Source organism: Corvus hawaiiensis, chromosome 25, assembly GCF_020740725.1.
Source record: "Corvus hawaiiensis isolate bCorHaw1 chromosome 25, bCorHaw1.pri.cur, whole genome shotgun sequence".
NCBI classification, from domain to species: domain Eukaryota; kingdom Metazoa; phylum Chordata; class Aves; order Passeriformes; family Corvidae; genus Corvus; species Corvus hawaiiensis.
In genome coordinates, this window is record NC_063237.1 from 5,115,357 (window position 1) to 5,255,808 (window position 140,452).

The following is a 140,452-nucleotide window of genomic DNA, read 5'->3' on the forward strand; positions in this document are numbered from 1 at the left end:
ACGCCCAAAACATGGTGTGGTTACAGCCAAAACCACCTGCTCCAATGCCAAGCAAGGTCTAGAGGGTTGGTAGCAGCTGCAGGTGATTTTTAATGGATTGAATGAATTTATATTGAGGGTGGGAGAAAACATCTTGCCAAGGAAAAGTCTGAGGAGAAAACTTCAAACTTAATTGTCCCAGTTGATGGGATCAGCTGCATGGCCAAGGACTGCCCACATTGCTTTCACCTGGAGCTCCCTGAACCAATCCTGCTGCCTGTGATCCTCCAGAATTCCCAAATCCCTGCCCAGTTCCCTCTGACAGGGCACCAGTGATGTTCTGACGGGTTTCTGTGTTTAGGGCTGGCAGAAGTTGCTGTTTCCCAGCACATTTAGGTTTGCAAAGTGGATAAAGTTTCCTTGCTTGGATGAGCAGAGAAGATCCCTCTTTGCCAAGCTGATTCCCACACATCCCTGGGGATCGGCCACAATTATTATTGAAATTGCACTGTGATGCAAACACTCAAGCACTTGAAATTTTCCATCTGTTAATACTCATTAAAAAGACTTGAAATTCCTTGATTCCAACCAAAAATACCTGGGAAGATATGGGCTCGGGTAAAAGAAGTGAGTTGGGCTGGCTGAAATCCTGAATTACAGCTTCAAAACTGGCCCCTAGACCTGAGCCTCAGCTGAGCTTCAGCCCTTGCCCAGCTTTTGATCAGGAGAGAGGGAGAGAAGAGCCTCAAGGTCTAAAAACCAGTGGTGGGGGAATCAAGGGAAAAGCTTTATGCTGATCACATGGAAAATAACATCAAAGCCCGAACAATAAAGTGAATTTATTAAATTGGGCTCCCAAAAAAAGACGTTTATTTGAAAATCAATCGGTATTGAACCTCCATAACAAAGAAATCATAAACTGCTGGCAGAGTAATGAACTTGGGCTGACCTCAGCTGCTCCTCCAGAGAGATTGGAGCCACCAGGCAGCACAGACAGCCCCTCACCTGCTCAATTCATAACACAGGCTCTGTAATTGAGCTCAGAATCTCCCCAGCCCAGCAGCAAACTTCCCTCCAAGCCATCAAATTCAGGAATCATCATGCCAGGCCATTTTCCATCAGCAGCACATCACTGGTTGAGGACACAGTGGCTGTTTGAAAGCACTAAATGGCATAAATCTGAAATTCTCTTGCAGATAGAGGATGCCACGCTCCCAATTTGTGGAGTCCACCAGCTTTGGAGACTCTTTCCAGGCTGGAGTTGGCACATTGGGATCTACACTGGATCCAAAATAAAACACAGCCCACAATGGAGCAGTCTGGAAGAGCACTTTTCCTCTTGTTTAATTGTTATTTTAATTTCCCCTTCGCTGAATCCTCAGAATTTTCTCCAGGAACAGCAAATTTACTTCTACTGATGATGAGTTTGTTTTCCCCAAACACCCAGAAATGCTCAGTTAAGCTCCAGGGGTTTGTGGATGCTGGGAGGTGTCACCAAATTCCAGCAGAAAAAAATAAATACTGGAGACAAAAAAAGTGATTTTCTGAGACTTGTGGGAACATGAGACCTCAGGGAATTCTCTCCCTCTGTGAGGAAGGGGGACAATAAAGTGATTAGAGGAGCACAGCAGACCCATACAGAGCAGGCTGAACACACCTTGCTCCTCTCAAAAGCCAAGCTGAGCTTCTCTAAAAAATCCAACCAGCAGCAAAATTCTCCCTTTGAGCCCTGTCTTTATTTGTAATTAGGAGAACATTTTGTGTCCTGGTAGGCCCAGCACATCTGGAGACGAGCAGGGGCAGCTCAGCTCCTGTTTTTTATTATTTGTTTGCCAGGGAAGGCGCTGGGGAGAGAGGGAGGCCATGGCACAGCTCAGGCCGCGGCGCTGGCATCTCTGTGGGCTGTGGAAGGACGGAGGGCAGCAGCGGGCACAAGAAAAACCCTCATTCCATTTACACTTCCACCACCAGGCTTCAAAATCCTGCTGGAGCACGAGGGCTCCTCTGCAGCACACAAAGAGCAGGATGATTAAAGCTCGCAGGAGCAGCGATTGAGAGGCAGCAGCCAGGCCGCTCTCCCCTCCTGATGGAGCCGTGTTTATCCTGCCAAGCTTTACACCTGCTCCTCGAATAAAGAGATTTTGGGGCTCGCTGCGTTTGTATGGAAACCACGTCGTGTGTGGCAGGGCCTCCGAGGCCGAGCAGGGAAGGTGCAGCCTCATGTCCGGGTTAATAAATGACCCCGCAGCGGGAGACGGATGATGGATTTGGGAAGGGAAAGTTCCCGTGGGTGTTCACAGGGGAACACTGAGCTGAGGGGGAAAGGCCAAAGGACCGTGGCGGTGAGAGCCAGCACTGCCCAGAGGTGCTGCGAGGACTCGTTCCAGCTGGAGACGGAATCCTCTGGCTGGTGGGCACCAGGGAAACCCGCAGGGCTCTGCCAGCGCCGGTCAGCAGGGCAGAGCGCCCAGTGCTGCTGTGCCCTCGGAGCCCCCAGCTGTACTGAATCAGGGGGATGGGGAGCAGGAGAATTAGTTTGTTAGGAACAATGCATCTAGCTTGGTCAGCATACCAGGGCAGGAAGAAAAGATAAGAGACCTCTGATAAAATCAGGGGGAGTCTCAGACAGATATCCTGCGAACTAGCTCAAACCAGTCTCGAAGGCCAGGGGTACAAAAGAGCATGCACGGGGGAGAAAGGTGAAAAGTTCAGGATGAGGAAGACTTCCCGACTTCATCAAAAAGACCCTCGGAAGACCCCTACCAAAAACCACCAAACAACACTGCGCAAGTGCAACGCGGATGTAAATGACTTTTGGGTTCATTATAATATGAAGCGAGGCTGGGCGGGGCTAGGTGATGAATATGTATAGACGTGTTTTGAATATGGAACTTGTAACCCCATAAATACCGAGCTGAATGCAGCTGTCGGCACGCACGGTTTTGGAGGAGCGATCCCCCGTGCGTCCCAGCTGGAATTAAACATACCTACTTTACTGCTTATTTAGTAGTGGAGTCCTTTCCGCTCTACAGCAGTACCAGGCATGGAAGGACATTCCTGCTGCTCCTCCCTCACCTGCCCGCCCCTCTGAGCACCCCGCGCACCCCTGGGTGCCTGCGCAGCGCCTGAACGCGCGGCGCACGGGTTCGAATGTAGATAAACCCCCCCAATATTATCTGTACAAAGCAGCCGCGGTCTGAGCTACCCCCACCACACTGCTACAGCCACCAAAACATCCCCAGAGTGTCCAAAACCCCACGGAGGACACCTGAATGTCAGCTGAAGAGGGTGTCACCCAAAGGCACAGACTCTCTCTGGCTCCTTCAGCACCCAGAGGAAGCAGCGCCTCACTAAAACTTAATCAGTCTTATCAGGGAAATGGATCAGAACTTGGATAATGGCTCTCCCCAGACTCAGGAGCGAGATATTTTACAGAACTGATTTGGAAATGGCCCTAATGATATAATTAAGGGATCAAGAACAAGTTAAGCTGGACTTAAATAGCTCTGGAGCACTATCAGATGCATTAAGGCACAAAATAATTCTGCATTGCGGCATCGTTGGGAGGTTCTGGCACACAGGGCTGGGTTCTGCCTTGTCTGTGTTTTAAAACAGGGTTGAAATTCCCCCAGCCAGGGAGTTCCCTGTTGTTTTACACCCTGCCAGGACCTCCACAAGTCACTGCCACCGTGGTTTTAGTGCCTACAAAGCTTTCACCTCCGTTTGCAGGCCCCACAAATCCACCAGCACAAGCGTGGAGCCAGTGCGGTAAATTAAAGCCTGATATTAGTGATCGTTGCTTTTCTTAATCCCTCTCCAAGACCCTTTAAAAGGACCTCAGGCAGGAAATTCTGGGTTTAAACCCATCCTGGAATTTTTCATCCTGCACCAAGCAGAGCAAGAGTTAAATCACCTCATAAGGATAAAATATTTCGTGTGGGGAACTTGGCAAAACTGTTCAAAACAGATGAGCAGTATCAGCTGCCTTCACCTGTGGGGTGCTGGAATTTAAGAAAACTGGGATTAAACCTCCACATTTGAGGCATTCCAAATTCTTCATCCCACTTTGCTCATCCCCAAAGCTGCTCCCTCCAACAGCAGTTGAAGACCCAGCATTTGAAGACCTGAGTGATTTAGACAGCGCCCCAATTTTTTATCTTTCTGATTCCTGAGCATAACTCACATCCTGATTGAGGAGCGGATCAGATCTCACATTATTTGTATTTTTTTCCCTGATTGAGGGCACGTTTGTGGTGAAAGGAGCACTGTGTATTTTATTTACAATGCCATGCCTGGCTTTAAGATTGCCCAAACCCGGTGATAAATTCCTGCTTTGTTCTCCTCACAGCATTTTCCTGCCTCTTTAGTGGGAGCTTTATGACTTTTTTTGCTGCAATATGAATTCGCCAGCCTATATATATGTATTCTTTTAATAATAAATACAATGTTTACAAGAATAAAACCTCTATTCCAGACAGAAATATGTGCCTGCATGCGCATGGCAGTGCCAGAGGCTCTGAGCTCTTCCCAGGAGTGAGAACCAGCAGCTCCAGGAGGGCTGCAGGAATAAAAACTGCCCTTTGGAGCTCACCTGGGAGCAGGTTTTGCTCTTAAAACACTGCCCAGGAGGAGCAGCGGGGCACAGACAGGTCTCAAACACAAAGGCTGGATGCATTAAAGCTTTCCTTGAGCTCTGAACTAAGAGTTTCCTTCCCAGTTTTGGTGCAGTTGAGAAGAGGTTTTTTCCCAATTTTGGTGTCAGATAAAATTCCGGTGGAAAGGGGGTTTAAGGTGCTGTGTTTTCACCATAAAGGACACAACCTGCTCAGGAATTTTGGTGCTCAGGTGACCCAGAAGCAGAAAACTGTGGGGTTTAATACCCTTGTGACTGCTAAGCTCAGTTCTAACCCAGCTACCAGGAGTTTAATCACCAACCCCACACTGCAGATGGACAATTTTGCTGCACATCTCCTTAAAGAAATGTGGATTTTGTCTTTGGAACAGCAGAGACAAATCTGTGACACTCTGGGAAATGACACCAGAGAGACTCTGGAGGGGCTGTAGCCAACGCTCAGAACGAATGGATCACTGTTTAATGATAACACTCAGCTCTTGGAGAGGTCTGAGGCTTCAGAGAGCTGTGCAAGCAGCAGCTCATTAATCCAGCCCAAATCCCAGGCTGGTATTACGGAGTTGTCCCCCTCCTTACACACTGCTCAGGAGAGTACAGCCACTAATTGTCCCCACGGTCACAGTGAGGGGGTGCAGAGGGTGCTGAAAGAGGAAGAAGCACATTCACACCGATGTGAGAGCCACGATGCACAAAAAGAGAAGTTTAGACCTCTGGGATCATTATTGGAGCTAATGATTCATCCCCTTCCAGCGATCCAAGGGGTTACTATGATTATTTCCCTGATTTTCACAGGAAAAGGAAGACGAAGAGCCTGGGGAGGGGTTTTGTAGAGGAGCAAACAGACCCCAGGGGTCATTCCTGTGCTGGTGAGCAGCAGGACAGCACTGGGAGGGCAGCTGGAGTTGTTCCCTGAGGTTTGGATGGGGACAGGACTGTGCAGGATTCCCTGCCCTTGCAAATATTTAACCAGGCTGGGTGTGGAACCGCAGCTGTCCAGGTGATAACGGAGCTAAATCCTCCTCAAACACCCCTCTGGAAAGGCCATTTGTCTGATCCGGGCGTGCAGGTTAACCTGGAGCAGCGGACGCAGAGCCAGGCGAGGCTGCCGGGTGCTCAGGAGCTGGGATCCACCTGGGAACAGCATCCCCGGCACTGCTGAGCCCTGTCTGGAGCAGTGAAGCAGAGCAGGAGCACAAACCCCCATCCCCAGGGGCCGGGAGAGGCACAGCCCCCGCGGCTGCTGGCACTGGGGCACAGCTGCCGTCCCTGCAGGGCACACACCTGGCCCAGGGCCAGGGCAGGAATGGGGTCCCTGCTCCAGCCTGGCCGTGGCAGAGCCACTGGAAGCACCAGGGAGGAAGAAACAAAAGTGTTTTCACTCGCTTGGTGTGGCTGGCTTGTGGGCCAGTGGCCAGGCAGTTTGTGTCCGTTCTGCCACTGGCACCATTTTCACCATTTTTCCACCATTTTCCACTGTTTTCCTCTGGTTGGTGGTTTTGTATAAGCTCTGGAAGGTCACAGGTGTCCCCTGGAGGGCTGTGGGAGGCACCTGCACGGGGGTTTGTCACTGGTGGGCTCACGTGGCTCCCTTCTGCTGGCACAGGTGGTTTGGGGTCACCCTGGGGGACAGAGGGACCTGTGCCTGCCAGGTACAGAGCTCAGGGGGCTGTTCCCTGTGCTGAAACCCAGCCAGGCTGCAGCTGCGACCTCCAGAGCACACAAAACCTCAAATACTTCTGTCACAGAGGGATTTCCAGCTCGTCCCTTCCCTGGACCAGCCCAAAGCATTTCCATCCTCAGCCAGGAAATGCCAGGCTGGGCACATCTGAGCTCTCCTGAGTCATCATGGATTTCTGAAGATCCCTCACCATGCAGTTCTACAGATCAAAAACCCCAAAGCCTCTTCTTTTTACCATGTGGTTTGTGATTATTCCATTGGGGGTCACAGTAAATCTAATTAATCCTCCGCTCCCAGGGCATTTTGCCATCAGCAACTCAGCACAGGGGAGGGGAGAAAAATTATTCCTTTTCTTTGTACCTGGTCCTGCCAGAAATATCACAGCACTGAACGGGATCAATGGGAATGTGCTGCTACACTTCCTTAATGCTTTATTACAGGCACCAGGGTCCTGCTAAACAGCATAATAAAATATCAATAAAGACTGTTTGCTGTAAAGGCTCCTTCTGCTGCTGCAGCTTCCCCACCTCGAGCAGGATTTCTGCAGCTTGGGATGGCTCGGCGTAGCCAGGGGCTGCTCTGGGACGCAGGGAAGGATGGGAATGGGGAGATGAGTGAATGGATGGATGAATGGATGGACTCACAGGCACAGGGGTGTGGATTTTCAGAGGCTGGAGAGAAAAAATCTCATCACCAGAGGAACACTGATGGCCACAAAAATTGCTCTGCTTTCAGCCTCCAGCAGAAAGCGAAACCCCAAAGGGTTCATTGAAAGCAAGACAGATCCCCTCACTCAACAACATCCCAGAGAAAGAGAAACACAGCAACACTTTCAATCTAAGTCTGAAGCTCGGGTTTTGGGGACTGTAGGTACAAAGGGAAGGGTGGTGAATACACGTTCAGGAGTAGGAAAAAGTATTAAAAGGCCCACATGAATCATTGTGATTAAGCCTGGATAAAAATGGGTTTTGATGATTGATGAAAAGCCACAGGATTTTCATTTTGGGGAAAAAAAGGGCTCTTCCCTCAAGAGCAGGAAACCCTCTCTCCATGCTGCTCTCCTACCTGCTCCAGTTCTGATACCATCTTTTCTTTAGTGCCTCTGATGAGAATACCTGAGCAAGGCTGCTCAGCTGAGAGCCAGCTGGGCGTGTGATGCTGCAGGTACAACACAGACCTCCTTGCTCATGAGCAGCCAGCGCTCTGCCCCAGCCTTTGGCTGAGCCAGGGCTCCCTGCAGCCGGAATCTCAGCCAGCCTGTGCCTGAAAAATCTCTGCTGACCACGCTCTGCCCTCCAGCTTCCCCTGGGGCTTTGGCAGAGCACCTGATAGAGATGTCTCGGCGTGTCTGACACGGAGCTATTATGCTGTTTACAAGAGATCTGTCACAGACAAGTGCCTTCTGCACAGGAGCCATTTCCTCCCCAGGCAGGGAGCAGAGGACGTCCCAAATTAGCTCCTGAGGATGGAGTCATTCCAACAGCCCCAGCCACAAACTCAGCCATGGAGCTGCGTCCCATAGCGAGTTTGGCTTGTGACCTGTAAAGTGCCTCTCCTTTCTGCTCCCCTTCCTCCTTTGTTTGGCTTCTGTGTCTTGCAGTTTATCCAATAATCCAGCTGGAGAGAGGGAGAAATTTGGAGGGGAGGGGCAGGGGATGGCGAGGCTGAGAAATACCTGCTGGGAGTGCTTTGGAAATCTCCCAGAAGTGGGAATACATCATTATGGAGAGGACTGTTAACATGGAACGAGCAGACAGGAGCCTGATGGAGCGGCTGCAGTGCCAGCTTGTGGGTCTGTGGGCAGAGCCCGGTAACTTTGGATGCCCAGATCCCCACAGAACCCTTTCCCTGATCCCTTCATTCCAGAGGAGCAGCTATCCTCTGGGAATGAGGGTCTTCCATGGGGACTCTCTGCCAGAGTGCTGCAGAGCAGAGCGAGGTGCACACAGAAGGGGCTGGGGGAGGCACGAAGCGGCGAAGGGTTCATTTCTCTAATCATAAATCCAGCCTCCCGTAAATTCAATTCGGTGATGCTGCGCCTGTGACGTCAGTAAATCACAGCCATAAAGAAGGGGAGGCAGGAGCAGCGTGCGCAGGGAATGTCAATGCCTCGGGGAGGCAGGGCCATCGCTCACCCCGGGTGCCTGCTCCGCTCAGCAGGACGGGCAGCGCCAGGGGCTGCGGGGATGCTCCTGCATCCCACCAGCTTCACCCAAGGAAGCATCTCCTTGGAACTCAGCTGAACAGGTTTGCTGGAGGACACCTTGCATCTCCAGCAGGTCTCTCTCTCTTTCTCTCCATAGAAGCTGATGTTCCTCTTGTTTTCCTGGCCAGGTTTTCCCCTGAGGAAGAGCACTGGACACTGCTGTGCCTGGGGGTGTAGCTGTACAGATGCTGCTGGGCTGTCCCTGTTCCTAACAGGGCATTTCCTGACACTCCCACTGAAGGTGCTCCTGCTCCATACGTTCCAAAGTCCCTCCAGATCCCTCCAGGTGGGGAAGGACTGCAGGGTCATTGAGGCCTGACATCTGTGAGATTCCCACAGACAGCGGGAGCTCTGCCTCTCGGGGCACGGAACACTCCCTGCTCTGTTCCCAGGGCTGAGCTCACCCTGCCCGGCTCTGCCCACACCATTGCTCCTCCAAAAGCAGATCCCAGCCAGCTTCCCCACCCAGGTGACCTTCTCCAGGGCCACCTCCCCGTGGCCAGGGCGCTGCCTGGCCATCACATGTGTGGCTCTTGGCAGCACAACATGACGCTGACCTGAGCTCGCCTCCCGCGCCGGCTGCTCTGCGGGGCTGAGGCCAAGCCAGCAGCGCCTTGTGACAGCCCTGCAGGGAATCCTGACAGCAGGGAGAGCCTGCCCTGCCCTCTGTGCCCACAGCACCCCCTCTCTGAGTGCCCACTTTGGGGAGTGGCCCTTGTGTGTGGCCGTGCTGCTCCCCTGTGCCCTCCTTTGCGGTCCCCTGCGCTGTCACGGCGCCTGGGCCCCGCAGAAAGTGAAGCTAATGCTGTGTGACATCGCACTCCCAGCACATCACACACCCCAGACAGCACCAGCTGAGGCTGCTCCCTGCTTCCCAGCCTGGAAACTTCCAGCACCAGACACCTTTGTCTCCCTGCAAAGAGCTTTCCCAGCGGTGCAGGGGTTTCATGAGGCAGCTGAAATCAGCCTGTCACAGCTATTGCCGCCTGCTCTTTCCCCCCAGAGCAGGGTGACTAACACAGCTGCAGGTCGGGTCACAGGCTGATGCCTGCTCTGATCCAACCAAACCAGGAGTGGCAATGTTAGAGGAGATTCAGGACTGCCAGGAGCACACGGTCTCCACTGCTTCCCCCTTGGCTGTGCGTGACAAAAGCCATCAATGAGGTCTATGAGCAAGGGAGCCGGGTAAAAGATTCTGCCCTGCCCTCCTGCTTCCATAGAAAAACTCATTTCGGCCCTGCAGGCTTCCTGTAGCTGTCTCCATCCCTCCTCTGTGCACAGAAGCACGGAGTCACAGCCAGGCGGGGGCCGTTTCTATTTGCAGGCAGCCCTGCGCTCCAGCCACTCGCTGATAAAATGCCCCTCACCCAGAAACAATAGAGCAGCTCCTAAAAAAACCCTGCCCGCCCTCCACCTCCAAACCAGGCTTCCTGGCTGATTGATAGCTTGGGAAAGTTCCTAATTATGTCCCCTGGACACTTCGGAGCTGACCCACCCCAGAGCGTGATTTGATGGCTCAGCGGCTGGATGGCCTCGTTTGTACTGATTTATATTACACAGCCAGCTCCAGCCTCATCAGCCTGGCCTGACCTAGATTTTCTTCTTGCATAGGTCAATAAAAACACAGCAAACAGAGCTAATCAGACACTGAGGATGCACAGTTAATCCAGGCTGGCCTGAACTTAATAGGAGCACTGCAAACTCTGCTGTCAGAGAAAGGAGAGGACGAATCTTTCCCTAAACAGTCAAAGGGAATGGTAAAAAGAACACGCTGTTTCCAGGACAGATAATGCATGAGGGGTTTTTTTCTCTCTCTCAGCTTGCTTCCCTCTTGGTCCATCTGCCTCTGGTGGATGCTGCACGAGCCTCCTTCCCCTGGAAGCAGCGAGCGTTGGTCCCTTCTCCGCGCCGAGTTTATAAGCAATCACCAAAAGGGCATGAAGTCAGACAAAAAGCAAATGAAAAAAATGTGTGCAGCTGGCTCGGGAGTGTCCAAATAAACCCTGGGTAAATGCCAGGCTGCCTTAGTCACTGCGTGGAGCGGGACAGGGCTCCTTTCAACTGTGCAGTGAGCGGAGCTGCGGCCACATCCACGGGCTGGACGTGCCATGACCGTGGGCAGGGCCCAGGCAGGGCTGGGCTGGCACAGGGACACCCAGTGCCTCCGAGGGCACACACGTGTCCCCCACTGTCACCTCCACATTGGGGCCGTTGGAGCCAGCGCTGAGTTTTGAGTGAGTCAGGCATGCCGTGTCCGGGCTCTGCGGTGACACACGGCTGCGAGGGTGACACAGAGCTGGCAGTGACACAGCCACTCCTCCTCAGAGGTGACGTCTGTGCTCAGACAGCCCCGTCACCACACTTGTCACCCGCACTGTGGGGTGTGCAAGGGACCAGCAGGGACCCCTGGCTGTGCTTGAACGTTGTGTCCCTCTCTGATCCCTCTGGGCAATGTTCTCTGTGCGGATGGGTTTCCCTGGATTGTCACAGTCCGGCAACCCTCACAGCTGGCCTGGGCACTCCTCTTCTGGAAATAACAGGGATGTGTTATCCAGACCATGCAGACCATGGGAATAACAGGGATGTGTTATCAGACCACGTAACACAACTAAAATGCGCCCGGCACACCCCTGTACAATAACACGCAGTCTACAACCTCCTGAAAGGCTCTCCCTGAACATTTCCAGCACCTTTCCCTCCCCAAGGCAGCCAAAATCTACCACTACCAACAGACCACACCTGTCAGAGTGCTCCAGCCTTTCCCCTCCGGGGTTTAAATGCCAGCCTTGCACTTATCCCTCTTTTTTCCCGGCTCTTTTTCATGCCGGGAGTGAAGGAGCCCAGCCTTGAGTGACAACCTAACGAGGTCATCTCACATCAATGTGCTGATGTCACCTCTGCCTGCTGATGATCACCACTGACAGTGGAACCTCACAGAGCTCAGGGCTGGCTCTGCTTAGGGCTGAGGTCAAGTGCACATTTCCCTGGGAAAATTAGTATTTGCTTTCTCCTTGCAAAGTGGGCAGGAGCTGGTGCCTTTCCCAGGGAATGTCCCCTCCCAGGGAGAGCCCAGCTTCCCTCCTGCAGCCACGGCTGCCATCCCCACCCAGGCGCTGCGGCTGCAGTGCTGCAGGCACTTGGAAGCAGCCTCAGAAGGGCAGGCAACGGGGCCAAGGTCACCCCGACCCACGCTGGCACTCGAGTGAGAGCAGTCAGTGGCACTCGCAGGAGAATCAAAGCTGGCACCGACACGCCAGCAGTGATGAGGTCTCCACTTCTGGACAGAGCTGTGATGCTCAAACTGACCTCACACCACCCTGGGAGAGAACATTGATCCCTGCAGGCAGCTGAGCCCCGAAAAGGGAACTGCATGAGGGGAGAAACGGGGGGAAGAGCAGGGCTGGTGTGGGGTGGGCAGAGGCTGAGCTGGCCCATGAGGGGCTGTGGGGCAGCGTGGCTGGCTTTGAGTGAGTCACAGGGCAGAGCAGAGAGGGGTGGAAGGGCTCAGCTGCACGTTCCCCTGAGCCTGGACTCGTGGGGACAGCCCTCACCTGCCACCAGACCTTCACGGGACGAGCAGCAGCTCTGCCTGCCCGTGCAGCGGCTGCTCCCTCCGGAGATGCTCCCGTGTTGGAGGAGGGGGAACGGCAGCTGCCCAAAGCTGTTCCAGGGCAATCAGCCCCGAGAGAAGGCCGGGATGGCTGCACTGCATCCCCGCCTCATGGTGCCCTTGCCAGGGCAGGGGAAGGAACAGGAGATGAATGCACAGAAATGCAGTGTGTGTGTGCAGGAGCTCCCACCACGCAGGATCCAGGGAAACTGCAGCTCTGAGGCCTGCCCTTGGCTTCTTTGGGAAGAGCTGGGCACTCTCAGAGTCCCTGACCCCAGGGAGGGAGTTGTGCAATCCCAGCTGCGTGCAGGGACACAGCTTTCTCCAAAGAACCGTTTATTCAAAAGATTACAGCGTTTAATCTCGGCTTGGTAAAGCGAGGTTTATCAGCCAGGCTGTGCTCCTAAGGCAGCTGATGCACAGGTGGGATATGCCCAAGCAGAAAAGCCACAGTGGAGCAGAGTTTAAGGTCACCGGCGATACCTGCAGTTCATTTTCCCCCATGGGAAAGCAGAGCAGGGCCAGGCACGGTGGCTCCCAGCGCCGAGTGACACCGCCGGGCCATGCCAGCACCCAGAGAGACCTGCCCTCCTCCCCTGCCCTGGGAAAACCCTGCTCGGGGCGGGCTCCAGCGAGGAATCAGCGTTCGCAGAGCCAACTCCTCCTGCTGCCTGCTGGCCCTGCCCGCATCCCCGCTCCGCAGCGCCGTCCCCGCGTCTCGGGTGCCGGAGCATCAGCGTAATGTGATGTGACACCTTCCCCCACACTTTGTTATAAATATCGTGTTTCACTGTAACTGTGTCTGACACCCCCTTGGAGGCATTTTCTCATGCTCCCAGCCGGGGTGCGGGCACGTGCGGAGCGGCCCCGCGGCGGGGATGCGGCGCCCACCACCCCCTGCCTGGGCCCACCATCCCCTGCCCAGGCCCACCATCCTCTGCCCAGGCCCACCATCCCCTGCCCAGGCCCACCATCCCCTGCCCAGGCCCACCATCCTCTGCCCAGGCCCACCATCCCCTGCCCAGGCCCACCATCCTCTGCCCAGGCCCACCATCCCCTGCCCAGGCCCACCATCCCCTGCCCAGGCCCACCATCCCCTGCCCAGGCCCACCGTCCCCTGCCCAGGCCCAACATCCCCTGCCCGTGCCCACCATCCCCTGCCCGTGCCCACCATCCCCTCCCCTTGCCCACCATCCCATCCCCTCTCCTTGCCCACCATCCCCTCCCCTTGCCCACCATCCCCTCCCCGTGCCCACCATCCCCTCCCCGTGCCCACCATCCCCTGCCCAGGCCCACCATCTCCTCCTCGGGCCCACCATCCCCTCCCCTTGCCCACCATCCCCTCCCCTTGCCCACCATCCCCTGCCCAGGCCCACCATCTCCTCCTCGGGCCCACCATCCCCTGCCCTTGCCCACCATCCCCTCTCCATGCCCACCATCCCCTCCCCTTGCCCACCATCCCCTCCCCTTGCCCACCATCCCCTCTCCATGCCCACCATCCCCTCCCCTTGCCCACCATCCCCTCCCCTTGCCCACCATCCCCTCCCCGTGCCCACCATCCCCTGCCCGCGCCCGGCACCAGCCGCCGGTATCGGTGGCACCAGGATGGGGTGTTCCGGGTTCGCCTGCAGTGATCCAGCCCGGCTCTCCAAGAAGCAATGCTGCTGGAGCACGGATCTCTCCCTTTCCTCCTGCCAGAGCAGAGGATGAGGGTTTAGGGCTCCCCAGGCCGGGGGCTGATGTTTGCTGCTGTGTTACCCCGGTGCCCCTCAGTTCCCGGGCACCCGTGCCAGCCACGCGCGCCTGTAGTTATCGGAAATGCCACTAGATGTCTGTCAGGGGCCTGAGCATCGGCTGCTGGGGACGGCCTGGCCAGCGGGGGGACAGGCATGGGCTACGAGCTGTGCCCGTGTCGCTGTCAGTGTCCCCGTCAGGATTTCTGACATCTTTTGGACCCGTGGGACAAACCTTGATTTGCCATTTCATCGACTCAAGGAACGGGTTGGGTGGGGTTGGGTTGGAAGAGAGCTTCAAGATGGTTTTGTTCCACCCCCTGCCATGGGCAGCGACACCTTCCACTATCCCAGGTTGCTCCAAGCTCTGTCCAGCCTGGATCTGAGCACCTCCGGGGCATTCAGAACTTCTCTGGGCATTCATAAGAGGACAGCATGCAAACACGAACCTATTCATTCCCTGGCTGGGTTCTCTTTCCTGCAAGGCACAGCAATCCCATTGGGATCCCGTGGCTCTGCTCCTGGAATTGCCCACGGCTCTGGGAGCAGAGGCCAAGCCTTGGATCTGCTGCCCAAAACCCATCACTGAGGCTCCTTCCAGGCAAAGGGCAGCTGCAGCTTTACAGCTTCACCCCTTGGGTATCTCTCTGCAGCAGATGCAGGGAAATCACCGGCGCTGCTGCGAGGCAATTACTGCTCGAGCTGCTTGAGAAATGCCAGTTCTTTTTTCAGAGGAAATTTGGGATGGAAATCATCTCTTTTTGTGTTTTGGGGAATTTGAGTTTCTTTGGTGCTCAAAAGAAAAGGATGGCAAACGTGCTTTTCTTAATACTGTTGATGTAAAAACACATTAAATAAGCACAAGGATAAAAAGAGGAGAATGTATTTTTGAGCATAAAAGAGAGTATTTTACATATTTTACAATATTTGTTCAAATCTACAACCTTTTTTTTTTAAATTTTTTCTATTATAAAGGTATTTATCTTGCTCTACAATAGAGTTTGAAAAAAATAACACTAACCAGCTTTAGGTCCAGGTCTCTCCTGCAGAGGTCAGGATAGCACAGGAGCCTCTGCCTTCAGGGCTGTCCCTCCCCATGGCTGCACAGCGCAACTCCAGACCAAAGGAATCGTGACAGTAATGGAGCAGAAAAGCAAATTTCTTTCCCTTTTGCTTCACAGCTGACGGCCCAGCATGAGACCAAAGAGGAAATCCTGCTAAAACCTCCCAGAGAGGAGCTGGCTGAGGGCTGGCTGGGGGAAAAAGGCAAAAGGCAGTCAAAAAGTAATGGAGAGGACAGAAGGGAGAGACAGAGAGAGATTGGGGATTTGGGGATGTGGGGATGTGAGGAGCACAAAGCGTTTGGAAAGGCTCAGAAGTTGTGTCTGAAAAGCTCCCCTGGCTGATGTGTCGAGGAGCTTCCAATCGCCTTTCAAAAGCTCCCCTTCCCCGCGCCGCCTTTGTAATGTGTGGCTGTTTCTAATTATCTGTAAATGTTAAATGTTCTCTAATTCAATCAGAACAACTTGTTCACAGATGGCAAACCCTTCATCTGCTTTCGGCGGAGTCTCTGCCTCAAGAGCCATTGATCTCTCTTCCTTCCCGGAGAGGCTGGCTGGAGAGGGAAGGAGAGGGAAGGAGAGTTCAGGGTACAGGGATGACTTCGGGTCTCTCCCTTCTCCCTGGCAGCTCTCGCACCATCCTCTGCTCCCGTGTGACCCCTTCTCTCTCCTGGGCAGGGCACTGCAACCACGAGGCTGGCAGAGGAATGGCATGAGGGATGAGGGATGAGGGATGAGGGATGAGGGATGAGGGATGAGGGATGGAGGATGGAGGATGAGGGATTCCTCCTCTCCCCGCTGCCGTGATGCTCCCGGTCTCATTCCCATCCTGCCACAGGTGCCCGGGGTGTTATCCTGGATCCCAACGCAGTTCTGTCACAGGCTGGCACCTCACCTTCCCCTGCCTGCCCGCTGCTGTCACCACCACGCCAGCTCCTGTCACACCCGTGCCTCGCTGACGCTGATCCCCCCGGGCTCCGCGTTTCTCCCCTCGTTGTCTGCCGGTGAGTGGCACATGCCAACACTCTGTCCCTCCTCATTCCCTGCTCTTGGCACGTCCATCCCCCTCAGCCACAGTGCCTGTCCCCTTGCTGCTGTCCAGGTTTGATGGTTGGGGCAGCAAAGTCCTGCCCAGCGCCCAGGAGTGGCTGTGACAGCGATCCTAAATCAGGTGTCCCCACTCATGACGCTAAATTCTGTGATTTATGCCAGGGGCACGGGGACAAAGGAGGGGGTGGCGAGGTTTTCTCCTCAGACCCAAGGGAAGCTCTTTGCTGCTGATTCCTAATGATTTATTGAAGCATCCACTCTTCCTCCCAGACCCAGAAAAGGGTCTCGCCTTTGATCAACCAGTGACTCACCATCTGCAGCCGAGGTGATTTACGACAAGCGAGAGCTATTTCTGTGCATGGAAGGGGAGAAAAATAGGCCTCCTCATCACCGGGAGGGTGGGAAGGGTGGAAAACAAGCCACCCACGGGATGTGAGGCTGGCTGGGCTGCTCTGCTCCCCACGGCAAAGGCGCTGCTGGAAGGGGCGGTGAGGGGGAGACGCTGACGTCTCACACAGATGGCTCCACGCCAGGATGGGAATAGAACAGCTCCTGTGATGCTCTGCATGTCGGATCCAGGGCTGGGAGAGGGGCTCTGTCACCCGTGGGGAGAGAGAGGGGTGCAGGCCCAGCATCGACAGATCCTGAGCATCATTCCAGGCCTGAACCTGCTCTTTTCCATGCCCATCTTTCCCTCCCTCACGGCAAAGCCACAGTCTAATCGTTTCCAGATCAGGGAAAAACTGCATTTTTTGGACAAGTTTTTCTTTTGAAGACACAAAATTGAAATCCTTTAAGACCCTTGTACTTTTTCCGTGACATGCCTAAAAGCTGAAGCATCACCTCAGGTTGTTCCCAACTCCCTGACTCAAATTTCCTTTTTTTTTTAGCTGAAAGACCACCCCTTTCCAGGGAAGGAAGATGTCTGGTTGCTCAGGATGTCAGCAGATTCACAGCTAACATTCAGCCACTGTGCAGAGCTGCTGCTCCATGTCCTCCAACAACTGGCTGAGGAGAAGCAGAGTCATTAAAGTGTGTGTTATATTGGCTGGAAAAATCCTCGGGAAGGAGCTCCACGCAGAGCCCCAGTGGGCAGAGTGCTCGGCTGCTCAGGAGCAGTGATTAGGGAGAGTTTGTTAATGAAGCAGATTTCAGTGACTGAAGGCAAGTGGAGAGAGAGGAGAGAGAGCAGAATGTTCATCAAATGCTCCCCTGTGGGCCTGCTGCAGCTGATCTTCCGTGCCCATAAATCAGCTCTGTTCTCACAGCTTTTATCAGCTGAGGATGTGGCCCAGGGGATGTGGGAATCCCTGGAGGCCACAGCACCATCCCATCCCCATAAAACGCTCAGCTCTGCCCACTGCAGCTCCCAAAGCCCTTTGCAGACCTCCAAAGCTGCTTCAGAGCCAGAAAGGCTTTGCTGACTTTTCCAAACCTGCCTTTTCTTCCTACAATCCCTTTAAATGAGCGGGATCCCCCGAGGCAGAGCAGAGGGACCCTGAGCAAAGCCCAGCCAGCCCTGCTGTTCTGATCTCGCTGGGCCCTGCTGCTCTGTAATGAAAATCAGCATCATCCCGTGGAAAGTGGTGCAACACGACCAATTTACTCTGTCTGGGGCTCTGTTCCCAGCTCCCTGGGCCGTGTTTTGCCCTGTGGGAGAGATGAAAGGCTGGATCAGTGCTCTTAAAAGACCCAACACGGATTTTGCCAGTGTTTATAGGAGGATTGCACCCAATACGCACCAAAATACCTTTTCTGTTCCCTTTTCCCTTTTCTAACCTGTCATCCTCCCCCCCACCTCATTCCTTTCCCTGAGTGCAGTGGGTTTGCACAGCCACACGGGGAATTCCCATTTCCTGCAGCAGATTCCTAAATTTCCAGGTGTGATTTTCTCCCCTGTTTCCCTCAGTGATGGGCAAGAGGAAGAAGAGTTATGGGGAGTTTATTAGCCCAAAAGCAAGACCAGGACAAGCCCTTCCCCCAAAATAACTCCCGTCAGGTGATGAGAGACATTCCAGAGCGCTTCAGAGCACTCCCCAGGGGATCCAGGCCCCCAGAGCACAGCTTTCCATGGCTTTCTGGAACTGCTAGCCTTTGTCTCCTGCCTTATCCATACCTAATCTCCCTGCCCGTGCTGAATCAGCTGTGACAAGAGGAAATCGGATTTGCTGGGTGTTGCTGCGACCCAAGTTTGGGAGAGGCATCTCTCCTTCACAGAGGGGAAACCGGGACATCCAGTTTCTGGCAAAGCTGGGAGAGGAGACCCCCGGTGCCAGGCGGTGCACAGGCACAGCAGAGAGATTGCAATCACATCCTAACCAGCCCTTCCTTCCTCGTGTCCTTCAGGCACCAGTTCCTCAGTCTGGCAGGTCCTCCTAAATCCCTGCAGTGAGCAGGGAAAATGAGGCGTTTTCCCAGCCCTTCATCAATCACTGCCCACCCATCCCTGCTCATCCCCAGGATAAAGCCCATTTAGCCAAGCCCCTTCCCATCCAGCCCTTCATCACCAGGGATCGATATCCTATATTGACTAAGCGGGGCCTGGCCATTAACGAGTTCATTTTCCATCACTTAGATGCAGATGGATTCCCTCAGGAGCCCCAGGGTCACCAAAGTTTCATTAACAGAGGCTGTAAAAGTATTTAAATACATTTGAAAGAATCACTTGACAAATGGAGTGAGCCCACAGCCCTGCTCCTCTCAGGTTATCTGGAAAGAGAAAAGAGACTTTTGCTGCCCACAGAAGGACAAAAAGCCCTTAACAGCTTGTCCCTGCCATTATCCATCTTCCACACTTCACCTCCACACAGGTCCAATTTCCCCATAATGCTCCAGATGGAAACCAGTTACTCATTTATCCCAGCTCTGGGTTAAATGACTGAAGGGGTTTTGGCCATCAAACTTCCCATGTTTGGTGGTAAACTGAGGCAGGAGATGGTGAAGGCTCAGCCCCAAATCTGGAGAGCTAGAAGAGATGTCACAGAGGCATTTGGAGATCTGAATTCTTGTCCCAGTTGCTCGTATCAGGGTAAAATAAAATGTAACCGAGCCCAACCTGGCCTTGAACGCAGAAAATTCCATGGGAAAAAAGGTGTCAAAAAAATACAGGCTGAACTCAGGGGTCTCTTCCTGCTGCTAAAAGTTTCCTCTTTGCCACAAACCTGTAGAAAACATTGAATTTTACCACCACCAAACTCTGTGTAGATGCTGGCTTAGCTGACCCCCATGAAAAAGGGATTTGGGACCCAGAAACATCACCAAATCCCCCCAAAACCTCATGGAAAGCGTAGCCCTGCAGTTTCCACTGTGAGCTCAGTTTGTGTCAGAGAGCCGGAGCCACGCATTTGAAAAATTTGCAAGCAGAAATTTAATGTGACATTTTTTGTCCCCACTCGCCAAGAGATGACTCATTAAAGTCACTTTACAGCTCTTCGTGGGTGCCTGGGGTGGCAGGGGCTCGTGGCACATGGAAACAGAGTCACACTTAGGAGGGAGGGCAAATAAAATTGGCTCCCCAAAATCCAAAGCCTGCATGAATTCCTTCTGCTCACGGGAAGGCTCTAAAGTACCATTGATCCACTGGTTTTTTTCCAGTATTTTTTCCCATCACAAACAAACCCAAACAGCAAAGAGGAATTAGGAGCAGAGCCTGTTTCTTTGGCTGGCTGAAAGTATGGGGAGTCTTGCCATGAGGACGAGTGCTCATCCTCACTGCCACGCCAGCAGCTCTCCCAGGGAGATGGGCAAAGCCTTTGGAAAGGTCTCCTGAGTTCCTAGGTGACCTCCTCCCTCCAGCATCTGCAGAAGAAGGCAGAAACTCATGGATGGAGGAGAACAATTGTCCCACAATGAGCCAGGAGGAGGGAACCGGCCCATGAGGAGAGAGTTTGTCCTCTGGGACAGAGCAGTCACCTCCTCCCGCTGCCCCTCTGCAGCCACTCCAGGCTGACAGAAACATTCCCCTTGGAGCCCCTCCAAATTCCCATTGCTAGCTCCTCAGACTGCAGCAAAATCCCTCTGAATAGACATCAGGCAGGCCCAGTTGGCATTTACAAAACAGGCTGGGAGGGGGATTACTCTGGGCTCACCCTGCATTGTTCGGAGTAAAACCCCTTCCCGTCCTGGGCTGGTGGAGGAACGTGCACAGCAAACCTCCACAGGAAATGCAGGGATGCAGACAAGGTAAACTCAGCCTTTAGCATTCACGTCTCTGTTTATCAAGCATTAAAGCTGACAGCCTCGGGGATGATCAATCAGCATCTCTGGGAGGTGCTGATTCCTGTGTCCCGCTTGGATGCTGCCCACCTGGCCTGGCAGATGGGGGCAGAGGGTCCTGGTTTTTATGGGACAGCCAGAAATTATTGACATGGCTGGAAGCAGGAGAGATAAGAGATAGTCTTTGCTGAGGCAGGAACAATGGCAAATTCCTGTGCCTGGGGCTGCTCCGTGTTCACAGCAGTGATTGTGCTCAAGCCATTCCAGGACTACACCAAAAATTCCTGGCTCTGGCATTGGAGTTGCTGCAGAATTACACTTTGACATGGATCTGGTCCAGCTTCAAGGACTCCAGAGGGTGACAGTGGCTTCACCCTGCTGATGGCAACGTGCCCCTCACATTTGGGATGGCTGCAGGAGCACAGCTCCCAGTTCACAGCAGCTCTGCTGCCACAGCAACAAATTCACCCTCTCGTGCCACCACCGTGACAGCCTGCAAATGAGACAGGCCCCCAAACCTCCCCTGTGACCCAGAGATCAGGCCCCAAAGAGCTTATGCAGGAAGAGAAGCCTGTTTGTCCAACCACTAAAAGCAAAGGGCTTATTTCCACTTGTAAACTTGCAGCAAGCCCTGATCCCAATTCAAATCCGAAGCAGAGCGTGTCAGTGAATTTCCAGGGCAGGAGAAATCCTCTCTGCGACTTCTCCCTCATGGATGGCTGCACAGCAGCTCCTAACGCCCTCCGTCAGGAGGCTGCTCCGAGAGCTGGTTTGGGACTCTGTGTCCTGCCTTCCTTGCCACGCATGGGCACTGCCAAGGCCCTGGGGATGGCAGGGCACAGTGCTGTTCAATAATAAATGCCATTTTCTAATACAGGAACTGCTGGCTCTGAACGAGCTGTGCCCATGCCTCGGTTCAGATCTCGGAGCTGAGAGAGAATTCCCCTTGCCGGACCTCATCAGCAATGCCCTTTGAAGTGTTTCTGCTGATTTCATTCTTTATTTCTCCTCTGTTTTCCCTTTCCCTGTGCCACAGGATCCCTGTGGATGCTGTGCCTCATCTCCTGCCTGGCTCTGGCCCTCTGTGGACACGAACACACCGTCCCCAGTGCTCTGTGTGCATGTAAGAGAGGCCATTTAATCCCTTCTTCCATATCAGCTCCTTCAGGGAAGACAACGGCTCCTTCTCTGAGGCATTTCACGGCTTTGATGAAGGAATTATCCTCTGCTGATGGGAACAGGCTGACACAGAGCCCACACAAAGCAGTGGAGTGCCCAGCACTGCTGGCCAAACCTCGGGGCAGTGTTCTGAGCAGGACATAGTTGCTGTTTGCATCACTCTTATCCGTACAAGACCCCAAATTCCAGCCCAAATTCCTCCCCCAGCATGTGGCTGGCTGGATTGAAAGCCGCTCACTCCAGCCCTTGTAGGGCATTTCCAAACCCTGGGTCCTCCCAAGCCCACCAGCCTTGCCATTCCAGCCGCTTTCCACTGGAAATCCGTAGCAAACTCATCCTGCTTCCTGCGAGGCTGGGATTCCTAATCTCCCCGGGCTTCTTTTCTCCATGTATAACGAGGATTACGGTTTAATTCCTGCCTCACAAGGGGGTGCTGTGGGGATTGCCAGGGTTAAGGCACTCAGACGTCACCGCAGCGAGGCTCTTACAAACCCTTCCGCAGAGGGGCTCAGAAAACCCCCACTGCTGCTCGCAGCTCGCATCAGCTCCCATTAACTGGGATGCAATTTTCTCCTCTAGCTTAAAACTTAAATTCCTCCTCCAGCTGCTGGCGCTATCCAGAGAGCAGCAGGGCAGGAGCGGCTCTCAGTGCTGAATTGCCTTTTAAAATAGGGTGGTGCACGGAGGTCTGAGGGAGCGTGAGCTGTCTGCGCAGTGCATATGTGGTGTGTATGTGTGGCTTCATGTGGGAGGCTGGACCAGGAGGGCTCAGAAGTGAAGCCAAGCACGGAATCAGCTCAGGAAGTCCTTTGCACCCCTGATCCCCCATTGTTGGCCGCGCCGCAGACGCATCGTGTGTGTTTACAGATGAAAAAGCAAAAATAAAACTGATGCCGGCTTTAAAATTCCGTTGAGCACAGCCTTCTGCACTGATTCCAAATGTTTATAAACACAGGAGTTAATGTAATCAGCACTGCAGCAAATACACACCAGGTACACAGCGGAGACGGGAGTGTCAAACGCGCTCCATGCTCGGAGTGACAGCTCTCTGCTGTGGGCTCTGCAGCAAACAAAAGCAGCTGAAAAACCCCACCGAGGAATGCTTTCAAGAGCAATCCCTTCCCCCCTCCTCCTCCCCTCCTTCCAAGACTTTCTGGTAGTCATAACTGTAAAAAACTCCTAAAGGTGTCCATTCCCACTGAGCCTTTCAAGTGGCAGGGAGCCACTGGGAAGAGGCCACTGCTTGGGAGGACACTGGGGGAATTCCTGGCTCCCCTGAGGGCCATCCATCAGCCCAGCCCTGTTCTTGTGCTCATTCCACAGCAGACAGGAGCTGCTTTAGAAAGATTTGGACAAGCCTGACTCCAGGAACTGTTCCACCCTGGGGAAGGATGTGCATCAGCTCGCCGGGAAAGATCCCATCCAGAGGAGTTGTGCCAGTGCAGAACCCTCACCAACCCCATCCCAACTCCTGCCCGCTGCCAAAAGACCACGTTTTCCAGTGGGAAGGGTTTGGGGAGGTCCCACTCCAGCAGGTTGCTGAGGAGACGTTACCTCACACGGCAGCATCAGCAGAAAACCCCGGAGCCGGCGGAACAGCCGAAATGCTGGGCGGACAAAACACCGCAAGCCTGTTGGTTTTGCTTTTTTCTTTTTTTTTTTCCCCAGCCAAATGTTGTTTCATGCTCTAATGGCAATTTTCAGGAATGATATTGGCGTGACGACTTATGTAAGTGTCAGCCAAGTTCCTGCACCGCTTCCAGTGTCTGTGCCTAAACCAGATTTCACAGGGGTGCACAGGAAGGGCTTTGGATCTCTGTTTTGGTGGCTATTTGCCACCTAAAATGAGACTTTTACCAGCCCTAAAACCCAAGAGAGGGTAAATATTGCAGTATTACAAATTATTTTCGTGGGAGAGTGGAACCTTGAAATCCCCTGCCCCAATACTGCAGGCACCACAGTCAGGGCTCCTCCTCCACATCCCTGGCTGGGATGAGCTTCAGGAACACATTGCTGCGAGGGGTGGAACAGGGAAGTAAAAAATGGGCTAAACCAGCCGATCTAGCAAAGCAGAAGGCAGCTCCTGCCGCCCCTCAGAGGACATGCACACAGCGACCTCCCCAAATTTACAAAAAAAAAAAAAAAAAAAGTATGATGCAATTAAATATGTTACATATTATGCTCGTCCTCCCCTAGAAATAACAAAAAACTGCCAAACCAAAGCATTCTGCTCCTGCCTCTCCTGCTCATGCACAAGCTCCCTTGGGCTTCACGGAAATTTTGGACTCACAAAACGCTGCAGAACAGGGGCCCCATGGCACCGTGTAATAAATCTTAGAAGTTAACAGCCAGAACTGTGCCAAATGTGATGGGTTTTGCTTTGTGCAGGATCATGAAAATAATACATTCTGGCTCACTAAGTCAGGCCTGATGCACCAGGGCTAATGGTCCACTGCTGCTGCTGCTGCTGCTGCTGCTAAATGGATTTACATTTTTGTCTCACATGGTTGAGGTCTGTGATTTGGGAGGCCAAGGCCCCGAGGCTCTATCAAATCTCCCCAGGTTCTTGAAGGGAAATGCGAATTTCCCCCCAGGCTGAAATGTCACCTGAAATGCAGGAAGCTTGAAGGAGGAGTGTTGAGGTGTGGCTGCCCCACAGATCTCAGGGACATCAAGAAACAGGAGAAGGGGGAATGTAACACTGGCAATAACGTAAGCTGAAACTTGTTCATGTGGGGAACTCCATGGTAACTCCGAGACACCTGCCCAGGGGAGCAGTGTCTCATCGGACGTATCTCTTTAATGGAGTTGGGAAAGGAAATAATGAGATTTTATGGATTAAAACTGAAATTAGACAGATAAACATTCCACGGGCAGGAAAACCAACCAGCAACAAGGATGCTGGGAACTCCCCATAGCCTGCCTGTCCACAAAGACAGGGGTTGCACTCCTAAGATCAGGTCTGCAGCTTCACAGAGGAGGCAGGAGGCAGAAATCATCAGTTCAGCAGCCTCAGCTCCACAGGCAGGATGTCCAAAGGAATCCCAGCGGCCTCACAGTCTGCGAATCTATTAACAAAACCTCATTACTACGCAATAACTTTTGTTATTTCGGAACAAACCTTGTATCTGGCTAATCCGCTTTGTTACAGAGCTGCCCATCCTTCCCTTGAACAGGAATTAACTTCTAAAGGAATTAAAAGGAGGAGGAGACTGCTATAGGGGTCCTTAGGGGTATCTTTTTATAGCTGCCTGCTGCCCCCCCCTTTCCCTTTCCCACTATGTGTGGTATCCTTCCCCACTGATTCCGTCCTTTTCTGCCTGCCAGGCATTGATTTGTTCCTGTGTTGTTCTAATGGAGCTTGAATTCAACATGACTTTGTTGTTGGTTGTTGTCACTGTTGTTCACATCTTTGTTTGGGGTTCAGCATCCTTGCCGAGGCCAGGGCAGCTCAGGAGCCGGCATTAGCAGGCTGAACACCTCCTTGGCGAGAGATCCACAAAGACTGTGTCTGTGTCCACATAATAAAGGCTGCCACAAAGCGCAGCGAAGCCGCTGCCCCCTCCTCCAGCACATCAGCTCTTGTGCCGGTTCTGAATCCCCTCGCTTATCAGCGCGCACAGAGGGTGGCCAGGACAAGCTCCTTCTTTCAGCAGGCCCCAGGAAAACGCTGCGCTATCCACGTCCCAGGCGTTTAGGATTGTCAGTTTAGGTTCCACGTATTTCACATCGTACAGGGTAAAAAATATGTTCTGTCTGGGAGGTGAGTGTCGGGCAGCGCCAAAGCCGCGGCCCGGGCGCTCCGGCGTCCGAAAGGAATTCGGGAACAACCTCAAGTCCACAAGCCCCGGGTGCCGAGGCAGGAGCACCTCCGCCAACCCACAGCGAGGCGCCCTGGGCCGCGCGGCGAGCCGGACACCGCGAACAAAGCCCAGCTGCCGCCAGCTGCCAACATCCGGAGGGGCGGGCGGCGAGCCCGGCCACCCGTCCCGCCCTCGGCGCGCGTCCCCGCCGAGCCGCCGGGCGAAGGGTTAACACTGCGCCCTCCTTCCGCCGAGCGCTGACATCACGGGGCAGGCCCCGCCCGCGAGTGTGTGCGTGAGTGCGAGCGCGGCCGCCGAGCCCCGCACCGGGCACCGCACCCGGGCACCGCACCCGGGCACCCCCGCCCCGCGGCCGGCCCGGCCCCGCGCCCCCCGCCCGGCCATGGAGCGCCGCGCCCGGCCCCGCACCGGCACCGCCTGAGCGCCGCCGGGGCCCCAGCGCAGGGCGGGCAGCGGGCGGGGGCTGCCGAGCCCCGCCGCCGGAGCCACGGCACCGCCGCAGCCCGCGGAGGGCTCTGCCTCGCTGCTCTTTATTTGTTTTGCCTACCCTCTGTCTTTTTTGTCTGGGGTTTCTTTCGGTTGATTTTTTCAATTTTTTTTTTTTTTTTTTTTAAATCGCATTTCCCCCCCCTTTCCCTCGCCACTCGCCCGGGCTCTGCGGAAGGAAGCGCCCGCGCTGCCCCGCGGCCGGAGCGCCCCGCGCCCGCCCAGAGGGGCCCCGCGCCCCGCGGATGTGCGGAGCTCCCCCCGGATCCCTCCCGTCCTCCCGCCGGCTCTTTGTCCTCACGCACCTACGACCTTTTTTTTTTTTTTTTTTTTTTTTGAATATTTTTTTTTTCAAGCAGACTTGATCATCACCGGGGGCTGGGAGGGTGGGGGGCCCCGCGGCGCTGCCAGACCGACCCCTGCCCATCGCTCCTAAGGAACTCTCATGGCTTCACGGCTGCAGACAAGTTGCCGTGCATCGTGCTGGACTATCGGAGTTTGCATCCTGGCAGCCGCGCTCCTACCAGGTGAGCCGGTCCCCGGAGGGCGCTGGGCTCCGCCGGGGCGCTGCGGGGCTGGAGCCGACCCCCGAGGGGGTTTGCGGGGTGCCCGTGGGGGAAAAGGGGTGCGGGGAGTGCTGCGGAGCGGCGGGGAAGGGTGGGATCGGCGTTTTGGGGTGCGCGCCCGGGTCTGGAGCAGGTGTGGGAGCATCTGTGCGAGGGTGGGAGAGATTCGGGGCCGGTTTCAGCTTCGGCTCGGCTCGGAACAACACGCTCGTTTGTTTTGGAAGCAGCTGCAGGCAGCGGGCTCCGGAGCCCTGCGAGCTGAGGCCGTTTGTTTGCTTTTTGGATCGAGCAGCGTCTAGCGAGGCGCAGCAGCCAGGCTTCCCCGGAAAGGCAGCAGCCACGAGGCTGGGCACGGAGCGCAGATGTTTCGGGAGGAGAGATCGAGGGTTTAGGCTCTCCAGCATCCCCAAAATCCCCGCTCCCCTCCACACACACTTCCCACGGGCTCTTTTGCGGAGGAGCTGGACCGCTCCCAGGTTTCAGAGCTTCCTTTCACTGCCTGTGAGCTTGGCTGCCTGATGGCATCTTATTCATCCCTTTGGTTCCGATCCATCCCTTGGGTTCTGATCCATCCCTGGAAAGGAGGACATGGGCAAAGATGCGGATCGACTGCTCCCCAGCTCGGTGGAGCCAGCCGGGCGGTGGCAGAGCAGTCCGTGTGTCCCTTCCCGGGGCTCCGTCCTGCCCCGGGCTCCAGCACAGCGCTGGGAAGCGGGAGAGTGACCCACTTTGGCGAGTGCCCTGCGGGGACTCATTTGTTCTGCTCCAGTGCAGAACGGGTTAATGCCATCCTGGAGGGCTTTCCGGGAGTCGGAGCCATGGAAAGGGGATCGGCAGTCTGCGTTTACAGCTTGTGAATGAACTGAGAGATGCAAACAGAGCCGATGTTTTTTGCCTTTTTGGGGCTCGGCTGCTGGTGGCTGGGGCTGGAGGGCTGGCAGCGGGCACATGTGTGGATCCAGCCTTGGGCAGGGCTGGGAGGCAGCCTGTGCCCGCAGCAGCACCGGGATCTGCAGCTGGAGACAAGTTGCGGTGAAGGCAGCGTGGAATTGCTCCACTCCTCCGATATTGGGGCTGGGGCAGCGTCCCAGAGGAGCAGCCAGGCTGGCTGGGCTGTGACTCTGAGATGTGACCGCAGTGAGCGAGCTCTGGGCCATCGGAGCAATGCCAGGGCCCAGAGTTCCCTGGCGCTGGGAGGTGATAACATCAGGACGTGGGAGATCAACAGATCACAGCGACAGGATGGTCTGGTTAAAATGGATGAGGGCAGAGATGAAATGGGAGGGGGTGGTGATCCAGAAACCGGGGAGGCTGTGAGAGGGGAAAGGTTAACAGGGCGATGAGAAAGCAGGGCTGGGTGTACCTCGGTATTCCCAGGACAAAGGGATCTGCTGTGCATTGCAAAAAGAGGTGACGGAAGGGACAGCCTCGGGCTCCCTGCGCTCCTCTGTGCTTGCAGGCAGGTGCCTGGCTGAGCTCCGGCTCCTCGCAAGGACTCTCAGAACTTTCCATGCCGTTCTTCAGCCGGCCTTCCCTCTTTCTCGTCCTTCCACCCAGCAGCCCCGTGCTTCCTCCCCACAGCCCCGGGAAAGGCACTGGAGGTGCAGTAATGCTGTGGTGACTGTGCTGGGGAAACCAAAAGGACTTTATGCTCCCCTGGGAATTGCTTTCACCAAGGAGACACGCAGTGATCCTGACACAGCCTGGCATCTCACCTTGTCCTGCCAAGACTTTTCGTCCCGCACGTCTCCTATTTTTGGCTGGTCTCAGGGCTGTGCTGCCAGCAGTCAGGCAGGCTCGTCTGTGCCACTGCAGTAGCGTGGCAGTTTGTCTTGCACTGTCCCACTGACAGCTCTGCCAGGGTAAGCCAGTGGTGCATCTCGTGGTGCCTTGCCAAGGCCGGGGTACAGCCAGCTCCGCAGTGTTCCAGGAGGATAATCCTTCCCAAACCCTGGCCCTGAGCACTGGTGCCCTGCAGCCTGCGTGGGCGAGACTCTCGACCCGACCAGTTTAGTGGTGGATGCACCACAGCTGCAGGAGTGTCTGATCCTGTATATTATTTATTCATTCCTTTATTTCATTTGTTTGGGTGCTTGTGTGGGCTGTGGATGGACCCAGAGCTGCAGGGAAGGACCAGCACGGTGCTGCACAAAGCAGAGAGTCTTTACCAGACCCCAGCTCTGGATGCCTTCCTGAGGCACGCAGTTCCTCAAGTTCACACTGCGTCGTGCCAAAATCGTGTCTATACACATATATAAAGCTGTGTTTAAGCTTTGAATACAGACAAGCTTAACAGGGAGAGGAAACTCAGGATCCTCTAAGTGAATTAGTAGCTGTGGACTTGTTGGAAAATGTGCTTTCATACCCAACACTCCAGAAAGATCAGAGCACTGCCTGCTCTTTGGAAAACCTTTCATGTCCAGCTGATCAATGCCATTTCATTCTGTTCCCCTTCAGATAATGTTAGCTTTTTTTTTCTGATAAGGAAATAAAAGTTCCACCGCTGTAAAAGCTGTAAGGAGTCTCGTATAAAAATCTGCTTTACAAATTATCTTTAATGTGAGCAGTTCAATCGTCCAGAACGGATTCAATTCATGGTTCCTGCAGCCTTCCATGCCCATCCATTTGGAACCAGGTATCAACTCACGCTCCATTCACGATACTGATATTAACAGGGGTTACTGGAAAGCCGTGGGGGAAGGGGAGGAGAGATCCCAGGCAGCTGATCTGCAGAGGTTAAGAACACTTGCAGTTAAATTTATGCCTTACAAGTCTTAACAATCTGTCTGTTTATCCCCGCCGTGGCGTTCCTGCAGCTTGAGACGCAGCCACAGAGAGCAGAGGCATCATCTGTGCCTGGTCCTGCCTCTGCACATCTGGGCCTCTGTTCCCAAATGCTGTCTGCAGACAAATTCCTCTCTGCTATTGCTGGGCTACCTCCTGATCTCCCAGAGGGGCCTGGGAACACTTTGCAAAGTGCTTTGAGATGCTCCACAGGGGAGAGCTGCAGAGGTGGCTGGAGCTGCTTTGACATGGGGCTTTTCCATCACAGCGCTTGAAAGGAGCATTGACTGAGCCGTGGTGACCTGCAGGGCTGAGGTCAAACTTGGCTGCAGCTGGAGGGAGGGTTCATTTTGGGGAGGTACAACAGCTCTCTGGAGTGCTGGGAATAGCCAAAGCGTGTCACTGCAGGATCTGCTCCATCTTGTACTTTCTAGAGCTGCTTTAATATCCCAAAGTAGCTTCCAAAATGCAAAAAAAGTTGCCAGAGTCTTGTTCAGCCTTTGGGTTGAGCTCTTGGTTGTTATTTTTTCTTCCCCCGCCACCTGCTTCCTCCAAAATCTCTGAAACAGCAGCATCAGGCTATTTCAGGAAGCAAAAGCATGTCTTTGGCTGGTTTTTTTCTCATTAAACCTCACTTAAACCGACCGGTCGGGTTTTACCCTGGCGTGAATTGAGGAGCTCCATAGTGTGTCAGCGTGGGTGAGGCGCCAGGCTGGGGGAGAGGCAGCTCAGCCCACGAGCAGGAGGGTGTCTGCCCCATGGCACAGCCAGGGAGGGCCCTGGTTGATGTTTGCTCCCTGAACCCGCAGCGTTAATCAAGCAGGAGCTCCCAGCCCAGTGCACACGGAGCCATCAGCAGGGAGATTCCAGGGGCAGGGGCACTTCCAGCAGCACGTCCAGTGCTTGGGATGAGCTGGTGGCTGAGGAGATGCTGGCAGAGCCTGGCATATCTCTCCTTGCATCACCCCTCCTCTGGGCCACAGCTGGACCAGCCACAAAGCCAAGTTTAAAGGGAGGCACCACAGGGCTCCTTTGAGCAGCGCTCACACCTCAGCTGAATCACGGAGGGAACCAGCAGAGCCGGTTGGTGTGACCTGCTTCCCAGGCCTGGCTGCCACTGGCATCTCGTGCCCTCTGCTAGTGCCACTCAGGCTGGGGACAGCCTGGGGCGACAGCAGCAAGTGGCCACCCCGAGGCTCTGTCCCACCTCCAGCGCCCTGGGGAGTTACACAGCACTGCCAGCAGACAGGGATGGGGGCAAGCACTGCAGGAAAAAGGGGTTTTAATCACAGAATCCAGAATGGTTTGGGTTGGAAGACACCTTAAAGATCATCTCGTTCCAACCCCCTGCCTTGGGCAGGGCCACCTTCCACCAGACCGGTTTGCTCCAAGCCAGACATTTTTGGAAGCAGCAGGAGTCAGGCTGCATGTGAGAGCTGCAGGGGTGAGTTGGCCAGTGCTCCCGGAGGATGGCCACAGTCCTCAGGGCTGCTGAGAAAGGGTTTGAGTCTTGCAACATCCTTGCCCGAGGTGCTGATGGCTCTTGCTCAGTCCCTTTCACAGGCCAGCTAGGCTTATCAGTGCAAAAAAGCAGAAACAAATGAGGGAGGGACAAAGAAAGGTACTCAATCTCACAGCCCCTGGAGATCTTGCTTTTTCAAATAACGTCAGATTAAATCAGGGCAGCTCTGCTGAAGGGTGAGCTGGTGCCGCCAGCCACTGGAGCAGGGACCCAGTTTGCACTGGAGACACCTCTTTGTGTTAATTACCCGAGCTCAGCCATCCCAGCATGGAGAATTCTGAGCTCTGCAGCGAGGGCTCCCGAACCCACAGCAGCGTTCCAGGTGAAGATTTATTTAACTAAGGAACGAGATGTCTCATGACACGTTTCCTCCTGGCTGCTGTTAAGCCATGGATGTTCTCCCAGGTGCAGTTTCCTTGGCTTCTCCCAGGGAAGGATTAGTCTGGGCTGGATTGAGGCACACGCACAGGGTTTTCAAGGGGAACCTTTCGGCTCTGTAGCAGAAGAAAAACCCTCACCAAGCTGCTCAAATGCTGAAGCACCACTCGTGGGAGGAAGGAGAGTTTCTCCTCTGCCACCACACTGGGTTTAAAGTCCCTTCTCTGTCACATGGAGAAACGGGAAGGGAAATTTGCTGCCCTTTGCAGCACTGTGTTCCTTTCCGTGCTGCGTCCCGGCCTCCACGGGCACCTGGGGACACGTGGGGAGCTCAGCTCCTGCTGCCCATTGAGTGTTTGTCCCGTCTGGGGCTGATTGCTGCAGTCCCAGGGCAGGCAAACAGCAGCTCCTGGCCATGAGAAGGGGAGGCAGCTTCAGTCCCCAGGCCGGGGGGACAGGAAGGCCCAGGATAGGGAGGCACAGAGGGCCTGGCCAGTGGTCTCGACACGTCAGCAGCTCTGTGGGGTGCTGGGGATGGGTGGGAGGAACTGACCCAACCTGATGAACCATCTCTTCTCCATTCCCCCACCTCAAAGCAGTCCCTGCAGGAGGTTTATAATCCTCCCTTGACATTATTGGGTGTGATGCAAGAGGGAAGCATTTCTCAGCATTATCCACCCAACTCTGCCTTGCTCTGCTGCAGGCCTGCCCTCCCTGGCTCTGAGCCAGACCAGCTGGGACCGGTGGACATCACTTCAGCCTCCAGGTGTGCAGGGAGAGGAGCTTAGGATCAGTGTGATTCTCCTTCCTGGGAGTTAAGACAAAATGAAGGGGTTTTCTGTCCTCCATCCCAGCCTATTTGCCTTTCTAGCTGCGGGAAACAGCAAAGTGCTTCCATCTGCTCCCGACCATGCAGGGATGCTCCAGATGCGGTCCAGGACCTGCAAATCACATCCCTGCCTTGGAGCAGCGGCAGGCACCAGATGGACCACCTGGCTGAGAGACAGCAGGTACTCCCAAGCCTGGTTAGGCAAGAGGGCTCAGCCTCCATCTCTCTTCGCAGCAGTTCTCTTCCTACCTGGGAAACCCTGTAATCAGGCTGATTTTGAGGCTATTTTGCTTCTCTCCTGGAAGATCCATGCCTCCCTCTCCCTGTACTGGAGAGAGGCATCCAGAGGCACGGCCAGGAGTGTCAGAGGGTCCGTGCAGCTCGCAGCCAGGGCTGACATCCAGCCTTTCCAGAGCCATTCCCAGCACCAAGGCCTGTCTGTGAGGGACAGGAGGGGGCTGGAATGAGGTGCTGTGTGGCCACCTGAGAGCAGAACCAGCCTTGTGCTCTGTGAGGCTCCAGGCAGCGAGGCTGCTGCAGTGCAGGCTCTGTAGCTGTGTCTGTGGCTGGATTTCACCTCGTGTCTGCTCCTTGCACTGAGGTTCTCACATGTGGCAAAACCAGGTTTCATTTCTTATCCCCTGGCAGGACACCCTCTGGATCGAGGGAGATGCTGCTTGAGCAGCTTTCCACTGGCCATTTTCACAGCCCAAGGGCAGAGTCTGGGGGCAGAGTTCTGGCTGGGGACTCAGGGTCTGGTGCTGATGTGTACAAGAGGCTGGTGTGATTCAAGAGCAGAGGGCTATAATTAGAGGTTGTTATGTGCTGAGTGTCCTGGCAAAACCAAGGGTTACAAATGGTCCCTGATGGGCAGAAGTCACAGACCCAGGGGAGAGTTTAATAGGAGAAGTAGGGGAGGAAAAAGGTCAGGGTTTCTGCCACTGTTCCTGATTCCTGTGCAGAGCAGCTTGACACGGGATGGTTTCGCTGTCCTGTGTGAGGAACTGTGGCACTCAGGGCAGGGAGAGCAGCCAGGGAGGGATAAATCCTGCCCTGTCCTTGAGCAGCCCAACGTGAGCCAGCTCAGCTCGAGCCTGGTGCCAGATGAGTTATCAGTGATGAGTTATCAGTTCTGTGGAGTCATAACTCACCCTTCACCCAAAGCCATGGCCCTGATGGAGGTTCCCCTTGCCTTGAAACGTCTCCTAGAATTAACACCACACAAAGCCTGCAGCCAGGAGGACACTTTTCACTGGAGAATTAGCTGCATCAAGCTCTGGCTACCTTTTTCTTAGGAAGAGGCATCCAATGGGCTTTACTCTGACTTTTCTTGGGCTACACAGTTAGCAGAGACCCCTTGAAGGCAAACCCAGAGTCATGTTCCCACCAGCGCTGATGGCTATCCTAACCTGGGGGTGCCAAAACTAGAGGAAATGTTAAGGATGGATAACCCAGGTCAGAACACACAAGGAGATGATCTCCCCCACTCTGGAGGGGTTGTATTTCCTTGCTCTTGCCTGTCCCCTCACTTAGCCAAGGCAGTGTGAGCAGCAGTGTTGTTTTAAGGGCTGGAACAGGAGGCAGCAGCAGATTTGGTGGTGCACAGCTGCACAAGCTGCTCATTCCTCGGCCTCTTTGGGCTCTTCCCCTGGTCAGCTGCACCAACAGAGTGTCTGGGGACCATTTTGGAGGGAGGGGCATCTCTGGATACAGGCGAGAACCAAGGCTGTGCCCATTTATGGCCGCTGAGGATCAGGGATGTGTTGCATAGCAGCATCCCCACCATGCTGTAATTCATATCAGCTGCCAGTTTCCATTGGATACAGGACCCTCTTGGCTCTGCTAGGCTCGATGGAGTGCTGGATATTTTACTTGGGAATGGTGAGTTTATTTTCGTGTGCAAGGTTCTGAGGGAAAGGGCAGCCTTGGATCTCTTTACTCCAGTTCAGCCCCCCAATATCTGGGTGCTGCCGTGGGAGCAGGAGAGGCCAGGAGCTGTGTGTGTGTGAGTTTTATGGAGAAACTTTTCCCAGCGATGGGGCTGAGCTTTGCCAAATTTACCTCGTGCTCGGGTTCAGCAAGTGGGGGGGGAGGGCTCGTTGGGATCTCCTCGCACAGGGAGCGATTACAGCGTGCTCTGATCTTCGCAGGAGGCTTGTTTGGGGATTTTCTGGATGCTGTGATGCCTGATGGGTGTGCTCATGTATCCCTTTGATAGGAGGGATCCTTTGGGAGGATGGCAGCAGCCCTGGGGAGGAGTGGGAGGGAGGGAGAAATGCTTGAACAGAGCTGAGCTTGTAAAAGAGGGAATGTTCTCCGTGCCTGAGGAGGGAACGAGGAGCAGGGCTGAGGAACAGGGAGGCTGCAGTGGGTGCAGGGAAAGGCAGTGCCCTGGCAGTTCTTAGTTGGGGTTCTCCAGGAGAGCCAGGCTGGGAGCTCTCACATCCTGTCACCTGCAGCCTCATTCAGCCCGAGATCAGTCAGCTCCTGACGATGGATGTTCACCCAAAACGCAGCCTGTGTGCAGGGCAGGCAGCACTGACCAGCCGGAGCACAGCAAAGGATCGGGAAGGAAAACTGCCCTGGTCATCCCGCCCATGCCGATCCATGGATTCCCTGCTCCAGAGCTCAGGTGGCCTCATCTTGGCTGGGACAGTCCCCTGGGACATCATCCCAGACACGGAGCCAGCAGGGACAGGGCAGGAGTCACCCCTCAGGATTCCAAGGATTTGCATTTGCTGCTGATTCAGTTGGGAGCTGGAGTAGCAATTTGCCAGTGAAAGAACCTTTATCCCCTGACTCCCCCAGTCCTTCTGGGAGTTTGATTTCTCAGCTCACAACAGAATGATGGTGGTAGCAGCAAATTCTCTGGGGCTAATATTGCCAGCTAGCACACTATAGAAAGAAAATTCTTTATTTGTTGGCGTGGCAGGAACAGACTTTGGAAAATGTACCCTGATTTTTAAATACCCATTTTGCCTGTGGTGTAAATACTAAAATGTGCTTTTTCTCTCCCCCCTCTCTCTCTCTCTCTCTCGGAGTTTAAAAATATCGCCAGCCTGGGGAGGTGCATCTTTCACTGAGATTTATAATGGCTGCTCTCAAGTGATCTGGAAAATGAGCCTCCCTCTGCCCCATCCAGCCTGGCACCTTCCAAGAATTTATTTCCTTTATTTGTGCGAGCCTAAGAATACTTAGCGGCTGCATCTCCGCCCAAGCACTCTAATTATTTAAGTTTTGTTTATGGCCACTCTTGGGGGAGCTGGGTACGTCCAGGCTGCTGCTCCTTCCCTCTGGGTAATCCAGCCCTGCACTAGTGCTGTTTAATAATGACCAACGAATCACAGATGCTGCTCCATTTGCCCAGGTTGGATCACCCTGAGTCTGTAAATTGGCCAAGCCCTCGGAGCAGGGGGGAGCGAGACATGCCCGGGCTCCTGTGCGAGCACAGAGCTTTGCTCTGAGTGCTGCTCAGTGCCCCGTGCCCGTGCCAGGCTGCCTCGTGCCTTTTCCAGTGATCCCCAGCTCACTTCTAGCTCTGGTAGAAGTGGGAGCAGGTGGGAACCTGTGCCTGAGGGGAGGCAGGAGCCTGGGATGGCAGGAGGCAGCGAGGAAGAGGAGGGAGGCTCCTTGCTGGGCTCTGCGCACCTCCACAACCAACCTGTGGCTGCCTCTGCTCTCACCCCGGTGCTGCACCCCCTGCCCACAGCACCCCACGTCCCCATCTCTCTCCCGTTATCCTGCTCATCCCAAAGCTGGAGTTTTGGCAGTGAGGGGTTCTTTTCCCAGCCCTGTGGCAAAGCTCCCCAGCCCCAGTGAGCTCTGAAGGAATCTGTAGTCTCGTGGCCGCCTCTGCTCCCGTCACGCTCGGTGATAAAGAGAGAGAGATTTTGATTACATTATGACAAGCGACAGGGAGATGGAGTGAAAGCTGCAGTCTGCCTGTTGTAATTCCAATTAGCAGGGGTAATGTGGCCAGAGCCTGACAGCTGTATTGATCCCAGCTTTGGATGGGGACAGCCTTTCCAGGGGTCCCTGGGGCATGGGGCCGAGCACAGGGACGGCTGTGGGGCAGGGGAGGGGAAGAAAAGCCTGTTTGTCATGGAGCACTTGAGCAGGCAACTGCATCTCACCTTCCAAAATGCCACAGCCAGCCTGGTACTTAAGCTCCCTTCCGGATTTACCTGAAAATCTGTGCTGCAAAACACCAGTGGGATTTCTCTCCACATGCAGGATGAAGCAGGCTTCTCCTTGGTGTGCACGTGGAGTGAGTTTATCAAGACTTGGGTTCTTCCCTAGACGGAATGTACCCAAGTTAAATAAATCAACAGCCGGGGAACAAAAGCCCAGGGCTGCAAGGGAAGGGGGAGTTTCCCTCTCCCACTTGAAGGCAACTCCTCAAGGTCAGAGCTGAGGCAGGCTGGCAGGGGCTGTGGGCAGGCTGTTGGTGCAGATGCTGTCTCAGCTGTACCCTCTCTGTGGCAAAGGGGAGGACTCCAATTTGCAGTTCTGCTGGTATTGATCTGAGACCTTTCACTGCCTCTAAACTCACTTTGGAAATAAAAGGCTCAAATCATTCTCTTTAAGTACATATTTTTTTTGTATTCTTGACATTTCAAATGCTGCCGTGCCCGTGGAGTACCTTACAGTACCTCACTGGAAATGGGAATATCTGCTGCCTCACACCGACTCCTACCAGGCGTGAATCAGCTTTTACTTACAGGGAAAGAATGGCCTGGAGGTGATGGCAAAGGCAGGCTGAGCTCAGAAGGGCTGGCAGCATTTCCTGGCTTTGCCACAAGCTCCCTGGAATATCCTTGGCCAGCTCACTTCACCTCTGTGTGCCTTTCCTTGTCAGGAGCTGCCGGAGCTGTCCCTCTCTGCTCTGTGTCTGCAAGGTGCCTTGCACACCTGATCCTCCCTGATCCAAGCAGGAGCACAGGGAAAGGTGACTCCCCTTTATTTGACCTCTTTTCAGAGGCAGGCAGATCCTTGCCCAGGAAGTTTAGAAGGCAGGGAATGCTTTTGCATGGATCTGTGTACAAATATTCTGTCAGTGCAAACACTGGGCCCAGTTTCTGCCTGCTCTGGGTGTGGGATGTTCATGGAATCGGGGGAACATGGCCCATTGGCTTCCCTCCTCGCTTGAATTCCAAGGTCTCTTGATTTCTCAGTCTGCTGGTTTTGCATTTGGGTCACCTCTGGTTTCCAGAAGAGGGGTTGCACATGGGTGAGAGGTGTGGGCTGGACATCTCTGCGCAGCCCTGCTGCCTTCCCACCCACACCCAGCCTCTTTGCTGGACAATGCACCAGGGATGACTGTGACAGGGTCGTGTCCTGTCCTTGGGTCTGCCGTGGGTGCTGAGGCAGGAAGGATGTCCTGCCATGACAGCAGTGGGAGTCTCCCGACACCTGCAACGTGTTTTGATTTCCCAGAAGCTCCCTACATGGCTGTGAACAGGATTCCTGACACTTGAGTTGCCCCGTGGCAGGATGCAGATAACAGAAGCACCCTTTATTGCATGAGCGAGCACTTCCAAACCTCTGTGGTCCTTCCACCAGGTCGTGATGGAACCCAGGCCCTCTGAGCCACCCAACTTGTCCCAGTGTGAGCCTCACATGGCACCGATTGTGGCTGCTCAGACAGCAGATGGGTTTAAACAAGTGTCTGTGTGCTAGAAAAGCTCTCCAGTCTCTCTCCTGGGTAGATGACGATTTCAGCCATATGCAAGAGTCTATGGCATTCCAAGGCTGGGAGAAACTTCCCTGGGAAGAACCACAAAGAGCCACTTCATTCTGTGGCCAAAGGAGCTGCAGGATTCATTGGAGGAAGGAAGGGAGGTTCACATCCAAGCTCAGTGGAGAAGCAGGGAAGCGGCAGAGTCAGCAGCTGCGTCCTGCCTGCCCACGGAGTCTGTCTGCATCCTCCTCCTCCTCCTCACCCTGCAGCCCCAGTGCACCCCAGCACCCCAGGCTGGGAGTGTTCCAGACTGGGAGAGTTATTACAAAATCCTGGTCAGGACACAGAGAGAGAGATGGAGGGTTTAAAGTTCGATAATTGTTAATTATTACCCAAGCTTCCCAGGAGACTTTCTGGGAAAAAGACGTGGCTCTCTTTTGCAAAGGTGTTTCATGGAACATTAGTCTCTGTCCTGGCCACACTAAGCCCTTTCACTCTGCTTCTTTCTGCCTCCTGTGGGATTCATAAAGTGCTGCTGGAGAGCTTCTTATCTCAGAGCTGAATAATGTTTGCAATACAGGGAGGGGAGGCAGCTTTGATCCGGGAAAGGGAGCAGAGGGAAGGAAGGAGGTGGGCTCTCGGGGCAGGGGGAGGGTGTGGGGCAGGCTGGGCTGTACTGGCGCGTGGGACGCGGGCACGGCTGCTCCTGCACCCAGCCTGTTCTGCAGAGAAAAGCCCTGGGATTCCAGACACCAGCAGGAAAAAAGATCCCCCTGTGAAGGAGAGGAAGCCCCCCAAAGGGGTGCTGGTGCTGCCATCCACCCCGGGAGGCTTTGCCCTCCCTGGCAGAGCTGCCCTTCCCTCTCCAGCAGCAGCGGCCGCATCCAAGCTGGCAGAGGAGCCCTCTCCGGGCGGGAGCCCGCGGGCCAAGGGCCACACCTGAGAGGCAGGACGGGCTCCCGAGCTTCCCACGGGTGTGGGCTGGGAGCCGGTTGGGCCAGGCTGGGCCCCCAGGCCAGCACCCAGCACCTCTGAGAGCGTGCCAGGGCCACGGGCAGGGAGCAGCCTGGCAGGGAAGGGAGGGGAAGGGAAGGGAAAGCGAAGCAGGAGGGGTTCGGCTCCCCACTCCCTGCAGCCTCCCAGCGCCATCATCTCCCACCCTGCTGCCTGTCCTCAGCCCCCTCTGGCTCCTGAGCCCTGAGAAACGCTGCTTCCCAGTCCCAGAATCTCCTGGGGACTCCTTGGGCAAGGAAAGCAGCTGTCTGGCCCCTGTGGGAATGGGGACAGGGCTGCAGAACTCAGCCACGATCCACAGGGATTTGTGTGGAGAGAAGGATGTTGGGATAATGGTGGTAACAGCTCCAAAACTGGCTCTGGAGAGCAAGTGTTGCTTTGGGTTTTTTAGGAGAAAATGGGCACAAGCAGCTGAGACAGCCTGTGCTGAAGTTCCTAAAGGAACAGCCATGTCTTTTTATTTTTCCTTTTCTTGCAGCAGAGTTTCTCGATGCCTTCAGCCTGTGTTTCCCCACAGAGAGCCCTTCACCTGTGCAGGCCCAGACAGCTTTGGAGGCTTTGAAGTGTAGCTTCACACTTGCTGCTTTCCCCCAAAAAGGGAACCAGTTCTGGGGCTGAGCACAACAAGCTGCATCAGGTTTGCAGCTCCCTCTGCAAACACGGTGAGGAAAGAGGAGGTGAAAGATGAGGTGAAAGAAAGATGAGGTGAAAGAACACCCTGTTCTCTCTGGGTGCCCAGGACAGGCCTGGCTGCTCCTCTCAGATATTCCAGAGGAGCTGTGGGATCTCCAGGAGGGCTCAGCTGTTGTTTGCCTGCTCCAAAGCCCCACACCACGGCCCCACGTGGATGGTTAATCCACAGGGAGATTAGTGGCTGAGTTTTATCTTCACCCACCCCGCTCCTCATCCCAGTCTGGTCGGATGAATCCATCTGGGAAAGACAGTGAGGCTGGGGCAGCTGAGCCCCGTGCCCACTCACTGCAGGGATGGGAATTCTGTCCCCTGTGCCCGTCCTGTTGTGCAATGCCCTGGTTTAGGGGTGAGGTTTGCTGGAGGCAGGCAGGGAAATGCTCCAGATGTCTGAGAAAATGTGGATTTTCCCACATCCAGGCGAGCCCAGGTGGATCTCAGATGGTTCAGGCCCCTTGGGAGGGGAGCCATGTCCCTTCTTCCTGCAAGGACACCCCGAGGAGCCACCGAGGCCTCGCCACGGCGGGAGGACGAGGGAAGGGGTGCCAGGGGGGTGACCTCGCTGTCCCCAAGGCGTGTGGCCCTGAGCATTTGCCTCGAAGGGGGATTTGGCTGCCAGGCCCATCTGTTCCTTCGGCCCGTTGCCATGGCGATGGGGGTGGCTTGAGATGGGCCGGGGACGCCGGGAAAAAACATCCAGGCAGGAAAAGTGTTCCTTTTTTTTTTATCCGCGGCAGAAATGAAGGGGAGAGGGAGGGGACCCTTCTGGCTCCTCCCTGTGTCCCCCTCAGGGCTCTGCTGTCCCCAGGCTCCTCCTGCTCTCCGCCTTTCCCAGGCTGGGTCTCTCATCCACGTGTGTGGCAGCAGCCAGGTGAGGGTTTGGGGCTGTGCAGGTGAGGTCTGAAACTGTTCAGGTGAGGTCTGGAGCTGTTCAGGTGAGGGTTTGGGCTGTGCAGGTGAGGGTTTGGGCTGTGCAGGTGAGGTCTGGAGCTGTTCAGGGCTCTCCTGCCCCTCTGGCATGGCCACAGGCAGTGAGGATGCTCTGACAGGGGGCTCTGCCTCTCCCCCAGCCCTGGAGCCATTCCCATGGAATCCCAGACTGGTTTGGGCTGCAAGGACCTTATAAAGATCATCTCTGCCCAGCCCAGATGCCCTCACCTTGCCCAGGTGTGCAGCCAAGAGGAGCCTGGCAGCTTGGTTTTAATGCAAAGAGTCACTTGTCAGAGTGAGTTACTCCCAGTCTTTCCAGTAAAAAAAAGCCTGGAATAGAGTGAAAATGGTGCCCTGCTATTTGTGTGCGTATGGCTCTGCCTGCCTGGGTGTATCTCCAGTGGAAATGGCCTGGAAAAAAAATCAAACAAAAGAGGAAACAACAAATAAATATCTGCTTGTTGACAGTGAGATCTGTGGTAATGTTTGACAGACGAGAATGAAGCGAACGCGAAGTGACAGATTGACAGAGAGACAGACATGTTTTTGTGCTGGTTTAGCATCCTGGTAGGAACAGAAGATAATTCAGGTTGCAGGGGACCTTGAGGGGTCACCTACCTGCCTGTTGAGGTGGGTGGGTGTGCTAAACACCTGCTGGCGAGAGCTCAACATCCCTGGTCCCCCTTCCCCTGGCACCGCAAGGCTGCTCTCAGTGGCAGGGCTGGCAGGAGCTGGTTCCAAGCTGGTGGTACTGGGGCTGGGAGCAGCGTGAGCCTGGGAGAGGCAGGGGGGCAACAGGAGCAGGCTGGGGGAAGCTCTGTGGTTTAGTGATAAGGGGGTCTTGGTGCAAAGATTGGACTCAATGATCGTGAAGGTCTCTTCCAACCCTAGTGATCCTGTGACCCGAAACCCAGGGGCCATTCTGGGTAGGACACAGGCTGCAAAGGCAGGCTGGGGATTTTTGATGATGAGGCTTTTTGTTTGTTCCTCCTAAATCTGGGGAAGCGGGATCGATGGGGTGGGTTCTCTCTGTGCATTTTTGTGGTGGAGTCTGGCTGTGCTGGCTGCAGTCCCAGCCGGAGATTTTCCCATCTCCGGTTTTCCCCCTGCCCTGGACACATCTCTGGACACGTCTGCTCCCAGGGCACGAGGCATTTCAGATTGGATAGGGCTTGGAACAACCTGGAAGTTGTCCCTGTCCATGGCAGGGGAGTGGGAAGTTGATCTCTAAGTTCCCTTCCAACCCATTCCGTGATTTTAGGCTTTGGGGCCAGAAGCAGGCCTTGTTTTCCCAGCATCAGACCTGAGGCTTGTGCTGGGAGCTGAGAGGAGGAACCAGGTGCTGCCATGGCCCTTGTGAGTGCAGAGCTGACTTAAAGTCACCTTGGTGTTCCCCTTTATCCCAGCTCTGAGTGCAGCAGGGCTGAATGTCACCTGTTCCCTTGTGACCAGCGATTTACAAGCGCTCATCCTGCTTCTTGCTTGCAGAGCGAATGCCCTTTTCCTGTTGGCTCTGCCCTCCCTGCAGTGGGGAATCAGCAGATTCTGGGCTTGAAGCTTCTCCCAGATTTATGAGCTTGCTCTTCACCTTGAGAGTAAGGCTCCCTTGCCCTGAGAAAGCTTTGAAACCCAAAACACCAATTGCTGACTTCAGCAAACACCATTGATCCTCCTGCAAATAAAATTTCTTTCTGGTTCCTTTTTAGGACATGGCTTGTGGGGATTTTGTTGTTGTCCTCTCTGTGTTTCACTTTTTCCTCTGGAGACACAAGTCCCAAATGGTTCTGAGCAAAATCAATGCCATCTGAAAAGAACTCATCAATAGCGCTTATGGAGGGTATTTCCTACCTGCCAGACACCAACAAAAACCCCACATAAACCTCTCCTCTCAGCTTCCTCTCCCCTTGAAAAGCAAGGTTCTTTAATTGGCTTTTAATCCTGGGAAGAGCAGAGCTGTTTGCATGGAATTGGTAATAGGGGATAATATCTTGCCCTGAGTGATGGGTTATTTGATCCTGTGCATCAGAAACCTGAGGCTGTGCCTGGAAATCAGGTGGGGAGGGGGATCCCAGCCTGGCTCAGCGCCCAAACACAGGCACAGCTGCTTCCTTCTTTCCAGTCATGATTAGGAGTAAGGTGGGGAACAATCCCCTTTTGTCCTGTCGCTCCAGGGGGTTGAGTGATACTGGGGAAAAGCCTTCCTGGATGCGTGGGGGGTACAAAGGGGGGTCACACTGGGGAATTTGGGCATGGGGACGTTGTTTTGACCTTGGTTCCAGCGGTGTCCCACACTTGGACCTGCACAGGGACCAACACTGACCATTGGCTGCTGGTGGGCTCAGTGCCTCCTGCACACCCTCATCTCATCTCTGTGTCCCTAAGTGCCGCTGCCAGGCCTCTGCCAGCCCCAAACTGGGCTTGGAAATGGGGATGAAAGGGTGATAAATCCAGCCAGGCACCAGTTCACCCTCCCCCAGCTCTTCAGGCATCACAGGGGTTTTGCAGTGAGATCCAAAGTGAGGACCACTGACGTCACCAGCCCATGGAGCACTCCACAAAGGGGTGCTGGGAGGCATTGGGGCTGGGAGAGCTCTGACAGCACCAGGTCCCCGAGCTCTGAGCCCAGTGAATCGTGCTTGAAATGCCCCCTGGCTCCGAGCTGACTCAAGCATACAAGGGAAACTTGTTGATGTGGATGACACCGTTTGTTCCTGGCTGGTTTTTGTTTGTTTTGTTCTGTGTTTCTTGCTGCAGCTGCCTTTGGAGCAATAAATAGCTGTGGAGCTTGCTTGTGGTCTGTGCAAAGTTGTTAATATTTAATCAGAGGTCTGAAGCTGGATTTGTTTGGTTGGCAAAAGATAAAAATGGCTTTTTCGGGGTTTAGAGCTAGGGACAGACCTTCAAAAAAAAAAAGCTCAGGGTCAGCTTTTAATTAATGAGTTGTTTCAAGATTGGAGCACACTGGTCAGTGACAGGTTTTCTGAGCACCTCAGCTCCCAGCAAACCTAATAAATGCCAGAGCACCTGAACTGACTGGCACTCAGCATGGCCCTGGTGTGAAATATTATTTACAGAGGAAGCCCTGCTGACATGTGCCAGCAAAGTGTTACCTGCATCCACTGCCCCTCCTCCTGCTCCTTCTTGGGGTTTGGATTCTGCCCTCCAAGGAAGACAAGGAGAGAGGGATATCCTTCCTACACCAGGATCTAGCTTCCCTCTGGCTCTGTTGGGATTATGGATCCAGGCCCTGGATAACTGCTCCTGTAGAAACCCTGTTGCAAACTCCTCAGGGAGGGAGGCTGAGCTTTTATTCCCCCATTAGCAATTCTTGCCACGTACAGAAACCTCTCCAGCAGGCACCTGCAGCTGGACTCCATGGCCAGGCTACCTGCAAAAACACTGGCACACACCCCTAGGAACTGGCTGTTCCCCCTCTTTGCAGGGAGTGAATTCTGAGTGTCCTCAGAGCCAGCCAGTCCCCGGAGCTCAATCCCCGCTGGAGGGACCCTGTCCCAGCTCCCCGGCTGCATCCCAGGTGCTCCCATTTGCAGCATTTCCATGTTGACTCTGGCTTGGTGCAGGGATTTGGCAATCCCCAGGGTTGTCCAGTGGATTCTGTGGTGCCAGGTCTCTGGATTATTATCCCTTGGGACTAAGCAGCGGGATGGCCACGGCGTGGCCAGCTGGTGTTTGCCTTGTGGAGGAGGGCACGGCTTATTTGTGAGCAGGACCAAGCCCCAGCTTGTCAGCTCTGGTGCCTGATCCCAACATCCTGCCTGCTAAATCCCAGCCTTGGGATGAGCTCCTGGAGTCCAGCTGTCCACTCCAGGGGGCAGAGCCTTGCCAGGGCTTGTTTCTGAGGTGCTGGGGTTTGTGTGCTGGTCAGTTGGTCAGACCTTGGTGCTGACCCTGTTGATTAAAGCACTCCCTGCCTGGGGGACAGCTTTTCCAGCTCACCTTGCACTGCACGTTGTCACCATGCTGGTGACACTCGGGGCAGGATCCAGGGAGAGATAATAACCCAGAGACCTTGGCACTGCAGGATGGGGATGTGAACGATACAGGCTGGGGGTGCAGGTTTTGAAGGATGAGGATGGAAGGGATGCAAGATGGAGGTGCAGGAGTTGCAGGATGGGGATGCAGGGATTGAAGGGTGGGGATGTGAAGGGTGCAGGATGAGGATGTGAGGAGCAAAGGGTGGGGATGTGAGGAATGCAAGATGGGAGCGCAGGGATGCAGGATGGGGTGCAGATTTTGCAAAATGGGGATATGAGAGATGCAGGATGGGATGTGAGGGGTGCAGGATGGGGAGGTGAGGGATGGAGGATTGGGATGCAGGGGCTGCAGTTTGGGGATGTAGGGGTAGCAGGATGAGGATATAATGGGGTACAGGGTGGGGATGTGAGGGTTACAGGATGAGGATGTCAGGAGTGCAGGATGGGGGATATGCAGGATGAGAATGCAGGGGTTTCAGGGCGGAATGTGAGGGTTTCGGAATGGAATGTGAGGGTTTCAGAGTGGAATGTGAGGGTTTCAGTGTGGAATGTGAGAGTTGCAAGGATGGGGATTCGGAGGTTTCAGGATGGGGTTAATGTTCTGCGCCGAGGCATCCTTTGTTCTGGGCAGGCTGCTGAGGTTTGGAAATGGAGCGCTGAGGAGCGAACACCGCAAAATAGAAACGTCCGCACTTTCTGCTGCTGATTTTCAGTTTCAACAGCTGCTCCATTTGGAACGGATGAAAATGCACTCCGGCTTAGTAGGAGTCAATTAAAAATAAACCGAGGGAGAGGATTGGTGTTGGAGCCCAGCGACGCTCATCGGACATAAAAGTTGCATCCTCTCAAGCCCGGATTTTCGCTCCAATTTGCCACGGGCGGCAGGATGGAACCGGGAGCGCTCATTAGCATGGAAATGCTGTTGGTTGCGCTGAATTCCCGGCCCCGGCGCTTTGTTCCTGCTCCCGGCGGAGTGGGGATGAGCCACCCCCGGCCCCGCTGACCCCCGCTTTGTGCGGGGCGCTGGGGAGGGGACAGGGCTGTCCCCCCGCGGGGTGACCCTGCTGCCTGGCTGCCCGGGCGGATTAGGCAGCAGCCCGCGGACATCTGCAGGGAGGGGGCAGGGAGCCGCTGCTGCCTTTTGTTCTGGCTTTTTTTTTTTTTTTTACCTTCTGTGCCCGGAATATGGCCGTGGGTTGCGGCCATCCTTGGGGGATTTTCCTTCTGCTTCCCCGAAATAACAAGGAAAAGCGCTGCCTTAGCCCTGCACCCGCGCAGGTGAGCGTCCTGCTGTCTGGGATGCACAGGAGAGGAATGCTTTGAGCAGGAGAGGTTGGTTCTGTTGGCTTCTCTGATGTCCCTGCTCTTATTCCTGCTCTCACCACCTATTTTTTTGGCAAGAAGCCTCTCATCCTCCTACCTGCGTGCTTGCCAGCAAGAAATTGCAAGCGAGGCAGGGAATCCAGGGTCATCCAGGGATGTGTGACTGGGAAAGGAATGGAGAAGACCTGATGGCCCACAGTAGGATCCTAATTTTCCTCTCCTTCCTATCATTTCTACATGGATGCTCCGCTTGAGCTCCGCTGAGCTGGGAAACAGGGGCAGGTCCTTGCAGCGCCTCCTCCCCTGCAACAAACCCAGCTGGGCTTCCACTGCCTCTGCCTCAGACTGGTCCAGGAGGGCTGGAGGGGGTGGGACCAAGCGTCATTTTACAAAGGCTGGACTGAGCACTGGGCCAAAATGCATCATCTTTAAGTGATGAGTCCGAAATCTGATCGGCAGCCGGTGTCACTTGTCACAGAGGGGGAGTTTGCAAAGGGAGAAGGGGAAAGACAGATGCTCTGCTCCGAAATTTGGGCAAGAACCAGTGGTGGCAAGGAGGAGGAGGCAGGTTCTGCTGATGTTCCCCTTGTGGCTGGCCTGGTTAAGACCCTCTAAGGAGAGCAGCATTTCAGAAGTCATTTCTGAGGAGAAAAGGCTCTCCTGAAATGGGTTCTCCAGCTCAGCAGCTCCTTGAGAAGACAGAGGCTGAGGTCTCCTGAACATGAGATTTTAGCAGTGGTTGGGGAAGCCTCTGGATGAGCAGAGCTCTCCTTCTTGTCCAGGTCAGTGAGAAAGGCTCAGTTTCTCTGAGACAGTTCCCTGCAAGGCCCTGCTTTGACACCGAAGGGGAATACAGAGCCAATCATCCAGACTCCCTCATGTCCAAGGAAATAAATGGGCACTTCCAGGCTCGGATTTATCCAGCCCGAAGTGGATTTCTTATGCACAGTGCCTGAATTAGGAATTTCTCTCCATTGACTCTGCAGTGAGTGCAGACAGAGAGCCAAGATGAAGATGTCTGCACTGAGCTGGGTTTTTCCATCAAGGGGGGTGCTCGTTGTGCAGACAGAGTTTCTCCTGCTCCTCTCACCTTTCTGCAACTTTAGGAGCCGTTTCAGTGGCTTGAAGATGCTAGACAGCTTCACACTGGGGAAGGTGGGCCTTTCTTGGAGCCGCCTTCTCCCCTTTCCTGCTCCTCTTGTGCATTCCCACATTTTTTCGTGGTGTGTTTGTGTGACAGGAAGAGAAAACGCAAGGATTGGAAATTAAATCTGGAGAATAAATGGGAGATTTATTAATTTATTAATCTGACAGAAGTAATTACTGTCTCTCCAAGATTCATCTCCGTGCCTGGGTTCCCGCACGGTCCCACGAGCCACAGAACTGTGACGGCAAGGCTGGGAAGAGCTTCCTGAGGGGAATGAGGAGCAGAACATACAGGCAGGATGGACAGGGCTGGGGATGAGACAGGGCAGGGATGACTGGGCTGAAGCTGAACCATCATCTCCTGTGCTCACTGCGGGCGATTCCCAGCCTGGAGCTTCTTCTGGGACAGCAGCTGTGGTGTTGCAGAGGACAATCCAAGCCAAACAACCTGGCTGGGAGCTGCTGCCTGCACTGCAGGAGTTGCTCTCCACAGGTGGACTCTGAGAGCTGAATTCTGGCAGCAGCCTCTGTGGTTCTTTGAGCTGCTGTGAGTCCTTGCACTCCTCTTGCACTCCTGTTTCTGTTAAAGTGTCACTTAACACAAGCATGGGCAGAGAATCCTGCAGTCCTGAGAGGTGCCAAAACATGCTGATGAATCCCCTGGCTGCAGCTCCTGGCATTATCAATGAAAAAGCCATTTATCCTCAATGTGTGCATTGAAAAGCTCTCGGTTCATTATATTCTTCATCACCCTCAGCATAGGAAGGCCTGAGACTCCATTTAAAATCTATTTGAGCAGTGGTTCAGAGGTTTCTCAGTGACTTGGCAAGGTTTCATAGGCTGTGGATTCAGCCAGTGACTTCTCTGCCTCCCTCAAGGTCTTCTGCTCTGTTTCTACCTCTGTAAAAAAACAAAGGCAGTGGATCAAGAGGAGTTTTCAAACAAGCTTTGTGCATGCTTCAGCCTGATCCTTCTTCATCTGGAAGTGCCAGGCAAGGACAGTGGGGGCTTTTTGCTGTTTTGTGGCTAAAAACTCCTGTTGTGGTGCTTCCAGTTGCCGGATGTCTTTACATTCGTGTTTGTGAAGTGCAGAGCTTTCGAGGCAGGGGTGACAGGGAAGTGTTTCTGCAGTGTGACAGGGCCAAGTGAGCCCCCCCAGCCCTCCCCTTCCCACACCCCCGGCTCCCTGTATGCTGAGTTTCGCTGCTGTGGATTTGTCAGGCTGCTCCTCCTGGCACAGCAGAGCGATGCTGTTGTGTGCAGAGGTGCCAGAAAGGCAGAGCCAGAGGTGGTGTGGAGGGTGGGAGACAAGGAGAAGACATAGGAACTGTGAGTCAGGTGTCTCTGTGCTGTCTCTGAGCCTGCCACTCTGCCTGTTCCCCTTCCTCCTGGGAAGGCAGAGCTGAGACACACAAGGGGAGCCAGTGCTTTGCTGGCTGCCCTTGACACGTGAGAGGGGAATCACCCTCGGCAAGCAGCTCCAGCACAGCCTGCCTCCCTCTCACGCCAGCCCCCGGGAGCTGGCACCACAGCCAGGCTGAGCAGCTCCAGGGACAACCCCGAGCCCCCCTTGGGGCAGCCCTGGCTGGGGGGGAGCTCCCCAAAACAGCTGGAGGGGAGCTGGGGCTCTGAGCGCCGAGCTGTGGCACAGGGCGAGGTTAGCAAAGAGGGGAGCCCAGCCCCTGCTCCTCCCCTGCTCCTCAGGATGGCCCAGCATCTCCTCCACCTCAGGACACGGTGGCCTGGTGACAGTGGGACAGTTTTCAGTGCCTCTGTGAGATCCCAGCTGTGGCTGCTCACCAAGTCACGCTGCACAGCAGTCATGGAGTCACAGAATATCCAGAGCTGGAAGGGATCCACAGGAATAATGGAGTCCAGCAGCCCGCACCCCCACAGGAGGGTGTGAGCACTTGGAAGTTGCTCCCTGGTGGGATATAACACAATCTCTGCAAGCAGGATTTGAGCCCCACTGCTGCAGATTTTGGCTTTGGACCTCGGGCCTGCCTTTCAGCCCAGGGAAAGTGCTTGGTAGTGGCAGCAGGGAAGAATGGACAGTAGGGAACATGCCTGGAAGGGGCAGCTCCTCCCTGATGCGGCAAGCCAGGATCAGCTGCTGCCCTGAAGCACAAGGGCTGGCTGTGTTCTCCTCCAGAGCTGTGGGTGGTTTTGGAGGGTCCTGTGGGGCAGGATGGACCCCCCAGGGGTCTCTGCCAGCCGGGCACTGGGTTGCAGATGACGTTGCTGTGCCTCCAGCCCAAGGCAGCTCCAGCACAAGTGAGGTCAGGCCAGGGAGCCTCATCCCCGCTCTGCTCCTCCTGCCTGGCCCAGCTGCGTCTCCAGGAAAGTTTCTCATTTCTGGGCTGGGTTTCTCCTTCAGCTGCTCTGTTTACGGGGGAATAAATGACACAATCAGGCGGCCTGATCTGGTGTGCTGGGAAGGAGGAGAGGCTCGATGCAGATCTCCGGGGCTGTTGCAATCAGCTTAGCCATTCCCAGGATCAGGGGCTGTGGGGATCAGCCTTGGGAGGGAGGCTGGACCCTGCTCTGCCAGCGGGAGGGTTTTCTGGGAGCATGACCAAACCCAGCATCTGTAGCTGGGCTTTCCCAATTTCCAGCCCTTTTATTCCCCACTGCAGTGCCCCTTTTCCCCTGTGGACAGGCCTGTGACTTCCTCCCCTCCTGGTCCCTCTGTGCTGGCTCACTCTGTGTCCCCCAATTTTGGGTGTCACTGCTTCCTCTGCAGCTCCTGGCGCTCTGCCTCTCCCAGCATCTCCCATCTCGCGTTCCCGGTTGCGCTGTGGCTGGAGGGATGAAGCCCAGGGAGCAGGGACACCACCTGAATGCCAGCACCTGGAGGCACCAGCTGCCACAGGAGCCACGGCCGGACGTGGGATGGGGAAGGTGGATGCGGAGGGAGCGTGGGAGAAAGAAGGGCCTGTGCATGAAATATTCCAAGTGGGGAAAATTGGCAGGGTTGCTAATGCTCTAAAGGAGGAGGCAGCCCTTTCTCAAGGCCTGGGGCAGATAGGGAGGCAATAAAGGCGAAAAAACCACGAGAAATGAGATCCACCAAGCTGACGGCCCAAGCAAGCTGAAACCTGCCTGGGAAGGCAGCTTGTTCCAGAGTGGGAAGGGGCAGATTCCCAGTCAGGACTGGCTCTGCACAGTGCCTTTCCCATGGTAACAGAGCCCCAGATTTCCAGGAAAAACTGGGCTTTCAGTATCTGGAGGGGAACTCTGCCCCCAACCCTTAACCCTGACTCCAGGCTGCCCCAAGCTCAAGGAGCTCAGTTTATGGGCAGCTGGAAATGCCAGCCCAACCCAACAACTCCTCTGTGCAAGTCCCAACTCACAGAGCTTATCTGGGTCCAATCTGGAGCCACGCTGGGGCTCATTTACAGCGACAGAATAAAAGCAGGCTCATTGCAGCACCACGCCAGGGCCTTTCACTCGTGCTTAAGCACAGAGAGCCCGCCAGAATAGGAATGAGAAGGGTGGACCTGCTGTGGCAGCTGGATTTTTCCTTTGGGGAGGATTTGTGCAGTCCCAAATATCACCCCACTACCAGGCCGCACTGCTTCACATGCAATTTGTGCAACTGTCCTGTGCTCAGCCTTGCTGGGGCTGGAGGAGGGGAGGGCAGTGCTTTTCCTGCACTGCACCAACCCTTGTCACTGGGGCTGGGAGCCAGGGGACATTCCTCAACAAGCCAGCACAGCCCTCTCGAGCTCCCTGCTCGCACATCCCTGCGCTCAGGACAGCTCTGGTACGTCCCAAGCAACAAGGACCGATTCCACATCCCTGCTGCTTTGCCTGTGACATTTCTCACTAAATCTGCCTTTCTGGGGCAAGTCAGAGCAGGCAGCCCCGTTTCTGGTTGGACAGGCTTTGTTTGTGCTCTGGGAGAAGCGGAGGGGTTGGCAGCAGCGATGGGAGGTGCACAGTTTGTGGCCTGGGAGAGAGGGGACATGCTGGGACTTGCTGCCCATCACTCCCCCTCTCCCGTGTTCCTGCTCAAGGTTTTGAACTTTGGGAATGTTCTTCCTGAGAAAAAAAAGGGGTGTGAAACGGTGCCAGAGGGAAGCAAGGAGTGGAAAAGGGGAACAGCAGGAGCAGGTGGTTGTCTCGTGGGGGTTGTCTGAGCACTGAGTGCTGGTCAAGGCTGTCCAGTTTGGGGACACAGGGAACACCATCCCCCCTGGGCCAGCATTCCGGGCTCTGGAATGAAATGGCTCCTGTCTGTGAGGAGAAGGAATGGCATTGTCTCCCTTACCCTGCTTGCCTCTCTTCTACTCAGCTCCTGTTCCATTTTAAATGTGCTTTTTCCCCCCCCAATCCCTTCTCTTCCCACCGCTCTCCTCTCTCTTCCATCCTTTTGTCTCGCTCTGTGTGAACCCCTCTCCTGCATGCCTGCAGAATTCCTGTGCCCAGACACAACAGATGCTGAAGGGCAGGACTGGAACTACTCTAGATGCAATCTCCATCTTGCTTAAGGATCATTAATTACCTCGATGATTAAATACAATTAAAGATCTGTAAGACCTTTCTGATATCAAGGCCTTTAGCAAGGGCAGCTTTTAGGAACCTGCACTAGCAGTAAAACAAAAGGAGGAGATAGACCAGTAAATCGGGAAATCCCAATTAAAATCCGTGCTTAGCTCATTAACCTAATTACACATTGTGTCTTGCTGGCCTCAGCTGGGCTGAGGGGGAGGCAAGGCAGCGGTGGGGGCAGGCTGGGTATCCATGTGCTGATCCTACAGGATTGTTTATGTCAGGTCTTCATTGTCCCCTTGGCTGAGAACATGGCCTTGGTGGGGGATTTGGAGCCGGAAATCCAGGAGCATTTTGTTCCGAGCTCTGGAAGCAGCCATGTGCACTTGGAATAAAGCACGTGTTTCCTCTTCCCCGAAGTGTTCCCTGTGCACACACCCTGCTCTGGGCCCTGCTGCTCAGGTGGCTCAGCTCACCCTCAGCCCTCCTTGGAGAGCACTGAGGGGAGGAGAGCGGATGAATGGGATGAAAATGGGTTTGAGGGGGAGAGGGGCTCTCTGGGAAAGGGGAAGTGGGTCAGCGCTGGGCAGGGAGAATCCCCCAAGCAGGCAGATTCCTTTGCTGAGGCTGCAGAACACCAGACCTCCCTGACCTGGGGCTTGCCCTGCAGGGCGTCATCTGCTCTGGTTATCTGCTGTGGCACCAGGAATCCCTGTCCCTTGCCCCTTTCCCCCTTCTCGCAGCAGGCTGCACAAAGGCCTGCCCTTCTCCCACCCTGAGGTCCAAGATCCTGCTCCCAAACCCGGCACAGAACTTATTGGGAAGGGAGTCCTGTTGTCCTGGGCCTGTCTGTCCCACCGGGAGAGGGAACAGGAGCCTTCCCAGGCTGGAGCCAGGTGACTCACGGGTTTGTGGCTGCTCCACACGAAAGTCTGCGGGCTGGGTCTGCGGGTGCAGCTGCCTACGTGGCCGCCTTCAAAGGCTTGGCGGGGAGGTGGCAGGTCCCAGCATGTCCTGCCCAAAACCGGCCCAATTTGGGAAAGCAAGTCGGAGCTGGAAGAGGTCAGGGTGTGGCTTCCCGTGCGCCAGGGCAAGGGAAATGGAAGGAAAGGGGACCCTGAGCCCCGTGGGACCAAGCTGTGGCTTTCCCAGTACCTGCAGGCACGGGAGGAGAAGGGATGGAGGCAGGGAACCAAGAAGGTCTGTGCAGCAGAGGGGACAGGATTCCCTGGGTCACCTTGAAGTGCCCTGTGGAGTGCTTGGGAAGGAGGCAGAGGGGAGTTAGGCATGTGCAGCAGTTTGTGACAGCACAGTTTGGCACATTCCTGGTGGGAAGGAGCCCTGGCATAGCCTCAGTGCCTTCACACAAAGCCAGGGTGACCCAAATGGCCGTCCCTGTGCAGGGAAGAGCTGCTCAGCCCTGACTCCCATCGGAGTCCCTTGGGAAAGATCTGTTCCTTCCCTCTGCCCGCATATAAACGCACCCAAACGCCACCTTCCTTCCCGTGGGTTTGCTGTGGGCACCTGAGGAACATGAAGGGGTATGAGGGGACCAGGGGGAACTGCTGGGAGTTGGGAAGGGCTTGGTAGGATGGGGACGGATAGAGACCAGGGATCTGCCTCTCTGCAGTGTTAGGAATGGAAAAGCATCACCTTCAAACCCTGCTGAAGTTCCTTGGACTTTGCAGTGCTGCTGTCCAGGCGGGAGGTTTGCAGTTGTGCTGCTCTGGGATCACAGGCATTGCCCCAACCCGATCGTGGGTGCAGAGAAGTTATCCCTGCTGCCATAAAACTGTAGGGCAGCTCTCACCGAAGAATTTAATCTAACAGAGGATCAGCAGGAGCCTGGTGAGACATCCCAGCCCCGCTGGGACAGCAGGGCTTGCTTTACACATCGGCCATTCCTTGGCTGGTGCTCTGCTTGCAGGTAATTAAAACGGCTTAACCCTGCAGCCCCAACTGCTGCCTGCAGATCATTTGTCTTCATGCCCAAGGGACCCTCCCCTCACTGCCTCCTCCAGAGAAACCCCTCTCTGCAGGGCAGGTTTGGAGGATAAAAAGATTTCATTACACAGGCAGGGAGTGAAGGCAGAAACTCAAATGCCTTTTTCTAAAATCGGGGCAATGGAAAGAAAGAAGGCAAGGGAGAAGAGAAAAAACAAATCCTAGGGATGTGAGAGAACAGGGGGTTTGTAGATCCTATAGTGAGAGAATTCTGTTATGCCAAGTGTATCTGGAGTATTCCCAGAGCAAACAGTGCAATTACTTTGGATTCACACTTTGCCACTGAGTTGTCAGGCCCGAGGTTCCAACTCCCAAAGGGCGCTGTGCAGACTTGCAGATGAGTTGTTGTGCTTTCCCAGGGGATGTGGAAGCTCTGAGAGGAAAGGTCACGCTGACTTTTCTGAGGACAGCTGTAAACTTCCTCTTGGGCTTTGTGTTGCTTCCCTGTCTGAGGCCTTCGCTTGGGGACATCCACAGCAAAGTCTCTCAGTCCTTTTCTCGGTGTTTGTTGAGCCTGGATAGCCGTGGGGATCACACTGGGCTCCCTCTCAGCTCGCCCTGAGAAGAGCCTGTTATTTTCCTTTTCAGGGCTCTTGTTTCTCTCTGATGGGATCTCTCCTGAGGAAGGTGTGTCCCTTCCCGAAATGAAGGCTCTTCCTTTCCCTTTGGGGCACATCCTTCTCATCCTCTGTGCTCTGTTTGCTCCATCGCTGTGTTTCGCCAGAGCAGGGCACAGGGAGTCCTCAGATGCAGAACCCACCCTGACACTCCTGGACTGATCTGCTCCCCACTCTGTGGATCTGCTGAGAGTTCCCTGTGAGTGTCACGGCCCAGGTGTTGTGACAGCATCAGAAACAGGAGGTTCTCAAGCCTGGAAGAAACTTTTGCTTTATTTAACTGCCTCCTCTCAGAGTTTTTACAAACAAGGCAGACACAGCCCCTGAGACCTCCACCCTTCACTGCAGGTGGAGTCTTTGAACTCTCTAAGCCCTGCACTAACAGGGGTTAATGACATTTATCTACATACTTATCTTTCTTCTCCACTGCTACCTGTCACTCTGAAGGTACCTCCAGTAACTGTTTGTGGCACCCAGGTGACATTAACTCTTTTTCCAGGATGGGACAGTTACTGTTCAAACAAGTTCAGAAGCTCCTTTTAATCTCTTTTCCCTGTCTTCTCTTTTCCTTTAATTCATTTTCCATTCATTTAATACCCACGTGGTTATTTCTGGAAGTCTTCTTCCACTACTATTCTGGTCAGTTTTTTTACCAGATTGGAAATGGGACTTTTTGTCCTCTTTTCCCTTGCCACTAGCTATTTATATCCTCCCATGCATCTCCTTAGGTAGCCAAGCACCCAGCTGTGTTCTATCTGTCACTCTGGTCCCTAAGCAACAAGTAAAGGTGGTTCTGAGCAGCTCTTAGCTCAAGCAGAGGTGACAAACAAGTGACACTGTGCAGCCTGTGAGCAACCCAAGCCCAGCTGCCACGTCCAGAGGTGGTGGAGCACCAAGGGGAGCCACAGCCAGGCTGGTCCCACCCTTCTGTGGAGGAGTTCTTGTCTGCCAGGGATTCTTTCTGCCTCCTCACCTGGGTGATGGTCCTGGCATGGAAGGTGAAGGCATGGAATCGCAGCATGGTTTGGCTTGGAAGGGACCTTAAATTCCACACCCTGCCACAGGCAGGGACACCTTCCCCTAAGTCCCACCCAACCTGGCCTTGGACCCTTCCAGGGATGGAGAGTCCACAACCTCTCTGGGCAAAGCCCATCCCATTTCCCCTCCAGGCCTCCCTGCTTGTGCCTCCAGCATTTTGTCTCCAGAGCCATTTCTCCTATCCTGGGCACTCCCCTGGTGGAGGACAGGGCTGCTCCTGTGGGAAATGTGCTATTTGGGAGCATCCCTCCTTGCTCCAGCCCTTGGGGGAGGCAGCAGGCCAGCAGGATGCTGTACTGGGGGAGGTGCTCAGGAGTTTCCAGCTTTTCCAAGATAAAAGTTCTGCTGGGACCCTGGAGGACCCTTTCATTCCTTCATTCTTCCTCCCACCAGGGGAGCTGGCTGACATTTTTGGGGTAAAGTTTTTCTTAAAATATGCACAATGTTCTGCAGGAACTGTGTCCATATTGTCATGTCTGCTAAAAAATGTAAGAGTCTGGTTTGTGTTCTCTCTCTCTCCCTCTTTTTTGCCCCCAAAAAGAAAGGAACAGGAGTTCTCTCAGCCAGCCTCCCCTGGAGTTGTTAGAGAGTGGAAAGGCACAAGCAGCAGACGGAGGAGGAGGAGGTGGGCACGCCAGGCAGGTGCAGGGTGGGAGCAAATCCGTCTGTCAGGAAGGAGGAATAGACAGGGAATCCAGAGGGAGAGGTGCTGGAGCGGGGCTGTGGGTCCCACACAGCTTGGAGGGCTGGCTCAAGCCCCCAGAAAACTCCTAACCCAGGCACTGGGTGGGATGAGACCCAGAGAAGGATGAATCCAGATGGATCAGAGCCCAGAAAATGTGGAAAATGAAGGTGGGGAGAGTCTCAGGGAGGTGATTTGTGTTTGGGGGTGAGAGCTGTTGGAAAGGTCAGCTGTGGGGATGACTAACGCAGGATGGGCTGGCAGAGTGGGGATTTGGGCGTTTCAGAGGGAGTTCTCCTTCTGCTTTGAGGCTGTCAGTTGAAATCTTCCACAGAAAGGAAATTTCAAAAGAAAACTTTGGCCTGGCATCATCCAAAATGTCCCCATTCCATGGCAACCAAAGCATCCCATCCTGGCTGCAGTCCCGGTCGGTGTTTTACCATAAATCCATCTAAAAGAAATGAGACTCCACAAGGAAAAACCATTTCAAACTTATCAAAAGGGTTGTTTTGTTTTTTTTTTTTTTTTTAACAAATCGAGTTTTGCCAAAATCAGCACGTTCCAATGGATGGTTTTGGCTTGGACTAAGTGACACTTTCCATCAGGAAAATATGCTGTGCTGGAAAATTTTCCACCAGCTCCGGTTATTTTTTCATCGCATGCTTTCCATTTTTGTGGCAGCCCCCAGTCTGAGCTGGGGAAAAGCACACAGGAGTCCCCTGAGAGCAGTTGACCTCCTGGTCTTTGGAAGACCAGGGTGACTCACTGGAGCTCTCCCCAGTGGCACAGGAAAATCCATCCAGCATCCACATCCTTCTGCACGTGGCTTGTTGCTCCCTGAGAAGGAAACAGGGAGCCTGGTGCTGATGTAGTTGAACAAAAGTCAATGGAATCACAATGAAAGTCGATAAAATCTGTCAATTAAGGCCAGCTGAGCTGTTTAACCCTCAGGATCCAGGCCTGGTTTCTCCAGCATGAGGCTGGGAGTGGGGTGTTGGCTCTTGGCTTGCTTCATCCTGCTGCCTGTTCATGGATCTCCACGGGGAGCTGATTTTGGTCCTGGCTTGTCTCTCATGAACCAAGTCTTGGGGAGCAGTAGGGGATTCCAGCCTGCCACAGGGATTCAGGCCTGTCAGAGCTGTTGCAATCCCAACCTTCCTGCTCAGGCAGATTTGGGATAAAAGTGAAACACCCTGAGAGAGGCCCCCAAAAGCAGCCCAGTGTCAATGGTTGTGTTTGAAGGAACACCTTTGTCCCCGGGCACTGAGGCACTCAGCACTGGTGTCACTCAGCACTGGTGTCATTCCCTCCTGAGAGACATTTGTCATCGAATTCCCCCGAGTGTTGTAGCACAACCCAGCTCCTCCCTGGGGCTACCTGGAAGCACAAAGCCACCTTGTTGGAGAATGGGATAATCAGACATGGAGAAACCTTTAATTTCTCTTCCTGGAAGTTCACCTGTGTCCCTCATTGAATTACAATCACTAAGGAGACACAGCTTTCCAGTCTGAGTCCCCAGTTAACTTGGCAGGAGTAATGCTCCCACTGAGAGGTGTCCAAAGGGAAATGGGTGTTTGTGAACTCCTCTCTGCAGGACAAATCATCTTTTTTTTCTGCAGAATTCCCTGCTCCTCCTGCCTTGCCGTCTGCTCTGGGCTGAAGCTGTGTGTCTCTCTGAACCCTTGCTGACAGCCCTCACCCTTCTGGGCAAGGAAGAGTGGCTGTGCCTGTGTTGGTCTCCCAGGAGAGCAGAGCCCAGGCACCCCAGAGGATGGGGCAGGGAGTGTGACCCGTGGTGGGAGGTCTCCCTGCTGGGCTCTGACCCTCCCTCCCTGCCTTCCTCCCCCCTTCCCATGCTCAGGCTGCCTTTAATGGGTGGTCTTGTCACTTGTTTACAGTCCTGGCTCTTGCAGGCCCCTCTGAGCTCGGCAATCATTGCCAGACAGCCTGGGTGGAGGCTGGGACCTTAATGGATCTGAGAGCTCATCTCCACCCAGCATGGGGGTCACAGAATGGGTTGAGCTGAAAGGATCTCAAAGCTCATCCCATTTTACCCCCTGCCATGCACGGGGACACCTTCCACTATCCCAGGCTGCTCCAAGCCCTGTCCAACGTCACTTCCAGGGATGGGGCAGCCACAGCTTCTCTGGGCACCCTGTGCCAGTGTTTTACCACCCTCACAGTAGAGAAATTCTTCCTAAAATCTAATCTAACCCCACTCTTTTTCAGTATGTGGAATATTTCAGAAATGTGGGGCTGGCTTTGCTCAGAGGGTGAATGGGACACTCACCCCCAGCCTCAAAGCCTCTCCTAATTTCTGGCATGTTCTTAACATAAAATCTCAGCGATTTGGTTGCAAGCAGTTCGCTCATGGCTGGGAAGAACGTGAGCCACATTTTGGGAACCTTTAGTGGAGCTCTTGACTGGGCAATATTTAGGTTTCCAGGCTCTGGATTAAATGGATTTTCCACTTCATCCCCCTGGGTTTCCTCAGCCATGGAAATAAGGTGACTTTGCCATTTGCATGGGTGGTGGGTGGGGCTGTGGGGCCTCCCCACAGATGCCTCCATCCCTGCTTCCTCAGGTGAGAATTGCCACCATCCCATGCAGATCCCCACCTCTAACCAGTGAGTGAGATTGCCAGTGCATGCCTGGGTGGCCTTGGGCACATCTCTTTGTCATTCAGCACCTCTGATTTCCCCACCCCTGAAAGCAGAGGTAATAAGGCTTTCCTGCCTCTCGGGGTGTTGGAGGATTAATTAGTTGCTGTTTGAAAAGCCTTTTGAAGATGCAAAGCTTTTGCCATAAATATGCAGAGTGATTCCTGCAGATGGGGCCCAGGTAGGACTGGAGCTGTGTCTGCCTCTGTTCTGTGGAGATCATAAACCCGGGAAGAGGTGAAATTTGTAGAAATTCCTTGCACAGGGGCTTGATGATAAGAGAGCTGAGCAGCAGCAGGCTGGAAATCAGGCAGGACACTGAATTTGGGGTTATTTGTACTCACTGTTCTTTCTGGGCTGTTGTTCATGGGCAGGAATCCTTAAACAACCCAGAGAGAGTTGGGAGGTCTGAGCCTTCCCCATTCCTCAGCAGAGATATCTCTAGGGCAAGATAAAAACACATTAAAAGAGAAATCACAGGCAGGGAGCCAGCGAAGGGTGTCTGTCCATTGCATCTGTTGGTGCCATGTTTGCATTTGTCTTGTTTGCAAAGCTTTTTCCTACTTGTCAGCCACCAGAACTTATATCACACTTTCCTGGTTACAAAAAAACTTGCTCGTTTCTATCTTTTGAAACAAGTTACAGAAGAACAGAGTGTGGCATTCCCGCTTGCCAGAGGAGGAAACATTTCTTTTTAACTTCGGGACATAGTGAGATACCAGCAGTATGTTATATCCTGAGAGATAATGGGAGGAAAGCAAAACCACAGGCAGAAAGCTGTGACTGTTAAACGTGCATTTCAGCCGTAGGAAAGCAGGAGTTTTGATCTTCTCCATGACAATTACGGGGCTGGCCAGCACCAGCATGGTTTGGCAGGGATGCATTTTTCACCATGTTTTGGACAGAGGAGCAGCGTTTGGATCTTTGATAATTTCCTGTGATCGGGCATCTAGCCTGATGAAAGAGGCTTGGTTTGAGTGGGGACAGAGGGAACTGGCTGGTGGGGGCAGCCAGAGGAGGCTGCCAGGTATTAACCCAGGCGCTGAAGTCACGCCTGAGTCAGCAGAGTTTCGGCTTTGTCCCGTTCCCATTGTGGAGGCGAGTGAGTCATTCCCTGCTCCAGCCCTGAGAGCTCCCCCATTTCCTGCTCCAGCTCCGAGCCCACAGACCAGCGAGGGAAGGAAGGATCTGATGGTCTCTCATTTTTTCTGTGCTATCAAGTTTATTTTTGTTTTTATTGAAACTCTTCAGTCTCAAGTTCCCTCATTTCGGAAAGGATGCTCTCCATGGGTGACTATCTTGATCCCCTCTTCACAGCTCCTGATTAAATCCCTCCTCCTTAGCACCTGGAGAGCTCTAATAGCGAGGAGATTTAGCACTGGACCAGAACTCTTTGAACAACATCCAAGGCATCAAGGAAGCCCAAGAAAGAGGCAGTGAGAAAAAACACTTGTGTGCATTTGGGGACTCAGCCCATCAAGATAAGGTCTCAGGACAGTCTCAGCTTAATTAGCTTCCCTCTTCTCAAAGCTCCAGCTTCTTTCCCTTCCTCCACACTTGATTTTCCAGCTTTTCTTCCCCACCCAACCACCAAATAAGCATTGGCTCTGCTTGTGGTCCCCTTTCTTTTGCTTACAGGTTAGAATTGGTAAGCAAAAAGACCTTGGTTTTTTCCTTGCTGGCAGGCAACGAGATGATTCCAGAGAGGAGAGTCTTGGATTTTTGGTTCTTTGTATTTGCCTGGCCAGCTGCCTGCTTTTCCTAGTGCAGAATTGTGATCCTGGACATACTTGCTGGTGGAATAGTGGCTGGGGATGGGAAGAGGCGAGTGAGGGGCCTGGGGTGTGGTGCGGATGGTGTAGAGGCACAAGAGGGGTGGGAAGATTGTTAAGGCTACAATGGAAGAAGGGCAAATCAAAGAAAGGCACAAGCATTGACCAGCTGGAGAGGAAGTCCTGGAGACAGGCAGTGGGGGCAGAAGGAGACGTGACGTGGAAATTGCAGGAGAAAAGAGATGGAAGTTGTGAAGCCGGGCACTGGACAGGTGTGAGCAAGAGCCCACAGTGGGAAAAGAGCTGAGGAATGAGCTGGAGTCACGTCCAGCCAAAAGGAGAGGGGAAAATGGGCCAAGTGCCCAGCACCGGGGCACGTCAGGCAGGGCACAGGGCAGCCTGGTGTGTGCTCAGGTGTGTGGGAACTGGCAGCTGGATCCCAGGATTAGCTGACGTGCGGCTGGGGCGGGCCGGGCGCTGCGCGGCGGGGACGGGGAGCTTTGTGCTTTGTTGCTGAGCATGGGCTTTCCAAGCTTTATTGCAGGAAGGCCTTTCCCAGTGCTGTGTCAGCTCTTTCTGCAGGAGCCCTGCTCTGCCAGCCTCCCTGCTTTTGCCATGGGGCATGTTCCCCTCCCCGTGACTTGGGGGGTGAAGCAAAGCAGCTGTGAGAAAGCCAGGGCAGGAACGGCAGGGAGGGAGAGCTGGGAGCAGAGGCAGGCTGCTGTTCCCATCCCACTCCTCTGGTCTGCAGCACTTTTCCTGGCTGGATGCAGCTGGGGATGTTTGCAAAGTTGGAAAACTCGTGGTCTAGTCTGGTGGTCATCTCTGTCTCTTCCATTTGCAGCCCATCCCACCCTGGCCTCTGCTTTTGTTTCCCCTCTTTCTACAAGGAACTCTGGGACCAGCATGGCCTTGCTCTTGCTCAGGGCCCGTGTGTGAATCCCAGCGGTGGCTCAGTGACCAGACTTCCCAAAGGGTAACAGGGAGCAAGTGGAGCATCGATGGATCAGGCCCTGTGGGGAAGAGCTTTCACTCAAGGGGCTCCTGAGGCTGCTTTGTGCTCCATTTATCCAAAGAGGAAATGCTGCACAGGCAGGAGAAGGCTTTATCCCAAGGCAGCCAATGAAGGGCTGGCTGGAGACCTCACTCGATACCAGCCATTGACTGGTCCTGGGGTAAAATCATCTCTGCTCTGCTGCCTGGGCTGGATCTGGGTCTGAACCAGTGACCTCGAGGACAGGCCCCTGTGTTTCCCATTTGCAAGCCAAAGCCAAGCCCAGTCCTTTCTTGTTTGAGAGGGATTTATTTGGCTGAGGGCCAGGCGGGCCATTGTGCAGCGCTGCCATTTCCCGACAGCTCCCATAAATCTCTCCCAGCTCCCGCTGGGAAGGGGGAAGGGATGCCTGGGCGTGTAGTTTCTCTCTTGGGGTGCCCCCACCCCATCCCAGTGTTATCTCAGGCCTTTCATGTGCAGCCATGTCACCTGGAGCTATAATCTTGCCACATCTCTCTCATCTTCCTTCTAAGGCTCCCCCTCCCCTTGTGTTGGAAACTCAAGTTTTACAATCCCTGTGGTGCTCAAGCTCTGCAGGAGTGAATCAGTGATGACAGAGAGACCTCCAGTGAAAGTCTTTTGCCACAGGAAGGGCCTGGAGGTGACTCACTGGGGCCCACTGACTCACTGGAGACCACTCCTCCATTGCAGCAGGCTCCCAGCAGGGTGAGGCAGGCCCTGTGCTCTTGGAAGAGCAGCAGAATCCTGATTTAAATGCCTGGCAATCAATGCAAAGCCTCCCTGGCAGGAGCAGAAGTACTAACCCCAACCTCTTGGCCAAGCGCCACCTCACACCTTTGCTTCTTGCCACCTGAAATTCCCCTGCTGGGATTTAGGATCTTCTTTCCTGTGCTTCCCACCCTGCCTGACACACCTGGGATGTCCCCTTGGGCTGTTGGAGGCCACCTGTGCTCTGCCCCACAGGAGTTGCGTTTCAGACCTTGTTTTCCACTGTAAAGATGAGTTCAGAAACACCAGGAGAGAAATTTTTAGGTGCCACTTTGGAAAGTTTTGGGCTCCTGTTCCATCCCACTTTTCCTTCATGGAAAATGTTCAGGGTCTGTGAGACCCATGGGACCATGGATGGGACATCATTGCCCGTGGCCACGGTGCTGTCACAAAATCAGGTGCTTTTTGTGGGAGTTTTTGCGGGTTCAAGTGTGATGCATTGATCTGTCCTTCTGTAAGATCCTGGCTGCTGTGACTAAGGCTATCAGGAGCAATCCCTGTGACATCTGCATCAGTCATGATATTGCCACACCGAAGGGTGGCTCATCACACTCGTGCCAAGGGCTGTTTCAGTGCCCTTGGGGAGAGATGAGTATCAGGGAACAGGAGGGAGAGAAATCGGTGAGAGGCTCTGCAGAGGCAAGGTTGTGCAAAGCAGAGTGGAGTTCACAGGGCTGTTAACAAAGAGGCATTGAGGGAGGTTGTGACAGAGCTCACCCAGAGCCTGCAGATCATTCCCAGAGCTTTCTATATGGGGGAGCCAGAACCTGATTTGCAAGTGTGGGAGCCTCGCTGGAACAGCACCTCCTGGGCTTTTAGGAGAAAGGGTTTTCAGGTCCAAGAGCCACCAGCTGCCACTTCTGCTCCGTCCCCCATGCCCCTGACACCCAGGGAGTGCAGACCTTCCTCCCCAGCCCCTGTGCCTCAGGGCACCCCGAGCTCTGCACAGTGCCCCCGAGGCCTCGCGGGATATCTGGAGTTGGGATCGTGGGGAAAGGCATCAACACAAACCACTTCAGAGGCCAAGGTGGAGGAGTAGGATCTCCAAGGCCTCCACTAATGAGGCCTTGGCACCAACATGTCTTTGGCACACGGCTGGGCCCTTTTGGTCCCTCACAAAAAATAACACCACAAAACTAATGAATAAAATGCAAGTGGGCAAGCTGCAACCTATCCAGCTAATCCTTGCTCGGGTGCTGGCTGCCCGTGGGGGGTGTCAGCATGGATTGGTGGGCACTGGGAGATCTGGCACAGGGTGTGAAAACAGCAGGATTCGTCCCAAGCCTTTTCCCTGCCCTACCAACCACACAGATCGTTCAGCAAAGCAGAAACACGGCGGATCCCAGCACTTCACACACACACACATCCAGTTGAATATGTTCAAACCTCTCCAGAGGCTGATTAGTGATTTTATTTTCTCCTCCTCTGCCGGCCGTGCATGCTCATTGCCATCAATTATCTATGCATTTGCCCTGATGAATTATTGAGTGTGTAACGGGGCGAGGGAAGGCCCGCCAGCCCAGCTCAGTCACCTTGCAAACAAGTGCTCCCCAGAGCGTGGCAGCAGCCAAGTTTGCCCTCTGGCTTCTGATTTAGGATGGGAGGCTGATCCAGCAACTTCCCCAAACCCCTTTCCTCCATCTGTCTCCCTTCCTCATCACTGCATTGAGTGTGGGTGCTCCTGGAGCAGAACGGGTGCGTTACTCTCCTGATTTAAGGCTTGGATGAGTGGAACAGAAAGAGTTTTTCCTGTCTTGCAAAAGAGTTGTTCAGTCACCTGGAAAGGAAACGCGATTTCCACGCAGTGTTTGGGGTTTTTCAGGGTATTTTTTTGTTTGTTTTGTTTTGTTATTTCTTCTGCCCCGTGCTTTTTTTTTTTTTTCTTTCCCCCTTTTTCCCCAGAGCCTTGAGAAGGTTTGGAATGTGTTTTTGTTAAAGCTGCTGCATGTAAGGGCCTGAATCCCAGCTTTGGCAGCATTTGGTTGTTGGCAAGCAGTCCTCACTCAACTGGCACCAGCTTTTTCCCTGGCCAAAAGTCTGGCTTGTTACACCTGGGCACAGGAGGGTTCTGCAGGACCATTCTGGGTTCAGGATCAGGCTTATCAGCTCCAAAATCCACTTTTTCTCCAGTTTATATCCAAGTCCAGTCTGCATTGATGCGTGGATCCCATGGCAGGGGGAGGGTAGGACTGGGAATTGTTGCTGCTGCTCAAGGTTAAGATAAATAACTTGATTTTTAAAAAGATCTGTTCATTAATTTGCAGGGCAATCACAGTGTAAAGGAAGGGCACAGTAATGATGGATGGAGTGAGGGGTCGGATTGACCTCCCCTGGGCTATCCATCACATTCCCTGCTGGAATGGCTGTAGGCTGATTATCTTCCTTTGAGGGGCACATCTTGGTTGCCCATCAGTGGAGGCCTTCGGCCTGGCAGTGCTCATCCAGATGCCCCCCGAGGGACTGCCAGCCCTGCAGGGGTGACCCTGAGGAGAAGCTGGTGGCTTCCACCCCCTCCTCTCTGCAGTTTGGCCCCTCTTCTGCTCCCCTGGCACCACGAGGAGATGCTGGGCCGTGACTTCCTGCGGTGGCGGACGGGGCCTCTTTGTTGGGGTGTGGAAATGCCGGTTCAAAGGGCCCCGCTGGGCCCGTGGGGGGTCAGGCAGCTTGTGGGGAGCAGAGCCAGCTCTGCCAGCGCCCCAGCCCCGGGAGGCCCCGCTGGGGGCACGAGCCCACGGTGGAAGAGGCGCTGATGACTCCGCGCTCCCCCGGCCCTGGAGAAGGAGGGCGTGCTGAGCACACCCACAGCCGGGCTGGGCCGTTCCCGAGGCCCTGGCTACGTGATGGAAGTGCTCTCCAGCAAGCCCCCACACGCTCTGGGAGGCTCTGGAGCCTTCTGAGCCAGACTGCTTGGCAAAGCCGTTCCTCACCTTGGGTGTGGGCAATGCTCGCTCCCCTCCGGGGTGGAAGGAGCAGCATATGCTGCAAAGCATGGTGGAGACATCTCCCCCCTCCCTATCCACCCGTTCTGCCCTCAGATCCCAGCATGGCCTCATCTAAACCCAGCCTGTGCCCTTGTTTCATCAGGGAGGATGTTGTGGGCACTGGTGGCAGAAAAGTCCTTCATTATGTCCTGCTGTTGGGACGTTCTTCTCCAGAGGGGAAACACCATCCAGATGTGACTTTCTCAGAGCGGGAACATCCCTACCCTCTGCTTTGTGGAGGGAAAACCATGGGGAAAATGGCCCTGGCTGTGCTGGGAGGGGAAAGGTGCACCCTGCCAGCCCCAGAGGACGTGGTGGCTTCATGTGTGCAGGCTCATGAGGGCACCAGCGCTTTGCTGTGGCTGTAAGAAGCTCTGGAGAACATTCCTGAGCACCCAGCTGCAGTGCTGGGGTGTGGGGCTTGGCTCGGGGAACAGGGGGCAAGTTCACACAAAGCTCTGGAGGCCAAGTTTCGGTCGGAACTGCTGATGGCTGTGGTCAGCTGGTGGCGTCTCGTGGCCGGCCTGGGTTGTTGGGGCTTGTCCTCAGGGTCACAGGAAGGAGAAGGGAGACAGAAGAGGCGTGGATGAGATGTGGGGATTAGGATAAGGCTGGGAACAGCAGGCAGGGAGTGAGGGGGCAACATGGAGTATGTGCGGGTAGGTGGAGAAGAGTTTTGTCTGCCTGCACTTGTGTGTGTGTGAAACTGCAGGAAGGAGACTCTTGGAGAAATCCCAGGGCACATCTGCCAGGGGGAGCAGCACTGAGGAGTTCATTTTGGCCTTGGACAGGGAGCCATTCATCCCTGGAAGAACAGAGTAGGGTGACATTTCTTTTAGGAGGTGCTGTCTAGTTTCTCTTGCTATGCATTTTTCTTTCCCCAGCCCCTCTCTCTCCCATTACTCTTTCATGTTCCTCACTCTCTGTGCATGTTTCTTTTTTTTATTATCCCTTTCTTTCCTTTCCTCCCAGGCTCCCAGAATCCATCCAATTGCAGATTCTCCCAGAAGCAGGGAGCAAAACCCGCTTTTCTTGTTCTCACCACCTTGCCTCTCTATTGTATTTATCATACAAATACTGGCTGCATAATTACCAGAGCATTATCTCTAAATACGCAGATTAGGAAAAGACACAGTGGCAGCAAAGATGAATTTCAGGGTCAGACTGGTGGGAGATGTTTTTCTCCATCTGTCAGGGGAGGAATCAACTGAGATACAACAGCTGTCATGAACTGCAGCTCCCACTTTTCACGAGCACCTTCCACAGAATCAAGGTGGAAGGTTCCTAAATTCAGCCACTTCTGGGGTTATAAGAAGGCCACAGAAACGATCTGGGAGATACAGGGAGATCGTGCAAGGTGTAGAGGCAGTGCCTTAAAGCCGATCTTGGATGGGAATTATTGCTGCTCTGAAATGAGGGCTGAGCCTTTGCAGCTCCTTTAATTACTGCTGCAGCTCCAGTGGGATTAAATGGAAGTCTGAGTGTATGTTAGCATGTGCTGGGATGTGCGGTGCTGATAAACATCAGGGCTTTCGCATGCCTGCAGACACACATGCCCTGCCTATTTACCATGATTCAGTGTCACCTGGAGCTGGAGACAAAAGGGAGGGAGGTGTTATTGATCCAGCCTTGTGCCTTTGGGTGGTGATGAGCCCTAGGCTGGACTGCTCGTAGCGGGAAGAAGGTGTTTATGACCGGGTGGATGCAGAAGGTGCCTGTAGCCACAAACCGCTCTTGTATCAGCCATGCCAAGAAGAAGCAAGTGGAATAAATAGAGGGATTGATGAGCCTGATGCTCCTGGGGAGCACACGAATGTTCACGTGTCCCCGTTTCGTTGCAGGGCTGCAAGCTCAGACTGTCTTGGTCAATGACACCGTCTCGGGGTTCATCGGCACGGACGTGGTGCTGCACTGCAGCTTCACCAACCCACTGCCCATCGTGAAGATCACGCAGGTGACGTGGCAGAAGGCCACCAACGGCACCAAGCAGAATGTGGCCATCTACAACCCCGCCATGGGCGTGTCCATCCTGTCCCCCTACAAGGAGCGGGTGACTTTCCGGAACCCTTCCTTCAAGGATGGCACCATCCAGCTGTCCCGGCTGGAGCTGGAGGATGAGGGGGTTTACATCTGTGAGTTTGCCACTTTCCCAACCGGCAACCGGGAAGGGCAGCTGAACCTCACCGTGCTGGGTAAGGCTCTGTAGGGTGAACCTCTGGTCCAACAGATCTGAGATTCACATCCTGGGAGCTCAGGGCAAAGGTGAATTTTGGGTGTACATTGTACCTGTGGTGGATTTTTAAATTGACTGGGAAGAGGTGAAGAGCAGGGAACCCAGGGCAGGTGATTCTGAGACAGCTGAGCTGTCACACCTCTCCTTCTTTCCAGCTCTCAGTTCCCCTTTTCCCTCCACCTACACTCCTAATGCAGGTGCAGGAGCAGTGACCAGTTCCCTGTGGGAGTGGTGAATTTTAAAGAGCTGGGGGCTGTCAAGAGGAAAAAGACAGCAGAGGTTGTCCCTGGTGCTCAGGGTTGTGAGTGAACAGACCCCACCCAAGGTCTACATGAGTCATTTTCTCTCCAGTTTCAGTTCCTTTCTAACACAGGGATGAAAACCTCTGGGAGGAAGGGGTTGACTTTCCATGTATCTGTGCATTTAGGGCACCTCCACCATTGTTTCCCCATAAATGATGCAGGTAGATGGTGCAAGGTGCATAGGCACTGCCATAAAGCACTTATTGCATGGGAATTATTGCTGGCAATTAGCACAGCTCTGGACTCACCACGAGCTCTGTCACAGCCTCAGTGGTGTTAGGTGGTTCTTGGGAGGTAGCGAACAGAGCAGCGCTGCTTTTCTAACCATCCCTTTGCACCCTTTTCTCCTCCTCCTCCTCCCTGCACTCCCCTGCAGCCAAGCCCACGAATTGGATGGAGGGCACCAAGAGGCCGCTTATTGCCAAGTCTGGCAGGACAGAAAAGATCCTGGTAGCCACCTGCACCTCCTCCAACGGGAAACCCCCCAGCACCGTCACCTGGGACACGAAGCTGAAAGGGGAAGCGGAGTTCCAGGAGATCCGGAACAGCAACGGCACCATCACGGTGATCAGCCGGTACCGGCTGGTGCCGAGCCGCGAGGCGCACCGGCAGCAGCTCATGTGCGTGGTCAACTACCAGCTGGAGAGGTTCACCGACAGCATCACCCTCAACGTGCAGTGTAAGGGGGCCTGGGCACGGCTGGGAGGGCTCCCTGCTCGGGGCAGGGTGGGGGATGCGCTCTGGGAGAAGAGGGGTTTGTGAGGGGAAGTGTCGGGCTGCTGAGGGGCTGCTGTCTTGTTTTTGAGAGTGGAAACTGAGGGGATCCTCTGGAATAATCGTGGGTTTTCTCTTTTTCTTACCTTCTCTGCCTCTGCCACATCCCTTTTTGCCCCCTTCTCTCTCATTGCCCTCCCTCACATTCCTTGTCCTGTCATCTTTCCCTCCTTGCAATTGCTTTCCTTTTTTCACCCCTGCCCCCTCATCTCTTCCCACTTAATTTTCTCCCCTTTCCTTTCCCACACCCCTTTCCCCTCCTTTTCCCCTCCTGCTCTCTTCCCTTCCCCCCCCCCACCCCTGCAGATGAGCCAGAAGTCACCATCGAGGGCTTCGATGGCAACTGGTTCCTGAACCGCAAGGATGTGAAGCTGATCTGCAAATCTGATGCCAACCCCCCAGCTCACACCTATGAGTGGAAGCTGTAAGTGTCCCCAGAGCCCCGCTGCCAGCAGCACATGTCACCTCCCAACAGGGACAAGAAGGCTCGGCAGACACCTCGCTCACCCTCTGGTCACTTAGGGCCCAGTCCCATTAGTGTCAGCAGTGTCACTCCAAGGCACAGCCTGTGCCTGTGCTGAAGGTGGCTGCCAGCACAGTGCAGCCTCAATATCCAGGGAAAACTTCCCATTCTCACCTCACTGGGATAATACTCTGCCTTGGTGATGTGAGGCAGCTGAGATGTGACAAGGTGATTAATGTGCCCAGCACCACCAGGTGCCTCAGGAGCAGAGCTGGAAAAGAACCCAGGATTTCCCTGCTTTGAAGGGGCACAAATAGCACAAAATTTGTCTGTGTGTGAACAACTTTTCCCTGGAAATCAGCTCCAGCAGCCCCCCATGTGACTGACATTAAACAGCAACAATTCCTTGTCCTCCAGGTTTCCAGCTTTTGGCTGAACACACTAAAGGGACTTGAAAAGTGAGTGAGGGGTGTCTGGGGAGCCAGGTGGGGAATTGATGCAACCTGATGTGGTTCTCTCTGCTGCTCTTTCTTCTCTGTAAGCACTCGTGTAGCTTTAAAAGAGGAAGATCAAATGGATCCTTTCTTCTTTTCAGCCGGCATTTGTCATCAGGAGAGAGGCTCTCAACATGGCTTTGCAAGGAGTACATTCTCTCTCATTCCACTTCCCAGATCAAAATGTTCACAGTGAAAGTCTGAAGAGGATTGTTTTTCTTGCCTTTTTTCCTAGTTCTCCATCCCCAGCTCTCTCCATATGTTGGTTCTGCCAGTCTGACTCAAACTCTGAGGGGCTCTCTGGGCTCCTCACATTTCCAGGAAAGCAAAGATTCACCCAATGCAGAAGAGAGGCCACTTGAGGCTATTTCTGTACCTCCTCCCCTTCCTGGGGGCTGCTGATGTTTTGCTCCTGCCTGGAATGTAAAACCCAGCTGTGCTTTTCCTCTCCTCCCATTTGGATGGAGATGAGCAGCAGTTGGGGGAGCTGTCAGAGGAGGCAGCAGCCTCCTGGAGCATCCCACACCACCCTTTTGAGATGTGCCCTAGTCTCTGTAGGTTCAGGGCTCTGTAGGACCAGGTTAAGGTGTTTTTCCATCAGCTCTGGGATCATTGGCTTGATGCAGCTGGAAAAGCTGTGTTTTCTGTACATATGTGTGTATGTAGACATGCAAAATACGTGCATTTAGGCACTTCTTTACAGTCCTAATTATACCCCCGTTATTCCCTTTTGTTTCTTACAAATTGCTGACAATATGTGCACATTTGGGTTGGGAGGAGGGGAAGGAATTACTTGAGTAATTTTTAATTGCCTAAGAGAAGTAATTACTTTGCTTTGCTTCAGTAATTAAGAATAACCAGGCCATGTGTGTCTTTTCCTAACACACAGGGGCTTTTTTTTTTTATTTTTTCATCTGCCTTTGTTCATTTATTTTCTGTATCTCCGGGTTCAGGTTTGCATTATTCCAGTTTCGCACTTACCTGACTGTTCTGACATGGGCAGGGCTCTAAATCAACACTGCTCTCCACGAGTTCGAGTTGGAATTAACACTGGCTGGTCAGGAGAGTTAAATGGGCAGGAAATTGGGGTAAAACAGGGTCAAGTTGTGTCCCTTTCCTGCTTGCATTAATGGAAATTTTCCAGCTTCTGGACCTTGCCCAAGGGCAAGCACAGACCCAGCACGCTGGTGTCACCTCTGCAACACTTGTTGACCTGCTGGGTGTCACCTCTGGGGTCAACCATGGTCTTTGTCCCCCCCAGGCCAAACGGGACCCTGCCAGGGAGTGTGGAAATCCAGAACAACACCATCTACTTCAAAGGGCCCGTGTCCTACAGCGTGGCTGGCACCTACGTCTGCGAGGCCACCAACGCCATCGGGACACGCTCGGGCTTGGTGGAAGTCAATGTCACAGGTAGGACAGCCCCTGGCTGCTCTGGAACGTGGAAAAGGAGGTGGGGAGGGAGAGGAGGGTGTGAGCAGTTTACAGCTACCACTCAATTCCATCTCCTCAATCACCAGTGTCTCCTCTCAGGGGTGGGAATCTCGTGGTGCAAAGGGGGCAGTGGAGTTCTTGGCTTTGTACTGGTGTTGCACTGGTTTGCCCTGGGTTCTTTTTCTCCTTTCCTCTTGTGGTCTTTTCCTTTCTTACACCAATTCTATTTGTTCCCCCCTCGTCTTCTGCTTTGGATTCAGAGAGATCGTTGCTGTATTAACAGCAAAGACATGGCAGGGAGATATTGATTGATCAGGGTGAGGGGTGGGATGAGGATGTGGACTGCCAGAAAGGCAGGAGATGGATGAGTCCCTTGCTCAGGATGGTGTTTGGTGTTTCTGGTGCTGGGCATTCTCATGATTCTTCACCTGAGCTCCTTCCAGTGTTGGTCTGTGGACTCGCTCACCTGCCTGCCACGGATTCCTGTGAGCATTTGAGGAGCTTTGTCTGGGCTCCAGGAAGGAATAACATCCCGGGATGCAGGCAGTGGGAAGGGGTGCTGTGATGTCTGATGGCCTGCAAAGCAGTGTGGCCACAGGAGAGAGGGAAAGACGTGTGGGTAAGCTGAGGTAGTGCCAGGGAGAGAAAGTCATGTCAAGAAATAGCTTAAAGAGGAGAAATAACAAATGGCAATAGCCTGATTTCTGAAAGTCAGAGTGACATTGTGAGGCATCACCAAGAAGGAAAAGTGGCTGTGGGTGCTTTGAGAGGAGGAAAGGGACATTTATCCCATTTCTTTGGGGTAAAAGGAGCAGTCTGGGTTATCTGGCAGTGACTTGTGGGTCTCGGGAGGGCTGGAAGTGCCTCTTGGAGCAGTGAGGTGGAGCACTGCCACACTGCAGCGAGCTCTGGGCTGCAAACACCCCGGACAGGATGGGCAGTGAGGCGAATGAGGTGCACTGGGGGCTTCCAAGGCGTGGGGGATACAGAACAGGCTCCCAGGGCTGTTACCTCTCCCTGCTGTCCAGCCCAAGGCGATCAGAGCCTCTCCTGCCACCCTGCTCCATGGGGAGTTGTCTGATCTGAGAGTGATGAAACTCCAGCCCCCTGCACCAGCTTTCTCTGGTGGTAAATGCTGAGCAAGCGTAGAGCCGAGTCTGGGGCAGCTAAATTAGCAATAACTCTGTGTTTGGCACCCTCAGCACCTCAGCTCCCCTCTCTGTACCGTGGGTAAACCAGGCCAATCTTCCTCTATCCAAGTGCTTGGAGGTCAATGGATGGGATGTGCTAATTAGATGCTAATTACCCGGTATTTATTTATGATCATTATCACTGTAGCAGGCCTTTAATTCACACCTCCTGTCCTGGATCCCTGCCTGCTGAGTTGTTCCTGGTACAGGCTTTTCTCTGGGGGCTGTTTCTTTTGCCAGCCAAAGGCACTGGAAGAACAAAGCTCTTTGTGCCCAGCCCTGCCCAACCACCCAAAATCAGGGCAAGGTCATGGCCAAAATCAGCTGCTGGCCATTCCAGGGGAGTTGCCACCTCAGTGTCCCTGGGGCAGTGCCCGGTACAAACTGAGCTGACTCCCTTTAGCAGTAGAAATCCGTCCCATGCAGTGTCCAGGATGCTGGGGCGTGTTGGAAGCAGTGAGCAGAGCTTAAAAACCTCTAAGCTCAGCCCCCAGTTGCAGAGAAGGAGGTGGAATAAGGATTGAAGGGGACTTTGGGAGTAACAGGCTTTCACTTCCCATTCCTGCATAGCCTCTGTGTCCCTTCCTTGCTGTCATTCTGCCTGTCCAACCACCCCATATCATTTGTGGTGTCAGGACACCAGGCACAGCCCTCTCTTCACATTTCCTGCCCGTTTTTGGTGTGTCTCAGCAGCACAGTGGCACTGCAGGTGGCTGCACCAGCTCACCTGCACAGGCACAGGCTCCTCTAGGGACGAGGGGCTGGGGGTTCTCCCTCTGGGATTTGGAATTGTCTCTTTTCCTGGTGGTCTTTCAGAGGATGGGTAGAGCATGGTTCTCACGCTCCATCAGGGCAGGGCTGGCCAAGGAGGTGGGGGCTGGCAGGAGTTCTGGGGTTGGGCTGGGTTGATGTCTGCCTGCCTGTAATCTCAGCTGATTCCCAAAGGTCCCGGTTGTGGGGCTGAGGTTAAATAAGGGGGAATTGAAGGGCACACCCACAGCTGCCCTGCTAGGAGGGATTAACAGCCAACCCCACAGGCCAGGCCTGCACCACATAAAAAAGAAGAAATCCTTTAATAATTCATGGCATCTGAATATGTTTATCCAGCTCTCCCTAAGGAGCGATTAGGCCGGTGCTGGGGAGGGCTCAGCCCTCCTTGCTCAGCTATTACAGGTACATTTGTTTGGGTCTTGCAGGCAATTTAGGGATTGTCAGTGGACCACGAAACCTCTTTCAAGAGCTGCATGCAATAAATGGAGTTCAATCTAGTGAGCAGCCAGCCTTGGGAGGAAAAAAAACAACACGGAAGGCTGATGCAGAGAAAACCCTGCAGCAGCTTTTCCCCTTTCTGTCTCCCTGTTCTCCCTCTTTTTGCCACCCAAAATCTTCCCTCCAGCCCCCAGAGAGGAAGAGAGCAGGGCTGGTTCAGCCCCCTGATGGGGAGGGCAATTTGTTCAGAGGGAGAAGGCTGAATGCTTCTATGAGAGTTATGGCGCATTAAAGAGATTGATAAGTGGAAATTTAATATTTTATTCCAGCAATCTGTTCCCATAATAGCTTCTCCTGCCTTGCAGGACCTTTGTCAGTCGCAGGCAAGCCATGTAGTGTGACATGTAACTATTTATTACAGGCGGGTGCGTGACAGAATAAAAGGCTGTGCTTATGGACTGCACATGTGGGGTGGTCCTGCACAGAGAGCTGCCCATGGACATTCACATGTGTGATCCCATTTGTGTCCTGGCCATGGACATTCACATGTGTGATCCCATTTGTGTCTTGGCCATGGACATTCACATGTGTGATCCCATTTGTGTCCTGGCCATGGACATTCACATGTGTGATCCCATTTGTGTCTTGGCCATGGACATTCACATGTGTGATCCCATTTGTGTCCTGGCCATGGACATTCACATGTGTGATCCCATTTGTGTCTTGGCCATGGACATTCACATGTGTGATCCCATTTGTATCCTGGCCATGGACATTCACATGTGTGATCCCATTTGTGTCTTGGCCATGGACATTCACATGTGTGATCCCATTTGTGTCCTGGCCATGGACATTCACATGTGTGATCCCATTTGTATCCTGCCCATGGACATTCATATGGCTGATCCCATTTGTGTCCTGCCCATGGACATTGATAGGTGTGATCCCATTTGTGTCCTGCCCATGGATATTCACATGGCTGATCCCATTTGTATCCTGCCCATGGACATTGATATGTGTGATTCCATTTGTATCCTGCCCATGGACATTCACACGTGTGATCCCATTTGTATCCTGCCCATGGACATTCACACGTGTGATCCCATTTGTATCCTGCCCGTGGATATTCACATGGCTGATCCCATTTGTATCCTGCCCATGGACATTCACATGGCATATCCCATTTGTATCCCAGCCATGGACATTCACATGTGTGATCCCATTTGTATCCTGGCCATGAATATTCACATGGCTGATCCCATTTGTATCCTACCCATGGACATTCACATGTGTGATCCCATTTGTATCCCGGCCATGGGCATTCATATGGCTGATCCCATTTGTATCCTGCTCATGGACATTCACACGTGTGATCCTATTTAAATCCTGCCCATGAACATTGATAGGTGTGATCCCATTTGTGTCCTGCCCATGGACATTCACACGTGTGATCCTATTTAAATCCTGCCCATGGACATTCACATGTGTGTGATCCCAATGGATATTCACACCTGTGACTCCCAGTTTTCATCCTGGCCGTGGAAATGGTTTTCCCAAACCTGCATGCACAGGGATGCCCTGCATGCCCAGCCACGTGTCCATGCAGCAATAAAGCATTTGCATGTGGGAATGTGCATGGATTGAGGAACATGTGCTTTTCTGGGTGCAGCAGAGCATGGCCGTGCCCTGGCCCTGTGTAGGAGACATTCCCCCACTTGTGCACTGGCTCCAGCCAGAAGAAGCACAAGGAGAAAGGGGAAAAAAATGGAAAATGGACCTTTGAAGGAGACTGACAGAGCTGGGGGAGCAGGGAGAGCCTGTGCCTGCAGCTCTGCAGCCCTGGCCTTGGATGTGCTACAGGCTGGGGGGGAGGAGAAGCTGGCAGGGGTTGCTGACCCCCCCGCTTGCTTGGCTTCCAGCAGGGAGTTATTTACACACCAGCAGCGCTCTCGTCCCAGCAAGGTCACTGCAAACAGCCCGTGGGGCTCTCTGGAGCCGCTGCCACGCAGCACCGGGCTCGGGAAAGCTCTTTCCGGGAAGTCTTAAATCCCAAGCCCTGCAGCAAGTGCTCCCAAAGCTGGGCAGATCGAGGTGGGAGGATGTAGACCCAGGGGGGCCAAAGAGGAGCAAGCTCAGAGGGGGGGTCTGGCTGCTGCTGGTCTTCCAGAGTGGCTGTGCATCCTGTCTGGTGGCATCTGTGCCAGCGGCCCCCGCGGGTGCAGGGCTTGATTGACAGGGGATAGGTGACCTGAGAGAGAGATTAAAACCTAAGACACGTTTGGCATCTGGCCTGGAAGCCGTCACACTCTGAAACGCCAGCGGCAGCTGCTGAACTTCTGGATTAGCTGCCAGTGGTTTTTCCATCCCCGGCTGCACTTCAGGAAGCCCTGGGAGGGAGAGGAAAGCAGGATCCCTTGGAAAGCTGGAGATGGATGTGCAGAGGTGCAAGGGGGAGGGAGGAGGTCAGCAGTGCTCTGGGATTCTCAAATTGCAGCTTTGTTCCGAGGTTTCTCCTTATCTCCCCTCGTGTACACAACTTTACACGGGGGCAAAGTCCTGGGACAATTTGGCGTGGGCTGTTCCGGCAGGGAAAGTTTGCCATCAGCAATCTGGCTCCTAAACAAACCCCACAGGGTCACTGCTGTGTTTGCTGAGGCCATCTGGGAACTGGGAAGCCCCATGAATACGTTGGAATTCAGGTTCCTGTTCCTCCCTGGAGCTGCTGCTCACATTGCAGTGGGTGTTTGGTTTTCCAAGGTAGAAGGAAATCCAGAGCCTTCCTGGAAGAGGCTGGGCTGCCACATGTCCAACAGGTAATTCCTGATGGGGTTTGACATTTTCCTCAGTGCCCATGGCTACAGGGAGAATTTGGGCTGGTGCTGGGTTTTCCTTGGTCCTTAGGACTGAGGGGAAAAGGATGGTAATGGGCCTTAAAGGAAAAACATGTCCACAGGAAGTCTTTTAAAATATCCCAGCAGATGAGCAGAAGGGCTTTTGGAAGCTGGTTTCCTGTGGATCTGCATATCACAGAGGAATTACTGGGTGTCTAAAAATACTCTTTTTCTGATCAGGGCCCTTCCTGCCCCTGGGAGCAGCCTCCTGTCCCTCAGGGTTCTCTGATGTCTAATGAGGTTTAGCTCCCACCTCTACCAAGGATCCCACTCCAGCCTTCTCCAGGAGCTTCCTGATAGGGATAATTTCAGCTTGTTCTGTCAGGTAGCACTAAAATGGGCCAGCAGGTTCAAAAAGCAGCAGATCAAGGATTGATGGGCAGCTGGGATGATTTGCATGTGCCTCATTTTTACTGGAAAACAGCCATTAAGAGAAAGATGGGATTTTTTTAAAACCTGTACTTTTAAAGCCACTCCTGTGATGGGGAAGGTTTGGGGATGTTTGTTGAGCCCTGGGGTGCTGCAGGGAGATGTCAGGAGATGCCCAGAGCCTTGCAAAGGGATCAAAGAGAACCTGTGGGCTGGGCCAGGTGCCAGGCCGAGCCCGTGGTAACCTCCTGTCTCCCTGCTCTCCCAGCTGCCGTCCCCGAGGTCCAGCTGCTGGCACGGGGACAGGAAGCTGGGCTGAATGCAACAGCTGGCAGAGGCGGGCACGGGCAGATAGTGTTGCTGCTTTAATTCCTATTCATACAGCACTCCCTCTTTTTATAAGGGCTGGGGGGTGGCAGGCAGGGGGAGGCTTTTCATGCTGGCATTAAAGCCTGGCTTGTTCCCCCTCCCTCGGCTCCTCTGTCTCCTGTTTCTCCAGGCCGCTTTTCACAGCGGCTTTAATTCTCTCCAGACTCTTCCTAATGGATTTTTCACGTGGGGCCCCTGAGCACGCTCAGGCATCGCACCGGTTCCCAGAAATTTCACGCCCCCCTTGGACACAAAAAAAAGGGGATCCTTTTCCCACACTTCCCCCTCTCTCTCCCTGGGGCTGCTCTGTTTGCACCCCGCACGTGAAACAGGGTGGGCAGAGGGGTGGATCCCAATTTGTGGGGCTGGCAGATGTCCTGGTGGTTAATGGACCTGGATGTGGGGACAGGTGACACGCTGGTCCCCGCTCACCACCTGCCAGTGCCGAGGCACCTTGGCACAAGGCCGGGAACACCACTCACACCCCGGCGCATCCCGAGGGTCGCAGCAGTGCCCACCCTGCTCCGGAGCCAGCGCCGGTCTGTGCCGCCATCCAGTGGCAGTGCCGGGCTCTGGAGTGGCCGGACCCTCTCCTCTCCGGACACTGACCACCCCCCCGGGGGGGTCACCCACCTTCCCCAGAGCCCCCCCTGTCCCGGCTCTGGAGGGAGGATGAGGAGGGAGGAAGCTCTGTGGGTGAGGAGGGGGTGATTTGGGGCTGCTGGCAGGCGATCTTCCCCGTCTTTCTTCTGCCTCCCTTCCCACAGTCTGGGTTTGTTTTCTCTGGCATGGGAACAGGGCCACGGCGAGGAGGATGGGGATGGGATGCGGGGAGAAAACAGTTCCTTGCCTGAGCGACGTGTGAAATGCACCAGGGACGGATGGATGGATGGATGGATGGATGGATGGATGGATGGATGGATGGATGTGCTCCTGCTCGTGTCCGCGGCGTTGGCAGTGCCAGGGGGTGGCACGGGGGTGGCGAGTGCTACCGCAAGGGTGGGCAGCACAAAGAGCAGGGAAAAAATAAATTATCTCCTGAGAAAGGTAGGAAAACATCCCCCTTTCACTTCAGGCGTCCAACCTGGACTGTTAATGAGGCTTTTAGCAGGAAAGTGGGCCAAGCTCCTTCAGAAATCAGGCACAGCCCTCCCCTGTCAGATGTGCTCTCCAGAGCTGGGAGGCAGAGGGACCGGTGTGGTTTGAGGGATCTGCACACCCCGTCTGGCTCTTTGCAGGGTGGGTTTGGGGACCTGTGGGGCCAAGTGCAGAGTCAGCCCTGCTGTAGGGAGCAGCAGGGTGTGAGGAGGCTTCAGAGCTCTGGGAGAATGAAAAACTGAGCCCCTGGGGCCTGAGCCAGCTTGCTGGGCTTCCCCTGCTCCCTCTCAGCCTCCAGGTGCTCCCCTGCTTTGGGAACTGGGCACCACAGAGGCTGCAACAGCGAGGAGCAGCCCCGGGGAGGTGGCTTAGGCAGGGGTAGAGGGAACAATGTGGATGTTGTGTGGCTGAAGCTGAGCTCTCAGCAGGCAGGACTACGAGGGGATGGACGTGACTGTCCCTGGTGTCCCTGCAGAGAGGTTCTGCATGAACCAGCTGGCTGGGACAGCCTTCTCTTGATGCAACATGTGGCTTTGGCTTTCCACAACCCAGCCTCAGCTCCCCAAGCTGCAAGACATGCCCTTGCTGCTTCTCTAAGGCTGTCTTTGGGAATAAAATGCTGTCTCCTGCCTGCACAGCATCTTGCTCCTCATTCTGGCTCCAGCAGGGCCCCTCCATCTGTCCCCCAGCCCACTCTGCCCAGTGGGCTGCTCTCTGTGTGGGTTCAGCCTCAGGAGGCTTCGCTCCAGGCAAGTCAGCACTGCAGAAACCAAGACGCTGTTGTTGGGTTGATGTTTCACGAAAGGCAGGAATTAATCATCTTTCAGGCACAAAAAAACCCAGAACATTTATGGCTCAGGCCAGCAATTGCTCGAATTCAGCGCCCTTGTCCAAAACCTGCAGCTGTTTCAGTGCCTTCACTTGGGGGAAGCTCTTTTCTCTCCTCTCCCTCAGTGTCTGGGCTAAGCTGTGCTGCAGGAACCCCACTCCTGCCAGCAGGGACATGGAAGGGCGTGGGCAGCAGCCATGCCTCACATCCCTTTGGAATCTGCTGCCTTCGAGCCCCCCTTTCCCCATCACCCCACCCTGGCTGCACTCTGCTGCTGGGTCTGCACCTCTCCTTGGCTGCTGGGGGGAAAAGTGAAGGCCAGGAAGCTCCAGGGCTGGCAGCCAGGCCTTGGAGGTGGGAGGAGCACTGGGAGAGGTCTCACGTGCAAAGACAAGGCTGCCACCGGGCATTGACCAGGTGCCTGCTGCCCGAACTGGGAGGCAGGTGAAGGGCTGAGATAACCATGTGGTGTTGATACCTGCTGGACACGGGTGTTCAACAGGCTCTGAGCTTGGCCAGGGGCTGTAACTGTGCCCAGCAAGGTTGATTGAAGTCCTGCCTCAAACTTTATCTGTGCCAAAGTGTAGGTGTTGAACTGCATGAAAGAGGAGAGAGCTGCTTTCTCATCTCTTTTCTCTGCCTCTTTTTGAGTTATTTATTTATTTTTTTAAATAGGTCAGGGTAGCTGTAGGAGCAAGATTAGCAGGAGGAGTGGCACTGTGCTGGCCAGGGAAGGGAAAGGAGCAGTGGGAGGGCTGTGTCCTTGTGCTGCAGGGTCAGCACACGGGGTCAGGAGCCAGCAGGGCTCTGAGCAGCCACAGGGCACCTGTGGGTGGAGGATCACAAGGTGCTGCTGCCTTCTGGCCCCAACTGGTTCTCATCTGGGCTGGGATGTGAGGAGAGGGATGCAGAGCTGGTGGGTCCAGCGTGGCATCTCTGTGAGCAGCTCGGTGCCCACCCTCGGCCGGGGTTTGGGGTCTTGCTCCTCACCAGGAGCACTCTCTGGGAAACTGGAACTGGAATTTTGTCACCCAGTAACACGGAGTGCGTCTGGACTCAAGACACGGGGCTGGTGGGATCTGAGCACGCCTGGAGACACCCGGAGGGCTGGGGAGGGGAGATCACTGCTTCCAGCCTGCTGGGCTCCTGCATGAGGCTTGGCCAGCTTGGCACGGCACCTTCCCCTTGCTGAGGCAGAGCTGACCCCTGTGAGGACGCCCCTCTTGCCCTTTCCCCAGTTTTTCCCTTCCCTGTTCCTTACCCTCATCTTCCCATCCCCTCACTCCCCCCAAACTGGCAATGAAAGCATGGAGGGAGGGCGCGTTTCCGCATGGTTTGACACTGTTCCCCCTTCCATCTGTCTTTTCCTACCCAGAATTTCCCTACACCCCGTCTCCAATCGATGATCACAAATCCATGGTGCAGCCGAACATCCCCACACCGGTGATTGGGGGCATAGTGGGAGGCGTCTCGCTGGTCCTGGTGGTGGCCGTGGTGCTCTTTGTGGTACTCCGGCGCCGGCGTCACACCTTCAAGGGTGACTACAGCACAAAGAAGCACGTGTACGGCAACGGCTACAGCAAGGCTGGCATCCCACAGCACCACCCCCCCATGGCCCAGAACCTCCAGTACCCCGACGACTCGGACGACGAGAAGAAGCCGGGCCCCTTGGGCAGCAGCACCTATGAGGACGAGGACGAGGACGCGGGAGGCGAGCGCAAGCTGGGCGTCCCCAAAGCCTACGAGGAGGATGCCAAGAGGCCTTACTTCACCGTCGACGAGGGCAAGGCCCACCCCGAACCTTACGACGAGAGGACACTCGGCTTCCAGTACGACCCCGAGCAGCTCGACCTGGCCGAGAACATGGTGTCGCAGAACGACGGGTCTTTTATTTCCAAAAAGGAGTGGTACGTGTAGCTCCACGCCCCTGCGCTACACTCACACTCACTCACGCTCACGCTCACAAAAAACACGCTCGCGAGCGGTGCCCTCCCTCCCCCGCGGCCCTCCCGGCACACCCACGCACGCCCCAGCCGGCCCCGCACAGACTTTTCGGATGCTCCCAGCAGGATCGGGCGGGGCTGGGGGGTGAGCGGGGAGGGAGGGCGGCTGGCTTTGCTTACGGATCATTTTTTTTGGGGTGGGGCTCGTGCGGGAGGGCGGGAGGTCGGGTAATTATTTTCTCTCGGTTTTTGGTTTGGCTTTTTAATTTCTCTCTTCGACGACTTTCGTCCCCTTCTGTGGTGTTTGTATTGGTCGGTGGCTTAGGTGTTACTCTTTGCTTTAACGACTGTTGCCCAGCCTGTATATTACACTCTGTTTGTGTCTTCATGTCTCAGAGTGCCCTTCCCTCCCCGAGGCTCCCTCCTCCCACTCCCACCCCCCTGAAACACTGGAAATTTGTTTGTATGTTGTCTTCTCTGTTTGTTTTTTAACCTTGGGAGGGGGGCAGGTGGGCTGTCCGTAGGACAGGGGCCAGGAGAGTTTATGGCAATGGAAACATAGGTGCCATTATCAGGTGAATGGATTTTGGGGGTTTTTTTCCCCTAATTACTTTTTTTTTCCGGTGGGGTCTGGGTGACACTCCCATTGCCTGCTGCACACCTGGAGAGATTCACACCCAGTTTTTAATGACTCAATGAAAGGAAAATGAGGAGAAAGGGGGGAAAAATAGCCCTAGACCAAACCCCAGGTGCAGGGGCTGATAGCAGAGCAGGGAAACAAAACTGCCATTTTCCTCCTACAATTTATTATCACCTGGCTTTTCATTTTTCTGTCTTTGTTTGAGTGTGCTTTTAAAAGAAAGAAAAGGAGTATTTATTGCTGACATTTTTCCCCCTGTGATGGCTCAGAGAAAGGCTGGCTCTTTTTGTTCTTGTTGCTGTTGTTGTCGCTGGTACCAGCCACAGAGCAGTTCACCAGGGCACATCCACTGGGGAAGGGACCAACTGAGGACACTTTGCTTCCACACATTCACTGCCTTCAGCTCTGCTCTGCACACCCTGCCAGGGCAGGACCAGCCCCCGAGGTTTATTTTATTATACCACTAAGACTTAATTGTCATGTGTTTACACTTTGTTTTTTATTCTGGTCAGAGCACGGGGGTGCTTCTCTCTCCCTCTTTCTCTCTCTCTCTCTCTCTCTCCCCTAGCAACAACCCCAGCCCGTGGCTGCACCACATAGCTGGCATTGATTGCCACTTTTCCAATATCACATCCCTCTCCTGAGCACGGGCTTGGCAGACAGGGTAGGAGGGACTGAGCTTGGGGTATTGATCTCGCCCTCCTTGCCTTGAGCCACGGCGTTGTGCTGGGGAGGTTTGGATTGCTGCTATCTCTGCTCTGTGGATAAATGGGATTCCAGACTTCAGGGCCCTCTGTCTCACACCGACCATCTCCAAATTAGATTCACTGGGTTGGGGCTTATTTTTCTTCTTGTGGGTTATATATATTTTTTTTTTTTAATTTGATGTATAAATAAATCTTTTGTTTGAAAAGAAATCCCCAGTTTTTTTGTATTATCATGCACATCTAAAAATAGCAGGACTAATTCTCCTCCTGCCTTACCCGCTGGGTTTTGTTCCACAGCGGCGATCCTGCTGCAGAAGGGAGGAGGGTGCAGAGGGAGACCCACACGGATGAGTCAAGGTCAGATCTCTGATCCAGGCAGCCTCCAAAGCTTTCCTTCCCCGTGAGGTGCTCAGTGCAGACCTTGGGGAGCTCAGCCTGAGCCATGCCCAGTTTGCTGTGATTGCATTAGTGGGGTAGGGCAGTGGGCAATCCAATTGTAGGGCTGTAATCTCTCCGCGGTTCCTGCCAGCCCCTCAGGCTTCCTGGCTTCTGGCACAACAGCCACATGCCACAGGAAGGCTGCTCTGTGTCCTCTCAGAGCCAGGGCAGGCAGAGATTCCCTCGGGATCCCTTAGGCTGAACCGTCCCAGGTCTGTCCGCTGCCACCGGGAGCACCCTGCTAGCAAGAACCCCCCCAGTAAAGGAAATAAAACCTCTTAACATCTCTCCAAATCTCTGATTACTGATGATTAGGGGTGGGAATGACTTCCCTGCAGTGCCTTGGGAGAGCAGCACACAAAGGGCTTTGATTCCCCAGAGGGAGAGCCTGTAATCTGGATCAGGGCAGAGCCTGCACAGTGTGTGGTGCAGGGAGAATTCCCAACAAAGTCCATCTCTGAAGTGAATAATCCTTCAGAGCTGGATCCCACAACCAGGCTCCGAGCAGGACGGTGACAGTGCCTGCAGCACCAAACTCTGGGTGGTCATCAGCAGGCACAGAGTGAGATCAGTGGCACAGACCCTGCCCTGCAGATTTCCCCCAGCACCCCGGGAGGAGGTGGCTTTGGAAGAAAACAACCTTTTATAAAACCTGCAGGGTCTGGCAGGGATTCTTCACGTGCAGGCAGAGGCCACTGCTCAGGTCTGGCAGATTCCCACCACACTGACCCCACAGCTCTGTGTCCTGAAGAGCAAAGGTGCAAAGCCAACGGGGCAGAAGGCCTGGGAGAGTTCAGGATGGTGTGGCTGTCCCCAAGTTCAGGGATGACTGAAGAAACCCTAAGAAATCTGCTTTGGGAGTTATTACTTCGCCTTTGAAAGTGTCATTTTTTGAGCTGTAGCTTCCTTGGCTTATTTATTGCCCGTTCACACACTGCCCACTTCGTGGGGGCTCAAAAAGCCAGTGGGATCCAGGGAAAGGAAAGGAGAGAGTGGAGCAATGTGGAATTTCCAAGCTAAAGCCTATGCACGGTTCCCTTCCTGCTGCAGCACTTCTTCCTGCCCAGTACTGCACCAGCCCAAAATCAGGACTTAGCTCAGCCACTTACCTCCTCAGAGTGGTTCCGAAAAGGGGTCAAATGATCATTTTTCATCCAGAGCTTGGAGTGGAAGGTCCTTAGACAGCGTTGCCTGGCACAGCAGCGAGGCACCCTGCGAGTTCAAGGTTCAGTGCTGCATTTCTCTCATCCTTGAGCTCTCCAGCATTGCTCCCCTGGTGCAATTATCGCCACAGCCACGGAGAAATGCCACCTCTGCTCCGTCATTTGCTTCTTGCTGTCCCTTGCAAGGTCAGCTAGATGGCCAAGAGACTCTTGGGGTGGTAATTAGCTGAGTGATTAGCCATTAATCCATAGCAAGGTGGAAGAAAAAAGAAGTGTGGGGGAAGAAAATCAGATTGATGCTTCATCTGAGGGCTGTTTGGGTCCAGTAATAGCATCGCTGCCTTCTCTGGGTTGAATTGCTCTGAGGGGGCCCTTGAAGGGAATTAGATGAGATTTTCCACCATCATCCAGCAGAAAGTGAGATCTGTCCCTCCCTGCAGCTCAGGAGAGAGGCCAAAGTGAAGAATCACCTGCATCCTGCTCCCAGGAGCTTCTGCAGGAGGGGAATGTGCTGGGACCGTGCAGGGCCCACCAGCAGGGCCAGCCCGGGCTGTTCTGTGCTCTGGTGATGGTGTCACTTGTCCCTTTGTGCCTCAGTGTCCCTCAGTGGGCAGATTCTGTCAGGCTGGAGTGCCACACATGAGCTCACAGGCCGGGCCACCTCTCTGGGACCCTCAGGCTGCCTCGAGTGAAAAATCCCCTGCTTCTCCACCCCCCCGGCATCAGAGGTGCTAAGGAGGTGGAAGATGCCCCTGTGGGACCTGGCAAAGGAGTGGGAGCTTCCAGTTGGGAGAGGGAAGCTGTCCAGGGGCCTCCTCCCCTCCACCTCGGTGCTAGGGAGCAGCTGCTCCCCAGGAAATGTCCCATCTCACACCAGTCCCAAACTGGTTTGCCCCACTGGCTGTGCCTGGGCTGCTTCTCTGCCTTCACATGGCTCAGGGCTGGGTGTCAGTGCCTCATCTCCTCCCTCCGAGGGATCATTGTCCAGGAGGGATCCCTGCGCTGGGTTTTGCCAGGGAGCAGAGACATCAGCATGGTGCTTTTCCTTTTCCCAGCCCTCATCCTGGATGGCAAAGCTTGTGGTACCTCAGGGTGGGTGGGGAAGCTGAGCAGGCAGTGAGAGAGAGGTCAGCGACCCGAAATTCAGGTGAATTTGGGCCAATCCCCCATGTCCTTCCCGGTGTGAATTCAGGGAGCTGTGCAAGCAAACATATCCGTGTCACAACCCACAACGAGCCCGTGCTTTATGTACAAAGACACCACAGCTATTTCCCTGCTGGGGCTTAACTCCAGGATTATTCATTGCAATTCACCCTAGTGATGTTATTTTCCCTTATTTAATTACCAGGTTTGTTGTTTTTTCTCCCCCTGTTAAATCATTTTCATTCAAGCAGGGGGGGAGAAAATAAATTAAGGTAAAAACAACCTGAAGATTTCCACGTGAAATAAATCAACTAAACTGAGATGGTTGCACCAAATTGATTGCAAAGACTTGAGGGACAAAGGGAGCCATTTTCCTGATGTTGAGTGAAAAAGAAACACAACAACAGTTCAGCAAAAATCACGGCGGGTCAGGGAGAGAGAGATTCCAAAGATTGATCTCGAGGCAATTAGAGAAGGGAGCGAGATTGGAACGGGGGCTGCTGCTCTGCTTGGCCGTTCCCGTTTGCCACGCACACGCACGCACACGCAGATTTTTGGGGGTTTGGGTACCCGATGAGGTGGGGGGGAAAATCCCCTTGCCCTTGTGGGGGTCAGATGTGTCATTCCTGCAGGCTCTGAGGCTTCCCAGTGTGGAAACAGGGGGATCCCGGGTTGCCAGCAGGTTCAAATCCACTTTTAAGTTTGCCTCCACCTCTGCTGTTGCAGCCCTGAAGTTTTGGGTCTGTGGGGACAGGGGGCACTGCCAGCAGCGTGTGGCTGCTGCCTGTCCCTTTTTTCTGAGGTGTGAAGCAGCACCTCACCCTCCCCACCCTGCACTCACTGCCCTCCTCCCATCCCCTTCACACCCAAGGAAATCTGCTGTGGGTTTGAGCTTTTCCTTGGGAGAAGCAGGGCAGTCCTTGGGACAGGGGAGGCTGTGAAGGTCTCGGGTCCCTCCCCATCACCCCCAAACTCACCCCAGGGGTGGGGGACCAAGGGCAGAGGGGCTGGGGGAGAGCAGGGGGAGCTCAGCCCATCAGCAAGGGAAGGAAAGCCAAGCCTTAGAGAGGAGGCTGAGCTTGGATTTGGGACCAGGGAGATTTTCCCCATGTGATTCCCCGGGGGTGAATGTAAGGAGCACACGGAGGCAGATCCTCCGCTAGCAGACGCTGGTGTTGGTGGAGGGACTCTCGCTGAGGATCTGGATTTTCTTTTCTTTGGCCTTTCTCTTTTTTTAAAACATGATTCCTCAGCTCCAGTGATTTTCTCTCTTTTTCTTCGTCCTCTGGCTGTAATGATCATTGTGGAATTAAAACTGCAGACAGACAAACAAACAACCCCAACCCCACTTCTTTTCTTTTTTTTCTCTTTTTTTTTTTTTTTTTTTTTGGTAATCTGTGTTGTAAGTGCTTTTGTAAAAAACAAAAATTAAAAATAATAATAATAATTATGTAATGGACTTTTATGATTTTGGTTTGGTTTTTTTTTTTTTTTTTTGGTTGTTGTTTTCCATCCTTTGTAATTTGTTCATTTGGAGTCCTGGGGTGGGGGGGGGGGGTATTTTCATGGTTATAATTTGTGTGGGTAGGGTGTTGCATCACCCTTCCTTTTACTTGTACAAAAAACAAATAGTGGCTCAGCTGTGGAAAAAAAAAATGTACTTTTTTATAAATAAAGAATTTTAAAAAAAGAGACCTTCTCCTTTTTGGTGCATCCGTGGCTGCGTCGTCGTGCACTCAGTGACTGAGAGCTGTGAGGGGAGTCACAGCAGCAGGAATGGCACCTGCTCTCCAATGGTTTGGGTTGGAAATATCCCAGGATACGCTGTATTTTTTGGAAATTCCAAATATTTGTATTTGTATTTTGGAATGGGAGTTGCTTGCAAGTGAAGGCTGAAGGTTAAGGCTTGAGAGATTTCCAGAACAGCAATGAGCTGGAGAAGGTGGACTGGGAACAACTGGGTTTGCCACTGGCGTGGTGGTTTTGTGTGGAATTCTTGGACGGCAGATTCAGGATAGGCTAAAGGAGGCTGGAAGCTCTTCCTTTTGTTGATGTAAACAGTGAAATTGCTTGGCTGAGGCCCAAAGCTAACCTGAGCTAAGAAAAATAAATGGTTAGAAAAACAGGGCAGAAAAATCCATCCAAAAATCTGTGAAGAGTGAGGCCGAGTGTCTGTGGCTGAGGAAGTTCTCGCTGCTGGCTGCAGCAGATGGGACAGGCTATTGGGAAAATGTCAATATTTCCCTAGAAATGTGGAATTAGCTGGTGTCAGGGACACAGGAGGATGTTTTCCAGTGCCACACGTGCCTGCCATGGCAATGGTGCTTCCAAACCCTCTGCAGGCTCAGGGGGGCTCAGGGTGAGCGGAGCCACGGCACATCCCTGCGTCCCTGTCACTGCTCCTTGCCCTGGGAAGGACACTTTGCCTTTCCTTTCCCCAGCTCCCTGCCTGTGCACGGATGCTACAAAGGAATCCTTGTTCCCAGAGATCAAGGCCGGGCTTTTGTCAGGGAGGGAGGGACAAGGCAGGCGGGAGATCAGAGGGAGCATTCGTGCCGTCCCTGCACTGAGCCCAGCAGACCCTCTGCCATTGCCCTGGGGAAGCAGGATACTCCCTGGGAAGGGGGTTTTGCACCCAACTGGAGCACGTGGGTGATGTGCTGGAGGCCTGAACCTAAATCTGACCCAAACCCCAGTGTTCCCCATCATGGAGGGAGAGGGATGCTGACCCAAATTCGGACTTGAGCTGATCTCCATGAGCTGGAGGGAGTGGGAAGTGTTCAGAATTAGGCTGGGAAGGAGTGGTTTGGTCCCTGGGGCTTGTGCCAGAGCAGCAGGAGGCCGGGACCAGGGTGGTGATCAGTGCCCTGTGTGCAGCCTGGCAGGAGAATCCTCCAGCCCCTGTGCTGCTCACGGAGCCAGGTCTCAGTCATTCTGCTTTGAGAGGCATTGGAGAGAGCCCTGGGAATCCTTTCCTTGTGAAAGAGGAGGAAAAGCCAGGCTTTAAGGTGACATGGGGAGTTGTGAGCACTCTCTGGGCTGTGTCCATCTCTCCTCCTATTTTCCCCCTCTCATTTCCCCGTTAGTCATGGCGAGTGCTGGAAGTGCAGCTTTCCTTCAGGAGTGACCACGGCTCCTACAGAACCAGCTCCCAGCAGCTGCCTCAGCCACTGCAGCCAAGTTTGGGGGCGGGGAGGGACAAAAGCAGCACTGGGGAGCTGGGGCTAAGATGGGAAGAAGGACAGGAGGGGCTGTCTTGGCTGGGAGGAGCCCCTGGGAAATGCTGCTCTGCTTTCCCAGGCCAGGCCTTAAGAGTTCAGCGATGATGGATAAAACCCATGGCCTGGGGCCTCTTCTCAGCAGCTCAGGTTGCAGGGGGCTGATGGCAGCAGGAGCAGCCCCCCAGGCAGTGCCCCCAAGGATTGGGTTTCTCTGGAACCAAACAGAAACACGTTGGGGGTGTGGGAGTGCCAGAGGTGCCTGCAGCCCATGGAAACATGGCAGCGTGGCTTGGATCCCTTCTCCAAGCCACAGCCCTGCAGGAGAGCCCTGCTGGCCCCAAAAGGGGCTGCAGAGCCCTGAGCAGCGGCAGAGGGGCGAGGCAGGAGCGGGATCAGGGCAGGAGGAGATGAGGCAGAGGTTTGTGGCTGGTGTACGCTCAGTGCTGAGCGTGGGCCAGAGCAGAGTGGGGTTCAGCTCCCTGGAACTGGGAGATGAATTCAGGGCTGGAATGTCCCTGGTGGAGGTGCAGAGCCCGGGTCCCGTCCTGGGCACGCCATCAGCTCTCCTGGCTGCGATGGGGTTTTACTTCTGCCCGTACAAAGGAGTTGGAGAATGATTTGTGGTGAGGGAGAGACTGCCCAGGGTAGTCAGGGAATTTCCAGGGAACCTGCCCCATATTCCCAGCACAGACCTGGGATTAACACCTTGCACAACACCCAAAACCAGGGGGATCTCCCAGGGATCCACAGGATCAGAACTGGAAGTGCAGGAGCCAAAGGGCTCCAGCAGACTGAGGGAAAGGCAGGGACTGGGAGATGTTAAACCAGGGAAGGGGCACTGGAAACAGGTCAGGTCACTGAAATACGTGACCCTCAATCCCGAATTCCTTGCGAGGTGAGAGGCAAGTCCTGCTCCAGTTCAGCTCAGAGCACTCAAGGTCACACACAGCCCATTAAATCTCCTCCAGCTACTGCTGGATAAATGGAACCAAGAGAAACTCCCGGTGCAGGCTGAATTTCTTGTAGCAACAAATATGTTTGATTAGGGTTGGTGGTTTTTTTATTTTTTCATTTTCAAATTATTTGCAATCTCCAGTTTGATTTGTATGAACATATTTGTTGGAGGAAATTGCTTTATGCAAATGGATTCCAGCTGAGGGACCTGTGACACCAGAAGTGCTGTTGAGCCTCAGATGCCCTCAGTGGTGCCTGGCAGAAGGCAAGGGGGGCTGGTTCTCTCCTCCTCCTCCTCTTCCTCCTCCTCCTCTTCCTCCTCTTCCTCCTCTTCCTCCTCCTCCTCCAAACAAGGCATTTCACAGCCTTCCCAAGACATGTTTAGATGCAGCCTGGCTTTAGAGAGCATTCACAGAACAAGGCTCAGCCTGTAAAAAAAGAATAAAAAATGGATGCATGTTGCACTGCTGGAATTTCACATCCTAGCGAGCAGAAATCAGAGAGCCAGGCTGATATTTCCACCTGAAATGTAGGTTAAAAATGTTGTATCACCCTCCAGGGGCTGAATTATTGAAAGGCAGTGATTTATGGATACCTGCCATCCGAGCTGCTCCCTTCACCTCGGCAGCCGAGGTGCATGTGGCCTGATGTGACTAAGCCCGGCTCAAGGTGAGTTAGGGACGCTCCCTCCTCCACAGATTTCACAACTGCTGGACCAGACCCAGGTCCTGGTAGGAAGCAGGCAGAGGGTTTTGTCTGAATGGTTTGGAATTTGGGGAGGAAAATGGCTTGAATGTGAGCAGTAAATGGTGTTTGTCTGCTTCTGTGCAGAAGACACTGTCCTGTGGTTTGCTGGGGAGCTCAGCGCTGGCTAAATCCAGGGAGGTGATTAGGGATCAAATCCTAATGGATCAAAGGGAGCTGTGAGAGGAGGGGGATTCACTTTTTCCTGGTTTTCAAAGGTGCACCTTCCCTCCCTCTGCCCACCCCGAGCCACTGCTCACCCCATGGAGGGAGGGTGAGGGAATGTTTCCATCTCTCCCTTTTCCCCCTGTCCCTGCCAAACTCCTGCCAGCCTGATTTCCTCACGGTTTGGAAAAGAAATTTGCCAGCTTCACACCTGTCAGGTTTAACTGATTGCACGTGGCGTGGAGGGAGGGAGGGAGGGAGGGGAGGAGGGAGTCCATCCGTGTGGCTCCGCTCGCCGGGGGAAATTCCTCCACTCCTCGAGGAATCAATGCCTCATTTCCAGCCTCATCCCACTGTCCTGCTGCAGCTCCCAGTCCTTCCAGTGACCATGTCCCCATAACAACGGACAGTGGCTCTCTGCTGGCACACAGCTCTGTCCACCCAGGGAGCTGATCCCACCCCGAAACGCCCGTCCCAAGGTCCATAATTGCCCCAGTGTGCCCAGCCCAGCTGCTGCCAGCTGTGCTCTGAATGCTGCAGCTGTCTGGGGTTATGAATGGAATGGGGATGGGGTGGGAATGCCAAGTCGGAATGGCTCGAGTAAACACTGCCCAGGAATAATGGCATGGGGGGCTTTGCAACGGGGAGGAATCGTAATTAAATAGAAATTAGTTACTTAAATGGTCACTTCCTGGGGTTTCGCTGACGTCCGATTAACTGAACTTTTAATTTGCATAAGCAATAAATGTTTAATTATGTTATTAATATATTTGAGTTGAGGCGCTTATGGGGTTTTATAATTGGCATTTAACTAGATAGTTCCAGCACATTAACGGGTGTTTTATAGCTCCGTGTGAGCTTCCCCAATTATAGCTGACCTAAAAATTTGCTTGGAGGACCTACCTTAAAAGTGTTACCTGAGCAACAGAGCGGGGGGAGGCGAAGAGGAGGGTGTTGGAGCCTGTCCCCAAAAGGAGGGATGTGCACAGGCAGCTCTGCACCCTCCACAGAGGCCCTGAGACCCCGGTCCCATCCCCAGGATGTCCTTTCCTCAAGGGCCTGTGTCGCAGAGGGGTCACCTCCCCTCTCCTGGCACCCAGCTGAGCCCAGAGGCTGCCACCCAGCAGGGGATTGGGGTGGGGAGAAGGAGATTTAGAGATGGGGAGGGCTTGTTCTGGGTTGGGGAGTGACCTTTTGACTGAGCAGCTCTGGCAGCCTCTGTGTTCCACTCCCAAATCCTGTCAGTCATTCTAAATCTATTTTCCATCCCATCTCTACGCTCGCTTTGATGACTTGACTGGTTTAGTAGGCAAAAAGTGACATTGTGTTTGTCTGACAAGGCCCATTTCCCATGAACCTTTAGACTGGCATTGATTATATTCCTGCCTTTTAATTCTTTATTAACTGGAGCCTGTGTTTGCATTTTCTGTGGTGCCAGGACATCACCCCATAGGATTCAAGTCATTCTCTGTGCCCTCCTCCATTCTGCCGGAATTTAACCTTCTCAAATTTAACTATTTTAACAAATAGTAAAAAACCAACAGCAGTGAGTTAGGAATCTCCTCAGCTGAGTCTTCCAGCCCCTCTGTTTGCTCGTAATAAGTGGAGTATCCAAGGAGATGGTGTCCAGCGAGCTCCTCAGCCTTGTCATCCTCAAACACAGGGAAATTGTTTTGTCGTCTCAGAAGCCACGAACAAATGTGTGCCGGTCTCCAGAGACAGATCATGAGCAGTTATTCAAATCTTCTGCCTTTTCTGAATCATTGCAGCCCTCTTGACCGTGTCCACCTGCTGGAGTGCCTATGAACGGTGCAGGGATGTTGTTTATTCCTGCTGTATCCCCAGGGTAAGCCTGGCTTTTGTATCCAGGGCCTGTCCGTCAGCTTCTCTGTCCTGCTGACTGATTGCTCCCTTTCCTGCTTTTCCATTCGATCCATTCTGGAGAAGGGGGAAGCTCCCTGTGTCCGAGCTGACAAACACCCCGCTGAGTGAGGCTCATTAGGTGAGGGGAGGTGAGGAGGTGCGTGAGGCGCCTTCCAATGCCCTTAATGGGAGGGAGAAATCAGGAAAAGGGTCGGGAATGTGAAGTCTGAGTTGTTTTCTGCATCAGGTCGCTCTCCTGGAGCAGGATTGGGTGGGGACAGCTGGGGGCACCAGGGCAGGGGCAGTGAGAGTCCTGGAAGGTGTGGGGGGTGCAGGAGGGGAGGCAGCAGGTCAGAGCCACAGGAGCATCCAGCAGCTCCATCCTCTCACACCTGGCAGCTCCCTCCCTGCTCCAGGCGGCTGCAGAGTCTGGATTGCTGCAGCTCTCAGGGGATTTGGGGAGAAGAGAGAAGGAAGGGGGTGTGAGGAGCAGCCTGGAGCCCTCCCTGCTGCTGCAGCTGCCAGGGGACAGCAGGAGGACTGTCCCCTGTCCCTGCGCTTCTGGCCAGGTGGCAGGGAAGCAGAGCAGCTCCTCCTCACCCTGCCCTGCATCCCCTGGGTGCCTCCGCCCGGATGGGAACGGGAGGTGAGCTCATCCTTTGGAGACATCCAGGACACAGCTGCCCGGTGCTGTAAACACCCCGACGGCAACGGGAGACAAACACGGCCCGGGGCACACGGCCAGGCAGAGTGAGACGTTCCCAGGAGTGCTGCTGGCGATTGTTGAGCAAATTAACTCTATTAACACAAATGATGAGAGTCTGAGCTGCAGTTCCTGGGCCTTCTATCTGACAGAATTCATCTGGTGGCTGCTTGTAACAGCGTGACCTTAATGGACTCATCAAGGGAGCCGGGCTGGATCTGTGGCTGAACACGGGTTTGGGAGCACGCTGTGCTCTGGGCAGGCTGCTGAGAGCAGGACAGGCACGCTCTGGTGTAATGGGCTGCAGGATCCGGCCCCTCCATCCTTCCAGGAGAGGCAATTTCAAGTGTCATCACCTCCTCGAAACTGTGCGGCAGAAGAAATAAATTACTAAAGGGATTTGATTGTTCATTACTCTGCCAAGCTGCAAGGAAATGAAGCAGAACTAAAATTAAGGGCTGTGAGGAAGAGGAAACGCCAGAGAACATTTCCCTTCTTCTCCAGGCTCATCTTCTCCCCCAGAACAGGCTGGGGTGCTCCCCATCCTGCAAGGCCCTGGCTGTGGGAGGCAGGGGGGTCTGTGGGGTTGGCCAAGCGAGGTGGGGAGAGGGCAGGGGGGTTTGGGGTGGATTAGTGGCAGCAAGGTCCTGTTTGCCCCCTCTTTGCTACAGTGGCACAGAGAAGAAAAACCAGGCCAGGCAGAGGAATCTCTGTTGGAGCTCCCACAAGAATTCTGCAGAATCCTCATCCCTGCTGGATCCCATGGGGTTAACACCCTGCTCCCACTGCTGCAGCCAAACCCCATCCTTGTCAGTGGCCACTGGCAGCACAAAAAGGGAGGTCACCAGGGGCTAGGGCCACATTCCAGACATGTTTTTGCGGCCAGCAGCTCTTTAACCAGATGTTATTTGACCAAGGATGGTGCTTCCTGCAGGGGAGGAGAGGAGAGGGACAAACTGGTCACAACTGGACAGAGCCTTGCATGGCAAAGCCATTCTCTGGCTGGAATGTGTGTGAAATCCCCGCTAAAGCCAAGCACATCCCAGTGTCCACTTCAAAGCAGGCACCCCAGGGAGGGCTGGATCCGCTCACCACGCTTCCAGGCTCTCCCAAAACCTCATCAGAGGCTGGAGAGTGGCTTGAAAAGCCTCAAAGTGCCAGTTGGGCTGGCAAAAATGACAGAGGGAAGGAAAGTTGTCAGGGATCTTCAAGGGATGCTGTGATCAGTACCCAGACGGGGAGGGTGGCCGTGCTGGGAACGAGCTGAGGGCCCAGGGGATACCCAGATTCCTGGGCTTCAGTGGAGGGGAATTAGAGAGGGGATAGAGGCATCCCTGCTTGTGGGAGGGAGAGAAAGGACAATGCACAGGGCTCAGGGGAATTATTTTAACCACCCTTGGGGACACTGTTTTTTGTCCCCGTCACACACAGTAAAACCAGGACACTCCCAGCACCCCTTTGCAGGGACCAGCAGCACCATGTGGGAGGTGAGCAGCACATTTTGGGGGCCCAGCCTGTGCAGAGGGGGATTTCCAGGGACATGAGGCATTTTCAGGATCGCAGCCATGCCTTGGCACTCGCCTGTGTCGTGGCTGATTGTGTAAGTGAGAGTTACATCAACAAACACCCCAATGGGAGAGGCTGTGATGGCTCTGAAAATTCCATCTGACTTATATCAGGGCATGGAGGCAGAAGAAGCAGCTCTGCCTTCATTTTGGTGTTTAACCTTTAGCTGGCTGCGCTGCAAAATGTGGAATAGGTCAAGATTATCTCGAGTCAAGATGTTCCTTGCTGTCAGATCTTTGTAGGCTTTCAAGCCTAATCAGGAAGAAAGGAGACCTAATCAGGGGAACAGGCAGCATCCCCCAGCCAAGGACATCCTGGAAATAACAAGTTTTAAGGATGTGGTAAATGAAGATGTTGTTGTCTATCAGTGGAACAGACAGCAGATAGCATTCCTTTCTCCAGGACCTCCTGGAAGTTACAAGCCTTAAAGATGTGATAAATCAAGATGTTGATGGATGTCTGTGTGTACATTGCTAACTTGGCAAATTATTCGAGGGCTGTGTGTCCCATAGCTGAGCTTTCTTGATTATAAATCTGAAAATCACATCAAAAAGACCCTGCCCAGGTGAAAACCTTCCCCCTGAGCATGAGTAGAAGTCTGCTGGGGTCGCATAATTCGCATGGGAATCACTAACATGATGCTTTTCTCTCCAGGTGAAGCCCAGACACTCCTGCTCAGAAAACCCTGCCAGCCACCTTTGCTAACCAAATAATTCACCTTCCCTGAGCTGAGGTCCAGCTGCCCCTGTGTCTCTCCCCAGATGAGCAGCACTCGGTGGCAGAGCTGGGTCTGGATCCGGAGGGGGGGAAGTGCTGCTGCAAACCCCGTGGAGTGTGGGTTTGTGCTTGCACAGGGCAGAATCTCCCTGTCAAGTGCAGCCTGCTCACCTCCCTGCAGTGAGGGAAGGTCTGAGCTGGAGCAGGGTCTGAGGGGGCCTGGGTAGGAGCAGAATGAGCTGCTCTGTTCCCGTTTTCCTCTTCGCTTCAAACCAGGACCAAAGCAAGGGCTGTGAGGATTTTGGACCCAGGGAATGCTGCTGCTGAAGGGCCGAAGGCTCTTCAGCCTCACACACTCATGGTCCAGTGCCACTGGTGCAGCTTTCCCAGCAGAGTCTTGCCCTCCTTAATCCCTTTTATCCTCTGGCTGCTTGGCTGTCCCTGGAAGGGATTCACTGAACATGCACAGCCCAGAGAGCGGCCCCCAGAGAAACCCACCCCACCTCTCCTCCCTCAGACTTCAGATCCCTTTAAAACCCCCAGTGCCTTGCCAGCCCTGCTGTTTATCCTCCCTTTTGGCCTATCAGCTCCACCAGCTCGGCTCGGGCTCTCCTGGGAGCCGCTTTCCATTAACCCTTTGCAAACAAAAGGCATCACAGCACGGCTGGGGACCAGCTTGTGCCTGGGGGTGTGTGTTCTACTGGAGCGTGTCTCAAATTAGCCAATCCTGCTCCTGCCTTCAGAACCAAACCGGGGAAGTATTTGTTCTGCCAAGCTTTTCAACTCGGTTTAATTTAGCTCTGTGAACTTGTCTCAGGCTCCCTGGAATGTGTCAGGTGGGGTGTATTATAAATATGCATCATCTTAGCTCATTGTCTCGCTCAAAGGAGCAGCAGGCGGAAAGAGTCCGGCAAAGACTCCTTCCAGCAGGTCAGGGTGACAATCCAGGCTGGGGATGGGCTTAATTTGGGCTGTCACTGCACGGGGACAGGGTGCTTTGCTGTAAATGCTGTGAGCAGGGATGGATGGAGCACCGAGGTTACACTAAATCCAGCAAGGCTGGCTGCTCCAGGAGCTTCGGAACTGCCAGCACAGAAGAGAAGGATCACAATCCCTTCCCGTGGCTCTGCAACATGGCTGTGAGCAAGGCAGGCCCTTGCTGAATGCCTCAGCCAGCCATAAAATAGATGGGGATTTGCTCAGTGTGGGGAGGTGATAAATGGGAAGGGAACCTTGCTTTGGAATTGGCTATGGGTGCAGGCAGATCTTTATCAGAGGTGGTGTGTGCTGTGCGGTGGTTTGCTGGGAAGCAGAGAGGGATCAGGTTGGATTTAGGAGGGGGCAAAGACAGGACAAGGATGTGCAGCTCTCTTGGAGCAAATTAGCTCCACTCACAGCTGCTGTAAATCAGCCCTGAGACTGGCCCAGCTTCCAGATTCACCTGGGGGATGCTGTTCAGCGCCTCAGCAATGAGAGAGAGCTCAGGCTCTCCTTGGGGCTGCTGAATTCATGGCAGACACTCAGAACAGAGAAAATGTCAGAGAGCCAGTCCTCTCCCCCAGATGAAGCCTTCCTGCCTGCCCAGACCCCATCCCACGGCTCTGCTCCTCCCCACCTGCTCAGGATGTCACTGTGGGTGCACTAAGTGCAGAATGAGCTGTCTGAGCCCAGCTTTACAAAACCAATCCTAGACAGGCCCAGACCCTTGGTGGGGATGTAGCATATCCCATTCCCAAGTTCTGATCCCAGGAACAGCCAGGCTGCTTCACAACCCCAGTGTCCCAGCAAATGTCCCAGTAAACGTCCCAGTAAACGTCCCAGCCACTCCAGCAGCTCTGAGGGAAGAGACCTCATTTCCAAAACTGGGACGCCCATCTCTCCTTTCCTTTCACAAATTCCTCCACACCAAGAGCCAGTGAGTCATTCCTGCTGTGCCATACCCTTCCCTGGATGCTTTCCAGTGGATCCATCTCTGCCTGGCTGCACGCTGCCTTGGGGAACATCTCTCTGGCTCTCCCGCAAGCTGCTTGTCCCGCTGTGCCTCGGTGATTACTGACGGCTGCTCCCCGCAGCTGCACCGTGTCACCGCGTGGGGATGGCTCTGTCCCTTTGTCTCTCCGCCGGGAAACGCTGCCCTGGCTCTTGGCAGCGAGTCACAGCCACAGCCACCAGCCCCGGGGCTGTTTGGGCTGTTGGGACAAAGGGTTTGCCATCGCCTTTAGCTCTGTGCCGTGACCGCATCCCGCCGGGACACACATCCGTGTCCAGCGGGCATCCCTCATTCTCTGGGAGCTGGGAGCAACTGGCAGCCTTGGAATGTGGCTTAACTGAGCTCTGGGGCTGGTGAATCGCGGTATCAGCACCTCGCAGAACGTTTTAGTGGGGCTGGTTGGTGCAAAGATCTTCCTCTGCTGGCGGCTCCTTTTGGAGAGGCACGCACACGCCATCAGGTGACTGGGAATGATGCATCGTGGAGAGATAACCACTTCCCTCCCTTCCCTGGGTCTGCCTCCATCTCCAGAAGAGCCGTGGGAGAACAAAGTAATGAACAAAACAGCTCTGAAAGAGACTGGGGGTGGGACGCCCTTCTTTTCTCCTTTATTGTAATACTGTGAATTAATTCAGCTTCCAGCAGGAACGAGGAGTTTCCCAGCAGCCCTCAGACATCCAGATAAGGCTGAGCTGTTTGCTGAGCCCCTCTGGGTTCTCTGGTACCTGCCTCACTGCCAACTGCTTCACACAAAGTTGTGGGGTTTGGGGTTTTTTGGAGAGTTTTAAATTATTCAAGCGTGACACAGAGCACGGGGGTTTGCATTCTTAATTGGCAAAGCCTTTTCCCACTCCCGTCTGGAGGCCCCTGAGCTGTCCTGCCAATTTATTCTGATCCTGATTCACGAGCCTTGCAAACATCTTCCCAGGGCTGCCCAAAAGCCCTGTCAGTGGAACTGAATCCTCAGCTGGCACTTGTGGGCATCTCCTGAGGCCTTCCTGGTGTTCTCCTCTTTCACTTGAAACGCCCCTTCTTGCAGCCACCCTGACTTCCAGAAAAGCCCTGGTGGTGCCCTCCAAACTACCAACCACAGCTCTTCCCCAGGAGGAAATAAACAGGGGATATAGATGAAAAAATAGGTTAAAAGGGGGAAAAAAAAATAAAAGAAAGAGGGAAGAGAAAGCATAAAAGAAGGTTTCTCTCTACTCCTCATTTTCTTCTAATCTTTGCATTTTCTTGCTCTCTCGGGACTTTCTTCTCTCATTTATCTTCCCCATCTCCTGGGGTTTCCTCTTCTTGCCCTGTCACCTCTCACATCTCCCTGCCTGGACCCCTGCAACGCTTTTGGGCGGCTCAGACTGTCCTCAGCGAGGAGAGCCGCACCTGCAGGGGCACGGTTTGTTGTCCCAGGGTTTGGTCCTTGCCCCTACAAGGCCACACAGCCCTGGGATGGGCTCTGACACCGGGATGTTCACGCAGAGAGACTGAAAAGGAGGAGGGGCTCTCACAGCAGCCCGAAGCACCTGCAGTTCTCCTTGTGCTCCTTCATTCCTTACTCTCCTCCTCTCCTCACTGTCTTCACCCACTGCCCCATATTTACCTCTCCCTCTTCTGCCATATTTCCCCCCCTCTGCATTTTCTCAGCCCCTTCCCGCTATCACCCAGCCTCATCTGAGCTCCTGGACATCCATTTTATTTAATTCCTTTCCCTCTTTCTCCTCTCACTCCCCTGCACACACCTGATTTACAGTGGCAGCAGGAGGCTGATGTTCTCTGCTCCTTCTCTGCTCGGTCCCTGCCATCCCCAGAGCCATTAGGGGCCAATCCATCACAGAAATGCCCCAGCCACTGTGACTGGGACATTCTTTACAGCCACAACCCCGAACGCTGGGCCGGGGGGTTTGGATGGCTGCGTGTCAGCTCTGAGGGAGCTGTCTGGAGGCACCAATATTATTTACAAGGTGGTGTGGCTTATGGAGGAGGGAAGAGGAAGAAAAGTGGCTGCCACCGTGAGTTCTGATGACTCCAGCACGCTGCCACCAAAGACACACAGCTCGGAGCTCTTCATTAAGGACCGGGCAAGGGCGGGGAGGGGGTGGGATGCTGAGCGATGGGTGCTCCGGGGTGGCACAGTTTGGCACGAGAAAAGCAGCACGGTGTGGGAAAAGGGATGGGGCGTCGGGGTCAGAGCAATTCCTGGGGAGAATTCCTCAGCAGCAGCGCTGGGAGCTGCGGTGCTTTGTGCCCACACAGCCACCGCGGCAGAGCTCCGCGCTGCGGCTCGGGATCGACCAGAGCAGGGGGCGGTTCCCAGGGAGAGGTTTGCACACCTCAGTTCACTCCTGGATGACAGCAGCAAATCTGAGAGCTGGGGAAGGCTGGCTGGGAGGGGAGATCTGGGAATACTCTCTTGGAAATGATCCAGCACAGCCCTTTTGCCATTGCACCCGGCACAGGGCGAGAAGCGAGTGTTGGATCCGTGGAGGGGAAGTGGGAGTAAAAGGCAGGTTTTTCACCCTGAAAAGTCCTGTATTCATTGTTCTGTGTGGTTTGGGAATGTGTGCAGATGTTTTATAGCCACACTCATTTTGTTTTATCACTTTGCACAGGAAAGTGGGCCTAATTCCGAGGCCTTGGGGATGGGTAGTTTAGGGGAGATGCTGGCTCTCACTGTGGTAGCCAAAGCCATAATTGTTGCAGAATAAGGTCCATGAGCCCAATCTGGTCTCCAAGAGCAGCCAGTAGCCAGGGCATTAAGAAAAGTACAAAAATTAGATGTGACAGACGAGTTCTACAAAGCCCCTTGTTCCCTCATCCCTGTCTTGCCCCCCTCCCCTGAATATCTTTTCGTCCTCCTCCTTCTTCTTCCTCCATCCCAATTATCTCCTCCTTTCATCACTGCCGGAGTTGTAAGTACAAAGTACCAATTAGCTAGTTTTCAAGTTTAATTAGGTTGGAAGGTAGAGCAAATTAAATCCTTTTATCGCAGGTTTCAAAGCGCTTTCCCATCGGGCCCACGGGATGGCTTTCCTTTGGATGAGGCCGGTATTTGTCACCAAGGAACTGGCCCAGGTCACAGAGCAGGGCATGAAATGCAAGATTGGGTCTATCTCCCTCCTGCCCCTAAATCCTGCACTCAGGACATCATTTTTGGATGGGGTGTGCAAACCCTTGCTCCACCTCAATAAATTGAGCATTGCTCCTTAGCTCATTTTAAGAACATTCCAGCAGCACCAGGAGTTCAGTGAGGACGCTGTGACAAAGCCCAGCAGAAGGCTTTCAAAATACTTCAACAGTATCAAGCAGCAGGTCCACATGAATGCTTGGAAGCACCTTTATTCCCTAAACCCTTCTTCCTTTGAGGCCTGAACAAAGGCAGAAAAGCGGATCCAGGAATAAACACCTGAAGATGAAATTGCAGAGCCGAGTGAGGAAGTGTTTAACTCTTGGAGACACAATTGTAGCCACAATTTCTGTTCCTCTTGAGCTCTGAGCTCTGCGTTTCAACAGGATCTGGCTCCCTCCATGGAGCTGCCAGACAGGGACACTCGGGAAAACTTCGGAATTCATCCTCACCTCTGCTCCTGGAATCCCTGGTGGTACCAGCTGGATTTCCTGGTGCTCTAACCCTCTCCCCTGTGCTTCCCCGTGTGTTGCAGACAAGCCACTACCTCAGAGTGCCCCCGGAGGCATCATTGGGATCGTGGGAGGCGTCATCGCCGCCGTCTTCATCATCGGCGTGGCCGTCACCGTCATCATCGTCTACAGGCGGCAGCAGAAGAACCGCTCCGGGACTGACAACGACCTGTGAGTAGCAGAATCCCTGCCCACCGAGGTGGTGGTGCTGTGGGGCTGGGGGACAGCACCTCTGGCCCTTCCTCTACCTGCACAAGGGGAATACCTGGCAGCAAAACGTTTTCCTGCTGTTTCTGTCTCGTTCCTCTGATCCGCTTCCCTTCCTTGGGGCTTCCTGGTGCTTCCCATCCTGCTCTCTCCATCACAGGGATGCCCCCCAGGTGCTGGGTTTGCTGTGGCACATCCTTGGGGCAGAGGCTCAGTGCCACTGTCCCTTCCATGCGTAAAGAGAATCCTGTTCCTCCTTTCTCAATGCCTTCAGGCTCCTGAGTGAGACTGAATCACATCCTGCCATCAGAAAGGGGTCTCTGATAGACCCTGAGCTCCTCTGAATGCACCCCAAAGAGTCTGGAATGGGTTCACATCCACCAGCATTGCAGATTTGGACCTATGGGTGACACAAACTCAGGCCATGGCAGGGACAGAGGCCACCACAGGGGCTCCTCTTGGGCAGGACTTGCTTTGCTCTGCCCAGCACAGGGCAGCAGAGATCCCAGCAGGGAACTGAGTGGTGTGGATGTCACTTTATGCAGCAGGAACCTCTTCAGCAGCATTCACCCTGGGCTCTGCTGAACAGCTCTGTCTTGTCACCAGCTCCTCACCCCCTCCCTCCCTTCCCACCTCACAGGGGAGGCACGGAAAGCCCAGCGCCCAGAGGTTGCTTTTATGTTCCCCACCCCCCACCTCATTGGTGTTACACCTTGGGCACATTTTGTGCTCCATTTAATCCCATTTGAGAGAGGGCACTGGAGGATAGCGGGAGAGGCTGGGGAGAGGAGCAGGGGAGCGGCAGGAGATGCAGAAAGGCACACAAACAAACAAAAAAAAAAATAGTACCACAAGGTGAAATTGCATCAACAGCAGCGGGCCTGTGATGGAGATGCATTCTGACAATCCACTTCCCACAATGGCCCTCCACCAGGCTCGGGGAAGAGCCACTTCAGCTGAGAATAGAAACACAGCCATGCCCTGCTCTGCAGAGGTGCTGCCTCTATTGTGGAGGCTGATCCCGAAGGTAATAGCATTTCTTTTCTGTAGAGCCATGAAGTCAATGTTCTACAGAGCCCCGGGGACCTGTTCTGCCCTCCCTGCCACCAGCACATTCCGGTCCCACGCTGGAATCCAAGGGAAGGCGCCCATCCCCGTCAGAGTCTGCACGGAGAGGAGGGAGGGGGGCAGCCAGCTAATTAGTGGATCAGAGTTTTAATAAGTTTTGTAAAAGGATTAGACGCATCTGTGCATGTGAACAGAATGTGCAGAGACAGTCTCTAGGCTGGGATTATCGTGGCTGCCAATCCCTATGCTCTGGGGTAAAAGCCGATCCTTGGCGAGGGTCAGGGATGGATGTCCCTGCCTGGCAGAGCATGCCCATGAGGAGGACTCAGATTCCTACTGGGAAGCCTATGGCAGGGCTACCATCCCAGATAAACTGCCAGACTGGGGCTGGCATTGCCTCGTTACCACTTTCTGGCACCTCCCAGCCACAGCACAAACCACGTGCCATGGGATGATGTGGAGCCATTCCCAAGCAGGTATCCCAGCTGCACCCTCGGGATCTGCAGCCTGGCATGGGGATCTGCCTGGAATAGGCACAGAATGCTAGGAGGGAGTTTATTTCCATTAACAATTCTAACTGGGGTGAGACAAAGGGCACGGGGGGCCGCCTGAGGATAATCTATGTGATTGTCTTGGCACTTTGGTGACAAACACCATCAGACCCTTGGGCACATCAAAGCAGCAGAACCTTTTCTCCTGCTTTCTGCTCAGCAGCCTCTTCTTTCCCTGCAGGATTGACCTGCCTCCGTCCCACAAACCTGCCCCTCCACCAAAGAGGAAACAGGACATGAAAAGCCACCTGACTCCAGAAGACATCCAGGTAAAAACCCACAAATTCCTGCCTCTGGCATGGAAATCTGATTCCAAGCAGTGTCCACAGTGCCTGGATTTTGGGAAATGGGGGTTGCAAGAGCAAAGAAGTCCCTGGCGTGAGTTTGAGGGGCAGAAAGTACAGATTTTTCAAGGCCAGGTTGGATGGGGCTCTGAGCAACTTGGTCTAGTGGGAGGTTGGGACTAAATTATCTTTAAGGTCCCTTCCAACCCAAACTGTTCTATGGTTCAGTGACTCTGTGACTTGTCCCCCCAGAATTCCCAGAGTCTGGCACTAATTGAAAGCTGTAACTTGGATTCTGCTGCGCCCTTTCTGTGGATATTGAATTCTGAAGTGGTTGGCGTTCAGCTGTGGTGGCACCTGAAGCCGAGGCTGCCCCAAGCTGTGCCAGAGGATAACCCTGGCTCTTCTCATCCCTCTTCTCTCCCCTCCAGGTTGTTCACTTGGACAACATGAAACACGAGGAGGAGATCCAGAAGTTCCCTCTGCAGACTCCCTACTATGACATGGCAGCCCCCGAGCCCTCTCCCTACAGTGACAAAGTGGTAAGGACCGAGGGTGGCAGTGGTGCTGCTGGCACCTCACCCCTGCCCCACCTGGCTCACAGGACCTCTCACCCTAAAAGACAAAGATCCCCACCATCCACAGCCCAGGATTGCCCTGTCCTGGAGGAAAGCAGCCTCCACGCTCTGATCTCAGCTGTCCATAGGTCCCAGAGCTGTGCCTTTACGGCTCATCCCTCAGTAAAACGCCCTGCCCACCCCAAATTCTCTACCTGAGAGCCGCCTACCCCACCCTGGCCACTCCTCACCTCCTGCAAGGAGCCCCTGTTAGAGTTTGCAGCTGCGGGAAGCAGCAGTGAGAGCTTCACAAAGCAATTATCTGCAGGGCAGAGTGTGCCAGCGTTTGACTCTCACTTGACAACAAGTTCTTTAAACCCTTTTTTTTTTGTTTTTCTGGTGTGTGGATTTGTTCAGCCTCAGATGGGGAGATGTTAATGTGAGGCAGCAGCAGCAGGGAGAGATTAAGGGTCAGGAGGAGATGCTGGCAGTCACATGGGAAAGGCTGGTTTGCAAGGAGTGAGGAAATGTGAGATGCAAAGGCACAGGGAACAGAAAACAGGTAAGATCTGAGTGGTTTTTTGATGAGAAACCAGAAAACCATCCTCCTCCCAGGCCTCGAACAATATCCTTTCCCTCCCTCACCCTGTGGCATGGGGATGCTCTGTCTTTTTATCCATAGGAGACAAGATATCCCAGTGAAAATCCTTCAGGTCTCTCCCAAACTCCTCCTCACAAGGAGTTCAGAGCACTGCACGCCCAGCCTGGTGCTTCAGCAGCGTCAACTCCCTGGCTGGAGAAAGGTGTATAAACATCAGCCCAGACCGGAGTAATTTTTTATGAACACCACTAATTACAACCCAGTTCACCCCGGTGTGACCCTGCCAGGTGTGTTCCTGTGCAGATAATGGAAGGACAGGGCCCAGTGCCCTTTAGCTGGCACGAGTCTGCAGCGAGGCAGGTGCCGAGGGCATTGGAAATCAAAAGCCCCAGCTCTGTGCTGAGCCGGGTGGATGTGATCCTATTTACCTCATCCCTAAGGGAAAACTCCCCCTTGGAGCCCTCCCTCAGTCCTGGGGCTGGTCCCCAGCTCTTTCTAATCCTTGCTGAGTTTTAAATGAAACGCAGGATGTTGGAGCAAGACAACTGCTTGGAAAGCCTCTGGAAGCTGAATTTCAGGCAAGCAGGGGGATGGAGGAGCTCATTTTGGGAAATAACGAGCAGTCAGTTAATTAAGTGGCAGAGTTAGTGATGTGAGATGGGGCCTGATGGGTTGCTGCTCCGTAACCATGGGAACAGAGTTTGCTGCTCCCAGTCCTGGCCGGAGAAGATGCATTTCCATGTCCCACGCCTGGCACCGGCTGCTCCTCACCCGTGGATTCAGCCAGGAGGTGATGGACTGTGGAGCTCTCGTTTCATTTGGCCCACAAAGAACTGGCTCTGCAGTGAGGACATGGTGTCTGGGGCACTCCAGCTGCTGCCACAGCTCTTGGCACGGGCCTGGCACAGCTGTGGATGAGCCCTGTCCCTGGTCAGCTTGGCCAGGAGCGTGTCAGGCTCGCCCATCACGTACCTGCGCCGTGCTCTGGCTCTCTGCCCCAGCAGCAGGATGAAGCTTGCTCCCATTCCTTGCTAAACCACTGCATCCTTTGGGCAGGCAGCTGGCTGTTCCAGTTTGGGACTGGCGAGGGAGAGAAGGGTGTCCTTGGCTGCCAAGGAGTGCTGATTTGGCTGGATTCTTCCCAGATCACACAGGCAGGACGCGCTGCCACAGCCAGGCCAGGGGTGGGTGGTGTTGTCCGGCCACGCTTTGCAAAGGAACAAGCTTTGCTTTCCTCCCTGCAAGGAAAAAAGTGACCTGCATCACTTTTTTCACCCCTTTTTCACTGCAGAAGCCTCCATGGAGTCTGAGGAGTGGGAACCTCCAGGGAACAGCAGTAGGGATGGTGGTGGTTACCAAACCAGCACCACGGGATGGAGCGAGAGCTGCCCAATCCTTCACCCGAGGGCTGGGTCAGCTGGAGGATGAGGAGGGAAGCACATCCCTGATCTCTGCCAGGCTCACTTTGGCACAGCCCTGCTCCCACCGTGCCCAAAATGCAGATGCAGGTGGCTGCTCTGGGGTATCTGTGGTTCTGGGATCCTTGAGAGGGAAAGGCACAGCAGAAAGGCAGGATATTCTTGTTCTGCCTGTACTTCATCCGGAGATTCGGCTTGGGAGGGAGTGAAGAAGATGAGAGTGGAAGGGAGCGGATTCTGCAGGAAAACGGGGAGGGTGCACTCAGCTTTAAATGAATTGTGCAAAACCTCGTAATTTGGGATAAACCAGATTTATCACGAGGCGGCATGAAAGGCACTGCCTGGGGTTGGCGATTTCACAGCACTAGAACGGGAGTCAGGGAGTGATTAGAGATGGAAAAGAGCGAGGGAGGGGGGAATGGGAGAGGTGCCAGGAGAAAATAAAAGAGGCAGGTGGAGGAGGAACCTCCAGAGAGGGTGTGCAGGGACATGTGTGTGGACGTGTGCTGGCAGGGGACCAGGACAAAGGGAGAGGCTGGGGCACGTCAGCAGGGTCAGGATACCTGCAGGAAGGAGCAGAACTGGGAATGAATATGTATTTTCAGGTGTTGCAGGCTGTGGGAAAGCCAGCACAGAGCTGACAGCCCCGAAACGCCCGAGGACAGCGGTGTGGACACTGAGGCTGCAGGAGTGTGTGTAGGGGTGGCGGGGCTGCCTGCAGTGATTTCTCGGAGCAATTTTGGGGTAACAGCGAGGATATCAGAGCAGGAAGGGGATGGAGAGTGTGTTTGAGGTGTGTGGGTGCAGGCAGGTGCGCTCTGCCTGTGCTTTCGTGTCAGGTGGATGCTCTGGGCGTGTGTGAGAGGCAGCAGGAGCCAGAGAGAGGTGGAGGCAGGAGTGAGTGGAGGAGCAGAGCTGTGATGAGTGTCCGTGTCAGCAGGGCCCATTTGCACAGGTAGAAGGGGAAGTTTCATTGCTGCAGACAGCAAAATAATTCCTCTGGGTTTGCAGGGCAATTACCGGGGTGCCGATGGCGCTGATTTACACCGAGCGCTTGCGTGAGGCAGTGCCGGGCCTTGTATACAAGGCACATTATTGATATTGTAATAAATTCTGCTCTCAACAGGCAGCAAGAAGCAGGAGGGAGCCCAAGAGTGGGAGAAAGGGAGAGAAATCCATGGAGAAAACACCTCCTGTGGGGAGAAAGCGGGAGAGGAGTGAGGCAGAGTAGACAGGATAGGAGTGAGGAGGTGAGACTTAGTCTGCCTTTCTCCAGGAGCAGGGGAGGTACTGAGACACAAAATTCAGGGGGAAAGAGCTCTGCAGGGCCTAGGTTTAGGTCTGAGACTGGAGCTGGCATTGCTGATATTCCTAAATGGCCAAGCTCTGGGTCCAGACACGAGGCAGAGGCTCCATAGGACGCGCAGCTTTCATGCCAGCAACGCGCCACTGCCATCTGGCCACCAAGGGCAGGGCAGAGGTGACCTCCAGCCCTCTGCTCCTCCAGCCTCCAGCTTTGCTGAGCACTGGGAATGCTGCTGCAGCCCCGTTCCCCATCATTCCCCTCATCCCCGTGGCTGAGGGGCAGGATCAGAGAGCCGAGCCCTGGCAGAGGCCAGCGCAGCAGGCAGGGATAATCACTGACTGAACAACCCCTTCCAGCAGCAGGCACTCAACCAGCTCATCACAGGGCTATAAACTTGTGAAAACGGCTCAGCCACAGCTGGTGGGTGGCTGAGGACACTTCCAAACAAAGAGGAGAAAAACATTTTCAAATTAAACGCCTTTTGCATCATTGCCATGCGGTGCAGCCATTTTGGAAAGGGGAGAGAGAGCCTGGAAAGCTGTTTTGTTTGGATGAGACAACTCTCTCCTCTCAGAGAGGCTCAGCAGATGCCTGGCTAATGCTGGCACCGAAACCAGCCCTAAAAGTGAGGATTAAAGAAACTCCACGGGGCAAGAAGCCAGGATCCCCCCCCTCACACCGTGGGTGTGTGGCACCGAGGCTCCTCCTGGTGATCCGTATTCCCCACGGAGCCACGAGCTCTCTGGGCCATCCTGCCTTCCAGGCTTCTCCCGTTAGTATTTGCATGAAGGATGCCCGGCTAGGAATGATCAGACAAATTGGATAATACTCCATTCATGCAGTTCTTGCTGATAAGCCTGCTTAGGGAAGGAACACCCAGAAATATTTCCATGCCAAAGGAGGATGCTTTCAGCATCTCTTAGGCCGTGTTACAATGACAAAACCGTGCTGCAGAGTTAATCTGCAGTGCCAAGCTGTGCAGCCAAGCCTCGTGTTAAAAGAGGCGCTTCAGAACTCCACAGTCCCCACACCGGGGCGAAACAGCCGTGGTGGCCAAGCAGTGTCATTGCCCTGTGGCCGTGCCTTTGGAGTTCTGGCTTTAAAGCCATTCCCTCCTGGTATCTCCTTCCCAAACCCCAAAACTCAAACCAATGATTTTCACTCATGTCCCCAAACCTGAGTTTGCAATGAATCCCAAATTCTTGGGTCAAAACAGAGAGCTCAGGTGCGTGATAAGGTCTGAATTCACTGATCCAGCCCCAGCTAAGGAGAATGCTGATCCCAGAGGGGTTCAGTGGAAGACGAGAGCAGCGAGATGCTGCTGGGAGCAGCCCCAGGGAAGGGGCAGTGGCTGGGAGTGCTGCCAGCCGGGGCTGGGTCACTCAGCTCTGCATTTGGGGGAGCAGTGCCTTCGGGACTTTTGCTTTGATTTGGGATTTTACCTGACTGATTATTCATTACCTCCCTACCTCCCTCTTTTTAACTGTTTTTTCTTCCTCCTCCTCTCCCTCCTCACCCTTTTCTTCTTTCTTCCCCTTCACCCCCCGTGTCCTGTCTCACCCCTCACCATCTGCATGGACCCTCTGTCCTCACTCCCCACCTCCCCCCGACTCCTCCCTCGTGTCCCCCCACCGCCTTGCTGCTCTCTTCTCTCCAGAACCCTGGCAACAAGGACTGTGATGTCCAGTATGCAGAGCTGGACACGTCCGCTCTGGCCGCGTCACCCAGCCCTCGGACCTCCATCCATGCTGGCGGAGACCTAGTCGAGTATGCAACCATCCAGCCCAACTTACGCTAGCGCATGCCACTCTAGGCCCTTTCCCCTCAGTTCTGGCCTCAAGGTACACATGGCACTCTGCCTTCCTCACTGCACCCCTCAAAGTCACCGCTGCCCTCTCCCTGGATTCCTCCCTCCCTGTGGAGCGCTCCCTCTGCGTCCCGTCTGTCCCTCCCTGCCTGCTCTGTCTCTCTCTCCACTGCCCTGGTGTTTGGGGGTGCTGCCAGGAATGCCTTTGCCTTGCCTTGCCTCTCTGCATGCTCTTTTCTCTGTGTTTCCCTTCACTTCCTGCAGCCAGGCATGTGTGAGAGGGGCAGAGGGTTCATGGCTTCGTGTCAGAGCAGGGGTTTGCCCCCGGCTCCAGGTGGGTTGGAAGTTCCTGCTCTGGTTTGGGGAATTTCTGCAGCACCTGTGAGGAATCAGGAGTCAGAGATGCTAAGAGGGCTTTTCCAGGCCAGGACAAGGAGGGGAGGGAAAGGAAAAGGGGGCTGGTGGAAAGGGAAATTAAAAAAAAAAGAGCTTGTGTGCACGTGGAAGTAACTGTAGAGAAGACGGAGCATATGTGCATGTGTGAAAGAACAAGGTGGGAGAGGATGTGAGAGAATATGGGAACACCTAAAGGTTCCTGCAGCTGAGAGACTCCGTGGATAAGAGGCAGGCAGAGAGCGACTGCATGCGACAGTAACAGGGCTGGCGTGGCGTGGCCTTGGTGCAGGTGGCAAGTTTGGGTGCTTGGGAGAGAGATTGTTTCCCTTGGTGTTCTCCTTCTCAAAACTAGACCCAGACTGAGCCCTGTTCTCCTGATCAAGTGTGACCAAACTTTTTCAAGCTCAGGTCCTGTGGCAGGGAGTGATTAGGGCTCAGTTGGTTTTTTTGGACCATGTCCAGTGACCCTTTGAATGCTGGTTTTTTAGTCGAAAGGGGTGACTTCAGCTCTTCCTACATTCCCTTGCCCCATAATCACAGCTTTTTCTCAGTTGTTAAAGCCACCAGGTCCCTGAAAGGGAGACATCTCTCCTTTCCCACCTTTGCTGGATGATGAGAAGAGTTTTTGGCCAAGGAAATGCCACTGGTACCCCTCTCCTTGGCTCCAGCTCTCCGTCACTCCCGCGTATTCCCGAAGCTGTGGTGACTCCAGGTTCTGCCTTGCTCCTTCCCCTTTATTTTGCTGCCTTTCCAGCAGCAGGAAGGGGCTGTGGGTGTAAAGGGAAAGAGAAAAGGCAGACGGCAAATGTAGAGGTGCTTTGCAGGTCCCTGAATCCCTCCTGGTCACCCCAGGTAGACCAAAGGAGGCTCAAGAGAAGCGGCAGCTTGGGGCTGGAAAGGGACAGCTTGGAGAAGATAAAGGGAAGGAAGGAAACGAGGATAAGCAGGAGGAAAATGGCATTTCTACAAAGCCCCCTGGACAATCCTGTTGCTGAGGGTCTCCCTGAGATGAGGAACTCTGTGGGTGAGGGAGCAGCACGCACACACCCGGGTGCCACGTGTGCAGGGGGCTGCTCCGGTTTGCCTCTATCCCTGTTTCCCTGGTTTTCCCGTGCTGGAAGCAGCCCTGTAGTTCCCCTGCCGTAGCTGAAGCCCTCCTAGGTGAGTGCCTGCAGCAGCCCCGGCCGGAGCAGATCCGTAACCTCTCTCTCTTGCGGTGTCTCACCCACTCCTGCTCCCAGAATGAGGATCAAGGTCTTCGTAGACGTAACGAGCGAGAGTGGACAGTAAGTTTTGGACTGGTTTGGTTTTTCCTTCTCTCCATTTGCGTGTGGGGGGCTGTTTGTCACTGGACAGAGGGGCTGGGCAGCTCCCAGGCACTTCCAGCCTCCTGCATCCTGTCTCAGATGAGAATTCCAGCCCTGAGGAAGGGGTGGTTGAACCAGCCACTGTCCCTCGTGTCCTCACCTCCCGTTCCCAACAGATTCTTGGGCTGCTCCCACTGCTCCAAACAAGGCAAGAGCTCCCTAATCCATCTTGGGAGGTCTCGCCTCGTCCTCCCCAGGGAGGGGAATTTTATTGTCAGCAAAAGGACAGTAATCCTCCAAATCCAAATTTGGAAATCCTCCCAGTCTCTCTGAAGTAAAAATAAAGCCAGTCATATGGCGCTTTGAAGGTGTAATCTCCCTGCTAAGACACACCACAGATCAGGGCAATTTCAATTTTTTTGATGCTTTTTTAATTATTTCCTCCCCCTTCACCTCCCCACACTCCGGCTCTCGGTTTTGCTTGGGAATTTCTTGTCCCTGTTGCAGCAAGAATAGCTGGAAACCATCAGACTTGGATCAGGAGCACAACAAATCAGTGACCAGGGTTCAGGTTCCCATTTCCAAATTGCAGAAGTAAAGCAAAGTGGTGGCTCCTTATTAGTTTCCCATTTTTAAATGAGGATATCAGCCCTGCCTTGACTCCAAAAGGGTGGAGAGGAGGATTTGGGAGAGAAACAGCGAGGAGGGAAATGTTTGGGGTGATTGATGGTGTGAGGTGCTGTAGGAACACAGACCAGGTACGTACCAGAGGCAGCAGGGGAAGAGAGAAGCATGCTGTGAGAAGGAATGCAACGTTCTGAGCAAGTTGTCTGCATAATTAATACTTGCATGTGTCTGAATGCACCCTTCTTCATAGGTTCTTGCTCTGTATTTTGGGAATTTCAGCTCCATCTTTTTATTCCCTGAACCCAGGGGCGAGTCCCTCTGTCCCACCTGCCCTCAGTTTTGTCCTCACAGAAGCCCAAGCTCAGGACCACTGGTTCCTGCTCATCCCTGACACATCAGTGTTTGTTCTTCACTCAGGATGGGGATTATCCAAGAACTCCCTCACAGATAAAGCATCAAACAGAGCAGGAACATGCCCAGGGATACCTAAAGTCATGGCCATACTTGGAAGTGGAAAACCAGCTTGAATGCCCCGAGTGGGGAGTTCAGACCCAGGGGAGGAGAGGATGTGAGGCTCCCAACACCATGAGGAAATGCTGCTTTTTTTGGTTCCCAGTGTATTTTCTGTCCCCCAACACCTACAGCCCCTGCACTGGCTGCTCCACAGTGGGACAGCAGCTTTGTGTGGCTGTCACTCAACAGAGCTGCTTCTTCCTGGCCATCAGCCTCTGCTGCATCCCAAAATTCAAAACCAGCAGATGAGGAGGGTCAGGGTAGTAGCAGCCCAAAATTTCAGGGGTTTTGAGCAGCAGGGCCTTTTCCCAGCCAGGAAAACACAGGTGAGCACATTCCATGAGTGCAAAAATGTGTTTGCCTTCAGCTTGGCCAAGCAGAGAAAAAACCATTACCCATCCAACTCTCACCTGTAAAATCTTCAGATTTCCCAAAAAACACAGCAGAGAAATGCTCGGGTCGCTGAGAAGGAGTTTTTCACTTTCAGACCAGTAAGAACTCATTATTCTGAGATGATTAAAAGTACAGGACATGGTCAGCTGCTGCACACCTCCTGTTACCCAAAGAGTTGTTCTGCAAACAGGAGAAAAGATGGAATTGGGTGTGGAGGGATGGAGAAGGGTTGAGAGTAAGTCATGGCAGAAATGAAAGCTCCCTAATTCAATCAAATAAAGCCTGTTTAAAGGTAATCTGCCAGGCTGTCTGAAATGGATAGATTGCTGACATCCCCTTTAATCAAGCTCTTGGAAATAAAACTGAGAGGGGAGGGTGTAACCCAGATAATGAAGAATTGCATGGAGTCATGCTGGAGACGAAGGCAATTGGGAGAAGTCAGGTGGGGGAAGGTGGTAGAATCGTGTGCCAGTTCAATTTAATTAGTTCATTATCCCTAATTTAATTTCAAACTTCGTTAAAGATAAATTAGATTGGGGAAAAGTCACAGTGGGACTGGGGAAGGAAGTCAAAGGGCACCGGCTGCTAAATATGTTAAAAAACACCAGGCTGGTTTTGTTCTCCTCCCTTTTGCCACTTAGAAATGAGTTCAGGGAACAAAGCAGGAGCAGAGCAGCTCCTGGTTCAGGTGCTGAGGAAAGGTAAAAGGAGACAGAGAATTCCCTTCCTTTGGCCCTGACATTCTCCAGCTGCTCCCACCTATGAGGAGTGAGCACAAAACAGGGGCCAGCAAGAAAAGAAGGATTTGTTTGCCCTCACCTGTGCAAACAGAAGGGCTGACAGAACTGCACTTGGTGTCTTTGGCAATGCTTCACGGGCTCCTGTCTCGTGGCCACATGAACTGGGAGATCAGCAGGAAGAAAAACGCTCTCCTGACCCAGCATATTGTCACAGCCAGCCCATAAAGAGCGTCTGACAACCCCTCTTGCTGCCCCCTGATCACACCCAGGGGTCTCTCTCCTAGGAGACCTTTCTGTCCATGAGACCTGCACACAGCACTATCACATCCTCGGCTTTTCTCTGGCACGCTCAAAAAGCACATAAACCTCCCCTCCCACTTAATTGGTAACAAATTACAAGAAACCCCTTTCGCCTGCTTTGTCTCACTAAATTTCTGTAATTAAGACAACTTCCCTTTCAGCTTAGCTTAACCCAGAAAATTAATGATCTCTATAAAGCAGGAGGAGAGCAAGGCTAAATACAGTTTTTTCCCCCTCGCAGGTGTGGAAAAGGGTTTTGTTGAGTGTGAGAGTTTTTGAGAGTAGATTGTACAGGGAGAGGGCTTTGCACCTCCCATTCTCCCTGTCTGTGAGCCCTTTTTTATCTCTTTTTATCAGCTGGGGCCATCAGAAGAACAGCAAACATTTATTTAAGGTTGAGGTAGAGTTAGTGGGGCTTTTTCATGGCCCCTGCCTTGGGTTCCTCCAGTTAAAGAGCTCTAATGCTGCACTTGTCCACATTTTCACTTGGCAGTTAAAAGGCTGAAGTGGACAAAGCTATGGGAATGGCCCTCCCAAATTTAGGAGACCAGCACAGCAACTCCACTACTGACTTTTAAAAGCTCATTCTGTAGGATAAACAGTTTTGCCAGTGGAAGGGAAATGAAAATGAGGTTGACCTCAGCACTGCTGCTGTTTCCCTGGGGCTTAGGCAAAATTTCCCTCACTGGGCTCAGCCAAGCTGTTCCCAAAATTGCCTTCATTCCTCTCCCAGCGGCCTGAGCCATCAATAAATTATTCTCAACACCTTGTTTTCTATAGGGTTTTTTTTTTTCCAAGCATCCTGGTGAAATATTCATCCAGGAGCTGGCAGCAGATGACCCGAGTGGGCTGTTCTGTTCTTTCCGGCTTTTCCTCCTGAGGGCCAGACCCTTGTCCTTTCCACTAAAATGACTGTTCCTGGGATTTTGAAAGGCAACAAGGAAGGACTCAAGGGCAAGTTGCTTGCTTCAAACAGCCCCCGCTCAAAACACAGGCATCCAAGTGTTTTCCAGCGCTGTTTGCTCCCTTTTGGAGAAGAAATTATCTCCGGCTGAGCGCCCCTGAGCGCAGGTTGGCTTTAAAAACAGCCTCGCTAAATGTCCGTCCTGCTTGGGTCATCCTGCAGGGTTTCCAAAGCAGGAAAGGGTCTGGGAGCAGGGAGGAATCGTTCCCATCTGCTGCCACCCTCTGGGGAGCCGCAGCCCTGGGCTGTGGGAGTGATGCTCCCTCCACCCCAGGAGAGCGAAGCACCCACACACACCCCGGCAAAATCACGGGCCCGACAGAGCAGCCTCGGGTTTGAAAGTGGTTTTATGTTCTCTGCAGTTGATTTGACTCACAAAACTGGCCCCGAGGCTTCTCGGGGAGCTGTTCACACACGTAAAGCCGAGCACTCCTGTCTCCCATGTAAACATCAGACACAGTAACCTTATTTTGCATCCCAAGTCCCCGGTAGGACACAGGTGCCCTTTAAATGGAAAAGCAGGGGGCTGGCTGAGATTAATGACACCTTCAAGCACTGCTTTTCCAAAACTCAGGTGTGGAAAGAGTTAGAAAGTGTGAAAATAAACTGCCCTTCCTTGGCTGGCTGCTTGTTTTGTCCAGAGAGCAGAGTATTTACAGACAAGGGACAAACCGTGCCCTGTCCATCCATATTCATCAACGATCCGGATATTTCAGGGAGTCAGACCAAAACTTTGCAGTGTGAGGATTTATCACCTGGGTTTCCATTTTCCTGAAGCAGCAAGCTCGGTAATCTGTTTAATATTCCACCCTGCTTGCTCTCTGTGTGTCTCAGCAAGGAACTGAAGAGCTGTGTGTGTTTTCTGGCCGGTGATCCCGGAGTTTTCACCCGTTGACTTTTGTCTCTACTTGCAGAACTTTGGAAAGTGTCACTCAGAGATATCGAATGCGAGTGATTACCTGACCCGCTGTTACTCACATGAAGATCGATATCTGGAGAAGATCCCTCATGTCTATGCCCCCTTGTCAGACCTCCCACAAGATCTTTATCCTCACCATTCCGACATCTCCTTCTGCTGCCCACCTCCCGGCTCCCGGGCTCCTTACATCTGTCCTAAGGAACAGTATGTGTAAAGTGTCAACACAGCAAAAAAAAAAGGAAGAAACTCATGATTTTCACCTCTCCTGTCGCTCAACAACCAAGGCCTTCCAGCCACCCTCCCTTTGCCATTGCTCATTTTATCGATTGATTTTAAATCCGGGTGCAATTGCCATGATTAGTTCAAAGCATCTGCCTGGCTTGCTAATGCTCAAGGGAACACTCTGCCTTCTCCCATGTCTCCTCCAGTACCTGCATCTTTCTTTTCTCCTCCTGGCTCTGTGTGTGCATGTGTCTGTGGGTGACAGCTGCCCCGTGGTGGATGGGATGTGCCCAACCCGCTCCAGTGTCCGTAGGTTTTTCCCCTGTGTCCATCCCCGCCCTCTTTGCACCGGAGTAGCCGGGTGCGGGTTCTTCACAGCCCTCGCTCCAGCTTGTGTGAGGTTTTACAGCACAGCCAGCGCTCACATCTGAGCCTGTGGCTTTTTCTTTCTTTTCTTTTTTTTTTAGCCCCTGGCTCCTTTTCCCCCTCGGAAGTGGGGATAGCAAATCCCCGTTGTGAAGAGCTAAACAGCCAAGATTGCTGAACCAAATCATAAGATGCTTATAATGAAAGATGCTCAAAACCAACCCCAAAATAGAGATCAGGACTTGGTTTAGGTGGTTTGTTTTGTTCCTTTTCCCTTCCTGCTCCCACTCCCAATCTCTTGGATTGACTCTTTTAAAGGGGACATATTTTGGAGTCAACACATTTGGAGAAAGCATCCTTTAAATAACAGGTCTGATAACCTGAAACCCAAAGGAGAAAATAATTATAAAGGAAAACATTTGCTCTAATTTTCCTTTCAAAGCCTAACATGGCTCCCCACGAGCTTTTTCCCCCCTCTCTTCCTTGCATCTGTTGATTGGAATTTTAAAATTAACTCAGGCAGAATATGAAGAATAAATCAGGATTTCAGGTAATCTCCTTGCTCTTAATGAAGGATAAAAGCCAACAGAGGAATCTGGCCTTTTAACTTTTATAAAAGCATCTTAGTTTTGGGACTACACCTTTTTTTGATATTGGAATGTGTGTGGGTGTGTAAATCCAAACGTGTACATTCCTGTGACCACAAAGTGTTTTAGAGAAGGGAATTTATCTCCACATCACATTTGTGTTCACTTGTATTAGAGGAAAACAAAAAATAAATATTGATGTCCACTTCAATGTGTATAAAAACAAAGAAGAGGAAGAGGAGGACAAGGAATGAACATCCTGCCTAAGAGCTTGGCTTCAGGGATAACTTCCATCCGTTCCACCCATGGCATGGAAGAGGTGACGGCTGGAATGGTTCTGAACAAGGGGATAAAGCTTTGTGGCCAGAGGACATTTCCTTTCCTTTGGCTCAGGCTGGGAGTTTGGCATTCTGCAGACATTAAAATCCCTCTGCAAAACGTGAGGATGCCCGAGCTAAGGGCATGTGGGAGGGAGAGGTGGGCACCACGCCGTTATCCCGCTGCCCAGGCACCAAAACCTGTCAGTGCTGCTCATGCACGTGAGAAATGAAACTCCCAGCAGGTGACAGCCCCCTGCCAGGGGAGGTGTGACCACACAGATGTCCCAGCCCAGCTCCTGCCCTGCCACCCAGACTGAGGCACCCGTTTATTTCTGCGTATCTGGATCTCAGCAGCTCTGGTTGTTCTCTGCCCTTTCTGTGTCCCCATCGCCTCCAGCCTCACCCTGCCTGTCCCTCCTCCTCCTCCCCACAGCAGCACATCTGTGTCGCTCTACCTCGTGGATTCCCTGCAGGCTGACAAACACATCTGGACGAGGGAGAGGAGTTTCTGCTCTGGTTACTCGTGCAGCACAGCCCTGTGGGGGATAACACCTCATGCATGGATCCCCTGGCCCCTGAATGGCAAAAAACACCCCCAGCCCTTCCCACCCCTTCCCCAGTGCACGCTGCCACTTTGCGCTCGAGACAGGACGGTGGCTGGTCACAAGGACAAGGTTTGTGGGGGGAATTGCTGCACCTGGAGAGGTGTTCTCCTGCTGGGAGGTGACCTCCCACGAAATGACAGGTGGGTGCATCAGCTGAGCAGCCTGGGGGTGCTTGTCTGGCTGAGGAGTGGGTGAAGGGGCATTTTCGATGCATTTTTTGGCCAAGCTGAAATGGGCAGCAGCAGCTTTGCCACGTGCCGGTGCACAGAGCACTCTCATTCCCAAAGGATCAGGGGAGTGTCATCAGGACACAGCCTTAGAGCACTCCACATGACTTTTCAATCCCATCCTGTCAGTCCTGACTGATGCAACCCTTTCTGGAACCATTTGGATTCACATTTCCTCTGCCAGTCTCCGCAGGACTCAGCCGGTCGTTCCCTCACACCAGAGGACTCTAGTGCTCCATGTCTCTATTCAGACAATGCATTTTTCCCTCTGATTTTCTCCCCAACACACCTTGGGTACTTTCTGGTTACCACAGAGATGGAAACTGGGCGTGCTCTGAACTGAAGGCACAGCCATCCCACTCACCCCACGCTGAAGTCTGCCAAATCTGCCTTTGCTCCCTCTCTTTGGAAATGTGGGGAGGTGCTGGAAAACCCACAGGTCTCTGACATCCTGGGATCAACCCAGCACCACTGACCATGAGGAAAAAGCAAGGAAGAATCCATTCCAAACTTCCCTACCTGCATGCCTGGAATAGCAGAGTGCTGCCTGTGCTGTGGTCTGATTTGGAGCCTTCACCTGATGCAGTTTCAGACAGATCCAGGAATTTAAATGAGAAGTGGAATATGTTCAGGTCTTCAGATACAAGAGGAAAGAAGCCAGACAAAATGGTTGCTTGCCAGAGGAGGCAGAGAACACGTTGCAGGTGGTTTTCTCTGCTGCCCATGTCTGGGACGACGATCCTTTGACGAGGAAGGGGAAGGCAGGGATACAAACTGCAGCATTATAGAGAAACTCTGCTTGCCTTGAGCAGCTTTGAATCTGAGCTGCCCACAGAAGTCTGCCACAAAGGGTTTTACTGGGCTTGCAGCAAAGCAAAAGGATTTCAATCCTCCTTAAAAAGGTAAAAGGCAGGAGAAGCCTCAGCTCAAAGCAGCAGTTTGACTTGTGCCAGCACGTGTATTTAGTCTAGGAATGGCTTGGTTCTCTTTGCCTCTCCTGAAGAGCTGGGTTGATCTCAAAAAAAATGGCAAGAGGGACTGGCCACATGCCACCAAGTTCCTTTGCACCCTAGGAAAAAGGGGAAAACCCTGCAGGAAAACCCTGAAGTAAGAAATAGTGAGTCCACTGTTTTGGTTTTACAAATCTGTGCTTGGAAATGGTTCTGATTCAGGGCTCTTATTCCTCGCTCCCTTTCCCTACGGTCGCACAGCGTTTGCCCAATGGCTCCTTCCAAACTTCCCTGCTCCTGCTGCCACGGGCTTGATCCTCACTTTGCTCCAGGATAAGGCTGCCCATGCCCAGGGGGAGCTGCAGGTGCTGAAATCAGGGCCAAGGGGAGGTGTTCTTCTGCTGGCACGGCACCAATTGACTTTAAAAGGTCCCTGCTCTGGAGGCTGAGCCATCCAGCTCATTGCTGAACAAGTCCAACTGGAAACTGCTGGAGTGGGATCCAGTGGGCTGGCAGTGCATGGGAGGAACTGGTATTGTAGGTTAGAGAGGCGTTTAGGTTGAAAAGACCTCTAAGATGAAGCTGTTCTTCCTGTTACCAGGGTGAAATGTCACGGTTTCTGTTTCAAGTGTTGGTGGCACTGACACCAGAGCTCTTGCAGATGGAAAAGACTGATCACAGAACTTAAATAAAAGTGAGCTGAAGAGTTACAGCAACTCCTGTCCTGCCTGTGGGACCTGTGGGGGGTGTTTGATGTCTGCCTTGCTCCCAGGGCTGGCTTCTTGCTGAGTTGTCCCCCACATCCCTCATCCCTTGCACTTCACCCCCCAAAATGTACCCACACCCCCCAAAATGTACTCCTGCCTTCTCCCAGGGGTTGCTGCCTGTTCCAGAGGCTCCTCAGGACTGGAATATCCCACTTTTCCTGTTGCATCCCTCCCTGCCTGCAGCACAGGGGACACAGGACTCACAGGTAAGCAGAGGAGCAGGGTTCAGCGACCTCCAAGGTGATTTCTGCTGCACTTCCCTGCCCTGGCTCTGCCCCAGAGCAATTAGGATGCTCAAGAGATGCCAATCCCCATTTTGTTTGGGAATCCTCCTCCCAGCCTCCCCCTGCACGTGGGTGGGACAGAATCAGTCACAAACAGCTGGTCCTCGGGGCCAGCAGCTATTCAGGGAAAGAAAAGGGGGGTTCCTCCTCCTCTCCAGCCCACTTCTGATGCCAGTGGCCTGATTTCCTTGTGCAGGCACTCAGCCCTGGTTCCAGAGGCAGGGGGACACTGAACCTGCACTGCGGGGGGAATGGTCCCTGAGTACATCAGAACCTCCTCAGGAGGTTCCCTATCAGACACAATTGATCAATAAACCGTTTATTGATGGAATTTTTAGCATTAACTCTGAGAGCAAAAAAGCCCCAGGATATTTCTTAACAACAAAGCTGCACTGCACAAGGATGGAGCCTCTGCCTCTGGATAAAGGCCTTTTGGAACAATTTAGCCACGGATTTGGGGTAGCAAATGGCAGAGGGACGGGGTGGGGGTTCATGGAGGGAGGGTGAAAGGGTCTGAGTGCAGCCTGCACCAGCAGTGGCCAAAGCTGGTCATTACTGGGAAGGGTTTATTGGGATGTGGGAGAGAAGCTGACACAATTCTGCTGAGAACTCCGGTGTTTCTCTGGGCTGTTTCTCAGAAATATCAAGGAGAGACACAATTCTCCTCAGGGCCAGGATATCCCACAGGATGGTGGGAGCAGAGTGCTGGCAATGCTCCCCTCAGTCTGCACAAAGACCAGTTCATCCTGTATTTCTGGAACCTGGCATCTCCCCCCAGGACTGTGCTTCCTTCCCAGAAAGGGGAAAAGAGTCTGGATTTACCTCCTGCATGGCAGTTTTTAACACATTTGCCCACAGACTGCCACCAATGCCCATCTAAACGTGGTACATCTGAGCTGAAAAGCCACCCAAAGCCCCAGTGTGGCATCAGAAACACCTTGCACAGGTGAAAGGTGCCCACTCCAACAGGGGCGCCGGGAAACACATCCATTCTGGCTCCTTTTTTATTTCCTCATGGCTGTCAGGGTCAGCGCTGAGTTTTGTGGTCCCTTTCTCCAGTGCTAGATGTCTGATCAGTGCCACATTCAGAACAGAAAACTTCCTGCTGGGTCATTTTAGGGTTGTACAGGAATTTATGCATCTATTCATATGTGTAAAACTAAAGTACAGCTCTTGGACTGCACTAAGTATATCAAACCTATCAAAACACTTACACAGGATAAGTAAATTGGTACTTATGTAGTGTAAAGTGAAGAGCTGCTGTTTTACCACCTAATCACCTTCATAAAGATATTTTTCTCCTAGAACTAAAATAGAGGCCCCATGGAGGGTGGAGGATGTTCAGAGTGGGGCGGGGGAGCTGCAGATTCAAAGCCAGCACAGGAAAGGGCTGCACTGAAGATTTCACATCCCAGCTGCAAACAGGGCAGGCTGAGCTCTTTATTTTCTTTTTTTTTCCCCTCTACTGTCATGCTCTATTTTCTTCCACTTTATGGCAGATGGGAGGTGAGGTTTTAAAGGCTGCCAAGAATGCATCCAGCCCTGCTCCTCTGGGGGAACAGCACCATAGACGGAATGAACTTTCTCCAAGCTGCCTCCCACCCCCAGCCTCCCCTCCCCCTCAAAATCCAGGCTCAAGTGCCATCATTTTCATATCACTACTAATTACATTAATTATTCTCCTCAGCATAAAACTCATTAAGCTGGAATTTACGGTTCATTAAGTCAGAGTCAGGGTTCTTCCTCGGTGCAGTGTTGTGGGGTCAGGATTATTTCTGTCCTGGCTGGGGGCAGGTTCTAATCCGTGTCTGCCTTGGCCACGCTCAGCAGCACCTGCTGAAGTGCGACCAAAGTCGTGTGTGCCACCTCAGGGGTGTCACAGCAGGCAGGGGGGTGCCTCTGAACCCCGGGAGCACTGGAAAGGTCAGCGCTGCTGGTGTGAAATGTGGTTTGTTACAGCTCAGGGGACACCAGGTGTGACGAGCAGAGCGGGAGCAGCCGAGGGAGTGCTTGAGGCAGGGTGATCCAAGGCGCAGCGGGATGTGGGGAAGGCTTGGTAGCTCAGGAGATCCAGCTCCATGTCTGGTGCAGAGCTGCCCTGAGCCTCTGGAAGTCACTCCCAGCACAGGACACAGAGGATTTTCTGCCTGAGCTAAGGCAACGCATTCAGGAGGCTGAAATAGGAGTGAGATGTTCTCCAGAGCGACCTCACACCTACTTCAGGGGTGTCCAACCACTCCCTCCGAGTGCCATGGGCTGGAAAGGCCATCCTGGCCATGCCTTTGGGGTGACAGCAGTGGCAAGTGCCAGTCCGCCACGTGCCTTGTGCCAGCTGGAGGGTTTATCCCACCTGCACTCCCTGAGACCCGGAGGTGATGAGCACTTCCACTCTCTGGGTGATGGTGTCACCTCCTCCCCTCGCAGGGACACCTCTCTACTTAACCAGCACCTGCCCTACTCCTCAAGAGCAGCCAGGAGTGATGTTCCACCACTTTTGGAGAGTGAAAACCGAGCTGGGAATGGCAGGGAAGGAGGAACAAGGAGAAGCTGCACATGCCCTGCCTCGGGCTCCCCAGCAGACAGGGTTCCCCAGTCCCAGACTGAGCCCAGGAGCTGGAAGGAATGGGCAGGATCGCTTCCTAATGGACCTGACCGACAGGGAATCCGTGTCCTGAGTGCAGTCCCTCCTTCTCACACTGCACAGGTTCCTACCACGCTCCCTAATTACTGTAATTAAGTAGTCACGCTGAGTGATGTTAGACATGGGGTTCAGAGTCGTTACAGCCCTGCAGGAGATTAAACCAGCCCCATCTCCAGGGTCTGAGCTCTTCTCTGTCGTGGTGATGATGGGTTAGAGCAGGAGACAGAGCTCTGAGACACGGGGCCGTGTCATTTGTCACGGCTCTGGGGTCACAGCATCCTGTCATTGCCTGCGACCTCCACATCCCTGCAGCTCCCAGAGGTGCAGGACTGTCTGGAACAGTAGATTTGAAGCCCTGGGAGGGTGAGCTCCTTGTGACTGGCACAGAGATGATGCCTGCTTGTCTATTTTGCCATCTGTCAAGCACGAGGGTGTAAATGTACAGCTGGATTTGTGCAAGTCCTGCAGAGCAGAGAGAGGCCCATTCTCATTTTATTCACTCAGTAGCCACCATTTTCTCTCTCTTCTGGTCCCCTTTAGGTAGGAATTCTGAGATTAGACAGCAACCAGGTTTGATCATGGAGTTTAAATCCATTTCCTCATGGTTTTACATCAGCCTGATTAGCTGGGAAATGGCCTTTCCTGAGGCACTGGCTGACAGTAGCAGGGGACTACACTGGAGAGAACCTTTTCAATCCCACATCTGCACTCCCTCCCTCCCTCCCTCCCTCCCCAACCTTTCCTTTCCTCGGGGGCACCCAGTGTTTTGCAGTTCTGTTCTCACAGTACAGGAGACAGGGGCTCAGTTCATACACAATTGGCATCTAATTCATTTCTCTGTGAATGTGAAAATCAATAGTGTTTATAGAACCCACAAAGGCCCTCCCATCGGTCACTGTCCTTGTTAGGCTCCTTTCTGGCTGCCAAAAGATCCTTTCAGGAGGTGATTCTACGAGCTGAAGAAGGAAAATAATGATCCCCACATCTTTAATGAAGCCTGAGAAGTCTCCAGGCTTCCGCTCTTGCCCAGAGCAGAGGGAAGGAGTTTCTTGGTAATTTTATGGGATGGACTGGCTTTTCTCAGAATTTTGCCCGGATAGTCAAATTCTGGTGCTTGGTTTAGCTCCAGTTAGGCTCCAAGTGCCTTCTCACACATGCAAGGACATGCATTTCTTCAGCAGATGTTCCATGATTTCAGCTCTACTTGTGCTTGCAGATTTTGTGGGCACAACACTGAAAGCCAAGTTCGGGCTGCCCTAGAGCACCAGAGCTCCACATCTTTTTTTTTATTATTATTATTATTATTAATAATTTATATTTTTAATCTTTTTCTTCTGTTTCCTGTGCCTCTAATTTTATCTCTAGGAGGTATCCTCAAGCCAGTGTTGGATGTCTGTGTCCTGCCTGTGCTAGGAACAATTCCAGCCCCGTGGTCAGCTGCTCCATCTGGGGATGTTCCAGGGGTTTGTACAGCTGTCGACTGCTCCCCTTTTCCATCTGTTTCTCTCCTCCCTGACTCGTCCGTCCATTCCACCATTCCCATCATGGCAGCACCACCTGGAGCTGTTGGAGAAGGGAGTTTAGCAGAGCAGGGAGCCCAGGCTGAGCTCTCCCATTTGCAACTGCTCTTTTTTTTCCCTTTTTTCCAGTGTTTGCCTTCCAAATCCCACGGAATTGTTACTAATATTCCATCCCTGCTTATTGATGGGAAACCAGCTGGAGTGTGATTGCCTGTTATATCTCAGGGCCTGCTGATAAATGTTGCTGCTGAGCTGGCCATTTCCCAGCTGCCCGGGCCTCAGATCCAGAAAACTTCATTTTTCTTTTCCCTAAAACACCCAAAATGATGGGCAGCACATTCCTCTGGATTTACACCCATCCCGAGTTGGCTCCGGTTCTGGAAGGGCTTTTAGGCACACACAAAGGGCTCAGCTGCACCTTGCTGGCTGCTCCAGGGCTTTTTCCGAGTATTTTCAGCTCTTCCACAGCTCCATCCCTCTCCTGGAGGGCAGCAGCATCCTGGGTTGGGATGGGCCTGAGGCAAGGAGCCCAAAAATGGCTTCACATGCCCTGAAAAGAGAGAGCTGATCCTCCCCTGAGCTGGTTTAAAGACGTGACTTGGCTTTTCATCACCAGCAGCCTCAGAGCCCCAGGACCATCCACTTTTCCACCTGCTGGTCCTCAGGGAAAAGCAGGGATCAGCAGGAGATGAGAGCAATGCTCCCAGTCAAGCCCAAGGGTAGGAGAAGCCCGCAGGAATCGGGCTCTGCGCCGTTCTCACTCACGGGGAGCAATTTAGAAAGACAGCAAAAAAAAAACCTTCAGAGCTCAAATTCATTCTTTTTCTTTGGGTTCTTTTTTTTTCTCCTTTTTGGAATTTTTTTCCCCCCAACATGATACAAATACAGTCACAGAGCTCCTCAGAATATTTAGATTTTTTTTGTTTGAGCACCAGACTCCTCTGTTCCCATTCGCTCAGCTAATTACCCTTTTAGCTTGCTTTTGCTCTATTTTCACAGATCTCCTGGTTTATTTATATCCACCTATCTATAATGATTTCAGAGCCATTACTCACAGCAGCACCAGGAAACATTGCATTTCCCAATTTACAATTGCAATTATGATATCCGTCAGAAACAAATGCAGCTGCCTTTAATTTTAAGCAATATTTTGATCATTGTAATTAAAAAAAGAACTTATGGCACTGCACACATTAGAGAAATTAATGTAATTTCCTGGCTGCCTTAAAAGGCATGCAAATAGTGGTCGCTGGATGAGAGATTTAGGGGGAGAATTAACCCTTTTTGGTTGCTTTTACCACTCTTCAAGGCACGTTGAAAGCCTTAATGATACGGTTTTTAAGACTTAACTTCAGTGTAGAATTTAATATATGAGTTCTTTGTCCTTCAACTTCTTTTTTCTCCTACTTTCTCTTTCTGAAATTGCTAGTTATTAAAGGATTTATGTGCAAACAAGACCATTTTCCTGTCACTGCTCATTTCAGCTCGCCTGTTTCGATGTGTGGGGACAGATGAAATCCAGTTGCTGATATTATAATCATTGCCACAATTGCACATTACAAACTCAGTAACAAACTCTGGCAGATCCTGGGTCTGCATCTCACTGTGCTTTACAACAAGGAGAATTTACAGCCTGAATTTGGATTAATGACACAAAAAAAGCATCTCTGAGGGAAGCAAGGATCCAGATGAACAGACACAGAACATCCTTTTCATGGACATTGAGGCTCATTCAATTAATTTTAATGTGCTGCTTTAGCCATGAAAGGTGGAAGTTTGACTTGTTGTTGTCTGAGCAGCAGGGGATTCATCAGTGCATGGCTTTTCTTGTTGCGTTATTTGCTTGCTCCTTTATCCAGATCCTTTGGCCACTGGATGCCTTTCCCAGCTTGGGGCTTGTTCCGCAGCAGTGAAATGTTAATAACAGGCACATGGGAATTGGCAAATGTGGGCAAACACAGGATTCTCCCAACTTTCTGTCCTTTCTGAGACTCTAAAATAAATTAGGAGGAGAGGTGGCCACAGCTCTTGTAGTGGACAGGATTTAGTTGTTGTTCTTATCACTGTTTGTGCTGTGATTATCCCTGGCTGGTGCTGCACCAGTGGGAAATGTCCCTGTTTTGAAACAATGACAAAAATGTTGGGAAAAGGGACATTCTGTGGGATCAGCAGACACACACACACAGCCTGAGAAAGTGTGGGTGCTCCAGGATCACGTTGGATGAGCTGGGGGAGAGCAAAATGACACCAAACTAAATGATCTCATCATAATCCCCTCTGCTCTGCCTCCTATTTCTGCAATCTGGTAACGGGTCTGATCACAGCTTTCCATCAGGTCCAAGATGATCTTGAGATAATTTGATGTCTGCCAGTAATAGGTAAAGACAAAAAGCCTTTTTTTTTCCCCCTTTAAGCACCCAGAGCTACAGAAAAGAGACAACCCTATTGCAAACAGAAAATTTAAGTGCGAGAGAGGAAGGATTGGCTCCTTTTAGGAATTTTCCTTCAGGACGGCACCTCATCAGGGTGATCACATTCTTAATTTCAGCCTGCAAAGATCAATCCAGTTCAAGGAAATCAAGCTGCAGTCAGTTGTCTGCACATCAGTGCTCGGAGCATGGAGCAATAATCAGTCCCTGATCAGAACTGGCTTTGCCATTATCTGCCTGGTGCTGGGCTATGATATATGAAGCAATTTTGGCTGCGACAGTTTCTGTTCTGTGTGCAAGCAGATCCTGACTGGTAAAAACTATACAGAATTGTTTGGGTTGTTTTTTTTTCCCCTTTGTGCTTTCTTTTTTTCCTTACAAAGGAGCAATATTTTAAACTAAAAGGAGTTTTCAAACCACAGTCACCATCATTCATCTTTACAGTCCCGGGGTAGGAACAATCTCTTCATTAGACACTGAATTTTTCTCCATTACTGCATTATCTGAATGCATTTATTCGGTCATTTATTAGAAGTCACTTGATGGGGTGCAGGGAAGGAGAGGACTAAATTAAAGCAAAAGGGCTGTGTGTGTAAACACGCCTGTATATTCTAAGTGGAGAAGTCTATAAAAATATTCCAACTTAATAACAGCCATAACTCTGGAACTCGCAGTGAAAACACCTCACTTGCTGCAGTGATAAGGAGGGGGTGAAGGGAAAAAAGGGGTTTGGCCCAAGCCCCATCTGCCAGAGGATTTTTATCCAGCTGGGGCTGAGGAAAAGTGATTTCTCTTTGAATGTTGCATCAGCATCCAACTCTGTGCTCGGGGGCAGCCTCGTCTGTCTCAGGCCACGATTGTCTTGTTGGCTGCACTTTGTTTTGGGAGATCTGCAGGCAGCCAGGATTGAAGTGTAGCAGGGTTTGATCATGCCAGGCTTTTGCTTTTAGGATTCCCCAGGCCTGGCCTGTGCTTTGTGTTCCAGGAGCGCCTCAGGGCCAGCTGATCAGAGGCTGGGGGTGGAAATGCAGCTCTCACCGGGATCAGATGCAGATGGAATGGGCACCACCTCATCAGCACTGCAGGGCAAACCCCTCCTGAACCCAAGGCAGCAGAAGGGGCTCACTAATGGAAGAGAATAAACCACAGGAGATCCTGAATGGAAGTGTGAGGCACCAACAAATTAATGCTGGGAATTTCAGACTTTATGGACAGGTCTTGCTGTTTTCTTTCTGTTCAGAAGCCGGGTGAGCTCACTGTAGAAACCAGAATGCTCTGAAGATGGAGAACCTTGTTCTCCCACAGCAAAAGCCTCCCTTCTGCTCCCTGCTCATCTCCTCCAAGCCTGGGTTTTCGCTCACACTCCCCCTCCCACCCCTTTTGCTCCTTACATTTCTTCTCTTGGCTCAAGCTCTGTGCCAACAATGCCCATTTCCCCCAAACAGCACGAGCTCCTTCAGGGCAGTGCTGCAGGTTGTTCTCCGAGGAGATCACACCTTTGATGGAGTCAGAACATTGCTTTTCCACCCAACATCGTGCCTGGAGCTTGGCTGAGGAGACCAAAAAGCCTCTCCCCCATTTCTGTGCATGTCACACCATCATTCCCAAGTTAGTTCTCCTAGGATGCTTGTGAGGCTGCTAATTTTAGAAGATCTATCACTGTTTCCGGGTTTATTTTGATTCCCCTTCTCACTTTTATTAAAACAGACAAGTCTTCCCTGCATATTCCAGAAGGCTGCCATGGTTTCTCCAAGGAGATTTATAAAAACTAAACCAAAAAAGGGGACCATTTCCATCCAAATACTCTTAAAAATTTAACAAAACCACACAACAGCTCATAGCTCAACAGGAGCATTTCATCTTTTATGCTTAATTTCCACTGTGAATCTCTCCCTCAGAAGTGTGCTCATGTAGCCAATTGCACAGTGAAAATGCCAGACTGAAAAACAAATGCAGCGCAGGCATTTGGCCTCTCCAAAAGATAGCAGGACATAAAGCAGGATTATGATCCCAGAATGCAATAAAAAGAGATAAAAAAATTCATAAGAGATCAAAGTAATTTCGGAAGCAAATGAAACGCTTACATGGGAATCAGACCTTTTAAATGGGAAGAGAACAAATGGCATCAGCCTGGATTCGTGTCAAGGGGGTCTAAGGGCAGATGTGTCTCAGAAACTTACTTAGGTGTTAGGTGCATCCTCAGAGTGAAATCAGGGCCAGGAGGAGGAGGAAAACTGAGCTGCGGAGGTCACCTGAGGTCCCCATGGAATGAGGAGTGGGCTGTGAGAGGGTGGATAGCTGGGAAAGGTCAGGTTTGTGGCAACAGCAGGTGTTTGCAGTCACTTGTTTGTAGATGAACAGCCATGAGAAGAGAAGGCCCTTTGCAGCCTAGAACTTGACAGACACCCAGAGCAGGGAGATTCTGAGCTCTTCCTGGCTGGAAATCCTCTGTGCAAACCCCACCCTGATTAGGGAATCACCCAGCAGATAAAGCAACACTTCCCTGCTATCACTCACACTGGAGAGGGGACCCCCAGCCTGGACTGGGAGAAAACACCGGGATTTCGTGGTGTAAATTAAGGAAACAGCTGTTCAAATGACACAGGTGAGCAAAGCCGAGCAGTTGGAGATGAAAATATTATATTATAGCCATCTTTCAGCCTTTCCTTTAGGAACCCCAAGCAGATGGAAGGGTCAGCATTCCCCATTTTAGAGGTGGCAGAGTAATGCACAGAGGAAAAGAAATAGCTCGATCCTGACCCAATAGCAAAGGGGAAGGAGGAACGGGGAGTCTGTGTGGAAAGAGGGAACGACAGCAAAATGAACACCAAGGAGAGAAAGCAGGCACAAAAGCGAGAAGAAATCCAAGTCTTTGGAGGCAGAAGCTCTGTCTGAGGGGGCGGCTGGTCCAGCAGAAGGGCTGGGGGTGCAGCAGCTCCTCAGCCATTGCTCACTATCTGTGCATAGATAGGGCTGCTCAGCATTGATGGATGCCGGTGCTGGCAGGGGAGCCGAGCCTCTGAAACAAAGCCCTTTGACAAAGTTGTTAATTAGATCCAGCGCCTTATCACCAGCATGGGCTTTCCATCTATTTCCCCTCATGAATTGGGATCATTCCCAGAAGAGACACAAAGGGAAGGGGACAAGCTGGCCCCCAAACCCGGCTGCGATCAATTCCAATTTGCCTGGGACTCGTTACACTTTTTTGTCTCACCTGACACGGGCTCGGAGTAGCAATTTTTGAATGTCACAGCTCACGACCTTCACCTCTGCTGCCTTCTTTCAGGATTCATCCCCGCTCAGGCTGGGGAATGAGGAAGGTGCAGCAGCCCTTGGGAGACGGTTTCAGTTTTATGCCCGGCATGTTCAGCTTTGGATCTTCCATTGAAATCAGGGAATTTGTTAAGCTGATGAGGGAAGGCTGCAGTAGAGAAACACAATAGCAGAGTGGGATTAGGCCTGGAGTAAGTGTCTGTACTTTGGAGGATTAATGAGAAAACTGCAATGGATTTTACATGGTGAAAAGGATTCGCTGAATGCTTTAGGTGAAATGAAATTAGTCCCACTCATGCTCTCTGAGCCTCCAAGCAGGAGAGGAGACTGGCACCCTCCCATCACGTGTAATAACCAGATCCCCTCCAGCTGCTCTTCTTTATGGAAAATTCCAGTGCAACACTGCTGGCTATTTATTTCCATTTAGGATGGCAACCCAGGCTCCATCTCTGGGCAGAGAGAAATCCTAATGAAGCCAGCTCTGTGTCCAGGGACTCCGAGGTTCCCCGAGGTTGAAAGTGAGGAGAAACACTTGCCTCAAACAGTCCAGCTGCTCAAAATCCTCACAGGAGAAAAGGCTCAGAAAGACAGGCCCTGAAATGGAGAGGGGAGAAGGAACAAGGGTTCTTTAACACGTTGATTTTTCAGGGGAAAGGTAGATGGAGTAAATAAACATGCGGATGGATGAAATCGTCCCGGCGTCACGCTGGCACATGAGGGGTACCAGGGAAAGGCTTCCCAGATCCCTGATGGAGGGGACAGATGGGAAAAAGGGACTTGCTGATGCTGGAGCAGTTACACTGCCCAGGGCTGCTGCTCCTGGAAACAGAAGAGGCCACTGAGAGCAGCTTGGGCTGGCTCGTGCCTCCTGTGTGTTGCCTTCCAGTCCATCATTCTTTCTAATTAGGCACCTCTGACACACAATTAATCCTATTTGCCTGCCGGCTTTTTTATCTTTCCTTCTGCTTTTATCAGACAGGGAATTAGACTCTACTCGCATGTAAAGTGCACTGCACGGACCTGGCTTTTCGAGGAGATTTGGAGACTTTTCAGAAGGCAGTGCCTAACCCATGATCTTAAAAGTTTGTTAGGAGTAATTAATTTCTTTCTCTTCTCTTCTTTTTCTAATCACTAAGTGCTGATTTCACCTTTGCTCAGACAAGCAGAAAGGCACAGATGTGAGGGTGGGTCAGTGCTCAATTCAACTCAATTCAGTAAATCCCAGTTTTCGGCCTCCTCTGCTCATTTTATCCACTGTCCCCATCCCAGGCTTCACCTGCAAATTCCACGGACCTCCACAGCTGCATTTGCAGGCCACAACTTCTCTTACCAGGAAAGGAGGTGAGGACTGAGACTTTCAGGTCCCTTTTTCACTTCCTGAAAGGATTGGTCTCACCAACCTCCAAGAAAGAGAAGGAAAAAAGACATTAAAATTCTTGAACTCACAGCATGAGCACTTGGGCAATGTGGCAGGTTAAATCTCAGTCCTTCCTGGGATTTCCCCATGAAGTGCCTTCCCCTTAACTGGGAAAGAAGGAAAATCTTTCTGCACTCAGGCAAGGTGAGGATGGGTGGCAGAGAAGGTCTAGTGACCACTGAATCCAATACTTCTTCCCGTGCCCAGGTCAGAGAACAAAGCTTCCACACAGCCCAGCGCCCTTCTCCTGGGAATAGGGAATAGAAAACAGGGATCCATTCCCTTTTCAGAGATATTAAGCTCCCTCTCAAGCAAATCCACCCTTCCAGGCCCCTCCCTCTACCAGCTTCATACACCTCCAAATGCATTTACAGCTTCACCCTCGGCCATGTTTTTGTTCTTGTTGGGAGTGGGGACGAGAAAATTGTAATAATAGGAGGCGTACACTTGTTTAGGAAATGAAGAGGCAGGAAAAGGTCAGGCTGCTCCCCCTCCCTGTTACCTGTTCAGCAAGAGCTGTCTTCCCCCATCAGCCCTAATTCCAGCCCTCCTCACAGCCACCCTGGGGATCAGCCTGTTAGTCCCTCCTTGTTCCAGCGGTGGTTTTGATTCCTGTAAAACAATTACTAACAAGACACTTCTGACTGAGCAGGTACTGCAGAGAGCTGCACCTTCCCCACCAGCTTCCTCTGCTGCCTTTTATATATCACACTGAAATGTAATTATCTTCACGGTGCAGGGTGTAAATCAGGGTGTGTGTCAAGACGATTTCCCTCAGGGTTTTATTTTATTGCGTAATAATATTTGACACAGGGCTTAGAGGTGCTGTTACCTGCCTAATCGTGTGAAACAATTTCATGTGCAAACAGCTGGTAAGTGTGAAAACTACCATAAACCAGCTCCAGGAAACGCTCTGCTTCCCTTATCTATTCTTGGAAAATACCCCCTGACACTGGTGTTTCCCCATCAGGCTGGGAGGAGCAGCTCTGCCCTCACACAGGGAGAATCCAGCTCCATCCTCCTCCCAGCTCCTTGGTGTCTGGGGTTGGGGGAGCAGGGATTCAGGCTCTCCATCTGTGTTAAGCCCCTCAGGCCAGAAGGAATAAAATTAATTTGGAATAGGGGCTGGCTGGGTGTGTTATCTAAGAGAGAAAACCCTCTGTAACAGGGATGTTGCCCCAGCCTAATCACTCACAAATAATCTGGGAAGGAGGGGTTTGGCTGTCACCCTGCTCAGGTACAGAATTTTACATTCAATTTCCCTCAACATCCATCTTTTGGGGTTGGTGTTCCACTACACTTTGTCCTAAAAGGGGACATGAAGGTCCCGAGGGCTGCAGGAACACATCAGGCACAGGGGGGCACATGGAAACCCTCTGGGAGTCCAGCTGGGAAGCCAAAGTGCAGCTGAGGCTCTCAGTCCTTATTTACAAACCCTGCTCAGGCACGTGTTCTCCTAAATGGTAAAACCCTCCTTCACTTGGGAGCGCTCAGGAACACGGAGATGAACCCAATCCAGGTGTGACATCAATATGGAAAAATCAAAGGGGCCAATTCACGCAGAAGGGAAGTGAAGATACCCAAACCCGAGCCCTGCCTTTCGCTTTGGGAGCAGGAGGTGGGCACAGCTCTGTGCCTGTGCTGCAGCAAAGCCGCGAGCACAGGGAGGAAAGCTCAGAGCAGAGAGGGGAGATGCAGCCCTGCCCTGCTTCTCCTCAGCACAAATGGGAGCCTCCGACTCTGCCTCGGGGAGAGGGCGACAACGGAGAGGCAGAGATGGCAATCTCGGGACAATGGTGGTTGTTTATAAGGCTTTCTTTGTGCGTTGGAGATCATAGCCAAAAGGCATCTGCCTGAGGTCTGAATTAGTCAGAGTGGGGTTGGGAGGGGAGGTGGGCAGCTGCTTGAAATCACCAGCCTCCAAGTCACTATTTTTTTTCACCTCAGGATGGCTGGCATTGTCGATGATGGTTTAACCTACTTACGGTAATAATCCCTGTAATAAAGGCATTTAAAAAAAAATCTCTTAGCCCGAACGGCTGCGTGGAAAGGAATGGGAGCTGCTGTGCAGGGAGGTTCTGTGTGTGGCTTGCCAGGGAAGAGTGGTGAGCCAGCTACGTTCTGTCATTTTTCAATGCACTCCCAGACCACCACCCCCTGCCAGGCAAGAGAATTCCTTTCCAGGAAGGGATTTGGCAGGAACTGTCCCTCCCCCCCAAAAAAAGACCTCCTCCCTGTGGATTAAGGCATTTCACATCTGGAGCAATATTAGATCATCGAGGTTTCTGATGCATCCTGAAAAACCCCTAATCCTGGCCACCATCTGGCCCAAACCCCCTCTCCAGCTGGTGGGTCCCCTTTTGCACACCCAGCGATCTCGATGCCAAAATGCGTGACCTGGTGGCACCAACAACAGCCTGTCCTGCTGCTCCGGGTGCCAAGGCAGGCAGCTGTGGTGCCAGGGGTGTTGCAATGGGCACAGGGAGCCCTGGGGCCAGTTAATCTCAGCTCAGCTGCCTGATCCCGAGGCGGGCAGAGTTCCTGGATAAGCCATTCTGATACCGGGACCGGCCCTCTGGGACGGCTCCATGGCTTTGGGACCAAGGTCTCCCAGCTGTCTCAATTTCACAGAGATCTTTCGAGGCCTTGGACAGAACTGGCCTTGCCATTTATCTGAGTTTTGTTGCTGCTCCTCAACACAAAGCCCTTCTCCCTCTGCTCCCGAGACTTTTCCTTCTGCAGACCACGGCTGTCCAGCAGCACCATCACACCTCCTAACTCCATTCAATGAGGTGCAGACCTCACTGCTTCCCTGACTCCAGCTTTGATAAGGTCATGGACAAACCCTTCCCTGCTCACCCACTCGAGAACCTGAGCTGCTGAAGGCAGCTGGGTGCGGTGGCCAGGAGAGGACATGTCGGAAGGAGTGTTCCCTCCCAGAGCTTCTTCCCCAGGCTCAGGGTAACACGGGGAGACAGAGGATTTTTGTGTATTTACCAGATATCTTGGTAGTGAGTCACTGGGAACAGCACGAGCTGTGCTGGACGTGTTGGGAACAGCGGGAGAGCGGCAGGGCTGGCGGAGAAACATCTCAGGGCTGTGCCTGGCTGTGGGCAGGCAGTGAACGTAGGGACCGGGGGCTGTGTTATCCCCTCCTCTGCAGCCTGCCATGTGCCTGGACTCTTGTGACAGACACCCTTCATCCCTGTGTGCTGGGTGAAGCTTTTCCATCCGAATCCATGGTGAGGGTGACAGGGACACCCGAGGGATGAGGTGCCCTCAGCCAAGAGACACCAGTGGCAGCCCAGGGGCTGTGCCTGCTGCCCTGCCCAGGCAGATCACTTCCATACCAAGCACTGGTATTCATGAGGGTGCCCGGGGCCCCGGGGGTGCTCAGAGACTTTTATGGAGCTGCAAATCCCAGCTGCTCCAACCGGGGAAGAAACAGCTGTGAGCCAGGGAGAGATTGAGCAGTGCTGGAGCAGCAGTGTGCTGGGCTGCCATGGGATTAATGCAGGCAAGGTGACAGCAGCTGCATGGATGAGTCCTAGGAGGGAAGGAGAGCCTGCCCTTAGCATCCTGGAGCTTGTCATGGTTATTTATCCTTCCATCAGAAAGGAGGGCTGAGGTGCAGGCTGGAAAATCCTCAGAGGGATAAATGATGATTTGGAGCTCTTGCCCTCACTGGAGGGACCCTGTAGCACCTGGCACATGGGACCTGGGTGTGTGGCACCCCCGTGGGATGGAGCACAGGAGAGCAGGAGCCTTCATCTCCATCACTGGAGCAACAAAACAATTGTTTTCTCACTTTGGAGGGCCACTGAGGAAGAGGATGGGGGTGGGAAACAGCAGCCCTGGGCCAGTCCTGCTAACGGTGTCACTCCTGTGAGCAGGGGACAGAAGGCAGGGCACGGTGTGTGTGACAAGCAGTGGCTTTGAGAGCATTCTGGAGCCTGCTCAGGCTAATGCAGGGCTTTATTCTAAACCACCCATGAAACACAGCTCGAAAATTGCACTTGCTATTGCTACCTCAGCCACTACAATAAAAGCCAAGGAAACGTGCAGCTCAGAGAGCTCTGAGAAACAGCCTAAAAACAAAATAGAGAAAAGGCAGGTCAAAAGGGAAATGGAGGGAGAGCAGAGCTCAGCAGCAGTGGCTGCTTTGATTGCCCTGATGCCAGGGATGGGCACTGGGGCTCCCCAGGTCTGAGGGCTGTGGAATGCTGATCCCCTCTCTGCTGCAGCATCTCAGAGTCAAAGGAAAAGACAGGTAAAATCAATAATGAAATAAGAGGCAAGAGCAAATCTGCCCTTTTTTGCACAGGGAGGGAACAATTTTGGGGGTCCTGTTAACCCTGTGTGGGTCATATTAACACCAACAAAATACTTGGTGTTCCCTGTAAAAATGTCAGCATTTATTAAGTGATGCAGTACAAGCAGCTGGATCTCATCATTGTCCTTTTGCCTGGGATTTTGGAAGGGAAAGGAGCAGTGTTTGCTTTGAACGCTACTGTCAAAAATGAACATTTGAACATTACTTCACAGGGACATGATTGTGACAAAAGAAGGTGGGATGTGGTGACCCCGGAAATGTCTGGAACAGTAACAGGGTCTTCCCCATGCTGTTGTCACCTGAATCCCTTGGAGCCAGGAGGTTTTACACCCAGTCTGTGCTCTCGGCTTTGCCATGTGCTCACACCTTTGCCTCCCAGATCCGGGGCTGTGGGAAGGGCCAGGGAAAAGGAACAGCCTGAGGGGACAAAGTCTCTGTCCCTGCAGCAGCAGGGAGAGCTGTCAGGCTCAGATCTGAAGCCAGCTGCTGGAGACAGCTGCAGGATGGATTACTCCCAGCTCTGCCCTCAGTCTGGAGGCAGAGATAACAGACTGGTTTGATGTCACAGACCACAAGCCCTGCCTTTTCCATCCTCTGCATCCCCACATTCCTCTGATTTGTACAACCTCCCCGGCTGCCAGGCAGATCTGGGGTATTAAAAAGAGGATCCTAAAGAAATCTGGCAAAGACTTTGCTATCTCAGCCTCACAGCAGAACAAGATACAGAGCTGAGGGAGCATCTGTCAGAGCACGCAGCACCCAAAGCATCCCCCCAAAGAGCAGCAGCCACCCTCTCCCGAGACTCATCTGAGGGGAACTAAAACAGCTGTGGCAAAGGAAGAATGTTGTGTCTTTCACTCACTTTCCACGTGCTGGGATGGCCCAAGTGACAGCACAGAGCCAGGAGAACTTGTGAAAAACACAGCTGAGCAGCTGTGGTGGTCATTTACCCCAGCACCTATGGGGTATGGGCATGATGGATGCTGCTGATCATCCTCCGCGACATCGAATTGCCTTTCTAGATGGGAGTTATCAATTTTGCTGCCATAGCAACCCCAAAAGTCACCTAGAGGGCTGCCTGTCTGGGAGAGCAGGGATGGTTTCTGTATGAGATCAGGGGGAAGTGGGGATTTCTGAGATTCTGGGCCCAGCTGGAGGGTGTGAGAGCCCAGGGACCAAAGCAGGGCAGTGGGGGACAGAAAAGAGGAACCAGCCCTGAAAATGGGTGCTGGTGTTTCCTGTCACAACCCAGCAGCTTCCCCAATGGCTGAAGTCCCTCTGCTGTAGAGTTTAATGACACTGAGACCCCCTGTCCCTTTGTCACAGCTGAACAAAATGTCTCAGAGGGTTCAGGAGTTGTAGGAGGGGAGAGAAAAGCCTTTTCTCACGGATGCCATATGTGGTGTGATCCGATAACTCCATTTCCTTGGAATACCAGGCAAGAACTGCCATGATCCAACCATTTCAGTGCTTTTCTGTGAATGTTTTCAAACCCAGAAGTTTAGCAAAACTGCCCTTTTCATTGCAAATAGCTTCAATTTAGCTAAATAGTGATTTTCCAACCAAAGACTTCACAGAAAAATTCCCAGACAGCTGTACCGAGCAGCTCAGAGAAACCAGGGTTTCTTTCCTTCATTCTGACATTCATACATTGCACATTTTAAACATGTTCCTGTCTGTCTGCGAGCTGATGTGGGGTTTTTATTCCTACCAAGCGTTTGAAGTGTATTAATTTTATTGAAAGACCTTGTCAAAGCTGTCTCTGTGTCCCCATCTCGGATGCTGGCTCTGCAAAGCCATTTTATTTTCAGTCTGACCCACTGAGCACTGATTGCAAACAACGATTTCTTCTGCTTTCACATCCTCTGCGTGCTGCCCTCCTTTTTGTTTGGAGTTTATGGTCACTGGCTCTGGGTTGTGTCATTATTTGTCTTTGTTCCGTGTTTTAACCTTTGTTAGAGACTCGGCCATTGTGCAATCCCTGTTCAGTGACCTATAATATCCTAATTTAGTTGGCATTTTGATCTGGGTGAACAATCCACTGAATGCAAGGCTTCTTTTCTGTTTTCCATTCCTTTAGAAAGGTCTCCTCTGTATTTCCTCATCCTCTTCACACCCACTCGGTGTTTCCTTAGGTTGTCTTTCATCCTTTCTCTCTTTTTTTGTTCCAGATCAGCCTCAGCTCTCACCCCTGCTCCTCTCCCAGCCCCTGCTCTGTGCCACGGCACCAGGAGGTCCTGCAGCCCAGGCACCTGCTCGTCCTCCCAGGATCAGCCTGATAAGGAAACTGCTCCTCTGCTGCGGCTGAACATTTTGTCAGTTGTTGGTGGATGAAATAATGACCCTAAAAACCTCTGGGGAGTAAAGCCCACCCATGTGTGAGGACCAGCAGCGAGTGCCTGTGGTGTTCACCCATCACAAGAGGGAGTTGCTACTGCTCGGTTTTGTTACGGGAGACTGAGATAAAGGAGAGGGAGGCACGGGGCTCTGGACAGCTCCTGGAACCGGAGCCCTTCCCTGGATTGCCACTGGATAGCAGCAAAGGGAGGAACCTGAGTCACGTCTTTGCAGCCGCGTTTCAAGATCCTCTCCCAGCAGTGAGCTGTGCTCGGCCAGTGCTTTGTCACCGAGGGCCCCTGAGGACAAGCAGCTGGAGCTCTTTGTTCCTCTCCTGCCTCTCGTGGGAATCCTCTCCAGGATTCCAGTGGCTGAGACCCACTGGGCTGCTCCACAGCAGGGCTGTTTTAGAGCCTGAGTGCTCAGGGAAAAATTTCTCCCAGTGCTCCTCCTCCTGTCCCCACTGGCTTTGAGTTTCACTCTGATGGATTCCTCTGGCAGGAGACCCCAGCTGGGAGCTGCTCCCAGGGGGATGTGCTCACATTTCCCCTGGCCGTGGGGACATGAATGTTGCAGGGCCTGGGAGCCAGCAGTGAACTGGGGGGGCTGTCCCTGATAATTCCCCTCTAACACAGCATCCAACACCTTGTCACCAGCACAGACAGGCACAAGGTGCTGGTCTTGGTGGAAACACCTCAACCACACGGCAGCAACTGGGCAAGGTGGGGAGATGGGTGGAAACTCAGTGCCTGGCTCTCTCAGTCTTGCCAAAGCAAGAGGGACCAGCATTGTTCATCTTCTGCTGAACATCTCAACATGGCTGAGATCTGCCTGAGATAATCACTTTAGGGAGGCGGTAAAACGGGTGAATAATTTAGAAATGGGTGGAGTCCCCTAATTATGCTAGCTTGTCTTCGTTAGGGCCATGTTTAGGGATCCTAAAGGAACAGCATACCTGTACCTGGCAGGTGTCAGCCAGTTGGAAGCCCCGTGCCAGTGCAGCCCTCTCCTTCCTCCCCTCCTCAGATCCAGCTGAGATAACAACTCACACTCAGCTCTGGAGCGAGCCTGGGGATGCTCCAGTGCACACACTCAGGGAGAAGGGCACACACAGGAAAACACCCTTCTGGCAGCTCCTAAATCTCTGCTGTCCCATCAGCACGGTGGCATCATAATGAGGACATGAAAGAGGGAGATAACGCTGAAAGGGAGGAAAACAAGGCCTGCTCTTCTGTCTCTCTGCTGTTTGGAAGGAAAGGCAGAGCGTGGCATGCAGGACTATCAGATCTGTCAGCACGACAAGTGGCGAGGGGAGGGAAGGGAAGTGCTATTGTACACAGCATGCTGGGGCTGGCTGGGGGAAGGAGAGGGAAAACAGAGGGAAAACAAGACGCTGGTGTTCGACAGGGAGCCAGCACGTTTGTTATCAAAATGGAAATGCGGCCCTTTGTTGATGGAGGTGTATCTGCTTCCCATTGTCTCCCGTGCCAGCCCAGTGAAAGGCTCCTTTGATGGCTCCGTGTTTGTGCACCGGCTATGAAATTGCTTTGGAAGACAAAGGGAGTTGGTGCTCGTGGGTAATGAAAAGGAGGTGAGGGCTCCGCTCCTCGTGCCCCGGCAGCGCAATTTCCCCTGGAGCAGCTGTCAGAGGCTCGCCGAGAAAATTGGAAGGCTGAGACTGGATGGGAGGCCTGTGATGAGCGGGGAGAGCGAGAGGCTGCTCTTTTGCAGGGCTAATGTGGCCATCTGCTCTGATTTAACTGGTCTGCTCTAGCCCAAGTGTTCCCAAGCCCCGCGGCCGCTCATTCCCTGCTCCCCGGCGCGCTGTTCCCATTAGCAGTGAGCACAGGGCCAGGAGCTGTCTGCCACACGGTGCCACATTAGACACTGCCAGGAGCTGGGATGGGACCTTCCGTGGCTGGGAAAGGAGAGGAATCCATAGCTGGAAGAGCCTGAGGGCTGCACATCTCTCCCCTTTCTCCTCATCCTACTGATCACCAGTGAGTGCACCAGGGGTAGAGTTGCATGTAAAGCAGCATCAAAATGAGGGAGAGCAGGTTTAGATGAGATACTGGGGAAAATTTCTTTATTGTGAGTCTGGCCAGGCATTGCCCCATCCCTGGAAGTGTCCAAGGCCAGGTTGGATGGGGCTTGGAGCAACCTGGTCTAGTGGAAGCTGTCCCAGGGGGTGGAAGGAGATGGGCTTCAAGGTCCCTTCCAATCCAATCCCATCCTATGCCACAATTCTGTGATCAAAACTGTGGGGCTAACATGCTCAGGAAGCACACCAAACACTGGGAAACCACCCAGCAAAGCTGAAAAAATCTTAGTACCCAAAACACAGCCCAGCTCATGGGGATGCTCCAGCAGGCAGCAGCAGCAGCACTGCCTGGCCCAGTCCCCAGCTCCTCACAGACTCCCCTGGAATGTGCTTTGCACCTGGATTTCTCCCTATTTAGCTGCTCCTCACGCTCAGTCCCTTGCACACCTCTCCAAGGGGTCACACAGTGTCCCCACCACCCCTCCTGCCCTTCCCCCCGCATCCTGCTCCCCCCACACAGAACCTGGGCCCAGGTGTGTGTGTGAGAACCCGCTCTGATCACACACACACACACTTCCTCATTAACTAATGGTGTTCCTAATGGCAGTGGGTGTCTTTCTTCACCCCTCCTGCTCGGCTGGAGAGTTTAATGGCTCAGTCATGCTCAGCCGGCCTCGCTCCTTTATCTGCTCAATAAAGAAATGGTTTATGGCACATCCACGCCTCAGCCCGAGCTGGCAATTTCACACAGGCCTTATCAGCACTCACACACGCTGTAAGGCCGCTGGAAATTAGACGTGGGATTCGCATGTCTAACAACCAGGGTTAAACGCTTTTTTTTCCCTTTTTTCCCTGCTTTTCCCCTCTGCTGCTCCTTCTTCTCCCCTCCCTCCCTCGTCTCACCGGTTACAACTCTGACAATGGCTTTAAAAGGATAGTCTTGCCTGGATTCTGGTAAAAGATGTTAATTTATTGTAGTTGCTTCTTTATTTGATTATTGGTTTATTAAAACTGCCAGGGGTGAGAGCGTTTCTCCTCGAATAAATCCTTTAATCTGTTACCAGCTCTGTTGGCAAGACAAACAAAAGTGGCTGTGGTTTTTTGGGGGGATCATACCCCCTTTTCAACAGGAGGTGGGAGCACAGGGATGCAGCCAAGCCACTGTTCCGTGCTGTGCAGCTCAGAGGAGCTGCCTGCCAGGAAGGGCTGTCTCCAAAAGCAGTTGTAGCTGTCACACTCTCCTCGGCCTTGGACACATGCAATTTCCATTTGTTCAGCTCACCTGCATCCTGAAGAGCTCTTTGGTAGCATGTAGTGACTCCCTGAAACTCTCTGTTTCAGCCTGCCTGGCAGGGACCCTCTGCCTTCTGCACCCCAAAGGGCCCTTGCACTTCATTTTTTCACCCCCAGCCCCATTGTCCCGTATCTCCCCTAGAATGGGGCACCCTGCCCTCTCCTGCCCTGTGGCACCATTTCTTCATCCCTCAAACCCAAGTATCCCACCCCTGGTTTTACCTTCTTGCCCAAAATTTAGCTGGAAGTCACCACAAGTGCCCGTGGTGTCTGCTGGGGACTGAGGTGACTTTTGCAGGTGAAGGTGGGGCTGGTTTTTCTCAGCCTGCCCACACAGCCACGAAGCCCATCGGTATTCAGGGCCAACCCTGCTGTGTTTGCACTCAGGGATGGAGTTATTGCAGCAAACTCCAGCTCCTGGAAGCACTGCCTGGTGCAGCTCCAGCCCCACGGATGCATCCAGCCTGGCCTCTCCCCTTACCTCTGCCAAAGCATCCTCCCTTCATCCCTCTCAGCTGCAGATCCTGATTCCCCCTCTCCTGCTCGGCCTTCCAGCTCAGCCCCAGCAGGGTTATTTTCCCTGCACAGGGATATTTTCCCTGTACAGGGATGTTTTTCCAGGCTGCAGTGCCTGCCCCATAAAAGTCAGCAGCGGCACAACAGAGCGATTAATGACAGTGGTTAACAGTTTACACAGAGCCTTCCAGTCCAAGTGTTGCAGGGCACTTAGGGGGCTGCATCAAAATACAGCCCTGGGTCCCTCCAGAGACAGGAAAAGAGTCCCCTGGGCAACATAAACTGGATTAGTGGCATGTGGGAAGCTTTGTCCAGGATCTGGGAGGGCAGGAAGAGGGGAAGGTTGACTCCCTTCCTTCTGAGATGGAACAGGGCACTTCAAACAGCTTTAAATTCCTCACTTGCAGGTCTAAAAGTGACACAAATTCAGCACTTTGGTTTAGATTCGGTTTGGGTTTTTTTAAGGCATTGCTATTGTAATTCCTGGAGGCTTTGGGGCAGATTTAATTTGGCTGAGGGGAGAAGCAGCCCCTGAAGCAATTGCTGGACCTGCAACTTGAACTCCAAGGACAGGAG

The 140,452-nt window shown here is 53.3% G+C and overlaps 1 protein-coding gene and 1 long non-coding RNA gene across 8 annotated transcripts; one reads left to right on the forward strand and one right to left on the reverse strand.

Annotated features, from left to right (window-relative positions):
• The first annotated feature begins 25,589 nt into the window (after positions 1–25,589).
• Positions 25,590–117,735, forward strand: NECTIN1 (nectin cell adhesion molecule 1). 7 transcript variants are annotated; one of them, XM_048329015.1, is made up of 11 exons: positions 25,590–26,181; positions 66,384–66,734; positions 67,454–67,756; positions 68,158–68,275; positions 70,070–70,221; positions 99,814–99,961; positions 101,798–101,885; positions 102,332–102,442; positions 107,440–107,549; positions 109,227–109,271; positions 113,744–113,886. In XM_048329015.1, the coding sequence occupies exons 1-11, from the start codon at positions 26,100–26,102 to the stop codon at positions 113,790–113,792; spliced, it is 1,557 nt and encodes a 518-aa protein (XP_048184972.1). In that variant the 5' UTR covers positions 25,590–26,099; the 3' UTR covers positions 113,793–113,886. The 7 variants fall into 7 exon arrangements, 6 of the variants coding, with proteins under 6 accessions (XP_048184972.1, XP_048184970.1, XP_048184974.1 ...); XR_007208253.1 differs by having other exon boundaries at positions 25,591–26,181; positions 107,440–107,623; positions 113,744–113,761; XM_048329013.1 differs by lacking the exon at positions 107,440–107,549 and having other exon boundaries at positions 113,744–117,735.
• Positions 117,736–128,475: 10,740 nt separating this feature from the next.
• On the reverse strand, positions 128,476–129,973 carry LOC125338351. The gene is made up of 3 exons (XR_007208254.1): positions 129,859–129,973; positions 129,216–129,339; positions 128,476–128,533 (listed from the first exon to the last, which is right to left on the reverse strand). It is a non-coding gene; the product is annotated as an uncharacterized LOC125338351 (long non-coding RNA).
• Between the last annotated feature and the right edge of the window lie 10,479 nt (positions 129,974–140,452).

Coding starts and splice junctions, on each gene's coding strand:
- NECTIN1 (XM_048329013.1), top strand. CDS start 26,100: ATGGCTTCACGGCTGCAGACAAGTTGCCGTGCATCGTGCTGGACTATC. Junction 26,182..66,383: donor GGCAGCCGCGCTCCTACCAG/GTGAGCCGGTCC, acceptor GTTTCGTTGCAG/GGCTGCAAGCTCAGACTGTC. Junction 102,443..109,226: donor CTCCCTACAGTGACAAAGTG/GTAAGGACCGAG, acceptor TCCTGCTCCCAG/AATGAGGATCAAGGTCTTCG.